General features: G+C 42.8%; 2 protein-coding genes across 8 annotated transcripts; one reads left to right on the forward strand and one right to left on the reverse strand.

Annotated features, from left to right (window-relative positions):
- Positions 1-4,040: 4,040 nt before the first annotated feature.
- LOC147905340 (poly(ADP-ribose) glycohydrolase 1-like) lies at positions 4,041-60,672 on the reverse strand. Of its 6 annotated transcripts, none has more exons than XM_087379564.1 (12): positions 60,262-60,672; positions 59,876-60,070; positions 48,778-48,881; positions 48,447-48,657; positions 48,213-48,317; positions 38,601-38,719; positions 34,088-34,231; positions 19,913-20,033; positions 19,464-19,712; positions 11,874-12,017; positions 4,557-4,619; positions 4,041-4,467 (listed from the first exon to the last, which is right to left on the reverse strand). In XM_087379564.1, the coding sequence occupies exons 1-12, from the start codon at positions 60,610-60,612 to the stop codon at positions 4,300-4,302; spliced, it is 1,974 nt and encodes a 657-aa protein (XP_087235690.1). In that variant the 5' UTR covers positions 60,613-60,672; the 3' UTR covers positions 4,041-4,299. The 6 variants fall into 6 exon arrangements, with proteins under 6 accessions (XP_087235690.1, XP_087235673.1, XP_087235683.1 ...); XM_087379547.1 differs by having other exon boundaries at positions 4,043-4,467; positions 60,498-60,624; XM_087379557.1 differs by having other exon boundaries at positions 4,043-4,467; positions 60,237-60,348.
- A 21,000-nt stretch (positions 60,673-81,672) lies between these two features.
- LOC147905341 (Cation efflux family protein) lies at positions 81,673-128,628 on the forward strand. Of its 2 annotated transcripts, none has more exons than XM_087379625.1 (10): positions 81,673-82,249; positions 82,806-82,911; positions 84,515-84,554; positions 84,775-84,851; positions 85,177-85,265; positions 90,059-90,128; positions 102,124-102,162; positions 102,518-102,668; positions 127,797-127,854; positions 127,975-128,628. In XM_087379625.1, exons 1-10 carry the CDS (start codon positions 81,766-81,768, stop codon positions 128,028-128,030), a joined length of 1,170 nt encoding a protein of 389 aa, XP_087235751.1. In that variant the 5' UTR covers positions 81,673-81,765; the 3' UTR covers positions 128,031-128,628. The 2 variants fall into 2 exon arrangements, with proteins under 2 accessions (XP_087235751.1, XP_087235742.1); XM_087379616.1 differs by having other exon boundaries at positions 81,674-82,249; positions 127,765-127,854.
- The last annotated feature ends 15,551 nt before the right edge of the window (positions 128,629-144,179 follow it).

The raw sequence follows: 144,179 nt of genomic DNA on the forward strand, positions 1-144,179 counted from the left end.
GATGACTCGTATGCCTTTCTGACTTGCAGCTATGACCCTTCGAAGGATGCATGCTCTTTTCAATGTCAATGAGACACTAAACACTTGGTATTTTGATGGTGGTTCTCCCAAGCACATCACTTCAAGGAAGAGTCTTTTTGCATCTCTACATGCACCACCCGCTAAAAAGAAGGTGACATGTGCAAACAATTCTTCTTATTCAGTGTGTGGAGTGGGTGACATCATACTTACCTCCACGGATGGCACGGGCAAACCCTTATGTGACATTCAGTGGGATGCAAGGGAGTGGTTTTGGCCTTCCTACATAGGACACTCGGACTGGGTGGTGGAAGTCGCTTTCTTCTCGTACTCTACTCGCATCGGGAATCGTCTTCAGCTTGAGGCAATAGCATGGTCCCCCTCTAGGGAGCGTCATTGGCTAGAGCAGGATGTCCCAAGAGAGGTCATAGGACACTTTTGGCCCTGCCTTTGGACAAGTTTGCACCTGTAGAAGATTTCATACTTCTTCTGGCTTCTGGCACATGGGGGGCTGCCTATCGGACCCTGGCTAGAGCAGATGTGGATAGATGGCAGATGCACTGGTTGTATGGACAGTGTCTTGGAGATGACCCCGCACTATCTATGGGGCTGCCCTGTCGCACATGAGAACTGGCTGGCGTCCTTCAGGATTGTTACTAGCACTCAGAGGATGAGCAGGGATGTCACGTGGGGGATGGTGGCCTGGTTCACGGAGGGAGACCATGCCTTTGCGACTGACCCAGTCACGCCAGCCTACAGGGTACATGGGCAGCAGGTTTCTCGGATAGACATCCATGACATAGTTCATTCCTCCCGCTCACGCCCTTCACCTCTCCGGGAGGATGGTGTTCGGGAGACTGTTTCTAGCATCACTGCCTGGAACGTCGGGGTGGCTCGATGCAGCCGGGTGATGGGAGGCCAAACGGTTTCTCCGACAGCTACTCTAGTAGCCATTTGGCAGGATGTCATCTTCACCTTGCGAGCTACATGGGAGCACGGTACTCTAGGCTTGAGAGCGACTGTTGAGGGACTCCACAATGATAAGGAATGCCCCCCCCGGGGCCCTTTATGTAGGGTTTGGAAGCCCTCCAAAAAACTGCCTTACCACTCGGCAGAGTGGCCCAACCCACCTCTGCAGACTAAGTCTTCCCAATTGGTGCGACCTTCTGCCACATGGCAGCCCTCCATGCTGCACTTGTCTCCTGCTCGTTTCTGGCCTGCCCTGACCTGTCAAACAGCTCCAAACTACATCTATCTGCTGCGCATTTCTCCTGTGCAGACATCTGGTGTTTGCAGACATGCTCCAGCGATCTGACATGTCCCTGACAACCCAACCTTGTTGCCCTTGCAGTGTCCTCTGCTCCAGGCTGGTACTGACTCAGCTGCATTTTTCTGACAGTTTTCCATGCTGTCTATGCTGCCCACATGGCAGCTTGCATGCTACCATTGTGGTATGCCTTTAGATCTGCCCCCATGGCAGCCCCCCTCTCTGCCCACGTGACATTCCTCCTAGGCTTCTGGTCTACCTCCCCCCATAACCTCCTCATATCATGGGGGCTCACAGGTGGGGAGGTGACCAAGATAAACCCCATAGAAGGCTCATGAGTAGGAAGCTTTTCCTAAATTTAGTCAGTGTGTGGCCCAAGCCTAACCCTATCAAGATCACAGGGTATGTTGTACAAGTGCCTAATTGTGTTAAGATGAGCACGAGAGGGCTACCTGGTGCCTTGTTGGTTTCCTTGCTGAGAATTGTTCCTTTTTTAGGCTATTAGGCAAAGGCTGAATGTCCCAATCAGGATGCTCCTCTCAAGGTTATGTATATCTGCACACTGACATAGATGGGAGCAATACCAGGTCTCTCAAAATTAAAATGACTCCCAAAGCCTAGATAAATTCAAGTCATTATTGGAGGCTTCTCCTGGGTCACTAACATATTCTATTGTATATGCATCATCTTATTCCCTCTCTTTTTATTCAATAGGGAAAGCAAGGGAAGCAAGAAGGATACTACTTTTGATTAGATAAAAGCTGATGAACTAACAGATTTGGAGCTATTACTGTCGGGGCAGGAGCCCTTTTCAACACAAGAAGGGGCATTAAAACAAGCCCATGGGAGAGAGTGTTGGAATAAGAAGCCAATGTGAGTCAAAAATGTGTGTTCTAAGTGGTCTAGGTGGTGTTTTATAGTCTAGTGAGTCCTAGACGTGCCACGTGTCATATTGGGAGATATCCCATAGACATTGTGACTTTCTAGAGTCTAGTGTCATACACATCAGTCAACATCAAGCTATCAATACATTGTGAGTATTTTGGTTATTGCCTTGCACTTGTACTTTCTTTCCTTTCCATTTTGCCTTTCATTATGCTTTCCATATTTCCATTCCGTTCCTAGCTAGCTACCATGTCTCTTCATATGGTATCAGAGCCAGCCTTCCTCCTTGCTTCTCCATGAGGTAAAGGGTGGCCGGAAAGAGAAGCTGCCCTCTCTTCTCTTGGAGGAGCTCCCCTTCCCTTCTCCCTTCTTCCTAAGCCTCACCATCGAAGACCTCAAGCCTCAGCAAGGAAGGACCATGTGGAGCTGCAGCACCCGCCAATGCTCAGCCAACTGACCCGCCTCTCTGCCCGCCATCCTACGGATCTTCTGCCCGCTCCTCTGTTCGCCATTCAGCCCACAGCAAGCAGCAAACAAGCCCGCCATTCTGCTCGCTCTTCTACCCGCCTTTGCTGCCTTACCACGAAGCTGCCCATGCAGCTCTTACTGGCCCTACCACGCAGCTCTTGCTGACCCGAAGCTGCCCATGCTGCAGCTCCTGCCCACGCTGCTGCTCCAGCTCCTGCCCACGCTACTACTCCAGCTCCTACCCACGCTGCTGCCCACGCAACTACTGCTCTACGCTGCAACTCTCTGCCCACGCTGCTGCTCCTGCAACAGTCACCAAATCCGCCACCATTTCTCTGCTAAGTGCCTCAATGAGCTGCCCAAACTGCCCGCATTTTTCTACAGCTCATAAGTGCCTCTGAGTTCTCTCCCCCTCGCATTCCCGCCATTGGCATCGGTCTTCTACTTCCTGACATTGCTCTCTCACTTGGCCTGGTGACATTGTCCTCTCTCACTTGGCCCGGAGAGATTGATGTAAGCTCACATCGACTTTTGGGTGACTCTCCATCTTCTATTTTGAGAATCATGCCATGACCGCTCCATGTAGCTAGCCATGGACTTCACCGACACATTTTTTGGGGCATCCATGCCTAGTGCTTCATCGACTAGCAGGGATGTGCACATATGTGCAGTGGCTACTTGGAGGACATCTCTTACTCCTAAGAGATCTATTTTTTATTATTCCTACAGCTTGATGTACTTTGGGGTCCTCTGCCTTGGGTAGTCCCCCTAAAATGATATGTATTGAGTATTTTGTTTTCATTGAGTCTATAAGGTACTCAACCTTGGATAGTCCTCCTAAACTGATGTTATTTCTTTTATGAGTGGTGTGTGACTTCATCCCAGTTTCCCATTATGAAGCCAAGGGGGGATGTACTGTGGGAGCCATATGTATTGGCTATTTGTTTATCAGGCCTGGCTTGAGAGTTCCAAGATGTTGGTACATTGGTCTCCTAGACCTCTGAGTTGATCATGCATCCATGCATGATGAGCCTCTGCTGAGCCATGCTAGATGAGATTTCTATGTTATGCTCACTAGCCTCTGAGCCATGCTCACTTGCCTCTGAGATTGTGTGGGAGCCATGTCTCGTTCTAGACCGGCATGCACAGTTTTGATGATCGTCATTGTCATGTTCTGTTTTTGGTTCCATTCTAGTAGTCTCTCACCTTGCCTTCATGCGGGGGTGTTGGAATATGAAGCCGAAGTGAGTCAAAAATGTGTGTTCTAGGTGGTCTAGGTGGTGTTTTATAGTCTAGTGAGTCCTAGACGTGCCACGTGTCATATTGGGAGATATCCCATAGACATTGTGACTTTCTAGAGTCTAGTGTCACACTATGTAGTGTTGTACTTGTCTTCAGTCAAACACATCAGTCAACATCAAGCTATCAATACATTGTGAGTATTTTGGTTATTACCTTGCACTTGTACTTTCTTTTCTTTCTATTTTGCCTTTCATTATGCTTTCCATATTTCCATTCCACTCCTAGCTAGCTACCATGTCTCTTTAGAGAGTAGTTTAAATTTCAAGTGTACCTCATAGGACTATGACCCACAGGTATATTACTCATGATGCTGCATACAGTTTGATTGCCTAGATCTATATTTTCCTGGATGCTGTCTTCTATTCCACACTCCAAAGGAGCTCCAAAGGAGGTTCTCTCGCATGAGGTAAGATCCAATCAAATAGGCCCTGACAGCATTCTCCATTTAGTTGCTTCTCTCCATACTCAATCAACAATCCCCATAGTTCACCAACAGACCATTTCTCATTTATAATCCAGTCTGCCAGCTGCAAGCATTGAGTTCAGTTAGTGGCACAATAGCATAATGTACCTCACCAATGCATTTACAAATATGTTAGGTCTACCAATACCCCACCTGTTGTAACTTCTGCCCATGAGATCCACCAAAAGAGAAATAATGCAAGAACGGCCGCTCTGCCTACAAAGAAAAGAAGACAAGATCTGTGTTACCAAAATGTGCAAGGCATTTATTAAGACAGTGCATTTAATATTAAAGGTCATGTTTGCAGGCTAAGCAATAGACTGAATATGCCAAAAATATTACCGTTGTAATTGTATAAGGACAATCTAGCCAAAATCAAAATATTCATTCAAGCAGTGCAAGCCGCATAAGAGTAAAACATGTAATATGGAAAAACTTGTTGTGCAATATGCTGCAGAAACATTATCATTTCCAACAAAATATCGATTGTGTGCCTTCATAAGTTTAGATGGTAGATGAGTTTAGCTGCAATAAAGAAGAAATGGACAAGGATTCTGTTTTGTGGTAGCAGACGGTGAGAAAGAAAGAAAGATTCGATATGTCTATGGAAGGTCAAGAAGGCCTACGAGACCAAATGAAACTACATCCGATGGAAAAAAACACGTCTACATAGGCATATAGAGGTGTCTAGTACACCCCTCAGAGTCTTCTGTCAAACTCAAACTCCGACTGGAGAAAGGACTACACTCCATGTGTCTCAGAGTTCTCTCTTATGTCATTATGAGCAATCTGAGCTCCAATTGGGGTGCCTTGGATGTGGTGAGAGCTCTTGGGATTGTGTCCAGTCTTATGCTGATCTGATGTCTCAAGAGGATGAGCTTAGTTCTCGGACTCGCCGACAATCTTATATCTTGGTAGGCTCTTCTCTGATGAAGAAGTCTGTGATCTCTTGTTCTTAGGAGCCATGTCTCAACTCCCGTAACACATCTCATGAGGCCTGATCTAAGTCCAGTAAATAAACAAGCAATGAAACCTCCCCCAAATCTCGTAGTGGCTCGAGCATCTAATCAAAACGTGTTCCTCAGTCTTCACCTCCTGCTTTCATAAAGGGTGCATATTCTCAAGTCTCTAAGGTGTCATGTGGCTGCAATCTCACATCTTGCCTCTATATGAAAATCTTTGAGATGAGGTCCTAAGCTGACTTAAGGCTATCTGTAGGAGGAGGAATTGCTCTCTGTAGAAGGCCACTTTGTGGCATATGGTTGACTTGGGGCTATTTATATTCAATGGTTGTATACCTATCATGAGTCATTCTTGATGACCTCACGTATAAGAAAGGACTGTCTAAGGAATACTCATATGGAGACAGGTGGTCACAAACATGCCGTGTCAATGAAAGCATCCAATGACCCTTGCATACCAACACTGATCATAGATGTAGAAAGATCCCTCCATGGTAAATTTATATCTGCCTACCTCCATCGGCCAATATTGTCGAACTCAATCGAGATATCTCATAGTCTAGAATGAGGTGTCAAAGTGTAAATGTCATGCTAATACAATCTACGAGTGTTCAAGAGCATCTCTTCCATTATGACATGACATGTCGCATCTCAAAATCCCTCCATTCATCCTCTCTAATATATATTACCCAAAAGGCTCCTCCATATAGGACTAGTCGGACTACAGAGAATAAAAAAGCCGTGACTTGGTATTAACATGTTGGAAGTGTGCTTGAAAAATAGTTGCTCCAATCTCGATAGTGATGCATGTCCTCTAGTTAAGTGCACCTATATCGCCGGTTTCATGATCTGACTATCTCATTCGGCTCCCGTGCAAGGATAAATGAGTCCTATTCAATCTTATCTTCATTGGTATGAAAGATATCACCTTGGTTTTCCCTAGGTTTACCTTCATATCCTGGCCCTCACAAACGCTTGTAGGGCTGCCATGTATCGCTATAACCCCTTGTCTGTGTCTCAAATAAGTACAACATCATCAGCATAAAGCAAGATGGAATTGAGAGTCTATGCAAGTGTCGACCTCTGTCTACCCCCCAGATGTCCATCAAAGAGGCCAACGCAACATCACTGTATGGAACGAAGAGAATGGGGATAGTGAAGAGGAGTGAGGGGTAGAAGAGATGCATCATGGCACAAAGAGTGAGAGCACAAGTGAGGCAAAATCCATTGTATTAGAATGAAGGAATGACCTCCATTTTATAGAAAGAGAGGATGGTGTAGGCACCTCCCCTATATCAGTGGCAATCAGTCCCTACATCAGTGGGACCGGCCTAAATCAAAGGAACCTCCCATGTGGGGGCCTTTGGCTTACATCATCACTTAGGTCACACACTAGACACATCATAACACTAGATGTGCCTCTACAACACACACACACACACATGTGACTCCCTTAGATGCACACATGCACCATAGAGCAAGCCGTTGATCACACTTATCCCAACATACTCCCCCTCAAGGGTTTGCCTCTTGCAATGTCAAGGATACATCTAGTCTCATAGTTTCTCATGCCATCTCATGGTGGTCACTCATGGCCATCTCATGGTGGTCAAGGATAAATCTATGTCTAGGATCTCATGCTAGCAAAGGTGCCCAAGGGTCAAGGTTCACAAAAATGGGATAGACCAAACACATATCACATGGCCTACATCATATGGTGACTAGAGGTGATTTACAAAAGACAAAACATATGACATTCTTTTTGAAGTACTACTCCAGGCAGAGAACCTCAAAATTTGACCAAGTGATGATAAACAAAAATTCAAAGACAAGTTGCTCAAAAGGCAAAGTCCTTGTCTTCTACCACAAAGTTGGATGCTTCTTTTGCTAATGGAGTTCTCTCTTCAACCATATTTGACATAGTCCTCTTTTTCTCATTGCAAAACTTTTCAGAGTGATTATTCTTTCCACAATATGAGCAAGGGTTGATTCTATAACAATCGTTCTCAAGGTGATTGTTTTTCCCACAGTGTTTACAAGCCTTGTACTTGCTCTTTGAAAACCTCACTGCAAGTGCCTCTGTATGCATTTTGCCCACTCTTAAATTGTTCTTCCTTTCCTCTTCTTGTAAGGCACTAATGATGCCTTCTAACGAGGGTTGAGGTAGATTCTTCAAAGTAGTAACCACATAGTCAAAATCCTAAGGCATGCTCTTTAAAAGCACTGCCATAGCATCATCCTCAATGACAGGGGAATTAATCGAAGCTAGTTGTGTCATAATACTTCTCATAGTGTTGACATGGGCAGCAACATTATCTCCCTCCATTCTAAGTTCAAAGAACTTAATTTTTAGATTTAATTTGGAAGTATGAGAGCTAGCACCAAACAATATATCTAACTTGTGCCATGCTTCAAAAGGGGATTCAGATGTGAGATGTGGTGTACATAGTCATCACCCAAACCTAATGCAATGATGGCATAGGCTTTCTCAATTCTCTTTGCATCTGCAGGTGTAGAAGTAGAGTCAGTGGCTTTTCCTTTACCTTTTGTTGTAGTTGATTCACCTTCCTGAGAGGTTTGAGTTCCTTCCTTGACTAAGTCCCATAGATTCTCCTTCATAAGCATAAACTTTATCTTCATCTACCACGTATGAAATCCTTGGCTATTGAACTTGTCAATTTTATAAGTAACCATGAGAGGGTCTTACCTTTGTTAGGCACTGTCTACTCTCTTACAAAATGACTAATCTTGTGGAACAAATAAATCTCCCTCACCATACAAATGTAGATTGCTAGAGATAAATTCAGAGAATCCTAATTGTTTAGCATACTCATACCGTGTTCGCTTCTCCCAAAGTTTCTTGGCTGGGGTCTTCTTCACTTTGAGTTTTGTCCTTCTTGTAGTCTCCTTCAAGTGTTTAGCATTTGAAGATCCCTCAGAGCTTGCCATTTTGACAAAAGATCAGTCTTAACTGAATTTCAAACTGAAAATACATTCTCTGAAATGTACTTTGGCATTACTTCAATCCTCAAGCATCACTCTAGCATTTACTCTAGCATCAAATGTCCAAAACTGTCAAAAATGCATTGCAGTAGACTAGCTCAACTTGGAGGACACAATTGACACAACTGAAGAAGAGATTGAGAGGGCTTTCTGTGCAAAACTAAAGCTTAAATATCAAAGTAAGTTCACCACAAAGCATTGCTGAAATAGTGTGCCTTTCTGTCTAGGAGAGTTGCGCCTTCTTTGATTGTCTTTTCTCTTATTTCTCCTTGCTCCAGCAAGCATTGGCCTTCAAAACTCATCAGCAGCAGGCTCTAGGCATGGACCAGCTTGTGCTAGGAGGGCTCAAGCAATGGTTGAGCAGAGAAGCAGAATCACGCGTTTTTTCGTCAAAGTTTGCTTGAATCACTGCAAATAGAATAATTCAAATCTAGGGAAATGCTCTGGGCCAGAGGGACGCCCCATTGTGTAGAAACTCCAGCTGGAAGGGCTTGGCAAAAGTCGCAAGGAATAGGGAGAACACTAAGCCATTTCTGATAAGGAAGTAGGAAGAAAGTTCAAAAAGAGGTGTTGGAGAAGATGATGAGGTGGCACTACCAAAATGAGTTATGCAAAGCCTACCAGCTCTAATACCAAATGAAGAGGAGTGAGGGGTAGAAGAGATGCATCATGGCACAAAGAGTGAGAGCACAAGTGAGGCAAAATCCATTGTATTAGAATGAAGGAATGACCTCCATTTTATAGAAAGAGAGGATGGTGTAGGCACCTCCCCTATATCAGTGGCAATCAGCCCCTACATCAGTGGGATTGGCCTAAATCAAAGGAACCTCCCATGTGGGGGCCTTTGGCTCACATCATCACTTAGGTCACACACTAGATACATCATAGCACTAGATGTGCCTCTACAACACACACACACACACGTGACTCCCCTAGATGCACACATGTACCATAGAGCAAGCCCTAGATCACACTTATCCCAACAGATAGATCGCAGTAGCATTTCTCCAATAGTATTGCTCACCTCCTTAGAGAATCCCCCTACACGAAGCACACTCTGAATGAGACACTATCATAGAAGGCCATCACTGCCCGTGTGAAATCATGTGCAATGCCTAAGGCCCAAAGTCGTGAAATAAGATGAGGATCGTGGTACAAAATCAAAGGCTTTCTGAAATCCATAAAGCAACTATATACTCTGCTTTCAATATCTAGCCTCCCTCTAAGAATGAAGATGTGACCTAGTGTGGATCGATCTTGTCTGAAACTTCCCTAGCCATTTACGCAAATGACGTGGTGGTCTTACTATCCTGAGGCTCCTCAGCTCAGGGTCTTCAGCAACATTTAGATGCACCCCATACCTTCTGTGAGACAAATGACTTGAAGATCAACCTTGGTAAAACCAAGGTCATGATCTTCAACACATCCTGGGCCGCCATGCACAGAGAGCACTTTACCTTGGTGGGTTGCCAGTGGAGGTGATTGCGTCCTACACATACATTGTGGTCCTATTCTCTAGCCTGACTTTTACAATGCGACCACAATTACAAGCTTGATTGAGCAGAGGGTTATGCAGCACTGGCAAGACTTGAGTAATAGTGCTTTCATTCTCATTTTCAGGACCCTCAGACCAAGACTCTTCTCTTTTACTCTTTGGTCCAACTAGCATGCACGTATATCCACATGGCTTGCTAGGCACAGTATTCACATGAACAAGCTTCCCCCCTTTTAGTACAACATGGATGCACCTCTTGAGTCGATCCCACGAGATGAGATTAACCGTATCATTGAGTTAGATCTCCTCCAACTCCATACATCTCGGACTTGGAGGGGGGAGAAGCTCCCCACCAAGACCCAGTTCTATCGCGACCACTTCCTAAAAGTATCAGAGGAGGGATTCATCATCAGACCCCAGTATCTCGAGGACAGCAGAGTCTCGAATGCATTAAAGATCGCCATTGGATAAATGCGGGTTTCATCCCATCAGCTGCTGAGGATTAAGACAGACAGAGCAGCAGGTATACCCAGAGAACAATGGATCTTGCTGATCCAATTCCATAACCAAGTCTGCATTGGGCTCTATCTTCTTGAGATGCGCTGACACAAGGAGATTCTACTACGACAGATTAGAGAGCAGCAGGAAGCTACAGGATACAAGGACTAACCAAGCACAGCGACATGTCACAGATTTTTATGGATTTGAGTCAGCTCCAGGACACAGCGGGGTGGAGGAGGAGGAGTTCGCTGATATGGGGGCAGTTTGGATCGCCGAGAGAGTGACGCAGAGACCACCCGCGACACGAAGAGCGACTAGAGCACACTCTATTGAGGTCCGGCCTATCATGGCTTTCCTGTCCACCCGAGTCGAGGGGTCACTCTGAACATAGCCCAGTGGGTTCAGAGATCGAAGAGACCGCGCACCCGCCCCCCACCACCACAGCGTGAGACATCCTGACAGACACAGATCTGAGATATTTTCGCCGCTCACAGAAATGAGCGGGAGAATAAGGTAGAGCTATGCTTGTGTAGGGGGCTTCGAAGGCCCTTGAGCTAGTTGGTTTTTGGATTTACTGAGCCACCATAGTCCCAACTCTCAGCCCACTTCAGTTAGTACGGGATTTGTAGTTGATTTTTGCTCGAGCTATCAAGCTCTTTAGATCAGTACAGTACTCAGCAAGGCCCTAGCGTGCCCTTTGCTCCAGCCCGTTGAGTCTTGTATGTTTGTGGTGTACTTTGTACTTGGTCTCATAGACCTACGAGGTCTCCTAAAGACGTTAATACATCTCTCTCTCTCTCTCTCTCTCTCTCTCTCTCTCTCATAGACCCGTGAGGTCTCCTGAAGGCCCCTTGCCCCTCTCAGCCCCCCGCCCCTCCTCTCAGCCACCCCCGCCTGCTCTCCAGCCACCCCTCAGCGCCCCGCCACCCCCTCGCCACAGCTCAGCTACTCCCACTACCCCTCAGCCAACCCCCCCCATCGCGACACCCCTCTAGCCCCCCCGCCTGCTCTCAGCCTACCTACAGCCCCCCCGCCACCCCTCAGCCACCCCCTCGCCACCCCTCAGCTACTCCCGCTACCCCTCAGCCACCCCCGCCTGCTTTCCAACCACTCCCATTCTGTCGCGACACCCCTCCTAGCCCCCCCGACTGCTCTCAGCCTACCTACAGCCCCCTAGACTGTTGCGCCTACCTACAGCCCCCCCTAGCCTACCTAGCCTACCTTGACCACCCTACAGTCCCCCGACACCCTCTACAGCCCCTAGCAGGCCTGAGCTGCCTGACTCTCACATAGCAGCCTATTGGCTGCTCTCTCCTGGGCCGACACCAACAGCAGCTGATTGGCTGCCTCTCTTGGCCAACAGCCCCCCCCACAGTCTTGACATCTGTCCCTGACCTGCAGAAAATCAAGAAAATCAAGAACATCAAGAAGAACAGGAAAAAGATACAAGGGGCAGTCATCCACTCCTATGAAACACTGAGGCAAGCAAGAGAAGAGGAGACATTGTACCGGCAGCTCCGACCTACAGCCCCACCTTCTGCCACCTCCATTGAGCTCTCCCGCTCCCCGCCTCTTTTCAGCCCCCTGGGGGTATCTCCCATCATGGGGAGGGAGCTCATGCTCCCACTCCCACTGCCGCTCCTGCACTAAGACCTGCACCGAACACGGGTCAATCAAACGAAATGGGAAAAGGTGGCAAGGATATAGATAAAGCCGCTAAGAAAGATGACAACAAAGCCAAGAAACAGACACAGCTGAAACTGGAAGATGTGAACACACGCTACAACCGCAGTGGACTCGGAGTGGACATCAAAGCAAAGGCGGGACCCACTTCTACCTCTGCCTCAGCTTCAGCCACAACTTCAGTCTCAGCTTCGGTCTCAACTACATCCTCATACTCGGCCTCAGCGCCAACCTCAGCTTCAACCTCAGCGTCAGCTCTAGTCCCAATTCCAGCTCCACTTTCAGCTCCACTTCCACCCACATCCTCTACAGTTACACAGCTACTGGCGCTGATATACCCCTACCCATGACATCGATTGCCCCACCCTCCCCTAGGATAGAGGGGTTGTCACTGACACCATCTCCTCCATCTCTCCCTTCTTCTCCCGCTACAATTCTCTCTGATTATGACACCAACTTTGGAGGGGTCATACACTGTTTCGCACTATTCGACCTTTCTCTCCCCTCTGCCTCTCAGTCAGCCCATGCTCCCACACCCTGCTGGATCTCCTCCTCCAAGCCACTATCATCCCCATACCGCACCCATCTCACCCAGTCGTCACCCAACCTCCAGTCTCTTCCTCACACTTACACGCCACAGTCCTTTCAGTTTCCGTTAGAGCACGGACGAGCTGACCCATCAGAGGCTTGGCAGTACTTGCTGATGGAGGTTCAGAGCATTTGAGAGCGCGAGAGGGAGCTGTCACACTTCGCACAGGAGCAGACACGCTTCACCCAAGAGTAGGCACGACTCATACAGGAGCAGTCTCAAGCTATCCGAGTCTAGGCTGATCTTATTCAGCTCCGCTACGCCACTCTTCTGCCGCCTCTACTCATGCTATCTGTGCTGCCCCTGCCCCACGCTGCTCTGTGCGTTGCTTCTCCTCTATGCACTGCTCTGCCCATTGTCTCCTGCCCATGCCCTCGAGATGGCTGCTGCCTACAGCTGAAGCTCGTCCTATCCATCTGCGCAACCCAACAACCAACAGTACGATATTTTTTTGAAGGGAGCCTATGCCATCGACCTTCCAACTATGCGCACCTACGATGCCTCTACCTGCCCGCGACCTTCCTGTGGCCTGCGTGCTATCGACTACTTGTGTTTTGATATGACACTCCTACTCCAAACTACCTCAAAACCCTAATTTTTGCCTTCTTCAATTTTCTGCTCAAATTTAGAATTTTTTGGTCTTTTCAGATGTGAGGGCTCCCGAGGGCTGTCAAAATCCCTCCATGTCAAAACTTTTGAAAAGCCCCAAATTTCAGAAAACCCTAATTTTTTGCTAAACCCTAATTTTTGAAATTTAGGGCTTTTCTGATTTTTTCATTCCTTGAGCTGTATAGAAGTTCCCTGCATGTAGACACTTGGGAATTTCGTCATTATTTTCCACTTCACTTGGGAATTTTGCCCCATTTGGGCATAAGTACTCCAATTTGAGCCTCCACTCCGACATTGGTGACTCACATCCGACCATTTTGAAAGTCATGCCGTGATCGCCCTTGGTAGCGGCTCCTATGGCCTTCACCGACACATCATTAGAGGGCATCCTCGCCTGATTCTTCATCGACATACTTCATCGACAAGGAGATGTGCACTCTTGTGTGGCAGCTACTTCGGGCACATGGGTTCTCTACCCTTGCTATGCATAAAATGAATGAAATCTTTTATATTTTTTAATATGTTAAAGGTTCTCTGCCTTGAGTAGTCCCTCTAAAAAGGATGTTTGAAGAGTTAATAAAGGTCCTCTGCCTTGGATAGTCCTCCTAAAATGATGTATTTTCTCTTATATATTTGGTATGTGACTCCATGTTCCTAGTTAGTCCCTAGAGTCAAGAAGGGGATGTACTGTGGGAGCCATGTATTGGCATTGATAGGGTCTAGTTATCAGGCCTGGCATATGAGTTCCTGGATGTTGGCGCATTGGTCTTCTAGACCTCTGAGTTGTTCATGCATCCATGCTGAGACATGAGCCTCTTGAGTCATGTTTGGGACGTAAAGCCATGTATGATGTGAGTACTCGATCCAACCTTTGAACCATGCTCAAACTTTAGCCTCTGAGTTGGCATGGGAGCCATGTCTAGTTCAGACATTGCACAGTATAGTAGTCCTGTCACTGTCATGTTCTGTCCTTGGTTCCATTCCAGTAGCCTCTCACCTTGCCTTCATGGGGGGATGTTAGAATATGAAGTCAAGTGTGAGTGTGTCCTAGAGTTAGGTGAATTAGGTGTGTGAGGTGGAGGTCTAGTGACCTCACCTATGATGTCAGAAAAGAAGGTTGCCCAGCCTATAAATGAGGTCCTTGTACTTGCTTATGAATCATCAATCAAAATCTGCAACTGTTGCCTCAGATTCGTGCTTCGTGTCTCTCTTCCTTTCTCCTTGGTTCCTTCATTCCCCACACTGAGGCTACACCAATGGCAGATGCGCAGGCCTTCGTGACCACTACCCTAGGGGCGACTAAGCACAGGATTGAGAGAGCATGGCAGGTTGGGAGGGAAACCAATCGAGAGCAGCCCCTTATCATACGGTTCCATGACGCCCAGGCACGACTTTTGGCTTTACGTCGTAGGTCAGCCTTACGAGGCCAACCAGCGATCTCCATGGGCGAGGACCTCACTCCACTACAGGTTGAGGAGAGGCGTTTTTTGTTGCAACAGCGGGATCAAGCCCGCAAGGAGGGGAAGTGGGCAGAAGTACGAGATGGACGACTCCTTACAGGCCCCCGTCGGACACCCACCTCTCCTCCCGCATAGGGAGGCAGGGTCTATGAGACCCAAACATCCGAGACTCTATCCTATACCCTCTGGAACTGTAATGGTACCTTATGGTCAGAACTAGGGAACTTCTCGGAATCCTATACAGGGCACGACATAGTCTTTTACACAAAGACACATCAGAGTGCAGAGCGTCCACTACCAGTAGTCAGTGGGTATACATGGGAGTCTGCCTACAGAGATGAGACGAGGTATACAGGAGGGGTTCGAGGGTCAGGAGGAGTCGCAATCCTTTACAAATCTACACTTTTGGGGGCCATCTCAGTGGAGCAGAGAGATCCACACTCTAGGTTCCAGATTCGACACATGGATAGCCGGGATTTGTTTATTGTAGTTTAATACTTCCCCCAGGAGACCTCCCGCTTTGCCAGAGATATTCGAGGGGAGGATGAGACATCCCCATTTGCTGCTCTTCATTGGTCCATTGTTGACTTCTCTAGCCGCAGGAAAGTCCTCCTAGTTGGAGACAACACGAGGACAGGCGCTCGTCAGGCACCACTCCTCGACTTCAGGGATGATTCCACTCTACTGCCAGACATTAAGCTTGAGGAGGCAGGTATGCTACGAGTTTCAGCTGACAAACGAGGAGCGCTCACATCTTATGGGCAGGCCCTATTAGACCTCGACAGGATGCATGATCTCATTATCTATAATGGTCTTGACAAATGGCCCGCATCAGGTTGCTTCACTTGCTTTCCACATGGGGGAGGCTTCAGTGTTGTAGACTACATCATGGGATCCCCTGCCTTCACATCTCGCATCACTGACTTTACCGTAGCACCTCTCCCTCCAGGGGCTGATCATACCTATCTTTTCTTTAGCACTTCTACACCCCGCCGCACAGCACTTTCTACCCCATTGAGTTCTTACTCCACCTACCATGATATACGCTTTGATCACGATGACTCACCTACTTACTCTCACCGTATGTACATACTACTCGCATACATTGACTTTATACCCCTATTAGAGGACCGTGCTGCCCTAAGCAAAGCAAAGCAAAGCAAAATAAGAGGGCCATTTTTGCTTCACCGTAGAGCAGCACTCTGCTCTTCACGCCTTCCCCCACACCACCCACTCCACCTGCCCACCACCACCTGGGACCGTATCTTGTAATAGCTGGTACGATGATGTGAGGCTTTACGCTATGAGCTCAGATTCGAAACAAAAAACAGCCTTCCGAGCAAACCAGAGACGCTACACGAGTACCGTCGTCTAGTACGTAGGAAGAAACTTGACTTCCTGCGCCAGAACGAGGAGGAGCTACTGAACATTATGTTCAGTAACAACTCTAAGGACTTCTGGCGGAGATTTCTAGAGGGACGTCCCCCCCCCCCACTCACTGACACTCAAGTGTGGTCTAATTATGCACGCACGCTCTATGATATCCCAAATCAACCAGCCCCTAACCTATCACATATGCCACGCCCCACATCCTGCACGCTCTTCATTAGGGGGGGGGTAAAGGATGCCGTAATTAAATGTCATAATGGCCGAGCGAAGGATCATGAGGGACTATGCACTGAGTTCATTGCATATGGGATTAACCTCCTAGCCCCGATCTTAGCCAAGCTATTTAATGAAGCTGTTTGCTTGGGATTTCCACACACTTGGACCATCAACACTATCTCACCCATCCACAAGGCAAGGGATCCCATGAACCCGGAGAACTACATGACCATTATGATTGGACATGTCATGTCCAAGATTTATGCATCAGTACTTGATTCTGAGGTCAGCAGATTTGCGGAGTGTCGAGGCTCAAAGCAGTGGGACAAGCCGATTTCAAGCGGGATCATGGGACCATGGACCACATCCTCGCGCTCAGATGTATCATCGAGGAGGCGAGGGCAAGAAAGCAGAGAGTTTACTGTTGCTTTGTGGATTTCCGCAAGGCATTTAACACTGTTCTGAGAGCCCGCCTCATACGACACCTACAAGATTTCGGTTACGACCTGGAGATCATTTGGACTGTCATGGCACTTTATGAGCGAGTTTCAGGCAAAGTCGGGAAAAGATCTGGATGGACAGACGAGATCATGAGCACTATCGAGGTCAAATAAGGATGCCCATTATCACCTACCTTGTTTGGCCTCAACATAGACGAGCTCGAGACAGTGATGCAAGCACAAGGTGCGGTAGGTTGCTCTCTCGCGGGCACGTTGATCCGGATGTTACTTTACACAGATGACGTGGCTCTCTTGTCTTCCTCAGCAAAGGGGCTCCAGAGACACCTTGACGCACTACAGTTCTTTTGTGAGTCTCATGATTTAAAGGTAAACTTGGATAAAACCAAGGTTATGATCTTCAATACATCTCGAGCCGTCATGCGCGATGAGCATTTCGCATTTGATGGGTCCCTTGTTGAGGTAGTTTCATCATACACTTATTTAGGGGTCGTCTTTTTCGGACCCATCTTCACCATGAGACCCGCGATGCAGGCGCGCTTGAGCAAAGGATATGCTTCATTAGCTAGATTAGAGAGACAGTGCTTCCACTCTTACTTTCAGGATCCACGGACCAAAGGGTTGCTTTTTGACTCCTTGGTACGCCCAGCAGGAATGTATGGCAGTCCATGCTGGGGCCCAGACTTGTCGGATACAGAGTGGGCCAGGGTGGAGCGGCTACAGGTTCTCATGTTATCACAAATGATCCGTGGTAAGCCATCCGTCTCTCACAAATCATTCGGGCAGAGTTTGGGTCACCCCCATTACAGTTAGATGATGCATTTCAGATTATCACGTATCTGTACCAAGTCGGGGAGTATGAGGATTACACATCTGGGCGTAGCAAGATACCATGGCCAGCACTGTCCTCTTCTATGGCACTTGCAGCAAGAGGAGACCAGAGGTGCTAACATAGGCTGCAAGAGTGGAAAGGGGAGCTGGCAGGTCCGCGAAGACGGGAGGGGGGGCAGTTTGAAAGGAGGTAGCAAGGATGGGGAGGAGGCTGAAGCATGGAGTGGGGAGGGAAGAGAAAAGAAAAGAGAACGGGGGGGCGGGGGGGGTTGCTGCTGCGGGGGCTAGGAGGTAGAAAGAAAGAAAGTATATTATAGTCTACAAAAGACCGAAAGGTCTATGAGACTAAGGAAACCAGAATCAGTTAAGGACTAGGTGGGCTTCAGCCATGACTCACCACCCTGCCCTACCCCCTGTCGCCTAGCAAACCTCGGGCAGGCCTACAGACAAAGCTTGAAAGTTGCATATAGGGGTGCTATAAAATTACATACTTGAGAACTTCCTTAAAGAAGATGACCTGAAAATCGTCCTATGCGACAACCTCCACATGCAATCCAGCACTCTACTCATTAGAGGACTACCGCAAAACACCAAAGACTACAAAGATTATATGAGTAGCCGATAATTAAGCCATCTATCAACATGCTTCTTGTATCTTAATGTAATCCTCCCTTAGATGTTTCGCAAACTGGAGGGATTGGAAATTTCCAGCTGTTAAAACACTTGTAAGTAGAAACTGAACCTGAACATCATCACACACAATTGATAAAGTTTCAAAAACGTGTGTTTCATGCCTGCTGGGGAAGATAGAGAATAAATTAAACATATAATAACAATCTTAAAGGGAAAAAGGACAGCTGAGATTATTTACATCATCCTCAATATAATCTCTGATACTGCTGTGAGGCCATAGATTTGTGGGTTGCCTATCTGCTGCTTGAGGTTTTAAATTTCCCGCTCTAGTGTACATAATGCTAGCAATAAGCCGAGGGACGCTCCCCCAAGCTTTCTTATTTGCTCTTGCTCATGAAATATATTTTTGCACAAATTCATCCAAGTTTCTCTTTTATAATCACCGAAACGTTTCTTTTTAAATAGCTACTTGTAAAGGAGGGTACAACAGGGTCCAATAAAAAATACAGTCCGTTCAGATAAATCACTTACTGCTACATATAAAATTGTGCCACATATAAAATTGGTTGACCATAAGATTCAGGTAACAAGGAATACATCTGCAGTTCCCAACCCCTATAGAGCCATGCTCGATTATAGAGGTTCACCAAGCTAAACTATAGAGGTTCAGCCAAGCCAGTCATTTTTGTTTCTTTTTCAGAGGTAAAGATGGGACACCAAAATTGTTCCAACCTTTCATTTCTACCAGGTGGGAGAAACTTTTACCATGACTCAATAATTTCCTGGAAGAAATCAAAAGCTTAGACTTGAGGAACCACAGCTCACACTCAAATCCAATGTAAATCTTCAATTTCTCCATATGGCATGCTATCATGCAAAATGAAACAGGAAGCTTCCACCCTAAATCCAGCTGAATCAAGAAGCTAAATCAAGATCAATGCCATAGTGAAAAGATCAAAAGGTTTTAAGCTGCCTGCAAGTCACCGTCCTTGTCAGACTAGTATATGCACAATGAAAAGGCATCCTATAATTGCACAGACTACTATAGCCTGACTTCAACCCTAAGAATTTCTAGAAGGACCTTGCCACTAAAATCTCCACTCATAAAGTAAAGAAAAATGAACCTTTCATTGACTTTATCTGTTTCAAATTACTACTAGAGATAGATGAATTCCTTTACATCCAGTGGACTATGGGAAATGTTTTACGCGATTAAAAGCCATGAAGAAACCTGAGAGGCAGCTATCCACTGCATGAAGCTTTTGAGCTCAACATCACCACCAAAGGCTCCACAGCCCCAATTTCCAGTGGCTATCCCCACTGTAGATCTTTGAGTTGGGATAGGAAAAGGACTTAAGTGCATCTCAGGCGTTTCCCCCAAGAATGTGTTGGCCTTCCCTGACCTCTGCTCGTCAACTTCAACTTCATTGCCAGGGCCAGGCATTTCTTTGAAACATGCTGCCTCCATAAATTCATGTTGCTGACATGTGAACAGTAGATCAAAATTGCATCAGATTACTCAACCACCGAAGTTTATCATTAATAAAAACAATACATGCCAGAAAAATATTTCAATGTTAAATGAAAGTCAAATGGAACAAACAAGTTGAAAATCTCCTGAGATGCAAAGAGGAAAGACAAAAAAGCTTCCACTTAATGTGATGGCTAGATGGCACATACTTGTAACCCTGAAAAATATGATATTCTGTCATTTGGTCCATCCCTCCATTGGTTTGTTAGGCCAGTTAGTCCTTGATTTCGTGAATGATCCAAGAACCCACAAAAGGCTTTGTTTGTTTCTCTGCAATCAATAATGTCAGTTGAAGTTTTCGTTATTCTAGTAATGTTTCTCCTCTTGCTTTTCTATATCTTTTACTTATCGATTTTTCCAATTATAATATGACTTATGATGACTCAAACAGAATCTATGCTAGGCATTGAATGCATATGTTGTCAAAGAAGGAAATTATCTAGCAAGTTGCTTTGGAATGAGCAGTATATGATTTTAGTGATGTCCGCTAAGGACTCAACACAATCTATGCAATGGATGTAATGATCTATCACAATTGTTGTGGATGATTGAGGGAGTTTGTTGAATTTATTGAATTAGAATAGCATGAAACATGCATGCCTTCTATGCATAGAGAGAACCTTGTCAATCAAGTTTTGAGAAAAGTCATGCATTGAAACAAAAGCCTTTTATTATCACCAATTGAAACAAAATCCTGTCCTGCTAGTTCAATTGCCTCTATGCTTCCTGGCAGCTTACGTTTCTCTTTTGGTCAGCAGAGGCATGACGATCTGCTAGAGCACCTTGACAAGCTCTATGTGGGAGTCTAGGCCATGCATAGAGGGGTGTCCACTGGCATCTTGACAATTACAACGGTGTTGGGTCACTCCCCGGCAGTGCTAACTCTTGAGATGCTCGTACAGGACTCTCACGGACGGGAGTCTGTTTCCTTGCCAACGGTGTTGAGTCACTCCCCGGCAGTGCTAACTCTTGAGCAGCTCGTACAGGACTCTCACGGAGGGGAGTCTGTTTCCTTGACTCACTTCTATAGGAGGAGGAGAGACCGCATTAAGGTGGGATTTGTCTTCCATAGAGCGACTCAAGGAGCAGGACTCAGCCTCATATCGGCTTGCACACCAATACGAGTGTGCACGGCTTGACCTCCAGGCCACAGAGTCTCATAGAGAAGAGTTTTCATATCATTCCTCCATGGCACGATGGGGACAGCAGGGAGACAGGATTGTCCAATAATTCTTTCAGACCACAGGTCCTAGGAACACAGCTTCAACGGTTGAAGACGAGAGCGGGCAGATTCACTCACATCCGCAAGAGATTCTTGAGATGACTACGGACATCTATCAGCTGTTGCTTTAGGCTGAGGAGAAGTCCCCACAGGTTCTCGCTGTTCGAGAGGCTGTCTAGGCCCATATACAGCCGGTAGTCTCCCAGAGCATGAGCACACGGATGGAGGCACCTTTACCAACGTGGATCTTTCAAAGGCCCTCAAGGGCCTCCCATCCCAGAAGTATCTGAGGGAGGATATATTGACCCCAACCTCCTTTCACTGCTTTTGGAGGAAATAAGTTTTCTTGATAATATCTTGAAAGTATGTCTTTGGCACAATTTCATCTCGATTACAAAGAGTTCTTTGTGATTGCATATCAAAAATGTTACATTGTAAGATATCACCCAATGTTTCAAAGTCTCCATGTGGATATTTTAACTTTACTTCAGGATTGATTCCGTTTATGCTTCTCCTAGCTTTTCTGGAGGGCTGTTTTGACCTTCTAGTAAGCAACATCTGAACTCTCCACAAATCTGTCCGCTTCAAAAATCTTCTCTTTTGTATGCAAAATGGGAGGTACCTTCCGTTCTCCTGCCACAATTTCAAAGGGTGCTTTCCCTGTGGATGAGTGTACAGTGTTGTTGTAAGCGAACTCAACAAGTGGCAGAAATTGCTCCCATTTTGATTGCTGATCCGAAACATAGCACTTGAGAAGATCAAGGGCAGTGGAGTTTGGTTCTTCGGACTGCCCATTAGATTCAGGATGAAAAGAGGATGAGAAATTCAGCGTGGTACCCATATTCTCAAAGATACCTCTCCAGAAAAGACTTGTCATCCGCAGGTCTCTATCACTGACAATTGATTGAGGCATCCCATGAAGTTTAAAAACATGAGACATAAAGAGTCTTGCCATCTGGTCTGCTGTAATTTTCTTCCTTACGGGAATAAAATTAGCCTGCTTGCTGAATCTGCAAATAATGGTCCATATTCCTTCCGCATGCAAAATGGGAGGTACCTTTCGTTCTCCTTCCACAATTTCAAAGGTGCTTTCCCTGTGGATGAGTGTAAAGTGTTGTTGTAAGCGAACTCAACAAGCGGCAGAAATTGCTCCCATTTCCATTCCTGATCCGAAACATGGCACTTGAGAAGATCAAGGGCAATGGAGTTGGCTTCTTCGGACTGCCCATCAGATTCAGGATGAAAAGAGGATGAGAAATTCAGCGTGGTACCCATATTCTCAAAGATACCTCTCCAGAAAAGACTTGTCATCCGCAAGTCTCTATCACTAACAATTGATTGAAGCATCCCGTGATGTTTATACACATGAGACATAAAGAGTCTTGCTACACATGAGACATAAAGAGTCTTGCCATCTGGTCTGCTGTGTTTTGCCTCATCTAACATACGGGTCGGTACTCACCTCTGTCCTGCAACAAACTTTGCCTTTATGGGCTGCAAAAACTTTATGAACTTCTTCGCAGATTCCGTCTTACGGCCCTTTGACCTTGATGTCTCCTATGAGTTACCTTTGAACCCTGAAACTTTCCCTTGCATTAGTGCATAAGCGGTAGTGGCATTCTCAACCAACAGGGACATATTGGAGCCTCTCTGGGAAGATGGTGACTATTGCGGCAATGGAACCACTGAAACCGGCCTTCAATGAACAAAAGGGCACTAATCTTCTTCTACTTAGTCATAAACTTCATAAATAGCCACAATGCATGCTTCAGTCACTACAACCACTTAGCAAAACATAGAAACAAACTTCAACAACAACAAAGGTGAGGCTAGAATGCCCCTGCTCAATGAAAATAGTACACAGTGCACCCACTGGCCCCAAATGCCTTGACGCCCCTTACGGTATTTATGTAATGCTTCTCAATGGAAATGCTTTACAACAAGGGTTCAACCCTGCACTATTTCTCTTTGCAAATCCTCTACCTCTCTTCAAGGCATCTAATCCAAGTGCACTACTAGAATACCAACTGGCAAGGCATACTGCATCCACTTCTGATCTGACCCAACTGAGAGGCGTTCGGGCATCCAAACCACTGGCAACTGAGCTCAAGGCAGCCTCAAGGCTATCAAATGCATCCACACTGTCCTTAGGCCTTCCACTAGAATACCCTTGCCTCTAGGTGCTTGATAGAACCTGTAGGAGTCTTGAAAGGACTGCAAACAACACCCATGCCCTACAAAAAGCTCCAAAGCAAGAAAGAACAAGGAAAACCAAAACCTAGAACCAATTGCCGCTATCTGTGGCAGAGGGGCGAGCTCCTTCCTTGCACCTATCCTCTGACCAAGCTCCCCACAGGGTGCAAGTGACTTCCAGCAATCAGGATAAGAGAGAAATAAAGATACAGAGTGGTGGGTGAGCAAGAAAGAGCCGAAGAGGGTCTCGAGCTTGCAGATCTGCCCGAGAGCCTCAGCACCAAGATTTGGCCTTCAATTCCTCGCTTCAACCAGCCCATACAGCACCTCAGGGGGTTGCACCATGTTCCATATAGACTGCAATAAATGCCCGCCTTCCTGCCTTGGGATCTGCGATAGCCACCGTACAGCACCTCGGGATGCGTGCAAGCAAAGCTGCCTCGTAAAACCTGCCAAAGGAAGGGGAGCAGCCAAAGCAGCAGCACAACAGCACAAGGAGCTAAAAAATGCAACGAAAATGCAGCAGGAAGCTTCTACTAGACCTGCAAGCGTCCAGGAGGATGAGGGGAGATAGATGGTAGGTGGCAGAAGGGCATGCATGACAAATGGCACTTCTTTCTTGCCATTTTCCCCTTCATTAAAGTCCTAACCCCCATATCAAGGACAACGTTGGTTGTCCTTGGGCCCAACTTTTAGACCCCTCTTTAAAGCCTTTGCCTTGCCCCTAGGACCTAGTGGTGCACCTAGACTTTGCCCCTAGGAACTTCTAGGAAGTGTGCACTTCCTCTAGCCAGTCCCTCATGCCAAACCATTACTACATTTAACCATGGTTAACCCCAGGTTAAGCATGGGTTGAGTTACAAAGATACTTTACATCACTTTTCACGTCTCCCGTGACACTACCACTAGATATTTGGGATGCCAAGTGGGTGTGGATATCACCTCCCCCAGCAGTTTGCTCCAATCTTGGGGAACATCAAGAGGAAGGAAGCTCCACTACCTTGGATTTAGAGTCCAGTGCCCTTGCAGTGAATCAAGTTTTATTAGCCTCTCGCATGCTGTTGGTGCTTTTTGTGTTCTTGTATCAGCCAGCTCAAGAGACTAGTATAGAATTGTTTCTGGTTTGGATCCATTATCATCATACGTTTTCATGAGGGAGGCTTCAATATCATTGATCCTGACATCCAATACAGAGCCTTGCTAGACAAGCTGGCTGTTAAAGGACTCCTTCCAGATAATGAGTCTTGGAAGGATTTTTTCCCTCATGCGATCCAGATATACACTACCTACAAAGGTGATGCTAGGATAAGATTGATTGTCACGAATGCCCACATCAAACTCCCCTCATCTGCTCCATCAACAAAGAGTCTGTTCCACAAAATGGGTTCTTTGTCCTCTCATCCTAAGTCTCAGGAGAGACTCGTGTGAGGGATGCTTTGAGCTGTCACTAGGCACTGATAATCGCTGCCAAGAACTTAGGACGTTCCATGGGCTACTAAGGATGCCTCCATGGTCTTGAGAGAGTTTCCCTCGCCCGAGCATCACACTATAACTCAAGATTTTTGAGGCACTCTCAGCTGCAACGTGCAGATTGACACAACTATACCCCTTTATTGGCTTCAAGAAGCATATCAACCTGAGGGTACACAATTCACTAGCTAGGTGTACTCCCAAGCACAAGTATTGATTAGTAGGCTATTTACATCCTTTGGGACCATGGAGGAAAGATAGTTTGCTGAGGTTCCAGAGGGTTGGAGACCAGGCACGCTAACAGAGCAGGAGCTAATTAAGAATACCCTCCTCACTAAATTAGAGAGGTCAGGTCCTTGCTCATCCCTTGTCATGGGTCATACATTATCCTTGGTGTCTTAGGCTCTATCATGGATGTCCACTCCAAGACTTAAACACTTATGATGAAACTCTAGAGAGTAGCATTGGATTGACGTGGCATCTCCCTATAAATCACTATCGAAATCCCCCTCAATCCCAACAACCTCAACTAGGAAGACTCGATATGTTAAGTGGCAGCCATGACACCCTCTCCGTATGCAGAATCGACCCATTATTGGGCAGAAAACCCTCTGAATTGACCCATTATTGGGCACCATGAGCAGATTTTTTATCTACAGCAAAACGGGTAACAGAGTTGACTATGCAACTGGCAGATGTGACAGCTAGGCTTCAGGTCGTTGAAGGTCCTAGGAAGCAGGCAGTAACCTCCAGATTGGTTAATACAGCTTCATTTCTCTTCTGCATGATTTTTTATGAGGTTTTCACAGGAGGCTATCATGATTCTTTGTATTTTAGTCATACTTAATAGAACTTCACCATTTGGGGGAATTTTTTTTAAAGAAAGCCTAATTGCAAAGAGCTAAATGCACTCCGATTCAAATCAAATATATTGATAGATGATAGCAACCCTCTCATGGATATGCAAAAAGGAAGCATAATGAGCCCAATGAGCCCAATGAATGAAGAGAAAGGACTGGAAGCAAAGTCGAATTTCCTACTCTATCCACAAATGTGTAAAAGCTTCCACAGGCTTGGGGTCAGTCCCACGTGCATCCATAATGCAATGACATAATGGCAATGCACAAGACAGAAAGAAGACCAACATGGACTGAATCCAGGGCCTCTCAAACAAGACCCCAGGGTTGCTTTAAAAATGCAACAAGGTGCTCGTGGAGCCCAATCAGCTAGTATTCCAACTTGTGAGTATCCATATGGACTACTACGACTCCACAATTGCTTTTAGCAAGACAACCAGTCTAAAAAAGATAAGGTCACAAAAAGTATCAACCAACTTCTGAATGTATCAGATTGACTAGTTTCCCCAGTGTACATTAGATGATCAGACAAGTTAGAATGCTAGCAGGCAAATTGTGGTGCAGTGCTAAAATAGGGCTCATTGTTCCGAATATAGTTCAGTTAACAACCAGAGATGTGCGTAATGGTTAGCAACAACAATGGTTGGACTATGATCAGCCAAGTGTTACTCGTATAGTAATTGCATGTAGTGAAACCTGTCAGTTTCAATTTTATACAGGTTACTAGTTGTGCAGAGGGTTGGCATGACTCTATTAGCTTGAATGTAGAAGCCATCAGCTCTTGGAGTGTCATTTAAGGCAGCTATCCAACCCTGCAAGTAGTTGGAATACTTAAGGGCACTGTTAAAACAGGATCTCTTTTATATCTGCATGGTAACTGAGTTTTTCTCTACTGTGCTTTTAAGAACATAGTCTCTTGTATTCTAAGTATATTATCTTTAACGCAGTTCTTTTGAAGCTGTTGAGCTTATGAATGTTGGTCAATTAGAGCTCATAGTGTTGTATAACCACTTCCATGAACCATTATGATTATATAGTGTACGTGAATGATTGAGACAAGGCACAACAAGCAACGACCATTGCAGGGATCACACTTAGAGAAACAATTAAGAGCCCCGCCCTTAGAATTTTTTGAAGGTGCCATCAATGCAAGTGATGAAGCACTATCAAAAATAGGTCTATGTACATAGATCGCATGACATTGCGTGCCAAGGAGGTCATGCCTTTATCGCATATTCGCCCCACTGCATCATTCTAACTCTAGGTTGTTATGAAAAACTTGTGCTCACACTACATCAGGACACTGTATGTGACAGTAATGTGGGCACAACTGCAAAAAGAATGAACCAAGGGGAAGAGTTGGTCCATAACATGCTTAGTGGCATACTTGTTGCAACAGGACTGCTCCTAGCTAACAGTAAGCACTACTAAGTTTAGTGGAATTTGCAGGAGAGTTAAGTAGTGTAGTACCTTATGTTTAGGAAAAGGGTAGGAGAGGAAGATCATGGGCTGGATCTTCAACAGAGACTTGTGAGGGTCTGCACAAGGACAGTCCTTTTTAGAATTCAGCTGAGTATTGAACTCTTGCTGTAATTTCTATTTCAGTAATGAAGTACAAGTCATGAATGAATTGCCAAGTACAACTAGAGCCCTTATATAGGTATGGCCCAAGGCAGTATGAAGCAGTATTGCTTATGGGATTACCTCCTAGGATGCCACGTGGCAACTTATGGTATCCCCTGAAAAAAGAAAAAAAACACTTGCAAGCCAATAAAGGCCTTTCTACTAACTTTTAGCCTAAGTTTAGCCTAAGTAAAAAGTAACCCTCTGTTACAATCCTCCCTCCTCAAATAGAAATTTGTCCTCAAATTTGAAAAGGCTGTAACCTGGACATACAATGCTCCTTGTAAACCAGAACAGCTCAATTCTGTCATATCAGCTGAACAATGAAGTTTCTCAGTCAAATACGTCCTTGTAGGCATGCTGATCTGTAAATGGATCATATAATATTCCCAAGAAATCAAGCAATCGGGTGGAAGAGCTATGCTGTCCAATATAACGGATCTAATCATATAATCCAGTGAGAGACATGCTGATCTGAGAAAGGATAGTGAATGCTGGCTGCAGCATGTCCATATATGCCATATAGCAAGAAAAAATCAAATCTGCTCATAAAGACGCAATTTTGGCCATAGAATTCAGCTAAGCAATTGAGGATACTGCTCCACAATTGTAGATGGCTGCCAAGAAGACTCCTCATCAAGTAAACCTCTCCATTTGATAAGATATTCCATGTAGGCCTTGTTCATCAACACATGATCTCTAAATCCAAGGATCTTCTCAGGTATATACTCAATTTGGCCCTCTTCATCCATAGGAGGTAGCTCTTCCATAACTTGCTCCTTAGGCCCCAAATACTTCTTGAGAAGTGATACATGGAATACTTTGTGTATTCTAGAGGATGATGGAAGCTCCAACTCATAAGCCACTTTCCCAACTTTCCTCAAAACCTTGTAAGGTCCATAATACCTATGAGCAAGTTTAACATTGGTATTACCTTTCAAAGAAGCATGCCTAGACTTATGTAATCTAAGAAATACATGATCCCCTTCTTCAAAATGAAGATCTCTCCTATGCTCATCAGCATAATCCTCCATCCTTGATTGGGCCCTTACCACTTTACCTTGCTGGGATCCACCTTAATGCCACTACTGCTGACAATATGGCCCAAATATTTCACTTCTTCAGCCATGAAAGTGCATTTACTTGATTTGGCATACAACTGGTGTGTCCTCAATACTTCCATACTTGCTAGACATGCAATAAATGCTCTTCTTTCGTTTTGTTGTAGATCAATATATCATCAAAGAATACCAACACAAAGGGGACGAGCATTTTCCGAGCGAAATCTTCCGAGCGTCCGAGCGAAGGAAAAAAAAAGCTTCCAACTATGCAAAAATATGACAAAAAAGGATCAGAAGAAAACATAGTTTCACTTAGAAATATGAAAAGTATTATAGGAATGTCTTTTTTATACACGAATATTTATGTGAATCTTTGGGAATGGTGAGAACATAATGGGATGGCTTTTGAAGAAACCCACATGTAGAGTAGACTTCTCTATGAAAATTCCCTTATGATCCTTCTTACAACTTTTTACTTAATAGGGGGTGACATTGAAAAACCTCTCTCAACCTATCTTCATGAAAGGGTTTCTCCAAAGAAAACTCATTGAAGCAAGCCATCAAGGTAGTTTCGCCAGCGAAACCCCTTTGAACAAGGTCTTTCAAGGTAGTTTCGCTGGCGAAACTACCTTGGACAGCACTTTTAAAAGTGACATAACTTTCACATCCAATCTCCAAATATAGTCATTCAACCACTCAAAATGATCGGAAAACCCCATTCGAGCACATCTATGGGGTTATATTTTGGAAAACCTTGCATATATAGTATTAAATATTACATGTATTTTATGAGAATGATATATAAGCCCAAGTTAATACTTATTTACAGTAATTTAAACTTCTATAGAAACATGTCCATAAATATCTTGTTATTAATACTATAAAAACACTTGAAAGATATTGCCATATGATATAAATGTGTTTAATAAGTAATTATTTATGTATAATATTATTATATTGAGAGTGATTATGAGGGACGTTTCTTAAATGAATTATTTTTCAATACTTTTTTAAGGTAATAACAAGGGTACAAAGGGATGTCTATGAATAAGAAGATTTATATTATGTAAAAATGAATGAGTGACTAGTCTGTATATTTTTATGATAAAGGAATCTAGTTCTAATGAAAATAAAAGTGTAAAAACCATGTTTCCTAAAGAAATACTATTTTTAAAATCTCTTGAAAAACACACTCGTATAAACTTGCTCGTAGGTTTTTGCTCGTAAAATTGACGCATCCCCAACACAAATTTATAGAGAAAAGACTGCAATACCTTGTTCATTAGGGCCTGGAAAGTTGCACGTGCATTGGTTAGACCAAATGCCATCACTTTGAATTGATAAAGCCCATGTTCTATCCTAAAGGCAGTTTTATGTTCATCTCCCTCCTTCATCCTTATTTGATGATAGCCTGACCTTAAGTCAATCTTTGTGAAGTACTTTGTCCCTCTAAGCTCATCTAGTAGATCATCAATTCTAGGGATAGGAAACCTATTCTTAACTGTCATTTTGTTCAAATCCCTGTAATCAATACACATTCTAAATGAGTCATCCTTCTTCTTAACCAATAACACAGGAGAGGCAAAGGGTGATTCACTGTGTGTAATAAATTCCTTGTCAAGGAGTTCCTTTATTTGCCTTGCCACCTCTTCCCTTTCAGCTCTAGAAAGTCTGCATGGAGCTTTGTTGATTGGCTTAGATCCTGGCTCCAACACAATTGCATGATCCACATCTCTCATGGGAGGGAGATGGTTGGGAAGATCAACAAATACATCAGAGTATTGCTGTAATAGGGACAGCATGTCTTTATCCTCCACCAACAACCCATTATCCTCTTGAGACTTGGTCAACTGAATAGCATAGACTCCACAAACACTTTTGAGGTCTCTGGCCATTCTTCTTGCAAAAATTAAGGACAATTTAGGAGATTGGTGACCCATCAAAAACTTCATATACATCCTATTAAGGTCCATAGAGAATTCTCCCAAGGTTCTCAACCATTCACAACCAAGGACAATGTCAATAGGTCCCATTTCCAAGACAAATAGATCTCCATGAAAAGTATAGTCTTAAGAAAGTTGCACTTGAGCAGCCTAACAATATTGCTTACTCTGGGAATGCTGACCATTAGCCACCTCAACTTTGATCCCATGATCCAAAGTGGATGGACATAACCTCACTGTTTGAAGTGTCTTTGCATTAATGAAGTTATGAGTGCTCCCACTGTCAACCAAAATGTGGACTGGTCTGTTATTGATTGTTCCTTTTAACCTAAGGGTTTGAGAGCCCTTGCAGCCCATAAAAACATCAGGAGATATGCTGTACACAACTGATTGTGTATCCCAATACACTTCATCATCGTCAACAGCATCATTTCCATCAAAATTTCTGATCTCATCCTCACAACCTTCAACAACTTCAATGTTCCATTGTCTAGATCTATTTGAGCACCTTGGCAAACTATCATTCATAAGCATGGTTTCAAACATGGATAACCACCTGGATCAAAGGGAAAGGTGATCCCCTTTTTGGAACTATGATCCTCATCATCATCAAGGCCTTCATTCACACAGTCCTGATATTCATGAAATTCAGATTCTGCTGCAGAAGTATTAGGAGATAAATCCTCATCAATCTCTAGAATCAAGCTCAACTTTGCTCCTTTTTTTGCTTTGCACACATTCCTATGTTCAGGGGTCCACTTCTCACCACAAAGGTAGCACAAATTCTTCTTCTTCCTGTCATCAATAATTACTTGAGATAATTGCTTAACCAACTTGTTTCTTTTATCACCTAGATCATCCTTTGGCCTTTGGAGTGGGTTTAAAGGATGACTTTACATCTGTAGCCTTATAAGCCTTAGGTTGTCCCATGCCACTGCCATACACTGTGGGGAACCTAGAAATAGAAGAAGTTATAGCAGGTGCAAGAAGTTTGCTTTCATCATTGGAAACACCTTTGACCATAGGCTTAGTTCCAAAGTAACCAATACCCAAAGTCTTCTCCTTCCCATTGTATTTGGGTTCATAAAGCTCTGCCAACTGCATGGCCTCTTTAAGAGAATTGGGCTTTTGAGCTACAACATCCTGAAGCAATACTAGGGAGCAGACCATGGATGAACTTGAGCATTCTAACTCTTTCATCAATACCATGAACAAACAGAGCCAATTTCCAAAACTGTTTGATATAATTTTTCACTGATCCTTGCTGAGTAAGATCATACCACTTACAAATATATTGATCCCTAGTAAAAGGAGATATAAAAGTTTTAAGCATTTCAGCCTTGAATTCATCCCAAGCATTAAAAGTTAACCCTTCTTGCTGTAGATGCCTCCACCAAGAGTGGGCATAATCTTCCAGATGAAGAACCGCAAATCTGATTTTACCTTGATCACTCTTTGGATATAGAAGGAAGTAGTCATCCATCTTGCTCAGCCATTCCTTCAATTCCTCAGAAGAGGTAGAATCACCTTTGAACTTAGGAAGTATAATCTTGTCTTTCATATCTTTGTCTTGATGAACAGGTCCTTTTGGTTCAATAGATTTAACTGTTTGTATATATTGCTTGGAATGTCATTGCTGCCCTAAGGTCTGCTGGTAGCAACTTATATTCATGGAATTTTTGACACAACTCTTCAGCTGCTGAACTGTTATTATTAGGAGTCTTACCATGTGCTGAATCCTTATCCATATGAGCTGTAACTCCACTAGAGTGGTAGGTCCTTCGGGCAGAAGCCATAAAACCAACTGGTTCAGTTACATGTATATGATCATCATTATCATCATCTGAACCTGAGTCTCCATCAATTTGGGGATCCACAGGTCTCTTCCCATCATAAATTTGGTTTCTCTTGAACTGGTCAAACCTTTTATTAAAAGTGGCAGACATGTTCTGCATTCTTTGGTCAATCTTCTGATTATTGGTCTTGATCTCATTGGTTAACTCCTTGAATACCTGTAGCATTGGGTCCATACAACTCCTTATAATCTGCTCCTGGTTAAGGGATGTTTGTACTTGAGGAATTGCTACCAAATCCCCTTGAATATTGCCAACATGAGGATCATAGGGCTCAGAAACTTCAGCCTGATTATCAATTTCTTCCTTCTCTGAGATAGAATCAAGGATACTCATTGGCTGCTTACTAGCTTGACTAGTAGACCTCTTAACAGGCATCTTTAATGCCTTGAATCTAAAGTAAATGCACTGTCTTAAGCCCTAATCAAAAACCAATACCAAAAGCCCCAAATGCTAGTCTTGCCCTAATTTCGCAGGTCAAATTTCTAAGAGAAAACTTGAAATTTCCCACTTGTTTAGGCGATCCTCATGCTAAGACTGAACAAAAGGGCCAATCAGGAGTAGAATTTCATAACATTGCTAGGACCTTTGGCAAATAGCAATTATGCGCTAGCTGTTGCACTGAATTTTTGAAATTCTCAGTAACAAAAAACCAGATTACTATCAAACTTTATCAGTTGCATCCATGGAGCTGAGCGACCATATGCACTAAAGCTGACCCAAAATGGAGTTATAAATCTGAATTTCTGCAGCATTTCTTCTATTCCAGCCAGTCGAATTTGCTCATAGCTCCTCCATTTGAGCTCATATCTCCACGAACATTTAGGAGCAGCACCTAGAGGCTATGGCGACCAGAACAAGCTAGCTACGACAAGGTTTGGTGCATTCAATTAGTAGATCGTTGACTGGCTGTCTATTCCACCTGCGACTAGAATTCGAGTGCAATATGGGGTCAAACCTTAGTAATTTCGTGATTCCAGCACATAGGGACGATCGAGAGATCAAAGGCTTTCCATTGATGCAAAAAGCCCCAAAATCTGATGCACTTTGAAAATCAGGGTTTCCCAGAGCCTGCCACGTTACAGCTTACAACAGAGAGCACTTCTGGTGCTGAATTTTTGCACAGAGGTAGGCCCTAGGCTCAAGAGTAGATGCCCCAAATTTCAAAGTAATTGGACAAAGAATTTCCCACGAAATCCCATAAAAAGCGCTCTGATACCAATGCAATAGGACTGCTCCTAACTAACAGTAAACACTACTAAGTTTAGTAGAATTTGCAGGAGAGTTAAGTAGTGTAGTACCTTATGTTTAGGAAAGGGTAGGAGAGGAAGATCATGGGCTGGATCTTCAACAGAGACTTGTGAGGGGCTGCACAAGGACAGGAGGAAGTCAATCCCTTTTAGAATTCAGCTGAGTATCGAACTCTTGCTGTAATTTCTATTTCAGTAATGAAGTACAAGTCATGAATGAATTGCCAAGTACAACTAGAGCCCTTATATAGGTCTGGCCCAGGACAGTACAAAGCAGTATTGCTTATGGGATTACCTCCTAGTATGCCACGTGGCAACTTATGGTATCCCCTAAAAAAAGAAAAAAAACACTTACAAGCCAATAAAGGCCTTTCTACTAACTTTTAGCCTAAGTTTAGCCTAAGTAAAAAGTAACCCTCTATTACACTCGTACACTGTCACATATTGAAATAGCATCATATCCTGAGAGCTCTAATATCACCTCGCCGACACATATCAGAGAGTCTCATGCTTCTTACAGATAGTGATTCCAAGAAATCACCAAAGTTATTCCTGATTTCAACACTTTTTGTGCTCTCAATCTATTTTCCTGACATTTCCACATTTTTTAAACCTCATTAGTGTGACAGTACACTCTTTCTTCTCCATGAAATGGCCTCAACCATCAATATTTGCCATGATGAAAATGGAAATTATGGGATAAACCATGTTGCAATTATTATTTTCCATCTTACTAGCCAAGTTCCATTTAGCGTACTTGACTATTTCTCAATCTTGCAATCTTACCCTCTCTGTTTAAAAATAAATGCATGGAGCTAAAATAACTTTAAACACAGAATGAATGCAGCATACCGAAGCATCATCGCCTTTTCGAATTGATGCCTGCCAGGGTGCATCAACGCATCAATCGCCACAATGCTCGTTTTTCGCCGCCCTTGCAAGTCCCTTGATTTGTGATCAATATAGTCTCCTGCGAAGCAAAAACTCGCCCCATATCTGCAGAAAAATTCCAATAAAAAGTGCCATGTCTATAATTATTAGCACACCAATAGAAGGCTGCACCAATATAGTTTAACGATATCTGTGCAGATAATGGCACAAGCATTGGCAATAATGATAGGCACAAAGCACATTCTTATAGAAAGAGCATAAAACAAAATCAAATTTAATATAAAAACTTGCTTGGCAAGCAAAACAATCTAATGTTCCAAATCAGTACCTAGGCACAAGCTGCCAGCTGGGTTTTGAAAGATTAAGGAATGTCTTCTGTTTCAAAAAAATGTTATACATAGCAATTGACAAGGCCACTAAAGATGCATACCAGAGACAGTAGATGTAAGTCGATTCCCAGCAGGTCCATAAGCAAGCTATAGTGCTAATTTAAATGGTTGCTTCCACTAAGATTTTTCAGGTGAGATCCTTGTTGGTGTTCACTCTGACATAATAACCAGGCATAAGGTGTCATCGGGTGGTGTGCTCAGTCTGTGAGCAGTCTGCTCATGGGAGGTGAGCCTCTGCCGCTTTTCCTTGTGCCCATCACCCTCCCCGATTTACTTTCACCCTCTCCTCCCTTCAGTCTCTGCCTTGTTGGTTTTCTGCTCCACCTTGGAGCTGTAGATGGCAATGTAGGGTGCAACTGTTGCAGGTCACCAGGCCCCTCGGGCCTTGATCCAGTGCTCAGCCCCCCGATGGTCTGTGGAAGGCTGGAAGGAGCACCCACTCCCCCTCTCCCCTTCGCTCCTTTCCAATGATGTTCATCTTCCTTTCCGACATGCCCATTTTTCCCACCCCTCCCTGCTAATCCCACCTGTTTGCCATCTTCCCTTCCCTGCATCCTCTCTATCCACTTTATCCTCCTCCTCGCTTTCGTTCCATACTTCTCTGTTAAACTGCCTTGCTAACCCCGGCTCTCCCTGCTAAACCCCCTAATTCCTCTCGCTTGAATTTTCACCTCCCAATACCATGGATTCACTTATAATGACATGCAGACACATCATAAGATCCCGAGGTACCCGGTGAGCCTTTACTAACCTGAGTGTCCTCTCCTCAATAGGTGCCAGGCTTGGGATCATCTTGGAGCCCCCCAAGTCATCAGCCTCAGGTCTTATGGATGAGCTGCCGCAAGTCTGGTTGGTAGTGACCGACTCCTCCACTCTTTTCTCTAGCATTTCTTTGGAGACCCTTTCTAGAGGGGTTGTACACGAGCAAGTGAAGGTTGCAAATCTTCCTAGACAATTGCCATCCCCGTAGGGAGCTTGGTCATCTAGCCAAGGCTTGCTTGAGGTTTGCCAGACATCAGAGGATAGGACAGAGCCCACCTGGCATCCTCTCCCTTGCCACCGCCGACGCAAGTTCCACCCCCCTAGATTCCTCCAAGCATGAACTAGTACTCGATGCAGACATGCCAAACAATATGCAAAGAAGAATGCAAAAAGAATAGCTTGAAGAGGAAACAAGCACGAAAGCAGAAGGAGACACCCATGGATTTGGACCCCTGGGAAGAGAGGTAGCATCACCACTGGCGGGCTTGTCGGAGGGCTTGATGGTGGGAGGCATGCCTATGCTCCCCAAGGGGAGGAAGTAACTCCATCTATCGACGTAGTCTTTGATATGTGTTCATGTCACCATAGGGGCCTGTTTGACCTCCAGACAACTAAAGGGAGTCCTCCACAGGGGCCTCCTCTCCTTGTCTTCTAACCTACTCTTGCTGAGGAGGGGCGTACCACAAGGAGGCCCTATCAAAAACTCCATTCTCCCTCCCCCATGCTCCATCCTTCCCTCCTGTCCCCACTACCTCATAGCGCCCCCTTTCGCCTGCTCCCCCTCCCACGCCCCGCTGGACCTGCCTACCCCCCCCTGGGGATCTCCTTCTCTCCAATGCCAAAGGGTCCTTTTGCACCCATGAGAAGAACACTCTCGAGATGAAGGGGGGGAAGAAGAGGAACTGGAAGAAGATGGGCTGGAGCTGGGAAATCTATGTCGGTGCTTTCTGATTTGTCTTCCATGAGGCTTCCGACTCCTTCCTCTTTTCTTCGACCCTGGGCACTTCTAGACTAGAAGACCTTGTAGGGCCTCCCATAGCTCCTCATCTGTAAAGGGCGCTTCCTAGCGCCTGCTAAGGTTCTGCGAAAACACTGTGGGGACCTGCTCCCAAATTGCCTCTCTAGCCAGAAGAGTGGTGGCTAAGGCCGCCTCCGACTGAAAAAGCTAGCAATAAAAGACTGTAGTCATCTCAAGGATCTCCTGAGGGTCTGAGTGCAGCTGCCCCTAGGAGTCTCTAAGACGTTGTAACTAAATCCTTGCTAACCGTGGTCCTGTGGTCTGGAGGAACTATCTGGTCATCCTATCCCCCTATTGGACCCATCTGGCCCCAGAGGAGTGGTAAGAGAACTCTGCTCTACAGACCTCCAAGACCTGTAGCTCCGACCATGCGCACTCCAGGCGGTCCTTGAGCCACTGTGACACTGAATCCTTCTCCCTGAGTCTCTCGATGGACATAAACCCGCTCTCACTCCTGAAGAGCAGCCCGATCGTGCACACTCCAGGCGGTCCCTGAGCCACTGTGACACTGGATCCTTCTCCCTGAGTCTCTCGATGGACATAAAGCCCGCTCTCACTCCTGAAGAGCAGCCCGCCGTCTCAATGCCTGGCCCTTGTATGACCACCATCAAGTGTGTGGTTGCATTACCTACATTTTTTGGATGAAATATCTATCAACTGCATTTTTTAAAGGGGACCTCCAAGAAGAGGTTTTGTGGTACCTGGCAAAGAAGCCAAGGTATGCATGTTCAAGCAAGCCTTGTATGGTTTGAACCAGGTCCTAGAGATTTGTATGCCAAAATTGATGCACTTTTGACCACCTAGGGAATACATTATACTTCACGTGAGAGCACCCTCTATATCAAGAAAGAAGGGGAGGATTTGCTCGTTATTGTCCTATAAGTCGATGACATGCTTCTCATTGGTACAATGCTGCAAAAATTGCAGATTTCAAGGCTGAACTGCAGAGGACATTTGAAATGTCGGATTGGGGCTGCTTCATTATTATTTGGGCATTCAATTTGTGCACGATGATAGAGGCTGCAGTCCAAATATATTGGGAAACTTGGAGCGGTTCAGATTTCAAAATTGCAAGCCCATTGTCACCTCCTATGGAGCCTGGGCTTAAGCTGTCCATCCATGATGCTAGTGAACTATTTGATGCCTTATTTACTTGTGTAATACATGGCCCGACATCCAGTATGCAATGTACCAGCTGAGCAAATTTATGCACAACCCTAAGACTTTTCATTGGTAGGCTGTGAAGCGTGCGTTCAAATATGGTACTCGGTCTCCTGTGGGGTTAACTTGCATTTACATGCTTCGATTCAGATCAGTTTGGTGACTTTGATACTAGGCAACCAATGGGTGGTAATTGTTTCTTTCTCAGACATACATTCATTTCTTGGTTGAGTAAGAAATAGTCTACGGTTGCTACCTTAACCTCCTGTAAAACTGAGTATAGGGCAGCTTTCACAACCAAAGTCAAGTGTGTATGCTTGCTTGAGGTGTTTCTTGGCCGATCTTCATGCATCATTGGAGAAGCCTACTCCAATTATCACTAACAGTCAGAGTGCCATTGCGGATATCAGCTTGGTCATCTGCACTACACAACAAAATGTGGCGGATCTTTTTACCAAAGTATTACCTCATCCAAAGTTTGAGGTATTCTGCAAACCCTTGAACTTACATCCATTTGGTAATTGATAGTTACCTTGTACATTGTGACACTGTTACTACAGGGAGGTGTTAGAAATATTCATATCTATAAGGCATTGGCCAATCCCTTCATAACATTTTGTCTCCCTAAGCTCAGTTAGAGGTTGAGTTTGTGGGGTCACGTGACGTAGTCACCACACATGTATTGACCCTAGTTAGGGTCCATCCTAGGGTTTTGTCTCTATGACTACCCCAGTCTTCTCTTTCATTGTTATTGCTTCTATCTCATTTCAGCTTCCTTCAGCTTCATTTTTTCTTGCACACTCACTTCTATTTCCAACATACGGAACTCCTAAGTATCTTTGACCAGTTAAGATTGGGACTTAGAGAGTTGAAATTCATATCTAATTTCTTAAAAATAAAAGCTCAGAACAAATCTGTCCAAATGCTTTCAATTCATAAGTATGTTTGATCAGTATATTAGGACTTAGAAAATTGAATTTCATATCCAATTTTCTTAACAAGAAAAGCTCAGAACAAAATCTATCCAAATGCTGGATCCATAAATATGCTCTCTGTGGCACTTACACAATAACCAATTATAAAAACATTGAAATAGGACATTACAAATTGAGATATTGGAAAATAAAGTAGATTGAGGTCATACCCCTCATAACAACTAAAGCGCTCTGCACCCGTGATCTCAATAGCCTCATTCTTATGCATTGCAGGCATAAACAGCATACCAGCTATCAACTCGGGGCAAATCACAAAACGGATCTCTTCCTGCATGAAGCACTTCAGATCAGTATGCATGATGTAAAACATACTACTTATAGTACTAGATGCATGTACCACGACCATGCCAGCATACAGATAGAGTCCTGAATCTAAATCAAGATGGACAACCGATAACTTTCCATTTACCTCAGGAAAACCTATATTCATAATAGAAGAAACAAGAAATCTGCTGACAATCATAACCACATTGTCTTCATGACCATAATTAGAGGAAACACAGGGCATCAACTTCGTTGATGCTGCTATCGAGGAACTGCAAAAGCTACTTGCCACAGTGCCCTCTACCACCGAGTATGTTATCACTTGCCAGCCTGCCATACCCACCTCGCTTTACATTCCCCCTACTTTAGCTCTCCTCCCAGAACAATCTGCCAGCTCCCTTCTTGTCATTCTCTGTCTTTGCGATATATCACATACACCCTGCACTATCCACGTATACACTTCTCTTCCATTTCTCTTCCTCTTTGTAAGCTCCCTCCCTTCTAGGTTGCATCTGTCCCTTCCTTAGTTCCCTCCATGACTCTTTCCTTTCCAACCGACCGCCCCCCAAAACCATCAGCCTTGTTTATTTTTGCCTCATGAAACAAATCCCCTCTCTGTCATCAATACTCCAAAGCATCCCTCCCCTTCATTTATCAAGGGCCCCCTTTCTGATTTGAACTGTTTCTGTTCCTTATCTACCCCGATACACCCCTAGTCTCTCCCATACCAGAGCAACCTCAAATCTCTCTATCTTGTCCTCAACTTTTTTTCCTCCTTTAGTAGGAAGGTGGTTTCCTTATCTACCCCAATACACCCCAAGTCTCTCCCATACCAGAGCAACCCCAAATCTCTCTAATCTTTTTCCCCTCCTTTAGTAGGAAGATGGTTTCCTTATTAATTGGGAAGGCCCTATAGCAAGAGGGGCCCATATGGCACCACCCTTGACTCCCCAAGCTGTTAAGGTTCATCTCGTCCCACCAGAAAATTAGTAGGTCAAGAATGCAGTCCAACCACTTCAATACAGAGCAATGGTGGGTAGGAATGTTGGCCTCATTCCCACAAGGAGTCAAGTGCATGATTGGATCTAGGCAAGTTAGCAGTGAAAGGTGACCACATCTAGGAGGTTACCATCTGTAGGAGAGGAGTCTTCCTTCTCTATCTAAGTTCCCCTAACACCATGCAGGCCCCAATAGAGTAGAGCCCCATTTCTCTTAGCCCCCGCCTTGTGTATCTCACTTCCTAGTATCATGGTTTTACAGTCAAGGCATGGACATGACTCATCCTATGCCTCATTTCCTAGTGATGCTCCACTTCCTAGAGAAGGTAGAGAGGGAGAGAAAGAGAGAGAGAGAGAAAGAGAAGTCAAGGTTGAAAAGGTGGACCAGAGAATTGACAAGATAAGAATCCACTAACTTAGTTTGATTTTCTCCTTCACTACAGCCATCCCTTCTTTTTTTAAATCAAAATTACAGATCGTAGCTGCTCCATTAAGAGCATCCAGGCTGGCGGTACTCTTACACAATAATCCCTGGCTGCTCATCTTCAAATAGGCCCTCCAAATGGTGCCCATCAATCTACCAAGAGGTGGAGGTATTCCTAACAATAATGTATCGCTGCCATGATTTCTCATCTTCAAACAGGCCCTTCCATTTGATGAGATTTTCTAAGTAGCCCTTGTTACTAAAGCCCATGATCCGCTCCGGAATATAAGGTTGTGACCCTCCTCATCCATAGGTGGCAGCTCAGAAAGGACTTGCATATCCTAACCACCAGCAACTTCAGTACCGAAACATGATTCATGAGACACACCATGTACTTTTTTAAGTGGTCCCCAACTCTCCTAATAATCCTTTAGGTACCATTAAAACTGTGGACCAGCCTGCTGTTGGTGATTCTTGTGGAGCCACAAATGAGCAAATCCCCTTTTTTAAACTCTTTAAATATTGCTTTTGCTTAGCCAAAGCATCCTGCATATTCTTTTCCGTTAATTGCAAAAAGAGCATCAATCTTTTCCTGATTATCCTGATCTTTCACACACGTATGCAGATGAGGCAGGCCTTCTAAACTTTGCATCCAAACATGACTTAAAAAGTGAAAACACGCTCTCAACTCTATAGTTGAATCCTTAGTGCTCACTACTACCATAACAAAGGAAGCGCTCCCACCTTTCGGCGATCGCTCTCCCACCCAAGTGGCTTGAGGGGTGTAGATGGTATCCTGCCAGATGGGATAAAAGAGGCCACGGGTCGAACACGGTCCTCACCCATCACTAGGCTGCAGCGCGCAACCCAGATGTTCCACACCATTCCCATAGATCTTGAAGGCTCTCACACAAACTATAATCCAATCATATCATCTCTCCTTGGGAAAACGAAGGTTATGACCTTCACAACACATCCCAAGCAGTGCTTCATTGACATTGACGTCGACATAGTTCTCACTCTCTCTCCTGCTCAATACTAACTGCACCTGCAAGATAATGCGCTCAATACACAAAGTGATGCCGTGGATGTGAGCGAGACAATCAAAGGGATAGAATCAGAGCGAGAGTGAGAGATAGAGAATGTAGTGGACTTCCAAAGAGGAAATAGATACAAGTGAATAATGAATGCCCAATGGGCTGAATACAACTCTATGAAGGGGCTGAAACCCTCACTGCAAAACTGGAAAGACTAGACTACTTAGAGGAGGTAAATCCTCATTAGATCCCTGCTGCCCGACTAGAGAGGCAGTGCTTCCAAGCACACTTTTAGGACCCCCCGACCAAGGGTTAGCTTTTTGAAATCTCAAAATCTCAATGGAACCTTGGCTTCCTTTTTTATGATTTGGCACCAACTAACCTTGTTAGCCCCTATGTCTGATATGTTGGTCTCTGTTAGAAACTCACTGTACCCACATGTGAGCCCTCGATTTGAGGGGACAAGGGGCAGTGAGAGGTAGGAGGGCTGGGGAGAGAGAGAGACTCAGGCCGGCATCATAGGCAACCAGGACACGGGCTGGTTGCAGTCTGTAACGGTAGAAATAAAGGGGCTCTAGGCCTCACACAGAGGCACCAAGAACAGCATTGACTGGCTGCCCAGGACACCCTTAAATAAGGGCATGTGGCTGGCCAAGTCGGCCCAACTAGGGCCAACCCTGGTCAGTTTTCTAGGGCCCATGTGGTCGGCCACCAGACAGGGTACCTCGAGCCTCCTCCTAAACCAAGAGTGGGCCAAGCTCCTCAAAGGTGATTGGCTTAGTCCGTTGACCTGCAGTGACCGTAGTCACAAAACTTTTGAAACTCCGTGGCAACTTGTGGAGTGTGAGCAACGCCAATTGACTCGAGTCCACCTTCTAACCAGCCGCTGCGAGCTAGTCCCGCACGACTTTCACCTTTGTCAGATGGTCATGCACACTATCACCCTCATTCATATCAAGATTATAAAGCTGATGCTGAAGAGTAATGATACGGGCTGTATTATCAGTTTCATACAGCTCCTTCAGTATGGCCCACGCCTCTGAAGACGTCTCTGCCAACTGGATATGAGGAATCACAACATCTGCTATCGTGCCAATTAGCATTGCTAAGGCTTGAGCATCCCTCTCCTCCCATGCACTGAGTTCATCCGCATCTGCTTCAAATACCTACAGACATCATCCTTGCCTGTAACTGGTAAAAGTCCATCCACCATCTTCAACTTTGACATTTCAGCCAAGATTCCATAGCTGACATGACCGAAGCACTCATGCCAAAGTTTGGACTTTCCATTGTCTTCATGAACCAACATTGCACTGAGACGGTACAGTCCAATCTCTTCAATGCCTTGAGCTACCATCTGTCCATTTGCTTTGGATGTCACGGTGACCTTGCCATCTTGAAAGAGAACTGCCATGTTGTTTTTGTCCATCTGACTTACAGACAGTAAATTCTTGCAAAGGTTGGGTACATAAAGTACTCCAGAGATATCATTCTCCTCACCCGCCGTTGTAATGAAAGGAATGCTACCGATACCCTTCACAAGACACGTCCGGCTATCCCCGACAGAAACTTTGGAATCCGCGTATGTACTTTCCATGGTTTTGAACCAAGTCCTAAGGCTTGAGCATCCCTCTCCTCCCATGCACAGAGTTCATCCGCATCTGCTTCAACTAGAACTTCACCTCTTTTGTCCACAATGTCCTCCGGCTTCTCCTCGGTCCCAATCACAATCTTCCACAGCTTCCGTGCCAACAAATGGCTTCGGATCTTGACTATCCAAATTGGATAGTTCGTGCCATCAAGCTTTCCAGCTTCACCAAAATTGGGAATAAATGAAGAAGGAAGATGACTGGAGAAGGAGGAAGGACGAGCAATGGGTGTAGAGGCTTCTGAACGCTGATCCATCTTGATGAATAGCAAACTGAAAAAAAAAACTGAAGCAAAAAAAAAAGATGTACTGACCTCCCATGCTAGCCTGAGCTGAAAACAGAATCGCCTTACTCCCAAGGGACTCCTTCCTTCAGAGAGTGCTTTGATCAAGAAGAGTTGAGAGCCTATGGCTCTGATACCATGTTGGAGAATAGGAGGGAATGAATCACTCAAACCTCCACCCAAGATCTCTCCCACTCTTCTCTACACTCAACTCAGATAACTGATCACAGATGCAATAAACACTCACTCAGAGATAACTTAAACGGAGAGAGAGAAAGAGTATATTCATCCACCGGAAGGTGGGCAGAAACTGGCTCCAAGGGAGCAATACAAAACTCAGCAAAGTGCTGAGGAAAACTGATGGAACTCTCTCTGTCAAACTGAACCAGCTCTGAGTGCACAGCACAGCCTAGGAAGGAGGCTTTCTGTCCTGCACTGGATGCTGGAATGACTGAAGGAGTGGGCCTTTTATAGGCACTGCCCAGGCCCTTTAGGTTGACCGACCAGCAGGGTCAGTACCCTGTCTGGTGGCCGACCAGATTGCCCTGGAAATCTGACCAGGGTTGGCCCTGGTCGGTGGCCCTGGTTGGGCCGACTGGGCCTGCCACAGGCCCCTATAAAAGGGTGCCCTGTGCGGCCAGTCCATGGGGCTGTAGACGCCTCCAAGGGAGGCACAAGGCCCCCCCCTATTTCTCTGCTGTTGCAGGCAGCAACCAGCCCGTGTGCTGGTTGCCTATGATGTCAGCCTGGGTCTCTCTCTTTCCCAGCCCTCCTACCTCTCACTGCCCCTTGTCCCCTCAAATCGGGGGCTCACAGATGGGTACAGTGAGTTTCTAACAGGACGTGTCCTATGAAGGGCATCGGTAGCATTCCTTTCATTACAACGGCGGGTGAGGAGAAGGATATCTCTGGAGTACTTTATGTACCCAACCTTTGCAAGAACTTACTGTCTGTAAGTCAAATGGACAAAAACAACATGGCAGTTCTCTTTCAAGATGGCGAGGTCACCGTGACATCCAAAGCAAATGGACAGATGGTGGCTCAAGGAGTTGTAGAGAATGGACTGTACCGCCTCAATGCAATGTTGGTTCATGAAGACAACGGAAAGTCCAAACTTTGGCATGAGCGCTTCGGTCACGTCAGCTATGGAACCTTGGCTGAAATGTCAAAGTCGAAGATGGTGGATGGACTTCCACCAATTACAGGCAAGGATGGTGTCTGTAGGGCTTGTCTAGAAGGCAAGTAGCACAGGGACAAGTTCCCACAAGAGGCCTCGTTTCAGGCCAGCAAACCTCTTGAGTTGGTTCATGCCGACATTTGTGGCCCAATGTCTATAGCATCGTGCGCAGGATCCAGGTACTCACTTCTCTTTGTGGATGATTTCAGTAGAATGACCTGGGTGTATTGCTTGGCCAAAAAAGTCACAGGCTTTCGAGAAGTTCAAGGACTGGAAGGCCAAAGTTGAAAAGGAGACAGGGGAGGATGTCAAGACGTTCCGTACAGACAAGGGGGGAGAATTCACCTCAAATGAGTTCAACACATTTTGTCGCAAGCATGGGATCAAGCGACAACTCACCACAGCACATACTTCTTAGCAAAACGGGGTAGCCAAGAGGAAACCTACCACGGAGACAGGGCTTGCTATGCTCCGAGGTAGGAACCTTTCTAAAGCCTATTGGAGTGAAGCTATCAATACAGCCGTACACATTCTCAACAGGACCAAGACGAAGGCCGTCAAGGACAAGACTCCATATGAGGCATTTTATAGTAAGAAGCCCTCTATCACTCATCTTCGCATTTTCGGTTCTAGCGCATGGGTGCATGTGCACAAGGAAGACAGGACCAAGCTTGATTCCCGGGGCAGAAAATGTATCTTTGTTGGGTATAGCGAAGAATCCAAGGCCTATCGACTCTTCGACCCAGTAAAGAAGCAGATCCTTATCAGTCGGGATGTTGTCTTCGAGGAAAAGGAACATGAACCCCGGAAGGAGCCTCAGATTGAGGAGGAGGAGATTGTTCAACCCCCGAACCCACCCCGCCGCAGGTTGACCACCCAAGAGGTGGCGAAATCGGAAGCTGATGTTCCACAAGATACTGAGGAAGAGCAGGATGTTCGAGAAGCAGTTCCAGTTCCTCCTCCCACTGAGAAGCAGAAGACAACGGTACCTACGGACATTGGAAGACTCTCGGGTCACCGAAATACCTGAGAGTAGCACTTCCGGATTGCGATGGTCCCAAAGTCTTCAGAAGACCCCACCCGTGAATTTTGCGTTAGTGGCTCAGCTTGAAGAGCCAAGGACCTTCGAGGAGGCGAAGGTCCATCCAAAATGGCACGCTGCCATGCAAGCAGAGATGGATGCTAAGATGGATGCTATTCTGAAGAACAATACCTGGGACTTAGTGGCTAGGCTCCCGCGACGGAAAGTCATCAGCACTAAGTGGGTATACAAACTTAAATACAAATCAGACGGCAGCTTGGATAAGTATAAAGCAAGGTTAGTGGTCAAACGTTTTGCTCAAACTGAAGGCATGGATTTTGATGAAACTTTTGCTCCCACAGCTCGCATGGTTACTACTTGGACAGTGATTGCCCTTGCTGCCCAATTCCAGTGGCCTATTTTTCAAATGGACGTGAAGTCCGCATTCCTTAATGGAACCCTGGAGGAGGAGGTATACGTAGAGCAGCCACCAGGCTTTCAAGATCCAGGGTCCCCATTAAAGGTCTGCAGGTTGAAGAAGGCGCTATACGGGCTGAAACAGGCCCCCAGAGCTTGGTACCAAAGGATTGATGTATTCTTTCAGAAGATAGGACTAAGTCGGAGCCCTTCTGAGGCAAACCTCTACTTGTTCATTGAGAAGGGGTTGTGATTGGTACTCATCCTCTATGTTGATGATCTTATCTTGACAGGTGACCATGTCGAGAAGATTTCTCAGGTCAAGGAGCTACTCATGTCTGAGTTTGAGATGACTGACCTTGGGTTATTACACTACTTCCTTGGGATAGAAGTAAAGCACGCCAAAGATAGGATCTTCATTTCACAGGAGAAATATTGCAGAGAACTTCTGAAGACATTTCAGATGGATGATTGCAGGACTGCAGTAACTCCCATGGAGGTCGGGCTCAAGCTAAGTGTTCACGACACATCTCAGCCGGTCGATACTCCTTTGTACCGACGATTGGTAGAAAGTTTGCTTTACCTTACCAATACTCGACCTGATATTTGTTATGCAGTTGGGCTATTATGCCAGTTCTCTGCTTCTCCCAGGAAGAGTCATTGGGATGCAGGTTTATGGGTGCTGAGGTATCTAAAGGGTACTTGCACCTACTGGATCACCTATACCAAAGGCATCGAACTAGGCGGGTTCTGTGACAGTGATTGGGCGGGTGATGCTGACACCAGAAGATCAACAACAGGGTATTGTTTTTTACTTGCATCTAGTGCCATCTCTTGGCTGAGTAAGAAGCAACCCACAATGGCCCTTTCATCTACAGAGGCAGAGTACAGAGCCGCATGTACAGCAGCTTGTGAGACACTGTGGTTGAGGTGGATTCTAGAGGACATGGACGTGTGTCAGGAGGACGCAATAGTGCTGATGTGTGACAATCAGAGTTGCATAGCCATTGCCAAGAATCCAGTGTACCATGCGCAGACCAAGCACATCGAAGTTCATTACCACTTTGTTCGAGAGCTCATCATCGACGACGTGATCGAGCTTATGTACTGCCCGACCATCGACAACTTGTCCGACCTCTTCACGAAGGCACTTCCTCGAGAACAGATAGAGCACCTCATCAATTGAATGGGGTTGGCCCACAGTTGTGACATTGAGGGGGGGTGTTAGAAACTCACTGTGCCCACCTGTGTGCCCCCAATTTGAGGGGACAAGGGGCAGTGAGAGGTAGGAGGGCTGGGGAGAGAGAGAGACTCAGGCCGGCATCATAGGCAACCAGCACACGGGCAGGTTGCAGTCTACAACAGCAGGAATAAAGGGGCTCTAGGCCTCACACAGAGGCACCAGGAGCAGCATTGACTGGCTGCCCAGGGCGCCCTTAAATAAGGGCCTGTGGCTGGCCAAGTCGGCCCAACCAGGGCCAACCCTGGTCGGTTTGCTAGGGCCCACGTGGTCGGCCACCAGACAGGGTACCGACCCTGCTGATCGGTCAACTCAAGGGGCCTCGGCAGTGCCTATAAAAGGCCTACTCCTCCATTCATTCCAGCATCCAGTGCAAGACTGAAAGCCCCTCTCCACGGCTGTGTTCAGCACTCAGATCTGGAGCAGTTGGTGAGAGAGAGAGTCCATCAATATTCTCCAGCACTTTGCTGTGTTTTGTACTGCTCCCTTGGAGCTATTTTTCTGCTCACCATCTGGTGGATGAATTTACTCTCTTTCTCTCTCCGTCCATATTTATTTCTGAGAGAGTGTTTGTTGCATCTATGATCATCTATCTGAGTTGAGTGTGTGTAAGAGTTGGAGAGATCTTGGGTGGAGGTTTGAGTGATTCATTTCCTCTTGTTTTCTAACAGTATCACTAGAAATAGAATATGTTTCTTTTTCGCAGACTCGTTTGCAACACTTAGTGATAGCCAAGAACATTCGATTAAGGGAGAATAGCCCCCTTATGCAATCCCTGAATTATAGCCTCTTTTTTTAATTACATCAAACAACAAGTCAACTTCGGCTCCCCGGCATACATTTGCAGAAGTTCATATTTGACAAGCTTTCGTATGATAGAGTTTAATTTATCAAAGAAAGAAATTTAAGCGTATTATTACAAGTTTGAAACCTCACAAAATGTGAAGCCACGACATTCCATCCACCAATATGATCAAAGGCCCTCAAACACACACACACAAAGGACCCTATAAAGCCCCATTTAGTGCACATTAAATATAAAATCCTATGTATACTGTTTTTCATAGCAATACATGTTTAAAAGCCTCCCTTAATAGCCAAGTAAAAGCCTTAAATCTAAGTGCCACGACTTTCAAGGGCATGATCAAAAGAACCTTATGCCATGTCCTTATACCATGGCTCAAGGAATGGAACAATGTGTTCCTGCAAGAAACTTTTAAACAAGCACCTTTAGAGAATTTGAACTCGCACCTGTACGCATCCATGAAAGAGCACACCACCTCCTAGATAACGATTTGCAAAATCTACTTCCAAAGCACTCATTTCTTGATCTTCAATACTCCCACTTGTAAATACCTGGAATAAATCATCATTTTTGGAGACATGTTCATTTGGCAATGCTACAACAACAAGAACTGCTTCCACAATCAACAGCATGGCAATTGCATGAAAAGAAAAGTGTGCGCCTATAGTTTTGATGCACACCTGTATTGGACAAAGGCGAAGCAAGGAGCTCTTCCAATACTTTTCATCAGGTTCCAAAATTTGGCTAGAGGATCCGGAACTTTTTTGCCGAGGAAGCACTTTTCGTTCATATGAGACCATGCCTTCTGGCATGTGCTTGTGTATACGAAAGAAATAACGAATGATACAAAGAATTTTTTGTTCTTGTTGTGGGGCAGATTTGTGAATACCACTGCACTCGTATAAGACCAATATTAAACAGCTAGTCTGGGACAATTGCCTTCGGTGCTTTATCCTTTAGAAAACCATCATTCCCTAGTTTTTGAATCAAGAATTGGAGGAGTTCTCTCGCCTGAAAAGTCTATCAAAGTTGAAGTATGGAAGTTGAGCTTCTTCCCTGCCTTTTGATGGATAAAGGCAAAAAAATGCACATGCTAGAATTGCTGCAACTAGCTCCTGAAAAGTTTACAACATGGGAGTGAATGAAAATAAACCATACATATAGGCACAGTGGTCTTAATCTCGCCTCCCCTGCCAGAGAAAACAAAAAACTTGAGATATCTCATTTCCTGAAACATATATATCTCATTTCCTGAAACATATTGCTAAATATGTAACAAGCTGGAGAGGACTTCCACTATCATGGTTGTAATGAAGGTGACCAACGTCAATACAGAGAGCAAGCCCAAAACTCATCAAGTAAAAGCAAAACAAAAAATGAATTCATCAGCTCCATCACACATAGCAAGAGCTAGTGACTACAATCTGCCACAAACTTATATAACACCCAAGACTGGGTGTGAATCATTACATAAAATATACTTCACAGACCACCTTTCCTGAAACATATTGCTAAATATGTAACAAGCTGGAGAGGACTTCCACTATCATGGTTGTAATGAAGGTGACCAACGTGAATACAGAGAGCAAGCCCAAAACTCATCAAGTAAAAGCAAAACAAAAAATGAATTCATCAGCTCCATCACACATAGCAAGAGCTAGCGACTACAATCTGCCACAAACTTATATAACACCCAAGACTGGGTGTGAATCATTACATAAAATATACTTCACAGACCACATACACACACAAGCTAATAACTCTTTAAAGTTATCCATGAGTTAGTGTCAGCCACGCCCCCTCTTTCTCAGATAATAGCCCAAAAATGCTTTGATAAAAGCAAGGGAAGGAGCATTGGAAATCCGTGCAATTGTTGGTATGACCAGGAATGTAAAAATACAAAAAGGGCCTAGAAAACAGCAGAGACAGCTGAGAAAGAGGACAAAGCTCAAGCATACAAACAAGTGGAGAGAGGGGAAAGAGAAAGTAAATCATGACCTTTCCATCAAAGCAGCAAACAACATTATAATGGAAGAAGATGTAAGGAAGGGGCTGAAAAAGCTAGCAAATGCGAAGGCTACAGACACACAAGGGCTAGTAGCCAATATGCTCGCGTGGGGGGAAGAGAAGACAAAGAAAATTCTCACCAAGCTTATGAATATGTCCCTAGAGGAAGGGTTTTCCTCAGAATGGCAGCTCAGTAGAATTCAACCGATCCACAAGGGAGGAGACAGCATGATGGCAAAAAACTACCGCACAACCATGGTGAGCAGCCAAATGGCCAAGCTATATGGCACTACTCTTGAGCAAAATCAGCAAATGGACAGAGACACAAGGGGTCACGGCACCATCCCAGGTAGGTTCAGTCCCAAACACTTGGCAGTGGACCATTTGATCACCATAATGGCTACAACGGAAGGAGCCAAGCATAAAAAAGAGGCAGTATTTTGTTGCTTTGTAGATTGGAAGAAAGCCTTTGACAACAGTTCCACGCAAGAAACTATAGGAAGGACTGGAAAACTTCAAGTCCCTCACGAACTCAGAGAGTTTACATACCCTCTGTATGACAAAGTATTAGCCAAGATAGCATAACCACTTGTGGATGGGTCATGCTCCAAAGGGAAAGCTGTCATAAGCAGTAGCATAGGTGTAAAACAAGGTTGTCCCCTCTCTTGTTGCTTTGTAGATTGGAAGAAAGCCTTTGACAACAGTTCCACGTGAGAAACTATAGGAATGACTGGAAAACTTCAAGTCCCTCGCGAACTCAAAGTGTTTACATACCCTCTATATGACAAAGTATTAGCCAAGATAGCACAACCACCTGTGGATGGGTCATGCTCCAAAGGGAAAGCTGTCATAAGCAGTAGCATATTAAACAAGGTTGTCCCCTCTCGCCAACTCTTTTTGTCTTTTTATCGATGATCTGGAAGATTGGATGAGAATACACAGAAAAGAAGGTGTCTAAAATGGCAGGGTATGCCCTACTATTGCTTATTTACGCAGATGATGTAGTCTTCTTCGCAAAGAGCAAGCAGAAAATGCAAGCACATTTCAATACAATGGGGGACTACTACAGACACGCAGGAATGTGAGGCCAACATAGCCAAGACAAAAGTCATGGTGATTGAAATTCGCGATAAACAGATTGATGTCACTTTTGAAGGGGAGCCTTTAGAAAAAATCAACTCATATAAATATCTAGGGCTGGAATTTGCCGACAACTACAAGTGGAATACATATGTAGAAAGAAGAATCTTGGAGGGTTTGAATGCTTTGTACACCTTCCAAAATAAGTGCAAGAAGGCACACCTATGGGGTCGGGAATACACTATGCTTGTATAGACAGTGATCCTTAATGGGTGTCCAGCATGGGCTCCTGGGCTCTCTAGACTCACTGGAAAAGCATAGAAGCTTGACATAAAAGATTTCTCGCAATGGGGGGTTAAGGCTCAGACACCCTACCTCATCCTACTGGTTGAAATCCAGTATGATATCTCTCAAAGAAGAGGCATTATGCCAATTCATGGACTACGTCAATGAAGTTGAGAAGATGGATGCCAGCAAGATACCTCACAAGGCATTGGAAGCTACACAAACCACTGGATGGCACCGAGATGGGATGAAATGGATGGAATTATGGGGTATAACAGTTGTGCTGATATACCGGAGGATGCATGTAAGATTAGGGAGTTAGTGACACGGAGGATGCTACAAAAATTAAGGCAAGACCCAGGGGCAAAAATGCAGTTCTACAAACAATAAATTAATCCAATGAACAACTATGGGATGCAAAAATGCCTTGGGGAAGACATATCAATGTTTAAAGGGTATCTAATATGCAAAATGAGAACCAGCTCACATGATCTGGAGGTGGAGAAGGGAAGGTGGGCAAGACCTAGGGTCCCAAGACAAGAAAGAAAATGTAAATTTTGCCCCACAGGGGAGGCAAAAATGAGCAGCATGTACTCCTAGGATGTCAGGCATATGCACACATCAGAGAAAGATATGAAGACAATAGAGGCATATACCTAGATGAATCCGAGAACATTCCCAAACTCATCCTCTAAAAACACAACATAGTGCAGTTTCAATCTCACGAGAGTCACTCATAAGATTGAAAACCATAAACTCCATCATGCATAGACATTTCACAACTTCAGAAGGAGATCACCACCTTACATACAGCCCAGGAGTGGTGGAGGCACAGATTGCTAGCATGCAGTCTGTAATCGAGGAGACATCCAATCGGTGGATGTGGGTATACAGGATCCTGCACAGATTGCTAGCATGCAGTCTGTAATCGAGGAGACGTCCAATCGGTGGATGTGGCTAAACGGGAGCCTGCAAAGGTAACCGTCATCACTTTAAGGGTCGTAGAGCAAACGATTGAGAGGGCCTGGCGAGTAGGGAGAGACCCCAACCGAGAGCAGCCCCTAATCATACGATTCCATGATGCCCAAGCTTTAACTAGCAGCATTACATCGTAGATCGATCCTACGGGACCACCCGTCAATCTCCATGGATGAGGATTTGACATCTTTGTAGGTTGAGAGGAGGCATACCCTGATGCAGCACTGGGACTTGGCCCACAAGCAAGAAAAGTGGGCGGTGGTATGAGATGGGTGACTCCTCACAAGGCCTCGTAGAGTACCTACCCCCCCTCCCACCTAGGGGGGGCGGGGTCTATGAGACTCAGGTTACTGAGACCTTGTCCTGCATAGTTTGGAACTGTAATGGTACCTTATGGTCAGAACCAGGGAATTTCTTGGGGCCCTATACAGGCCGAGACATAGTCTTTTACACAGAGACACATCAGAGTCCAAAGTGCCCAATACCAGTTGTCAGTCGTAAACCTGGGAGACTACTTAGAGGTGAGATGAGGAATACAGGTGGGGTACGAGGTTTAGGAGAAGTAGCAGTACTTTACAAGTCATCCCTTTTCAGGGCGATCTTGGTAGAAAGGAGAGACATGAGAGACATTCATTCCAGATTTCTCTAGACCCAGATCCGATGTAGTGTGCTGCTTTTCGCCTGAGACTTCCCACTTTGCTCAAGATATTCAAGACGAGACTGAGACATCGCCTTATGCAGCATTATATCCAAACATTGTGGACTTATCGAGCCGCGGAGAAGTCATTCTTGTTGGGGACTTCAACGCAAGGACAAGGGTGCATCAAGTGCCACTCCTTGATTTCAAAGATGATGCTATCTTGCGCCAGACATTAACTTGGATGACACAAGTATGTCACAAGTCTCAGCTGATTGGCAGACCCCGGTCACATCTTATGAGCATGCAGTGTTGGATTTGGGGAGGATGCATGATCTACAATGGTCCTCCTCAGGTGCTTTCACTTTCACCTGTTTCCCACATGGGGGGGGGATCTAGTGTAGTCAACAACATCATGGGATCCCCTGCCTTCGCCTCCCGTATCACTGATTTCATTGTTGCACTAGAGCAGACCACACATACCTCTCTACTCCCCGTCTTGCAGTACCGCACACACCACCAATCACTCATACCACTTTATCATGACATACACTTCAACCGCAATCTTTCACCTAACTACTCTACCCAATGACTGGCACAGAGAGGCTTTGATACAGCATGGTATGCACGGGTGTCCACATGGTTTGATAGCCACGGTATCCAGATGGATAGGCTCCCCCCCTTTCAGTACAGCATGGATGCACCACCGGAGCTTCTTCCACATGCTAAGATTAACCGTATCATACAGTTAGACGGGAATCAAAAGTTCCCCACCAAGACCCGGTTCTACCATGACCACTTTCTGAGGATATCGGAGCAGGCTATAAGACAGATACGAATCTCGTCCCACCAATTGCAGATTGAGGCGGCCTATTATGAGATCCGAGGACAAAACCATTGTCTCTTTTAGGAGGGGCTCAGTTCGGACCACTCACACGACTGATACATTTCCCCGACTAGGTTTGCATTGAGCTCTACCTGATTGAGATGCGGAGACATAGGGATTCCCTTGTGCGGCAAGCCAGAGATCAGTTGATGCCTCAGGACAAGGAGCTAGACCGAGCACAAACACACGTCACTGATTTTTACACATCCAAGCCAGTGCCAGATGAGGTCGAGGGGGAGGAGCTCGAGGAGACGAGAGCACTATGAATTAGCAGTGAGATCTGTCACAAGGATACGGCTGGACGAGACGCGGAGACCACACATGACACGTGGGGCGACCAGAGCATGCACGATTGAGGTCCAACCTATCTCAGCCTTCCTCCGAGGGGACCGCTAGAGACAAGGCATTACTCTCGATGTAGCCCACCAGATACAGAGATCCAGGAGAGTGCGCCCCCTGCCACTGCGGGAGACAGCCCGACAAACACAGATACCTAAGCTCTTTGCATCACATCACAAGGCCATCAGGGAGCCAGGTTATATGGAGCCTGCACATGTACTTGGAGCTCTAGCTCTGAGCAGTACTTGATTGCTCTTTTTCCTACTATTTTGTACTAGCTTTTTGCATTCTTAGCACTTAATACTCTTGATGTAGCCCACCGGATACAAAGTGGGCCCGTGTGGAGCGGCTACACGTTCTCATGTTATCACGGATGATTCGTGGTAAGCCATCCGTTTCTCATCAAATCATTCAGGCTGAGTTTGGGTCACCCCCTTTACAGCTAGATGCCGCATTTCACGTCATCACGTACCTGTACCGAGTTAGGGAATATGGGGATTACACCTCGGGACGTAGCAGGCTACCATGCATAGCTCTATCCTCTTCTATGGCACTTGCAACAGGAGGGGACCAGAGGTATTGGTATGCACGTACAGAGAGATGGTTTGAGCGACTGGGGCTTCACATGGACAGACTACCTCCCTTCCAGTACAGCATGGATGCTCCGTTCTCTCCCCTCCTATCACACGAGGTCAACCAGGTTATTCGTGAGGATCTACTACAGCTACACACATTTCGGACCTGGTTGGGACCGAGTGAACTCCCAGTGTAGCTTAGCTTCTACAAAGATCACTTCTTACATATCACAGCAAAGGGTTTCATTGACCCACCAGGATACACGCAGATCCACCTACCCCCCTCGCTAAGGGTCTCTCTTGGGCAGCTACGGGTCTCTTCACACAGACTTCGCATCGAGAGCGACAAAGCAGAGCAACTACCCAGGGAGAGGCGCATATGCACACTGTGTGACATGCAGGAGGTTGAGACAGAGGAGCATTTCATCTTCAGGTGTCCTGTTTACTATGAGATCCGAGAGCGTTTCCATTGCCTCTTCAGGGATAGCTATGGGATTTTGGCCCGTTTCCTCTCCTACCCGGACCAGCGGTGTTTGGCAGGTTTCATTCATGAGGCACTTAGACACCGCAAGAGGATACTCCGAGCACGAAGACAGGAGCAAACTTCTTCCTCGGCTGATCCCTCTCAGAGCTCTATCACGGAGTTCTTTCAGCTAGATCACATGGACCCCCACGAGACGAGGCCTTGACATGACCGTGACCCGAAGCCTATGACCCGATAGCTCAGATAGAGGGTCGAAACACAGATCACACTTCGGGACATCCCCTCCTTGTTTCGAGTCGGAGCCCGACCGACGCAAGTCACAATAGCCCTGGTCAGATGCAGAGCTACAACCAGGAGACGTGCCAGGACCGCACCTCTGAGTGGCCGATAGCACTCTATTGCCGAATTCATGCCTCCATTGCCCCATCCATCCTGATATCTTGCTGCCATTGATGATGATGATGCTGAGATTGATATATAGTCAACCATGGACATGACTATGTTATACTTAGGACTTAGTACTGCCTGCCTTACTCACTTGACACGAAAAACGTGTCACATATTCATGAATTGTTTTTTCATTTTCGGCCAAAAAAAATCTCGTTTCACGAGATCATACGTCTTCTCGACTCCTAGATGTCCTACACATGGGCTAACATGGCATTGTTATCATGGCACTGTTAAATGACTCTCTGCCTGAGATCCTTCTGATTAGGTACTACTACCTTGCCATTTCTTTTCAGCATACCATCCCTTATGGTATATCTTGTATAAGTTTGGCCTTTTCTGGATGCTAGGCCACCCTATTCCCCGGGTTTGAGCATATGAGCCTTAGGCCAAAGGCTCTAAACGAACTCATCCACCTTTTGAGTTTCTCTAATCTCGGCCATTAAAGCACTCTCTAATACCGTGAAACTCATATTATGCATAATGTGTGACAACACATCAGCAACTTTATTATCCTTCTCTCTTCGGTACCGAATCGTCATATTAAACTCCAGCATGAGTTCTGCTCACCTAGCTTGGCGGTCTCTCAAGTTAGGTTGTTTACAGAAATGTTTCAGAGTATCATGATCAACATCAACATAAAACTATGATCCATACAAATAATGTCTCCATGTTTTCAAAGCATGGGGAGTATCTCACAGCCTAGTGGCCAAGCCAAGCAAGCGAAGCCAATTGAGACTCCTTCTAAACCAAGTACCACCATTGGAGTGAAGAAAAGTAGCACCAATGGCAGCCCAAGCTTGGTGAAAATCTTCTTTGACCCCAAAGCAAAAAGAGAAAGCGAAGAAAGAAGGTTTGTGTTTTTGATGCCTTTAGCCTCATCAGTGGAAAGATTGTCCATGAAACAAGGATTGTCGGATGGCTGAGATGGTGATCTCAGAATGCGACGTGGAGATCCAAAGCAGACCAGATGCAGATTTAGCTAGTAAGATCTTCTCAGAGGTCAGTACCTGTTTTGTTATGCGTATCTGTTGCTAAGCTAGTAAACAGTGCACCTAATAATATCCTATCAAAGTCCACAGCAATGCGATATACAGCCTTTAACGATACCGATTTGATTAAGATGAAGGGGTAAGTAGCCAATCATGATGTCATTGTGTTGTTTGACTTAACGCACAATGTAATTAACTCCAAGCTTGTAAAGAAGCTCAAATTAAAGACTAGCCCATCTGACTATGCATACATAGTCAGGATGGCAGACGGAAGTTCAACTGAAGTATGGGACCAAAGGGTTACACAGTTGGAACTTCAAATTTAGGACTTGCGGAGAAGCTTGATTTTGAAATGACAAAGCTTGCTCATGCAAACATAGCCCTGGGTAAGGCTTGGCATTTTTTTAAGAATCCACATTTACCAGTTCAAGATAAATGCTGTGATGAATCTCTTAGGAGGTGAAAAGGATATACCTCAAGGACCGTTGGTTTTCATAATGGAAGTTCTTAAAACTCAAGAAGAGTTTTTGTTTCTTTGTACAGCATTGGTAGAGCCGATTGATGATCCTTTGGCTAGCACTAATGTTACCCAAGATGGGGAGATGGCCAAGTTGGCTTATCAAATAGCAGCGGAGTTCTCTGACTGCTTATTGATCTTATGGGTTACCTCTAGAGCGGAACATTCAGCATAAGATTGAATTAATCCCGAGGGCAAAACCTGTAAATAGACCTCCGTCTCATGTGTCCTGCACAGGAACACCGCCATAGTTTGACGTGTAATTCTTCACCCGCTACAAGAATGTCTCATTGCCCTAATCCGCGTCATCCACTCCAACAGACAAGCTCTGTCAACAAATACCAATACCCAGCAATCCTCAACCGGCACTCTAATACCAAATGAAACGCTCAAACCCTCTTTCTTGAAAAGCAAGAGTGATGGCACGTTCATAACCTCCCAACCTACCTCTGTATCAGCATGTTCACAAGATGAAACAAAAAATCGTATGCTAATCCACAAAGCCCCAATTCCCTCGATGGATCTAGTCTACCACATATCATCATTCTAGGGTATCTCTTAAATGCATCTTTTATCCAAATCTTGGGAGTACATTAAATTCATTTGTCCCTAGGCACATTTACACATTTAATGCATTTAAGACCCATAGCCTTAGACCCATCTAGTCCGTGCCATATCACCCTCATCAAGGGCCTTGACATTGATTCCTTTGACCATTTACATGAAGCGCCAATACGACAATTGATCCTCTAAAGGAAAATCTCCATTGATCCCTCCGACGTCATGTTATCTCAACTTGAGCATAACACTCCTCTATGGCCGTAGCAACTAAGGGTGACCATAATGCTGGTATGCATGCACAGGAGATTGGGGCTCTACATGGATAGTGTCACAAGCATCCACACGCCCGTGGCCATGCTAGCTAGTGCCAGCGCACACAACCAAGTCAACGGCCACGTAGACGTCCGTACAACCATTTGGGCAACCTTGCGCAATCATCAATCAGCACACAATCAACATGCAGTCAGCACCATGTCATTGCAGGTCAAAAAGTGCAGAGTTGACTTTTTGGTCAAAAGTCAATGCATTGACTTTTTGTCATCGTTGACTTTTTGTCCGACCGGTCAATGGTCTACGGTGACCAGCCAACCAGGTCAACGGTCGGCGTTGACCAAGTCGGCCAGGCTGACCTATCAGCCTATAAAAGGGCAGCCTTTGGCCCTCATTCTTCATCCACTCCTCAGGCCTTCAAGCCTTCAAAGCAGCAGAGTCAAGCCTCCCCGCAACAGACCAGCAGGGTAGCCTCAGCCTCTTTAGGGATCTAGTGAGGATTCACCTCCTCTAGGTAGTCTAGTCTTCTAGTTTTGCAGTGAGGGTTTTCAGCCCCTCCATACAGGTGTATTCAGCACTTTGGGCATTCATTATTCAGATGTATCTATTTCCTCTTCGGAGGTCCACTACATTCTCTCTCTGATTCTCTCACATCCACAGCTCACTTTGTGTATTAAGTGCATCATCTTGTAGTTGCAATTAGTATTGGGCAAGAGAGAGAGTGAGGATAGTCTATCTCCCGCTACAGATAGACTTCTCCCCTTGATGCGCCGTTTCTCCCACTTAGGTGTCACAAGGTTAACCAGGTCACACGCGAGGACGTCCTGAAGCTACACACATTCCGGACCTGATTGGAAACAAGTGAACTCACAGAAATCACTGCCTACGTATTTCTGACAAGGGTTTTATTGATCCTCCTGGATATATTCAGATTCACCTTTCCCATAGGATCTCTATTGGGCAATTCCAGATTCTTCACACGATTTCGCATTGAGAGTGAAAGAGTTGAGGGAGTACCTAGGGAGAGGCACATATGCAATATGTGTGAGCTCCAAGAGATTCAGTCAGAGGAGCATTTCATCTTCAGGGGTCTAGTATACCGCGAGATTCAAGGCCGCTTTTATTGTCTCTTCAGAGACAGCTTCGGGCTACTCTCCTACTTCCACGCCTTTCAAGACCAGAGATGTTTGGTTGCCTTCATCCATGAGGCATTTGATATCCAGAGCGCTTACTCAGATCACAGAGACAGGGACAAGGCGCACTAGTAGACCCTTCTCAGAGCATGGTCACATAGTTTTTCCAGCCAGACCACACATGTTATCACCCTGTAGGCCTCTGACACAGGCAGGACCCGGAGCCAACGACACAACATACCCAAGAACGCGTAGATCACACTTGGAGACATCCCTTCCATGTTCAAGGGTTGGGATGCGACCGACTCGGGTCACCATAGCCCTAGTCCAACGCAGAGCCTTTGCCAGAAGACCACACCGAGTAGCGCCCACAGATAGCCGACAGTACTCTATCTCTGACTTTATTCTACCACTGTCACACCAAGCACTGGGTCCTTCGTGATATTGGGCTAAAGTTGGGTTTGTACTTTGATGATATATGATGATAGTGGTGATGGGGATGGTCATATTGACATTATGTTATGACTTTGTACTCATGTTCTTATGGCTATGTAGCATCTAGCGTGTAGTATGGGTGTTGATGCTCTTATGGCTATGTAGCATGTAGTATGGGTGTTGATGTTGGTTTAGTAGCTCCACCCTTTCAACTTGTTTGTATCTAGTTTCTCACAGTCTCATAGACCCATTGGTCTTCCAAAGACTTTGATAAGCTTTCTTTCTTTCTTTCTTTCTCTACCTTACTCGTGTTAAAGGCTTTGGATTTTGAGATCATTGTTTAAACTGCTATCTTACAAGAAGGATAAGTGCCAAGGTGTATAGAGTAAAGTGTCATAGCAAAGATATTTGAATGCCACCACGGTTTGCAGAATAGAATGCTATAACGAAGATGTGGAAACCAAAACAGGAGAGAGAACTTACTTGACTTAAATACACGATGCCTGCTTGTTGAGGAACTAGCAAACGTAAGTTGGCTGAACACTTGGCAGCAGAATCCAAACCATAATTGGAATCATTTAAGTGGTCGCTCAGTAAATCCGGAAAACGAAATACAAGGTCAGCCATACGAGGCAATACACTGCCGAAGAACTCCTTCGAAGTTGCACGTGAAATGAGCTGGAACAGACAAATGGAGTTCATTAAGATGTACTAGCATTCATGCGGAGTAAAATTCAAAGACCGTGTGAATGTGCCTTCGATGCAATTGTCAAATGAAAATGGAAGTGCAGAAATCAGAACGTGCTAGAATGCTTCCTGGAGCAATGACATCCAAAAAAACCACAGAGCAAACAGGGGCGATGATTCACGTCGTCAAAGAACAAGGTAAAGCCTTCCAAAGCGGCAAAACCCAAAGGCGGGAGGCCGCTCTGCTCGCGGAAATCATTGATGGCATCGCAAAGCGCCTCAGCGTCGCTAACTTCGCTGAATTCAGGGCCACGAACGAGACCCTTGAAAGCGTAACCAAGCCCGGGAGGCCACTGCCAAGAACCAGAATCTGACTTGCAGAACGGGGGAAGATATGGAAGGATCGAAGAGCTGGTACCCGATGGGGATGCTACCATGCCTTCCATCTCCAAAAAATTCTTGGTGCCAAATTCCCACGATCTGCTAAACAACTTTGTCGGAATCAGCAGCCGGGTCACCATCAACCGTACCATGCGCAATAGGTGGGACGACTTTCCTCAAGGAAACTCTAGGAAAATCGTTGGACTGTCAAGGTGTAGGGAAGGGCCACAAGAGGCCAGAGATGGACGGTCAGGATTTCATCCTGGTCGAATTTTTAATTGTGAAGCTAACATTAGTGTGAGTTACCTTAATTGTGGGGGGGTAACCGCAAAGAGATTGAATTCTGTCTCTGAAACTACCCGCTATCACTTGCTATGCTCGGAATAGTTTTGTCGAACACTACATGTTAATCGGCTAGTCTACACAAGCTTTATAGAGAACTTTATTCATCAAACCAATTACAATTTTTAAAAAATCGGACTGCATCGTCAAATCTGCCCCCTATCAATTGATAACCAAAAATTGATAATGGTCATCAACAACACCAATGAAATCAACTTCTAGTCCACCGGCGGTTGGTTGCCAACTTCACCAATTTCCTCCCTAGTCATCGATTCCCTATTTCTTCGACGACTTTACCATCAATGTCCTCAGTGGTATCAGCCACCATGCCCTCATGAGTCGATGCCACTTTTCCCAAGCTCTTAGGTCACTATCCATGCCCTAAAAATTGGTCACACCTCTACATGTTGCTACCAATTATGGGCCCTCAATACTCATAAAAGCCCAACATCAAACATTCAACAAAATGAAAGTGGCACTTTCACCTTTAGCATAAATTTATTTGAAGACTCGACACCCAAACTTCTTTCAAGATGGGTAAGCCTAGATTTAACCATGGAGTAAGTTGGAGAATGCCTAAGAAAACAAAGGACAACAAGGTGGCGGTATAATAACAGGTTGAGCATTGGTATGCAAGTTATAGAATTAGTTGATCCTAGGTTTAGCATTTTATTGTCTCATCTTCAAAGCTCTTCATTTGGAACAAGGTTTACCGATGCCGAAATAATATTTTCTTCCTTGACTAGTGATATAGAAATAATACATGATTAGATCGTTATGATCTACATATGCATGGTAAAGGGAATAGGTTTACTTCCAAAGTTGTATTTTCTTCTTCCACTAGTAAAGGTATGTTCTTAGACTGGTATAGAAACAATATATGATTAGATCAGTTATTGTTTACAAATTCAAAGTAAAAGGAATAGGTTGAGGATTTACACATGCATGGTAAAGGGAATAGGTTTACCTAAACACTAGCCATATATGATTAGATCATTTATTGTTTACAAATGTAAAGTAAAGGGAATAGGCTTAGGATTACACATGCATGGTAAAGGAATTACAAGTTTTGTCACTATTAGTATGAAACATATAATTTACATGAGATTAATGTTAGCATGCTTACATGGAGTCTAGCTTGATATTGGGTCTTGTTGTTGGCCACCATCTTAGCCAACTGCAATGGAGGAAACACTTTGGCCATCTACAATAAAAGAAACATTGTTAGAACAATTCCATTCTAATTCAATGCTAAAGCTAAAAATATAAACTTATCACTAAAGTATCTCCTTGAAATAGCACTCTTTTAAAGTCACTTTGCAAAGAGCTAGAAAAACATGTAAATAAATCAGAGCATGAATTATTTATTTCCAAAACTTATAATAAGGAAGGATTCTATGTAGTAAAATGTCCCAAACAATGTTGACCTTGAACCATCTTCTTGTGCTGTGGCCAAAAAAAAAAAACGACAATGTGCATGGCCTCGATCCCTTTATCTCTTGTAAAAAAGCTTGTGCGGCTCATGGTGGCTTGCTTTGATGTGAATGTCATTGTGTTAGTGCTACTCTAGTATACAAGTACATAAGTAAAATTTTACCCAGATAGTGGTATGCATGCATTATCACATTAGTTACATGAGGCATCCTTATGCATCTAATTGTTTGTTACTAGATTTTTCCCTTTCGTGCCATTTTCTGTTCAATCATATGTCGTGGTGTATGAGACTTTACACTTGATATGGGTCTACTCATCTAGTTTTAGCATCTAAATAGAATTAAGTGATGATAAGCCATATATATGTGTGTGTATATATATATATATATATATATATATATATGAATAATTTCTATTGTGAAGAAAGGATTATGGCTTTTAGGTACAATCTCTAATGGGATTTTCTCCTAAAGATCAAAGATTTTAGCCCAACCAAACTCTAACAACATTAAAAGACTACACATGGAGTACGATAGCAACAATTTTTCGAAACACTTGAAGTGCATGTTCTACCATTAATATAGACCACAACTGAACAGCTGTACTTTTAAGCAAATTTTAAAATAAAATGAGTCAATAAAGGAGTCACAATAGATATGTCAAAAAGTGGCATGAATAACCACTCAATTTGCATCATTTTGTGATATTTTTTAAAATACAAGCATTGGAAATCCGTACCATTTTTTATTTTTTGAAATGCATCATTATGCTATGCATTCAATGAAGTTTTTATCCCTTCCCTCGGCACACATTAGGAAAAAAGGGAACTCGTTTTGGGGCCTTTTGGCCAAAATGAAAAATCCCTCTCCACCAATCACAAGAGGGCCAATGTAACATTCAGAAAATAGAGGAAATACAAAATAGTTTCACATAATAAGTGAAAGAGACAAAACTTTATGGAGGTACAATTGTATAAACCTTACAAGGAGTCATATCACGGACTCAAATATGATTTCCCTCCTAAACAAGTTTTCCCGCGTGTACAAATCAAAGATTCAAATGTGCTTTATTGAGTCTAGGATTGGGCCTATCTTTCCCCCCAGTTCTTCTACTCACACCTTTCCATCCATGGCAATAGGCACCCCAAGGCATCTTTCTTGCCTAAACGGGCTTTGTTGCTTGCATTCCTACTTTTCCTCCTAGTTCTCTCACTTGCATTTCACCCATTTGCAAGTTTGGTTATCTTTCACGAATCATCCATGGCAACAGGCATCCCAATCCAAAGCAGTGTGTAACTCATAATGCAGAAGACCAAGACATAGAGGTGAGAGCTATTTCTTTGCGACCTACAACATGCATATCATCTATAGAGTTTGCCAATAGGACACCGTCGAATAATATATTTCTAGCCTCTTGGAAAAGCAAGGTCAAAGATTTCAAAACAATAGATGGTAAGAAGGGTATTAAGGAAATACTAGTTGAGCATTTACATATGCACAATAAACTTGTGCGGCATGATTATCCATATTATCTTCCACGGCACAGGCCCAATTGTGACTTTTTACCCTTTCAATTTCGGAATGGTAATTTCAAACATTGCTATTTTCTACGTAAACTAAAATGTGTTTTGGTTTTTAGATTTGTATCCGTCATCATATGAAGAATGGCAACCGGTGGAGTGCATTTTGGGATTCTTGGATGTCTTGCATGGAGCAATAGGAGAATTACAATATCAAGGTAGATTTGCAACTCAATTAGCACAGATGTGTATCTTCTTCTATGACCATTTTTATGAATTGTTGGACAAAGCAAACACTCACGGTGTGTTGAGGAAACAAGATTTCCTGCCATGGAATACGATAGATTGGCCAGTGCCCCCTAGTAGTGTGACAGAGGCATATAGGGCTAAGCTATTCGCAAAAGTTCAACTATCTTTACGTAAAGGCATTGCTACAAGAATTGTAAAACATGCCAATCATTGTTTTGTTGGCCTGTTTAACAAGTATCCATTCAAGTTGTGCAAAACAATGCTCACCTACAAAGCAATTGGAAATGAAGAGAACCTTAACTTCTTGGATGATGGTTGGGATAAATCAATATTGAACAAGGTCTACTATGAGGTGGTGCCAAGTATGGTTACCATTAAGTATATGATTGCAAGCCATAATTTTATATTTTCTTTTTACTATACAAACGCAGTAAGTTCATTACGGGATAAATTAGTTCCAATCGACAAGAGCTTAACTTGTTTGGCCTTGAAAAAAAGTATTGGAGATCAAGGTCTATGAAGATGGAAATTTTTGTAAGTGTAATCTCAATAGAACAGTGTTGTATGCTAGCCCAATTGTGCCGTGACATTCATGTGGAGACAGAGGACAGTATTTTGAAAGAATTCTCGTTCATTATCAACAACAACAAGGTGCATAGAATGTTTTCAAATCGGTTCTTTGTTATTTTCATTTGTTATATTTACATGATTCATTCATTGTCTTCATTTGTTACTAACAAAACATTACAACAGCTATTGCATAGGAGAGAGAGCACAATTCAATGCAAAAGCATCACTAGAGAGACTGTTTACATTACTTCTCAATAACAATGTATAGGATTTCGCATGATTTTTGTACCTGTATAGTACTTCTCAATGACTTAGTGACCAACAGCCACACTGATCTTAGTGATTGTGTACAATGTAGATATCTACCACAGTCCAACTCATAGAGAAGGCTGAACCTCATTCGCAAGCTACTGCTTTTCTGGATCTTGTTCTGAATGCAATTTTTATTGCTAGCGGCGGTGGAGACCTTCAGCTTTTGCTATACCTGGACACTCCTCAAGAGGACTCTGATGTAGCTGGAGCATGTGATGAACCTGAATGATCCTCTATCTTCTCCTCGTGCACTTGCTCCTCCTGTACCATTTTCTCCTTTAACTTCTGCTCCAACATCTCATCGTTATCTCTTCTTGAGCTATTCAAGAAGCAACTAGAGAACCTTTGCTACTAGTCTAGCTCTGCTGTACTCTCTATTATTGGGGAAACATACTAGAGAAGCTATGCTACTAGTTTAGCTCTAAAGATGTATACATACTTTGAGTTGTAACATTCCTCCTTCAGTTGTAAAAAACAGTAATGCAAAATTTTTTTTGTAATCCTATATGAAACTTTTGTACATTAATTATTCATAATGGAAAGCTTATGGTTTTTACAAGTGGTAAGGTCTTGATCTTTGTTAATTTTATTGATTTTCCATATGTTATCTTTAAAGCCTTGTAAGAAGGTACCCTTGATTCTTGATTTGAATTCAATATTTCTACCATAGACTAATGCTACATGTTATACGCACTACAAATAAGAGAAATAATGATTCTATGTAAAGAAATCTTTGAGATAAATCAAAACTCATATAACATGTCAATTGTATTGATACAAAAACTAGTGATACATAAAGCATAGACATCCCAAATAGGATTGTTGAGATAAATAAAAACTCATATTACAGGTATTGTATCAATATAACACTTTAGTAACCCTCCTAACACACATACATCAGCAACCGGACTAGAGGAGGACATACACAATCAACCTAAAATCGAGGGAGGGTATGGGGAAGGGATAGGTCATAGTGGTTGCATTAAACTGGCCGTAATCTACACAACCATGCATCTTCTTGTTCTTCTTGGAAACAATGATGATTAGAGAGGTCCACATGGCTCGATTAATGAAATATAGGAAGCCACTTGCAAGCTTGTGAATTTCTTCATCAAGCTGCTGTGAAGGAGGATGCTAATCAAGCTGAGGCTACTCATCAAGCTGATGTGGATCCTCTGTATGTCGATGATGGGCCTCCATGTGCTATATGGGATTTATGAGAAGTGACCCCCCCAAGTAGCCATCCAACAAGAAATTTTGGGGAAGGGTCTAGAAACCGCAGTGCCACATCATTTCCATGTTTCAAAATTCATCTCTAACTCAAATTTTACAGTCAAATAATTCTTTTTATCTCTTAATCTGCATTATCCAACGTTTCTCTCTTGGTGGGTTCACTATGTGTTAATCCTCCATATCACATGCATTGAAGGAATAATTTAAAGTCCCTTATCTGTGAATTTTTCATGGATAAAATGGCACACGTTTTCTTTTCAATCTATAAATACCTCTTTTAAATGGTACCCTTTTGTATGTAAAAAATGTGTTAATAATCTAGATATCCCTTCTATTAAATCCAAGTGTTATGTTAATATGTTTATAAGTGACCCCCTAATGGGTCTTTAAGCTCCTTATGCAACTTCAATCAAACCCTCCATTATTTTCAATTCATGATAAATGCCTATACTAAATCCCATGTTTGATAGTCGTGCAACAAGCAATTTTCAAAAAGGGTCTAGAAGCCACAATATAACACAAGAAGGGTCTAGAAGCCACAATATAACACATTTCTATGTTTCAAAATTTATTTTCTAGTCCAAATTTTATTGTCAACTATTCTTCTTAGCACTTAATCTTGCATTATCCATAGTTTCTCTCAGCTTCTTATGCCAGTTCAATTTAGAAACTTCATTATTTGCCATACATATGGACTCCTACTCTAAATTCCATGTTTTATAGCTATCCAACAACAATAAAATTTTTAGAAGGGTCTAGAAACCAAAATGCCAAATCATTTCCATATTAAAGTATTGTCTTTCATTAAACAAATGCATTGTATTATAACTTGATGGCCCTTACGTTGTGCATTGCTTGTGGCATTGGAAATTTGACCACTATACTACAGGTCTATTGGTATAATGGCCTTTGGCCCATCTTGCAAGAGAGCATAGTTGACTTCTCCTCGAGGATTTTCTAGTAATAGATGTCAATAATGACTTCCTCCCCACTAGTAATGTATCCCATCCATCTACTGATGCCTCTCATAGCTTGTTTTGGTATTCTCACACATCACTGCATAGTATTCTGTGTTTTTCATGTTATCCTCAATTGCATGAATTGTGAAGCTATCTCCCACCCATGGCTACAACATAACCAAGCATGGTGGTTCATGGAATGCATCAAAGATCTCTAACATGAAGCTTTATCGGTGTAATAATTGTACTAGAATGCTTTGGGAGAGTCCTCAGCTATGATGGTTTCCTCACCCTACTCCTCCATACCACTTGTTGTGGTAGGCTCCTTCCCTTCAGCAACAACTAGCTCCTTGCTTCCAGAAGCACTAGTTCTAGTACTTACTCTGCATCTCCCTCGGGATACTTTACAAGCATAACTTAATAGCTTTTCTATGACCATGGATCTATATCCATCCACATACACTGATGTAGAGCTATCCTCTTAAACATGCAATCAAGAACACTAATAAGAAATATTAGATTATATATTTTTTGAAAATGGCAATCGTACAAGAGTCATTATGAATATATAGATTTATATACTTACCCTGTCTGGTTGCAGATCTGCAAAGTAAGTATCTAACAAATACTTGGCATGGATCATTGTCCTTCACCCACATGAATGGGGATCATCCTCTTGTGGTGCTTGCACAAACTTAACAGCCTTAAGATATGGTTTATATAATTGAGGAGGCCAAAAACATCATTGAACATCTAGAAACATCCTTACCTTTTAAGTCAAAAATTTGAACACTATCTAGCAGGTCCACATTTGGAGGACAATGATCCAAGACATCCAATAACCTTTTAAAGCCTCTATAAGATAAAATCCTATTGTTAGCAAAGGTGAAGAGCTTTATTTATATAGGGCTATATTAAAGAAAGGAAGCATACAGGTCAAGCTCCGTATGTATTCCATAGATAGAATTCATACAAAAGGCTTGTTTTTGTTGAAGATCAATACACATTAGGCTCCAATGGTTGCTGCAAAAGAAAGATAGATACATCAGTCAACATTACAACAACAAATGATAGAAGAAATGATGTAAAATGTATTATTCACTTACTCAGAGTGGTAAGGTAAGAGGATGACAGTGATCAAGGTGAAGTCACAGTGTTTAAACCACTTGACAAGATCACTTGTAGGAACCTTTGGATTCCTTAGTAAGGGATACATGCAGGGATCATCAAGTACATGAACCTCAAGTTGTTGCCACTCTTTTAACCCTACTCTATACATGCTGGCAAAAATACTCTTATCAGTGCACTGTATAAGAAACTCAGTCCATATCATCAATTAATCAAGAAACTCAACCCATATTCATCACCTAAGCATGAAGATTAATTAAATGAGAACATAAAAAAGAATTGTGTCAGTCACCTACTCTCCTCATGACATCAAAGCTCACAAATAGTCTTGGGTCAGTGTTATATCTCTCACCGAAGTGGCATGTTAAAGCTTGAGAATAATATTTGATCCCAACTCAGTTATCCTTTGATTATTGGGGCAATCTCTTAGATGAATTGCCTGTTGGAAGCATCCCATCTGCTCTATCATAGCCTCCTCATAAGCAGTCTTGCCTCTTGTATCCTTGCCCTATCTTACCTCCATTATATTTATCCCTTCATCCTTTGGTTTCCTTACTGGTGGCACAGATAGAATATCCCTCATTTTGAGATCCACCCAATCACAAGGATGAAGGAGATTGTCATATCTATAACAAACTCTCTTAAGTGTCTCAACGTCCTTCACCATCAAGGTGACCCTATGAGTATGAGCAGCAACAATCATGCTATCTTGGAACTATCATCCAATCTTCAGCTGACTCAGAGGGCAAACAATGCAGACCTATGCCATCTATAACCTAATCGATTGTCATCACATATCTCCCTCACAAGCCTTTAAAAGGGAGCCTTAGGTATTGCATATCTGATGGCCTTTTGTGCCTTCCTTATCTCCGTAAGCACTGACACCTTTTGAGAAACCCTCCTCTTCTTTGCTTGTTTGAGGATATGCACAGACTTCCCTTTCTTGTTATGAGATCCTTTGACAACACTGGCACTAGCAACAATAGGGGCAGTGGCAGCTTAAGCAATGGGAGGCCTCTTACCAACCACCCTGGCTGTTTGCTTTGTCCTTGCCATGATAGTCTTCCAGCCTGCAAGCAAGAGCTTCATTAGAGAAGTAGTCCCTATTGGCCCTGTAGACGAAGAAGAGCAAGACGAAACCTGTAACAAGTGGATATGCAAAAATGTGTTTAAGAAAGCGATTTAGAGGGTTGGGAGTTGTCCAACAAGCCAAATTGCTTTCTTAAGCACATTATTGAAAAACTATAGCAAACAACATGTTTCTCTCTCACATTCCACATACCAAATCACTTTCTTAAGCACATTATTGAAAAACTATACCAAATAGCATGTTTCTCTATCACATTCCATTAAATTGATCCAAAGTCCACCAACCCAGTTGAGAGATAACACAACCAGCAATGTAGAAATCAAAAGTAGTCCCTATTGGCTTTGTAGAGGAAGAAAAGCAAGACAAAATATGCAACGAGAAACAGATGTAAAACTGTGCTTAAGAAAGCAATTTGGAGGGTTGGGTTGTCCAACGGGCCAAATCGCTTTCTTAAGCACATTCCTGAAATTATGTTCCATACAATCTGTTTATCTCTCACAGTCCACTAAATTGATAATAAGGCCACATAAACAATAATGTATAAAATCAATAGTATCTAAACAAATTTCAAAACATCATATATGATTCCAACATAAATATATACTAAGAAATTGATGCCCCTACTTCAGAACAAACTAACACAATTTATACATGTGCCTAAGAAAGCGACTTTGAGGTTTGGGAGAATGCCCAGCATCCCAAATCACTTTCTTAAGCACATTCTACCTATTACTACAGATTTTCACCTAGTGTTTCGATTGCCAAGTACCTTTTAGAAGCTTGAAGAGAATAGCATCACTAGAATTCCAAATGAAAAAGCAATTGATGCTCCTACTTCAAAACAAACTACCCTTGGAACTAACTTCATAGAAGTGCCTAAGAAAGCGATTTTGAGTGTTGAGGGGATGCCCAAGATCCCAAATCACTTTGTTGAGCACACTAGAGGTATGTCTCCAAATTTTTCCAAAATGTTACGATTTCCAAATACATTCACAAGATTGCAGAGAACATCGCCAACAATTTTTTTTTTTTTTAAACTTGTGTAGAAGTGTGCATAAGAAAGCAATTTTCAGAGTTGGTAACAAGACCAACAGACCAACATGAGCACATTTCCAATATCATCTACCAAATTCCAAACACATGTGCATTTTGTGCCCTGTCCAAATAAATTTTTGATGTGTGCTTAAGAAAGTGATTTGCAATGTTGGAGCCTTGCCCAATAGCTCAAATCGCTTTCTGGAGCACACTTTACTAGCACATTTCCAATATAATTTACCAGATTCCACACGTGCATTTTGTGCTCTGTCTAAAGGAATTTTTTATTTGTGCTTAAGAAAGTGATTTCGAGTGTTGGAGCCTAGCCCAATAGCTCAAATTAGTTTCTCTTGAGTACACTTTACTATCTGAGTATATTCCAAACAGGGTGGGACTTCATCATACCAAGCCTACAAGTCAGTTTCTATAGCGTGGAGAGATTGCGGTTGATGGATGTGGAGCGCACACGATGGAGCAAGATAGGATCAAAGAGAACAAATTGGAGTGGGAGCAATGGTATGAGATAGGAGAGAGCTTTAAAAAGTAGGCGATTGACGTACCAGGAGAGGTATATGCACCCATCTCCAAAAATGATCAAGCCACCTTGGAATGTGTGTATACATGTGTGCCATAAAGAGAAGGACTCCCTATTTATCCCCCAGGTACAGCTATCATACATGCCATGAATAGAAGCATGTCATAATAAAGGCATCATCACTAAGAATCGTGCCCATCAATGGCTATAGTATGGCATTGGGAGTCGTGCCCATAGGTATACAAGACTAGAAAGGCTTACTGAACACCTCCCACTCTCTGATTCTCGCTTGCCATCTTGTGTTCTCCCTTTCGACCTCCTATAGCACATCCATACTCTCCTCTCCTCCACAACGTACTCTACTCTTCTGACCACCTACAGCACTACCATACTCTGCTCGTCTTCCCATCTCGATTCTCAGATAGCAGTAGCAAACATCTTTGGTCATGCTTGGAATGGAGCAGCACCAAGGAGGTATGCACTAACCCGATGTTTGCAAGAGTGAAATTTTATTTTTTAAATGCATGACAATAGGTCAAATCCTTCTTTTAGCACAATCCTAGGATTGTGCTTAAGAAAGCGATTTGAGGGAGTGGAGGCTTGGCCAATAGGCCAAATCGCTTAAGCACTATCACTTAAGAAAGCGATTTGAGGGAGTGGAGGCCTGGCCAACATGCCAAATTGCTTACTTAAGCACAATCGCTTAAGAAAGCGATTTGATGGAGTGGAGGCCTAGCCAACATGCCAAATCCCTTTCTTAAGCACAATCTTTAGGAGTGGAGGCCTGACCAAGAGGCCAAATCCCTTTTTTAAGCACAATCTTAATGCCAAATTGCTTACTTAAGCACAATCACTTAAGAAAGTGATTTGATGGAGTGGAGGCCTAGCCAACATGCCAAATCCCTTTCTTAAGCACAATCTTTAGGAGTGGAGGCCTGACCAACAGGCCAAATCCCTTTCTTAAGCACAATATTAAGATTGTGCTTAAGAAAGGGATTTGGCCTCTTGGCCATGCCTCCACTCCCTCAAATCGCTTTCTTAAGCACAATCATGACAAGGTGCTCAAGAAGGCGATTTTGGTCTCCTCTCTAGACATGGCCGACAAGCAAAATTGCTTTGTTAAGCACATTCTTGTGTTCCCTTGGGTTAGATTATTTCTTAGGTATATTCTTCTTCATGACATTCAAGCAATATTTGACTTGAGGGAAGATTGCATGCTAGCATTGATTGCCCAAGCCTGCCCTTTGGATTCTGAGATCATTACAAAGGATGACCCTTTCCACGGCATGGAAGACAACTTCAACTCATAGGAATATCTATCCACGTGCTTTGAGGAAGCTCAAAAATATATGGGAGACTATTATCTTGCTTACACTGCCTATGCCCTTTGCACGTGGCATTACAAGCCCTCTGAACTTAGATGTTCATGGGAAATAGCATCTTCTCAGGTTTAGAGAGCCAGCTTTAGTGCATAAAGCCAATCAATATGAAGAAGACAATCCAATTAAACAACAAGAGAGGCAACAAGTGGAAGATAAAAAGGCAGAGGTGCAAGATAATCCTATTGATGAGATTTCAAAAGATGCCAGCAATTAAAGTTGCAAAGAGGGCCTTTAGTCTTAGCTAGAGAAAGTTAGTTAAATACAACACAGAAAACAAGCATCATATAGTCACTGTTTTGACTATAGTGATTGTACAAACATTATATTGTTAGTAAGCTTTCAAACTCTTGCAAAGTGTAGCAATTGATTTTGAATCATATTGTATCTTTGCATTTGACATTAGTTGTATTGAATTTCAAATGTTGCATCATATAGCCACCAATTTACTATAGGAACTTAAGTCTACATGTATTGAATTTGCAAATTTTACATAATATAGTCAATGCTTTGCTCTACTACACTGTACATTATACATTTTGTTACAAAGTTCCTAAGCTCTATCTATCCACCTGTGGTTCACAAAAAAAAAAAAGTCTTTGATTGTCTCGATTCCGAAATATTTCAATACTATCGATCGTGTGAGTCCAGGGAAAGAGTAATTCATCGGCCATATTTTGGGTGTGTAGGCGGCTGCCATCTGATGCCTTCTTCGTGTAGGGGCAATGACCTGTCTCCCTCCGTGTGTATCTTTGGGATTACGTAAAGAGTTATCCAAGATTTGCCTTCTTCTTTCTTTTTGGGCCATCTTGAATGCTAGTTTGACTTTTGATGCGACCACTTTTTCTTACATTGCAACCTTTGTAGTATACATCCATAGAACCACTGGAAAATTTCTTTGAGGCTATTCGCCTTATGTGCTCCTCCAAAATGTTGTGTATGTCAAAAAAATGCATTTAGTGCTGTGTAATGAGACTTCTCCATTCCCTAAGTTGACCAAATTGCAGGGCATCCATATGTTTTTACAAAATATGGAAGATGGTTGTAGATAATATGCTGCAATTACAATAAACAAGAAGTCATATTCTGTTGTTAAGAGATAACATAAGAAAATGCCAGTAAGAAAAGAGTGAAATTGTATTACCATGTAATGTGTCATGTTGCAAGTTTTCCAAGCTTCTTTCATTGACTTTCCAAAAGTCTTTAGTTCCTCCAATGCATGTTCCTTCTCATTCTTAGTTTAAATTTGTTTGTTAAAAAGTATGAAAAGCTTGTATAAGGATTTCCATACTTCTGTTTTAATAGTTCATGCAATTCTGTCTGCTTCATGATCTTTAATTGCATTGTGTACATGCCTCCAAATGCCATACTACAGTTTTGAAACATAGCGTGATTGTCTGCTTAGTTTCCTCTTGCCCTATGGGCTATGATAAAAACCTTATAGCCTTCACTTCACTAATAGATGGCTTGATGGGCACTTTTGTTCCATTCTTTGTTTTTTTAAGATCTGTTGTGATATGAACATATCCTCCATGGAGACCAATGTCCGACAATACTTTCTCAATTGCTTGAAGTGCATCCTTCCTATGCTTTTCAGGACAAAGCTTCCAGGCAAAACCAATATACAAAAATACCAGCTTCTAGGCAAAGCCAATATACAAAAATACCAACTTCTCGATGATTCGACATAAAGCATGTAATGTGCATACATGTACATTACACAAAGGGATATCAAGAATGGCTTTGAAATTGGGATCAACCTTATCTCTACTAGGTGTCTTCCTCCACCATTTGGGATCCATGACATATGATGGCTCCTTGCAGTAAAGGCATGGAGATTTTGAATTACCTCCTTTGCTTATGTTGAACATACACTTGAGGGTTTGAGGTCTCGCCTGCCATATGCCAATCAACTTGGAAATCACCTTTGTAGGCTCACGAAAGCAAAAGGATGCACAAGAGTGGAGCAAGAAGTGGAAGCTGTCACATCAACTAGTAGAATGAAAATGAAAGTACAAAATACTATAAAAGAGAACCCTAGGACCTAGTGTCCTAGTGGTACCACTAGTATTAGGTGTCATAAGACACTAAAAGTACTAGGTGACCTAAGTGCCAATAACTAAAGCTACATGGCACATACCAAGGCCCAGAGGGCATTAATACGACCGAGAGAAGATGGCCTACAAACTCCCCTCCATGGTATGGGTTGAAGTATTCTAGAAACGTCTCAGAACACCTAGTATTTTCTGGTCATGGTGGCACATGTTCATCCAAAAGGATATAGCCACCTGTGAATGTACAAGGTATGCCAGATCATGTAACAAAGGGAACCAAGTGTAAAGCCTATCAAAAGACTTCGAACTTGCGATGAGGAAGTGCCTTTGTAAACATATCTGCTATGTTGTCCTCTGTGGTGGGAAGGTAGGACAACTCTATGTCTCCTACTAACAACCGCTCTCGAACATAATGATAGTGAACTTCAATGTGCTTGGTACATGCATGAAACATTGGATTACATGCAATGGCCAAAGCACTCTAGCTGTCAATGTAGACCATAGTGGAGGATGTATGGCAAATACCAGGATCTGTAAGTAACTGTCAAAGCTAGACACACTCTACTGTAGCGGTGAAGCTACCCTGTACTCAACCTCATAGCCTCATAGCTGGATGTGGCAACTGTTGGTTGCTTCTTGCTGAGCCAAGAGATACATGAACTACCAAGCAAAAAATAATTTCCGGTATGTGAGTAACTGTTGAAGCCAAACACACTCTACTGTAGCAGTGAAGGCTGCCTTGTACTTAGCCTCACAGTTGGATGTGGCAACTATTCGTTGCTTCTTGCTGAGCTTAGAGATACATGAACTACCAAGAAAAAAACAGCTGGTATGTGACACTCTAATGTCGGAACAACCTGCCCAGTCACTATCCGTGTAAGCATGCATGATAAGTGAACCCTAATCACCATAAAAGAGGGCTAAATCTTGAGTGCCTCAGAGATATTTGAAGACTCTCTTCACTGCCTGCCAATGCTGTGAACTAGGCATGTGCATGGACCTGCTGAGCAGGGATTCTGCATACTGTAAGTCAAGTCTGGTGTGGCATAAGTAAATGAGACATCCAACAGCCTACTGGTGGTAAAGAGTGATATCACATGGTGGGCTCCCATCATGAGTTGAAAATTTGAAGCCAAGGTCCACTGGAGTAGATACTAACAAGCTGAGAATTTGGCACCACCTCATCAATATTGGCAAGTTGTTCCATGAGGTCCTTGACCTCTGTCAAGTGTGCATCCATAGAGTCACCTTCATTAATGATGACTTCCTATAATTGCCTTCTTAAATATGCAACACGTGCCTCATTGCAAATATGATAAAGAGAAGAAAATTTGTCCCAAGCATCCTTTGATGTCCTGCATGATCGGATGTGTGGAATAATGATTCTCTTGCATGATAAAGCAATACAGGAATGTGCATTTGCATCTCTTGCATCCCATCTTGTTTGTTCCTAAGTTGGAGGAGCAGCAACAGGGGTGCTAGAGGATAAAGCAGCAGGAGGAGTACCCTCTGCAGAGGGACCAATAGTAGGGGCAACCACTATAGCATTGGCTGCTAGCCTCAGATCGACCCTGAAACAATGTTCCAAAAATGCCTTACAACAAGAATATGTTGCATGAGATAAGACCACATCGGATAGTTGGTGCCATCCAACTTATCATCTTCACGAAGAATGCAAAATAAATCATGATTGTAGCCAACCATTGCAAATGGGACAAGTAAAAAAGCACTGACAAAGTGACCCAAAAGATAGCCTCAAGGCTTACAACTGCAAAAAAATAGGACTTGCTATCCAAATCTGAAAAAGCCCCAAAATAAGCTATAATTTGCAAATGTGATCAAATGGCTTGCAATTTCTTGCCAAATTCACTGCAAATCTGAAAGAATTGTGCAATCTGCCTACAAAAGACCCAAAAGCCCCAATTTGTAGAGCAAAACTGAGCCAAAAATGGGGCAAATTCAAGAAAGCCCCAAATTGTCTGCAAATCTGCAATCTACTTGCAAAATCGTAAATCGAATGCAAAAGCCCCAAATGTCACAAAAAAATTGCAGATCTACTGCAATGTCTGCTCCAGACGGTACGTAATGTACGGAATTGTACGGACACTGAAGTACATAAATGTTTAGACATCGAAACTGTGCAAAAATTTAAAAACTGTAAAATTGTACGAAAATTCGTACAACTGTACGGACATTACATAAATCCATACAATTGTACGGATCGATTTTGACGCGCTGTACATGCAAAAGGGAAATTTCGACAGTTGATGCATCGTATGGAAATCCGTACGACTGTACAGGATCATACGGATAGCAAGTCACAGGGTTGCGTCGGAGCTGTGCATTGACGTCCGGTAGTTGAGCTTGACGATGGAGCTAAAGTGCGGAAGCCAGAGCTGGAAGTAGGAAGCTAGGAGTAGGGAGCAGGTCCGAGAAGGAAGTGCTCTGATATCATAGTAGGCTCATGGATACAAAAGGATTAAGAGTGGAGCAAGAAGTGGAAGCCATCACATCAACTAGTAGAATGAAAACGAAAGTACAAAGTACTATAAAAGAGAACCCTAAGACCTAGTGTCCTAGTGGTACCACTAGTACTAGGTGTCATAAGACACAAAGTACTAAGTGACCTAAGTGCCAATAACTAAAGCTACATGGTACATACCAGGCCTCAGAGGGCATCAATACGACCAGGAGAAGATGGCCTACAACCTTTGCCACAACCATGCAGATACCCTCCTTGAACTTGTCCTTTAATAATTGTTGGTATTTCTGTTTGTTGGAATACCCAATCAAGAGTTTGGTGGTCCTCTGTCTTAATCTGGCATAGAAATTACAATTGAAGATTCAGACATTAATAAATACATTATACTTCTGAAAAAACCACTTTCAATCCAAGTGTGTGCTTACCTTAAATGCGCCTAGCCACCAAATGTGCTTTTCTGATTGCACACTGGAGTATGTGCTTACCTTAAATGCACTCACCCACCAAATGTGCTTTTCTTATTGCAGACTGGAGTGTTTTGGGTCTATTGTTGTAATTGAGGGGGTCAAGAGCTATGTTCATTAGAGTGATGGTCACTCATTCAATCTTTTTCTCCTTGATAATTTCACATTCGTCTCTTTATAACAAGTTTCAGGAGCCCCTGGCACTCTTCAAATGCCATACCATAAAACTCAAGCATTCTCCTTTGCACGTGTTGAATATCGACAAAAATGTTGTTAAAAGAGTTATATACAGTGGTCCCCTTGTCACTTTTGTACACTCCTTCAATATGCATACAATTTCTAATATAATCATCTACTTGTTGGTTGAGTAGGCCTCTTAACATCCACACTTCCATAGGCTTCGGTAAGAGCACACGTTTTATCCTTTGATCTTTCAAGGTTATTGATACTACATCAAAAATGGAAGTGTAACCTTTCTTGCTCACTCCACTCTCATTGTGTGCCCCTTGGATTACATTCACGTCAAATTTGTTTGTATCTACAAACTGTTGCACAACATTGCGTTTGATTGCTTAAAAATTTTTCTCCTCTACCATACTTTTTGTAATTGTAGTTGGTAGTAAACCTTTCGTTTGTTTTACTGGAGGGGCGTTAGGATCAACATTTTCTATATGAGGTTCAAGAAATTTCCTACAACATGCACAAACAAAATAGTTTTTCCAAGCTCAATTGCTATAATCATTGAGTAATCATTGTCTCTGTGTTGCATTCAAAATTGCAAAAGCAAAAGCAGACTTACCTTGCTTCTTGATCTCTATGCTTGTATCCTCCACTGCCAGCTTTTAAATTTGCAAGGTTACAAATTTTTCTATTTCTAAGTCTATCTCCTAAGGGTGTGGCTTATCTTCTAGCTTTCCTTAACATCTTCTTTGTCATCATGTGTACTTCAATTTCTTTCTGTGGCTGCTCTTTCAATTTAGAGCTTTCTGCTACTTGTTGCAATTTCATTCCCATCTCTTATTGGTAAAAGCCTTTGTACATTTCCATAGTCGCAGATTGAGATTTGACATATCCAAGTAGGCCCTTATTGAGTAAAGTTACTAATTGGACATCTTGGGTAAATGCTTCCATCACACCATAAATCGATATGTTGTAAACCTTCTATCCTCATGTTCTCTCTTTGAGTTGCACCTACTTGTAGACCCTTCCGTCATTTTTGCACAGGTGCATACTCTTCTTCTAAATCGATGTGGAGGAGGTAAAGTCTCTTCTTGCTAGATTGTTCTTTAGTGGCATAGTTGCATGTTGCCTTTTTTTTCAGCACTGTTATCTTGTTACTTCGCACCCTTGTCAACTTTTATAAAACAAACAAGGGACTTACCATGATAAATCCATGTTAATCTTTCGTAGGGATGGTTAAAATTTTGAAAAACAAAGATTCTTAAAGGTTAGTTATGAGTTTCTGACCATGGAATCTTGAGGCCTACATAAGTTAGCAACGATAAGTCCATATTTACCACGATAAGTCCATGTTTATCTGTCATGCAAAGGTTTAAATTTTTGAAAAACAAAGATTCTTAATCGTTAATTATGGGATTCTGACACGAAAATGTATTGCTGCCATGAGTTAGGATGACACGAAACCTGTTTTAAAGAGAGAATATGATAGAACCATTTAATTCCAGTTCATTTTTGTAGATTTTGGAGCAAAGAAAAATAAGAAACTAGCAAATTTCTTATAGGGCCCCAAAATGAGTTCCCTTTTTTCCTAATGTCAATGGTTGCTGGCTGGGCTTTCTTTTGACAATAGGTGTAGTGACTCCAAGCAAACTCCAAACTCTAACATCTTTCCTGAATCTAACATCTTAATCGAGATTGATATCTTCCAACTTCTCTCGTCTCCCATGATATCGATTATCTATCGTAGCCTCCATTTTCACTAACTACACAAGGGCATCTTTTTCTATTGCTAGTGCTATCACTAGACCTTCACTCGTGCAAGTAGTGTAGCCTTAAAGGTTTCCAAGATTTTAAACTTTTACTTTGGGATGTCCAAATGTAAAAAGACAACTAACTTATTTGATAGTGGGTTCTAGTCCCATTGATTTTTTTTCATTTCATTTTCTTATTTTTAGCTTTTGGAATTTTAATCTCAGATTTGTATTTTACACCAAAAAGCTAAGGCTTATACATTTCGAGCTACTTGAACCTTGATGTTCTCTTCATGCACACTACAAAGCATGAGAGAATTCGGGCTTGTAGAAAAGATGGATATGGTTCCATAGGCCTATCCATGCAATCACACACATTTTGCATCCTCTATGGAGGGAGGACTACTCGGATGATGTTGACTTGATTAGAGGGTGGACATTTTTCCCTAAATGGGCAGAGCATGCAACATTGCAAGATTCTTTGGAGAACCAACTCCTCTCATTTAGGAACCCCTTTGGGGAATTCGGCTTAGCTAATGTATGTTTCTTCATAAAACCTAGTTGAGGCCTTTTTCATGGTGGGAGAAATACGGTCAATGCACACCAAAGTTAAGCCCTCAAAATCCTTTTAAGATTGCTCATCTAGCACTTGTGAAAGAAATTGAAGTGTGTTCTCACTTAACACACTACAAAATGGAAGAGTGTTAGCATGGTATGATGTACTAGAGTAGGAAAGGATAATATTGTAGGAAACTCATTGGGTGTACTTGAGTGACAAGGATGTGGCTAATGGAAATTCATCCCAATGATTAAGGCTTTGGCTAATGGAAATACATCCCAATGATTGAAGATCGGAGAGAAGAAATTGGCTGAGGCCTAGTGTTGGCATAACTACACTGATAGGTAGCAGGAGCTTCCTGAGGGAATCAAATGCGAGCACCGAGCTCAAGCGGGCTACCACCCATGATGTGCTAGTTTCTAAGTCACCCACACAAATCACCTTTGGGAAGGGGACTATTCACCCAATGATTGAAGTCCGGAGAGAAGAAACCCTACTCATGGCATAACGATGGCTAGTAGGTTCACACCACTTGCCTGCCATCCTCCAAAAGGTGGTGTGAAGGGTTGCTATCCTAGTTGGCCCAACCTATGAAGGCCACCCACTGCAACATGATTGGCCCATTCCATCTCCTCCATTTACTAGACCAATCTTAGGTTGATGACATAAATTAGCAACATGTTGACTTCTACTAGACTCGATGGTCGTCCTCCAATTCTATTTCCTCCTCCATGGGCGAGTGGTTAGTTTATGAGTAGAGAAGTAGGGAGTGAGCTCAATCGGACGAGCATGAAAATGGTCGCGGATCGGTGGATCAGCAGATCATGATTGATCGATTAGGGGACCGGAATACTCAAGGAAACGCCTCCCAAAAACAAGGTGGAAATCCCACTAAGGCCCTTCCTTTGGGAATGTTATTATAGGTGTAGGTGTTAGAGTGCATTATGCATAAATGTATGCAATGTAATGGTCTCTCCATTATGCAAATGAGTAAGTTGTTGATTCTTTGAATTCTAACTCGAAGCAAAGTACTCCATCATGGTTTGTAGATTTGTTGATTATGGTGGTTTCTTTAGATGTATTTATGCTACTACAATCTTGCTTACAACAGGGTGGCACAATCATTGAGTCCCCATTTAGAGGAAATGTAAAGTAGCTTTGATAAATATTACAATAAAATTTTCCAATAACTTATAAAAGGAAAACTAAAGGTGTATGAAATGGAAATAGAAAAATGCAAGTAAAGGTGAATGAATATGGTGAAAGGGTAGATGAGTGAAAATAGAGGAGAGCAAAGAGATGAAAGAGGGGACAGGCCATTAAATATGAGTGGGGACATGGCCATTTTGGCAAGATCTCACATGCTTTTAATAAAAGTGGTGTCATAGAAGCTGAATGACAAAATAATTCACTACCTCTCATGTGAGGTCAAAAACTTAATCCACACAAAGTGACAAAGTCATTTAGGACCCTCACAAAAAGACAAAAGCCTAAACCTAGAACTCATTACAATGGCCTAAACTACCACTAATCCTAACACTAAACACCCATTATCATGCCATTAACATGGTCAACTTGACCAAATGAACTAACTCCTAAATAATGAACGTGATTAGCAAAAAATTTATCCATCCCTCCATAGACCCTTAGTAGGGCCAGAAAAGGTTGGTTAGAGGTTGTTCCCGCAATTGCTATCCAAGCAAATATGCCAAAAAACTCAACCGTTTCCTTCGTTCCCTTGTTCAGCCCCGTAAATCTAGTTGCCATAGTGTAGCATTGCAAGTGTTGCGGTGGAGACGGGAATTTTCCCTCTCTACTTGGGATTACGGGGCTCAAACTGTTTTGAGGATGAAATCAAAGTTGAGAGCAAAGTGCGTCCAAGAAATTTAATGAAGGCTTCAAATGGCGTTGGCATTTTTGCTAGCCAGGGAAAGGCAGGGAAAGGCCATTTGGGTCCAAGAAAGGCGTCCCCATAGCTTTGAAGCAAAGTAGCTTGTGTCCCTAGTTTGGGAGCTTGGAAGCTTCAAGCTATGGAGTCCGATGCTCTTCCTCCATCTCCATCGCCATCGCCATCGCCAACCCCAGATGCCTTCTTCTCTTTGCCCCTCTCCCCTGCTCCTCTTCCGCCTCCCTCCTTCACTCGCCACTCCTCCTTTAGCTATCCCCCTCCCACCTCCTCTGCCCTCTCTCGGAACTCCACCTTCCACTCCCACGACTCTAGATCCCGTGGTAGCTCCCTCGATCGCATCGTTTCCATGACCCGTCGCCAGGCCCCCGAGGTCTTCCGCGCCGACGAGGACGTTTGGAAAGGGCAGTTCGTCTCCGAGGATTTTGCCAAAATTTCAGAGGATCCTGGCCGAAAGTCCAAACAACATCCCTCGTCCACCTTTCATTTGGCGTGGAATGCCCTGAAATCGGGCAACCGAGGCGCAAGGAAACTGTTGGTGCTCATAATACTTAACGTCACTTATTCCTCGGTGGAGTTGGTTCTGGGTCTGATTTCAGGCCGCGTGGGTAATGAAGCTTAAAACTTTTGAATTGTTCCTCCTTGAAGTCTAGCATTGCAGAGGGTCTTTGATCTCCGCCAGCATGGAAGCACTTCCTTGCTTTATTTGCTCAAATGTTATCCCAAAACAATGCAGTATTTTTCTCATAGGTTTCACAGTACAACATTCTTTAGTAATTGCGATGGTCTGCTCTTCGTATGTAGCTTTTTTTGATCTCTTACGATATGTTTTCTGTTCCGGATGCACCATGAAACATCAGAAACATAGGATGACGTCTATGTTTTTGTCACTGAAATACTCTGATTTTGAAATTCGATTCTGTTTTGTCACACTGAGGACTGGACCTTTGGCGTAATTTGGCAGGCTGATACCTTGTCCTGATTGCTGATACCTTGGCCTGATTTTATTTCAAAACTGTGACATTTGAATTTTAGAGCTGCTGTTGCTTGTAGAGCTTGCCAAACGTTGCAGTGTGTTGTGAGTGTGTGCTTGAAAGTGAGCGATGAATACACATTTTAAAGAAGTTTCCAATTGAGACCATTGTTTCTCCATCTTTTTTGCAGGTCTTGTGTCAGATTCTTTCCATTTGACGTTTGGTTGTGGATTATTGTCATTCTCCTTGATTGCAATGCTGTACACCAGGAAGCATGATGACATTTACAGTTATGGGTAAGTTTAGAGAGAGAGATTCCTGCTATACGTAGCGTGAATTTGAAACTCTGCTGATGTGTTTGGTCCAATATGTCAGTATAGGAAATGGACGGACAAGTTGAGTGAACTGCAAGTTTGTATGCATTGCCTTCACAATTCAATGGAAGCATTGAATTCACGAAAGATACCGCCACATACTTATTGACGGTAGAAGTGTATTGAGTTATCTTCAAGCGGCATTCAGGAAGGTTAACGTTCAACTTGGGTTTCTGTACCAAACATATGATCTGTATCATTTCCACAGTGTATGCTGGAAGATTCAAGGGAGGGCTTTGAAACCTGATTGGATTCAACTGGCTGCCCATCTGAAGAGAGGATTTCTCTATTAGTCTATTTGGTTGCCCTGAAACCTGATTGGATGCATCATGCAACTGGCTGCCCATGTGAAGAAGAATCTACATTGCTGAAGTGTATGAGTGGGCTGATTGTAGATCTCTAAAAAGTTGCTCTTCCAAGACTGAATGTATTCCGGGGTTGCTTTTATAATCTTGGGCCTTAATCATCCCATTCTAAAGTACAATCTTACTATCCTCCATACAACTTGCAGCTAGATATTGTGTCCATTGATGGTGCATGTGATATCCCTGTTTTTGAAGGCCAAATAGCGCTCAAGTCAGCCTTCTTATACAAGTCTAGTATTTGGGGAAGAAAATCTTTAGAAGCCCCACGGTTTGCCACAGAAGAATCTTCCCTTTGCTTGGATACTATATTCACTTAAGAGCAACTCATACGAGTGATGGGGAAGTCTTGATATTCTGATTTAATATTTCACAAAGAAGGAGACAGGCGTTATGTGGGTGAAATCTTTGAAGTACAAATGATATCATGAGCTCTATTTGTGATTTAATATTCCACAAAGAATGAGACAGTCACTACGTGGATAAAATCTTTGAAGCACAAATGATACAATAAGCACTAAAAGCATTTTTTCCCAATGGTTGAAAGAAACGCACACATATCCCAACAACCCAAGGGACTTGACTCATATAAGCACTTGTATACATGCCAATTTTATAGGTACACACCTTGCATTCTTGTTGGTAAGAAGTAATACTATTTGCGGAAATGATAAATAGGGTTTGAATGCTCTAAACTTTGATTGTTGTCACTATCGTCTTGCTAAGTACGATTATGGAAAGAAACGAACTGAATCCTTGCAACTTCTCTTAAGGGAATGTTTGGGGCTTACAGCAGTCCTTTTCCCCTGTATATGCAACTATGCTTACATCTACTTTCTTGTTAGTCATGGCGGCTGGTAGTCCTGAGATTACTTTATTGTGCTCTTTTATCTTTGTTTAGTTACTAACTGCGAGTGTTAAGTAGATTGCTGCATTTATATATCATAGAGAATGATGATGCAAAATTAATGAACATTGCCTTGGGTTGTTTCTATCTGTTTGTTGAATCTAGGATATATGCTTCATTCTTGCATGCATGCATGTATTACAATGAAGCTATCTTAGGGTCAATAGTTTTGTACTGCATACAAGGTTGAATCATCAAAACATGTTTTGGTTGTAAAAAGCTTCTTACTTTGTGTCAACAAATATTTATTCATCAGGTATAAAAGGTTGGAAGTCCTGGCAGCTTTTACAAATGCTGTAAGTTTCTGGCTTTTAGTTGTGGCACGATTTTTATATTTTTTCTTGAAATGAACATGTACTTGCTTTTCTTATTTGTCGAGGAAGGCTGGGAAGCCTTTGAACATAAGATGAAAGAGCATTTGCTTGCAGGATATATAGTCTTATACTTGTTTAATTCCTCATAGTATGAGACAATAAAATCACTATCGTGTGCTTGTCTTGTTGTGCCTGTAGGCAGCTGTTTCTCCTTTTTCTTTCCTTTTCCCTTGCAGTTGAGGCACTGCATGCCTTTGTTCAAGACGAATCTGAGCACAAGTAAGTGACAAATGATTCCTGCCACAGTAGCTGTTTCATAGCTGTCATACTTGCATTCTGCTATCTTCTGCATGCAGAAATAGCAACCAAATATGGAAGTTCAATTTAATGTCAAATGTGCATCTTACCTTTAAAAAAAAGGCAGTTGACTTAACCACAGATGGTTCAGGACTCTCTTTCGATCTTATCGATGGTAGTAGAATTTTGCTGCACTTGACGAGGAGGGTTTGATATGTATTGAGTGTGGTACTGATGTTTTGTCAACACTTCAGCAAATCTACACACTTTAGTGCTAACAACTAAGCTGATCCTTGTCATCATACAGGCACTATCTCATCGTTTCTGCAGTGACGAATCTGTTTGTGAATCTTTTAGGAGTGTGGTTTTTTCGGAGCTATGCACGTATCCGCATTGGTAAGTATCTTTCCTGATCTCCTGCAGGCTGTTGATGAGTGATTATTTATCTTTATTTGACTGAAGATCTATAATGATTCCAACAGATTGCAGTGAACAGTTTAGTGGATGCTAGCTTTTTGAGCTCAAAACCCTTTTTTTTGGGTGGAAGTATATACAGTAAAGACCCTGGGTGCACAATGCTGAGCTAGAGGCTCTAGGTCAAACAGCCCGAGGCGGGAAATAAACTCCCTTGGTTGCAGAATTCATGACCAAAATGGTCAAAAGAAATCTAGGGAAGTAGAAAGTGAAAGGACCTATCTAGTGATTAACAGGCTAGGGGAGACTATTGTCAATCTACGTTTCATTCGTCTGTACAAGCAGTTTTGGTCTGCAAGATGTCCTCAACAATCACCTTGACGTAGTCCTTCAAGGGAGTGAATGAGACCAGACCTGATGGCAGCTAACATGTCTTAAGATGATGAGGCAACATTCTATAACGTGTGTCCATCACTTGATGCTTAACTACAAAGGATCCCCCAAGAGTGTTGGGGCCCTTTGATGCTCCACGTTGTGCAATATTTTGAGTTGTATGATGTATGTGTTGTGGTGGGTTTTATTGGCTATTTTTCAAATGATCATTAAGTCTTTTTTCCATGCCTGAGGCCTGCTTTCACGAAGGTTTCTTCAGTTCTCAAATGAGTTGTAATTTACCTAGCTTTCTCGAAGTTGTCTCCTCCATTCTATTGTGGTTCTTTTTGCTAGAAGTTAATGCATAAGGCTTGGTACTTGGCATGCCATTTTTTGGACCAACCAATGGACGTTTCTAAAATTGGGTATCAGTTATGCTGAGCTAGGGCAGCTTGTGGACACAACAGGTCAATTAAAGATTTTGACCTGCTACATGGTATTGCCCCGTCAGCTACATCACTTTGGCCTTGTGTCTTTTTCACACACTCTTGTACACATTGTCCCTCTGATTGTGAGAGCTTTGTCAATACAAGACAGGTGTCTACTTACTCGTTCTTTCTTCTGCTTGCATTCGCTAAGCTCCAATATGGTATTAGAGCCCACGGTGAGCAAGAGAGAGCTGTAATTGTGCAGAAATCAACAAAAGACAGTTTGTTTTTTGTCACAGAGTAGAGAATTAGCAAAGGGAGACACTACATCATCATGTGACAATTCTATTGCAAATATTGCCAGTTCTTAATGATTTTTGGTGCTATTTTCTGCAATTCCTCAAACCTCAGAAATTTGCAGAGCTGAAGAACTTTGCAGCAACAGAAGGCAGTAGCAAGCATTTAATCCCGGTGATTTTCACATGCGTGAAATTTTCGAAGTGCTGAAAACATTGTAAATACTGACGAATTTCATACATGTGAAATTCAGCATCAACATTTGCAGTTTCTCAATGGCCTAATGGGGGCCAATACCCACTTGTTGTATGAGGTGCTCCAGCTGCTCCGTCGAAAGTGCACTCAGGAACACGTCAAAAGTGTCCAACGGATTTCAGTATATCTCATATCTCATTCTTCTATTAACGTGCACAAAGTAACTCAGACATACTCAGATTTTAATATACACACAGTAGTTTTGACCCATAATTCCAGGATGGTATTGATATTACTGAATGTGATTTGTAAAATAAAAAAAATTTCCCATACTTATAATATAACATTGAGGCATTTTGAATTTATAATGTATAAGTTAAAAGGAAAAAACATGTAACGGTCTGAATCAATTATATCACAAGTCACACGTTACAATGTATTGTCGAGTGGCACTCTTGTGATAAAGTAGGAGCTACATGCAATCATCAACAAGGGTCTTCAAGTTAGAAAACCCCGTCGGTTCTAAGTGAGCGATTATTGCTCGAGGTGTTGGGTTGTGGGTTCAAGAAGATCTGAACTTGATGTGCCGCTTGGAAAGGGCCAAGAAAAAGACATACTCCACGTGAGGTGAGGGTTCCTGATTTTTAAAAAAAATTTGCAGGTTGCCATCTTGAGGGTTATGGTACTGGTAACGTACGTTCCGTACAATACACATGGGAAAAATGTGCTCCATATGAGTTTTGTGTAAACTTAACATTGTCTCTGAAATAAAAAAATGACCCATTGTGTTTATCATGTATGTTGATAATTGCTAGATGAAATAAGGATAGTATTATTGAGACATTCAAAATGAGGGAGTAAAGGTGGAATGCATGCAAGGAAATTGTAGACTAATAGACTGCAAGAAATGATGAACAACAAACTGTGTATTGCACGGAAGATAATCGACTACATCTTGAAGACTTCTCGCGCTAGATCTGCATACAACATCTCGTCATAAAATGGATCAAATGTAGCAAGCAGGTGAGCATCATGGCTGGAAGGAGGAGCAGCCATGAAATTGTGAAATCATGAGAAGACCACAAATTGATCAATCACCAACAAAGGCGCACCTTTCATGCATATGAGATCACATGTTGTTTTGCTCACCAACTCATTTGTCCATGGTTTACCTCGCGTATCCACGGTTTCTCAACACCCCCCTCAAACTGAGGATGGGCAATCTTGAGATCAATTGCATGAAAGCTTGTTGCCAATAAATTCTTATGCAATCCAAAGCGAAGGATTTTGATCCCAAAGTTGACACACAATGAAAACTTGTATAGATGCCAAATATCACTCACAAAGCCACGTGAGGATTACAAAAGCATTCTATCCGATAATATCCGCAGCAGACCAAATTCGAAATACCAAACCTAGATGAGCAAAACCAAGATTTGAGAAGAAACTATCCGAAATGATAAAAAACACAATGATTTACGGGGTATTTTGGGCTTAGAAGACCATCTTATTTCCTAATTTATATGCTGCTCTAATATGCTGCTAGAGCAGCAAGTTCTTCTAGAATGCATACTCATTGTAGTATGTGTCATTGACGACGCATAACCCTACGATTTCTTATCATAGTCACAAGAAATGTTTTGTCTATTTTGTCATTTTGTTTTTTCGACACGGTTCGTTGTGTCTTTTCAGGCGAAATGGATAGGTTTCGAATTGATACTTAATATATACAAGGATAGGGGCAAATAAGATATGTTATATTCAAGTTCAGAGTGAACAAAGAGAGATACAAGTCAAGACACCTAAAAAGGAAATTCAAAACACAAACACACTTCAAATTTATTTAGATTCAAGCTTTCAATGTCCTTTCTCAAGTTCGGATAGGTATTTGGATTTGGGCAAAATTGAGGTTTCGTTGAGAGACTTTCGTCCTGTTTTGAGATGTTTTGGCTGTTTTGTTGTTTTGAGGTTTTGATAGGACGAATGTGAGTATATGCTTCTTATGCAAGAGCATAAGCAGACTCCTTGTCCTTTTCGACCTCCTTGTTCCTTTTTTTTGTGTCATCTCTCTTCTAGTAATCCTTGTGTCTTGGCTTGCCATAATAGCCATATAGAATTTACTTCCGTTCTTGTTTACCTTTGCTTTTTGAAATCTTGCATGCAAGAGCTCTATCTGTTGGAATAGGGTTGGTCACCTCCCCATCTGTTGGTCCCCCAATGAGGAGTCCATTGGGGGGGTTGGTCCCCTCCCCATCTGTTTGGGCAAGGAGGTATAGAAAAAGCTTGAAAGCATGCCTTTGTCAGAAAGTGAAATCTTTGGAAAGATTCAAGGTGATGGATTGCAAGCATATGCTCGATCCAAAAGATACCAACTCAAAATTGAGCAAGCATGACACTTCATCATAAGTTGATGCCTATCTTATCACTATCTCATGGAGATTTGGTTGTACCATAAGAGGATCTCCTATGACAAAAATGGTTGCATTACTATCTTTAGGAATTTTGTGTTTCATGCTTTGACAAAATATCTCAAGACACACTGTTGTTTTGTTTGGGGACAGGCTTCAGTGGAAGATTAATCTCATGTTTGTGCAATCAAACTGCTTACAGTTTTCACGGAGTGCTATAAGACATTCCATCATCATATGTGCAGATCTTAAGAGCAGGGTTCATTAATATTCTTTGATTAATTACAATACACTAGTGTGCTATGTGGGTCTGTTGTCCGCTCTCTCTAGGGTGCTATGTGGATGTGCTGTCTGCTCTCTCCCCGTTTGTTGCCGACAAAAGTACCCTGTATGGAATCTGAAAATGCTGTATTATCTGAATGGTGTAGTTGTGGGTGCTACCCAACATGCTGATTCCATAACATCTAGATATTGACGAGGCAAAATCTGCAAGCTGAAGCTCTCAATTCCATCAAAGGAGCAAAGCTTGTTTGTAGGCTTTTTAGCTTTGCTACCTCGTGTCATATTAAGGATATATAGACCTTCCAAGACCCATTGACTAGCTATAGGACACTGGAACATTACTCTCCTGCCACCTAGTGCAGTACAAATACAACTGCATTGCTGGTATCAATATCTCTTCTGCTGTTGTCCAGTCTTACTGGGAAAACAGACAGTAATGATCTAGGAAGTCCTACTTCAATTGATTCTTTTGGAACTTGCTCAAAAAATGTGTCCACGTTCAAATTGATTCTGTGACATCCTACTTCAGTTAACTCTACATAAATGCTTTCCATGATAAATTGCTTGAGCTGCAAGCAAAAATTAGCTTATTTTGTGAATTTCTTGCTTCTCTTTTAAAGAGGTCAAATCACGACCTGTAAATCTGAAATTCAAAATTTAGGAATAGAGTGACAAGGAATCCTTATTTGATTTTTTGAGAAAGTCAGTAAGTTATGAGAAAGTGCCTATTACTTTTCATAAGGTTTCCCAATGTTTTCTAAACAAGTTTCCTTTTTTGGGGGTATCTATGCAGCTTACAGGAAAGCGGAGGACATGAACTATCATTCGATTTTTCTGCATGTTCTTGCTGATTCTATTCGTAGGTAAGGTTATTTATCGAGTGGTTTATTGATCTTTTCAGAAGCACAAATAGCATGTATTGAAATAATTGGGAAGTAATATTTACACTTGGGATTACGAATGAGCTAATTGAAGAGACTAGGACTTTTGTTAAAACTAAGCCTACAATCTACTGCATGGAATAACAAAGAAAATCTAACGACGAAACATGAATGACCAAATTTTATTTCATAAGAGCTTTTGGCAGCTTAAGGACTACATCAGTGAAAGATGATAGTGAGCCAAACAACGAGCCATCAGAAATAGTCAAGGTTGCATGTAGGAATCACTGCCACGATCATCTTGCATGGAATTCTGGAACCTCACCGCTCCATCAATTGCGCCATTAAGGGCAAATGGCCCGAGATTCACCAGCCCATGCAATCCATGCAATCACTAGCACCACCAAGTGGCAGAAGTTGTACCAACCCCTCCTTCATCAGATGCCCATCTCAAGGCTTGGTTTCCAACACCCCCCCCAAGCTGAAGATGGGTAAAAAGACCTGCTGCATGAAAACTTTCTCGGTCAACGAATTCTCAAAGGATCCAAACAAGAAAGGTCGTGAACCGAAGCTGAGGAAGAACAGCACCTGAACAAAAGCATACACATCTCTCACAAATAAAAGTGAGGATCAAAAGCCTTCTGCCCAAAAGAAACGATACAGACGATGAAAATTCCCAGCCACACGAAGACATTGATTTGAATAGCTCGATGTATTCATGCGACTCTTAGACACCTCAATATATTTATATGACTTCACGAAACACCTAAACCTGATGGTGATCAAGACAATGCCTACATATACATACACAGATACATACACACACACATACATACATAGAGAGAGATTGAAACTGCACTATGTTGTGTTTTTAGAGGATGAGTTTGGGAATGTTCTTGGATTCATCTAGGTATACAACACAGAGTGAGAGAGAGAGAGAGAGAGAGAGAGAGAGAGATTAACGTCCACGGGAGGCGTCGCGGGCCTATGGGACAAACAAATTCGTGTAATTGCATACACTAGTATGGAATAATCTTGATCCTTAGTGGACAGGTGAGCCTCAGTGGGCTGAAGCAAAGGGCATGCTAGGCCCCTTGCTGAGTACTAATGTATGCTAACAAAGTCATAATTATAAAAATAGTCAACTACAACTGCATAGTGGATGCTCAAGTATGTGTGGGTGTGTGGATTTGAATGTGTGAGAGCATATTTTTATACTATGGTCTACACCCACTGTTGGGCGCTGATGATGTCAATGGGGATGTCATAGTAGCGAGTCCCTGCTATGCATGATGGAGTTTATGGTTTTCAACCTTGTGAGTGACTATCATGAGATTGAACTGCACTATGTTGTGTTTTTAGAGGATGGGTTTGGGAATGTTCCTGGATTAATCTAGGGATATGCTTATGCCGTATTAGCAGACATGCAAATCTCACCTTGTGAAGTTTTCGTCCAAGTTGCGGCCTGCTGGTATTGTGATAATTCTTTCTATCTTAAATGGTGCGTTGCCCTATCAGCTAGATTTAGATTTAGATGCTCGTTGGGGAGAGACTAAAATGAAAATTTTTAGACTTCACAAGCAGTTGTAGCTTGAATGAAGAGATTTTGGACTACCTTTTGATTAGTCTTCTCCTTTAGTGCTAGCCTTCATCATGGCTGAGTCTGCCCTTCACCTCCGGAGTGCCGACAAAAACTCAGTACGAAGACTTTGTATAAATGGAGGCTCAAGTATGTGTGGGTGTGTGGATTTGTATGTGTGAGAACATATTTTTATACTATGGTCTACACCCACTGTTGGGCGCTGATGACGTCAGTGGGGATGTCATAGTAGCTAGTCCCTGCTATGCATGATGGAGTTTATGGTTTTTAACCTTGTGAGTGACTATCATGAGATTGAAACTGCACTATGTTGTGTTTTTAGAGGATGAGTTTGGGAACGTTCCTGGATTCATCTAGGTATATACAATCAATCAATCTAGGAACAGACTGAAAAACAAGTTAGTTTCGACACTGGGACTCAGAAACAGGATAAACAACCAAAGACTGGTACAGCGATGGCTCTCTGGTGGGCTGCATATCAATGTCTCTGGGATCTGCATCTCTTGTAATCTCCTGATCATGCTGGATTGTGGGACAGTGTCAAATGACTTTTGAAAGTCTACAAAGGATTCGTAGACCTTCTGGTGTCTAGATCTTGCCTCCTCGATGATAGCCCTTAGAGTGAAGATGTGATCTAGGGTTGAATGTTGTCTCCGGAATGCGTCCTGTCCTAGTGCCTGCTGCCCCCGAGCCTCTGTATGACTGCTGAGCTGTTGGAAAGTAGAGGATAGAATCACTCACTGCTCTCTCTCCCGATTGCAGCACATATGACACTCAAAGAGAGATAGAGAGAGAGAGAGAAAAACTCTGATATATTCTTTCACTAACAGTGGGCTGACAAAAGTTCAAGAAGTGAGCAACAAACAGCAAAGAGATGCTGATACAAAAGGCTGAGTCTATTCCTCTCCCTGCACCCTTGCCCGGGTGCAAGGGCTGTCAGTGCTGCTGATGAAGAAAAGTGGGGGGGGGGGGCAGGGGGAGGGGGTTTATGTAGGTGGGCAGCAAGCCCCCTAAACTGGCCGACTTTCCAGTCGGTTCCAGTCTGCTGCACCGACTTCCAGAAGGGCCTAAATGGCTAACTTTTGGTCGGTTTCTAGGTCAGCCCTTTGGCCTATATAAGGCCCCATATGCTGGGCCTTTTTGGCTGCTGCTGGCTGGTACACATGTGCTGCCGATGCCCCCCGCATGGGCCTGTGGTGCTGGCGCTCTGTTCCATGCAGGGTGCTGCCCTCAGACAGCAAGGTACACTCAGCTCCATCCCCCTATTGTCTCTTGTCCCCTTGTCCCCTCAAATCGGGGGCTCACAGGTGGGGCAGTAACATTTCTAATGTGAGCTCCCTCTCTAAAACCGATCCATAAATCTTGGCTAGTGTATGGCCAATCATGAGGGTACGGTAATTCCCAGTTTTCATAGGGTCTTTGGCTTTGTGTATCAGCACAATCGCGGTGGTGATCCAAGCAGGTGGGGATAGCTCGTTTGAACATGTGTGCCAGGACCAAAGCTAGGACCTCCTATCCATGTGCTAAGCGCTTAGTCCATAGGCTCTCGTGGTCTTTCTCTCTCTGATTGTGTAATCAACGAAGTGCAGGTCGTACGTTCTGTGTGGTGAACAAGTGACATGTGGTGGGCTTGGGCATAGAGGACATATCCGGTGGTGTCTGCATCTGGGCATCATAGAGGGAACATGCATATGTGTGCCATATATCCGGGTCAGTGATGGGAATAGGTGGCTTCCCTTCCAATAGAAACCCCTATCTAGTGGTCGGGTGAAACCGGCCTCTAATCACTCAAAGGGCAGTGGAACTAAACCTTTAATCACTTCAGCACTTATTTACAGCTCACAAAGCATATATCACAACCATTAACCATTGTATGATCACCATTTGGCGTTTACCCATTTGTTCACAAACAAAACCACTGAAAAAGGGATGGAGGCTAGAATGCCCCTGCTCAACAGACATAGACAAGTGCACCCGATTGGCTCCAAACACCGTGGCGCCCCTTTTGGTATTTCTTTATATTTCACAGTGAAATGATTACAAGTTGCATCTGGGAGACCTTCCCTGCAACGGAGCATGCAGCCCCAACTCACTAAGCCTTCGCAAGGCTTTCAAGCATAGAACACCATCACATAAGTGCACTTAACCCATAGGCTCAACGCAAAGGCATTCTCTTTTCCGAGTGCAATTCCATTGGCTGTCCAGATGCAATCACACTGCACCCCAGCTGCACTCTCTTTGAGTGGTTTCCAGATAGCATTCACAAAGCTTTTTAAAGCTCCAAAATAAAATTAGCAAAGTACCCAACCAAAGAATGACTGATGTAGCACTGCCTGGGCTCCTGTGAGCCAAGAAAGAGGTGGCACACGAGGCCAACCAATAACTTATGGCAAAAAGAAATTGTAGTAGCAAAATCACAACTGACCAAGCCTTGAAAACTCGAACCAAGTCCTCAATTGCCAAGAGGACATAGTAGCCAATGCCCAATTGCATTCTCAGCCAAAGAGGAGTGCAAAGGCATGAAGAAAGAGCATTTACAAGAGCCGACTAGCAAGAATTCCACTGAAAAATGCGAAAAGAAGCACTTCTGTCGCGAAGAAGTGGGAGTTCTTGGGCTCAAAAGAAGCGTGCTTCAGAGAGGAATGCATTGAGAAGGTTTTGGAGAAGTTTCATCGCCGGAAAGTCCTCCAAAACTGAGAAAAACCAGTCAACCAGTACGTGGGACCACTCGAAATTCAACAGAAAGCTGTAGCTTTGCAAGAGGAGAGGCCCAGGAGGCGGTAGAAGCAAAAAGGTCCAGAAAAAGCCACTTTTGCAAATTCGACCAGCAAAAGAAGTGCTCAGCTCTGCCCGTTCTACCAAACACACTTAGGGAAAAGCATATCACTATGAAGGGGAGGCAGAGGGGAAGCCATCGGGCCAAACGGAAGTTCAGGAATCCAAACGGGTAAGGAGTTATGAAGAAAAACGGAATTCAGCTGAAGGAGGCTGAAAAACCAGTCCAAAATCTCAACAAAGGGAGAAGATGAGAGAAAACCACACATGTGAAGTTTAGAAGGCCGAGGAAGGTCCAGGAATGGCAAAGGAGCATGTAGAAGGCACTAGAGCCACTTGGAACTCTAGGGGGGCCATTGAGGTACATGGCCCTCTAGGGGGCCCATTAAAAATGCCACATCATCATTTCCCAACAACCACTCTTTTAATTCCTTGGAATGCCTTTGGGCCTAGGGATTAATTACGCTTATGTGCTAGGCACCATGCCGCGTTTAATTACACATTATTAAGCCCACGCTTGGACTTTTAAAACCAAAGTTGTCACGGTCTTGTAGTACATTAAAGTACTTAGAATTTCACGCCTCCGTGACATACCCCTCTCTTGAAACAACAAACCACAGTTTGCTGTCCCAAAACACAGGAGCGTGCATGAAATATAGCATAAAAGAGTATACAAGAAAGCCGCAGCTATAGTATATAGAGACGGTGAAAATATGGCTAGGAGAGGCATGCATCCATCCGTATACACTGCTCAAAATCTATGTGATCCTCGGCGAACAATAGTCAAGATGCATCAATATCATGAAGTCTCATAACAGAAATACTGTCAGCTCAGTATCTCGGATGAAACATACAGTGTCATCAAGCGACCTCATGAAATCACAGTGAGCCCGTCTGTACTGAGGGAGTGGAGGTGCTACCCCCCTCTCGAACACCAGGTAATTCTCCAGACGCTCGCTCTGCTGAACTACTTGTAGGAGCTTGGACCGCAGTCGGCTCTAATTGGAAAGCATCAAGGTAAAGCTGTAATATCCCAGGCGAATCTGCCAGTTCACCTTCCTCCATCCATTTCGCATCAAGTGATGGGTAATTTTGAAATTTTACCAAGTAGCGACGGATAACTTTACCCTTGAGCTTTCTATCTCTGTGTGCTAGAATCTGCTTTGGGGCCAGAAGTTCATCCTGTTCTTCCACTTCAGGCTGCACCTCATCAGGTAAATCCTCGGGAATATCTCCATGATATTGCTTTAATAAGCTCACATGAAAGGCATTATGTATCTTCCAATGTGGAGGCAACTTCAGCCTGTAAGCTACCTCGTTTATCTTTTCAGAAACCTGGAAAGGACCATAGTAATGCATGTTCAGCTTTGTGTACAACCTTTCCTTGCCTTTCTTATTTTTCAGCCTTGCCTTCTGAAAACGCAGCAAAACCCAATCACCTTCTGTGAATACCAATTGCGTAAGAAAATATCCAAGTGACTGATGATCTGTCTGCACATAAAAATCAGCTCCAAGAAGGTAATGTTTCCATGTGGTCAAAGCATGTATCACTGCTAACATTTCCTTCTCGTATATCTGCAAGTACAATTCAGCATCTTTGAGAACTCTGCTCTCATATGCAACTACTCTGCCATCCTGCATCAAAGTGCCTCCTATGCTGTTCCCACATGCATCACAAGTTACAGCAAAGGGTTTTGCAAGCTCTGGCAAGATAATAACGGGTTCAGAATACAACTTTTGCTTCAGCTCTTCAAAAGCTGCATTTTCCTTTGGTCCCCACCGAAACAGTGCAGCTTTCTTTTGTAAAGCATGCAAGGGAGAAGCAATTTCTGCAAAGTACTCTATAAACCTCCGATAGTATGAACACAACCCAAGAAAGCTTCTGACTTCATGCAAATTTTTCAAAATTGGCCAACTCCTTATGGCCTCAACTTTTGCAAGATCCATCTTGACTCCATCCTTTGACACTATAGGACCGAGAAAATGAATCTCATGCATAAAGAACTCACTTTTCTTGGTGTTTATTAATAGCTTGTGTCTTGTCAACTCTTGAAACACAATAGTGAGGTGTTTCCTGTGCTCCTGCTCATTTTTAGAGAACACAATGATGTCAGCGAAGAAAGTGCCCACAAACTTTCTGTGTGCTCTAAAAATTCTGTCCATCATTCTATTGAAAGTGGCAGGTACATTAGTCAAACCAAAAGGCATCACAAGGAACTCATATAAGCCAAATGAAGTGCGGAAGGCAGTGTTGTAGACATCTTTAGGCCGTATCCTTATCTGATGGTATCCACTTTTAAGGTCAATACGACTGAACATTGAGGAACCTTGCAACCAATCCAATATATCATCAATGCGTGGAATTGGAAAATGGTTCTTAATTGTGACTTTATTCAAAGCCCTATAATCAATACACATTCTCCAACTGCCATCCTTCTTTTGCACAAGCAACACAGGGGAACAGTAAGGAGAATTACTTGGCTAATCCCAAAGATGGCTGTATATTTGTAGCATTCCCTTCACTAGGGAGAGCCATGCTTGCATGCCTGGCTGCATTCCCACATTGTCATACATGGCTTGCTTTCTATGCTCAATTGGCGGTGAAATCAACATAGCATCAACGATAGAATCTGTACCAAAATATTCAGGTTGCTGCCTCAAATATGGCTGAGGTAGTTGAGCCACATTTATGGACTGCACATTATTATTTTGAGGAGTAGAAGTACCGAAACCAAGGCCTTGTGCTGGCTGCTCATACTGTTGCACTGGATGTACTTTTTGTACCTCTTTCTCAAGTGCTCTTTTGGGTGAAGATTCCAAGTTTTGTAAGGTCTGTAATCTGCATTCATCCAAGGCTTCTAGCTGTACCAAGCATTGAGCATAGGCATCCTCCTATCCTTCTATTCTTGCAACAGCTGTGCGAAGACTATGTATCTCCAATTCAATGGGTAAAATGGCTTCTATTCCATACACTAGTTGGAATGGTGTAAACCCAATAGCTAGCTTGTGTGTGGTTCTGTAAGCCCATAAAACTTCTGCCAAGTGCCTATCCCAATGTCTTTTCTTGGTGTCAACAAGGTTTCCCATTGAATTGGACAACAATCCATTTGTTTTCTCAACCAAGCCATTACATTTTGATGGCTGTCCCTCATGGGAAACTGATGCATGAGTGTGCGGTCCGCCATGAGAAGCTGATGCATGTGTGTACTCACTCTTTCCGTGCTTGTGATTTCTTGATTTCTTATTCTTCTTGGCATTTGTTTGCACAATCTGAGCTCAAATTTTGAGCCAACTGAGTCAAAGTAGTCACTGCACTTGCAAGCTGTGCATTCAACATAGTAGTATCACCGTTGAGCTCAGTTGTAGCTTCATGTGTGGCCTGCTCAAAAGGCATTTGTTGTGCTCCATGCAGTTGTACACCAGTTGGATCATTAAGGCTTTCTTGCCTTCTTCTTTGAGGAGTTGTGGAGCTCTCTTGCTCATGGGTACTCACCATGTTTATGGTTGTGATATTCAGCTATCAAAAAGTGCTGCGAAGATATCCCTTCACCAAACTACCGAGGCTCACCTCTTGAGAAAGAGTGTGTGGTATCCCGGCAATGGAACCAATGAAACTGGCCTCTAATCACTCAGAGGGCAGTGGAACTAAACCTTTAATCACTTTAGCACTTATTTACAGCTCACAAAGCATATATCACAACCATTAACCATTGCATGATCACCATTTGGCATTTACCCATTTGTTCACAAACAAAACCACTGAAAAAGGGATGGAGGCTAGAATGCCCCTTCTCAACAGACATAGACAAGTGCACCCGATTGGCCCCAAACACTGTGGCGCCCCTTTTGGTATTTCTTTATATTTCACAGTGAAATGATTACAAGTTGCATCTGGGAGACCTTTCCTGCAACTGAGCATGCAGCCCCAATTCACTAAGCCTTCGCAAGGCTTTCAAGCATAGAACATCATCACATAAGTGCACTTAACCCATAGGCTCAACCCAAAGGCATTCTCTTTTTCGAGTGCAATTCCATTGGCTGTCCAGATGCAATCACACTGCACCCCAGCTGCACTCTCTTTGAGTGGTTTCCAGATGGCATTCATAAAGCTTTTCAAAGCTCCAAAATAAAATCAGCAAAGTACCCAACCAAAGAATGACTGATGTAGCACTGCCTGGGCACCTGTCAGCTAAGAAAGAGGCGGCACACGAGGCCAACCAATAGCTTATGGCAAAAAGAAATTGTAGTAGCAAAATCACAACTCACCAAGCCCTGAAAACTCGAACCAAGTCCTTAATCGCCAAGAGGACATAGTAGCCAATGCCCAATTGCATTCTCAGCCAAAGAGGAGTGCAAAGGCTTGAAGAAAGAGCATTTACAAGAGCCAACCAGCAAGAATTCCACTGAAAAATGCGAAAAGATGCACTTCTATCGCGAAGAAGTGGGAGTTTTTGGGCTCAAAAGAAGCGTGCTTCAGAGAGGAATGCATTGAGAAGGTTTTGGAGAAGTTTCATCGCCGGAAAGTCCTCCAAAACTGAGAAAAACCAGTCAACCAGTACGTGGGACCACTCGAAATTCAACAGAAAGTTGTAGCTTTGTAAGAGGAGAGGCCTAGGAGGCGGTAGAAGCAAAAAGGTTCAGAAAAAGCCACTTTTGCAAATTCGACCAGCAAAAGAAGTGCTAAGCTCTGCCCGTTCTACCAAACGCACTTAGGGAAAAGCATATCACTATTAAGGGGAGGCAGAGGGGAAGCCATCGGGCCAAACGGGAGTCCAGGAATCCAAACGGGAGTCCAGGAATCCAAACGAGTGAGGAGTTATGAAGAAAAACGGAATTCAGCTGAAGGAGGCTGAAAAACCAGTCCAAAATCTCAACAAAGGGAGAAGATGAGAGAGAAAACCACACATGTGAAGTTTAGAAGGCCGAGGAAGGTCCAGGAATGGCAAAGGAGCATGTAGAAGGCACTAGAGCCACCTGGAACTGTAGGGGGGCCACTGAAGGTACATGGCCCTCTAGGGGGCCCATTAAAAATGCAACATCATCATTTCCCAACAACCACTCTTTTAATTCCTTGGAATGCCTTTGGGCCTAGGGATTAATTACGCTTATGTGCTAGGCACCGTGCCGCGTTTAATTACACATTATTAAGCCCACGCTTGGACTTTTAAAACCAAAGTTGTCACGGTCTTGTAGTACATTAAAGTACTTAGAATTTCACGCCCCCGTGACATCGGGTCTCCTCCTCCAAAAGATCTGACAATCTCATCCATTCTATGTGTGAGGAAAACCTGCCGGTTACGACATGTCAATCGTCGGAAGATCCTATGTGCTTCAGGTGACGTCAGGTGACCTAAATCCCTCTCCCGTGTAAGGTAGGCTCTCGCCTCTTTGCAGTCGTCGGCGAACCAAGGGTTTTGAGGCATCTTCCCATCTCGGATCCGCATGGATTGTTTTGTGTGAAAGGATCTGGTGGTGGCGTCTTGTACCACTGAGAGAACGGTGTTGGAGGCGTTGGCGAGGTTTGTATCATTTCCAAGTAGGGCCGGGAGCTCCCCAGCTAGGTAACTCACGTACAATGTGTCACGAACACGGTCAAAGTAGATTTGAATGCGTGCGGGCGTGGGAGGCGCTCTCCCCGTGGCTGGCATGGTGGTAGAGATGTAGTATGAGTGGTCAGCTCCGAGTGGGGGGGAGGGTTATGGCGAAGTTGTGCATTCGTGAGACAAAGTCTAGTGGGCCTAGCAGATAATCTACTGTACTAGACCCACCGCCATGTAGAAAGCAAGCAAGGGAGTCTTCTAGAGGATGGCCATCTATGGAGACCATTAGCTTCCAGCTCAAGCAAATGTCGTCCATATCTTGTCACTTGTGGGGCACCTGCAGAGCGCCCAAGTATCTCGAGCTCAGCTACATCTCACTCTGTGATTATGCATGGATCTCTATGATCTGTGAAGTCAAGCAGGCCCACTTGTCTATTTTCGGTCCGTGCATTGAAGTCCCCCAGTAGGAGGATGTCTCCTAGTTTGGAGAACTCTGTGATGTCATGATGGAACATCTCATACGGGCTGTGTCTATCTGTATTGACCTCTTGTGCATAGGATGACGTATCTCGAGGGAAATAGCACACTGCAATGAAGATAGGTTTAGCATCTGGAAGCTGAATTTGTATCCACATGTGTCCTGCATGCTCCTCTCTCCGAACCACAGATATGAGTGGTCTCAGACGTGATTTGAAGAGGACAGCTAGCCTCCCGGAGCCTCGTACTCCGCTCTCTCCTTAGATCCCTCTTGTGGGCTGACTTCCAAGTATATCCTGTCATTGTAGGCAGTGCTCTCTCAGGGCTCTCATGTGTCTCAGTGTAGAAGATCAGCTCTCTTTTGGTGTCCCCAGGGTTGGACTAGAGAGTGCCATTGCAAGTCCACACCGCTATCTTCAGCTTATTGTGTGCTCTCATTTCATGGTTTTGACACCGTCATGTGTGCTTCACTGCACCTTCTTCCCGCTCCCTTCTTTCTGCCCTCTCTCGGATAATCACCTTCCTGTCTCTGTAGGCCCTTCTTGCCTTGCTGCCATAACTCGCACCATCCCCTCCCTCCTGTGCTCTTGCTGTAGGAATGTGAGATCATCATTCAAATAGATTTTGGTGCCCTTCAGTGTGGTCCTCATGCCCATGAGGGTGGATCTATCATTTGCTGTCCACAATTCAATTACCATGAGCCTTGTCGGTGTGCATTTGCCTTACCCACTCTCCAAGCTGATTCATAGGTGAGGTTGTTTTTCATAAAAGTTTTTGTTTACCTCTTTTTTCTTCTCTTCATTTTCTGTGTAGGTTTTTGGTCTTTAGAACAACAAAAAATCTAAATTTGTATGATTGGACTTATTCTAGTCTTACAAAGGTATATATAAAGCCTTGGCATCTGACATGGGGGTATCCCCCACTTTTAGGCCTCTTACTAGTGCATTCATAGCCTTGCTGTTACACCGCTTTTCGTCTTCCAAAGTTTCAGAAATGAGCTCTTTTTTGGGTGTTGTTGTGCCTTTTTTCAGTACATCCTTCCATGCAAGCATATTTGCCTTCCCCGTTGTGATTTGCTATGCGAACTCAGCATGTTTCCCTTGCATGGTGGCTTGTAAGGCTGCCATTTCCTTCTTGAGCTGCTCATTCTCAGATTTCAGCTCATCAATGAGCTTACATCCCTCTTCTGAGGTCCCCTTTGTGTCCTTGAGCTGTTTCATTTGCTCTTTGATAAGGTTCAGTTCTTCTTGGATAGGTGGCTGAAGCTCCCCTTCCTCCCAAAGTGCACCTGCCTTCAACTTCTCATTCTCATCTTTGAGAGTGGCGACTTGGACCTCTAGCATCTCAATTGAGAGCTGGTTTTTTCATTCAGCATACAAGTTTGCATTTCCCCTTGCCGTTTCTTCATGTCATCTTGTAATTGAGCACGTAGGTTGGAGAGCTCATCATTCCTCTTTTCCCCTAATTTCTTTGGTACGCATTCAAGCTCAACATCCTGAAATTTGCAAATGAGAGAGAGAGAGAGAGAGAGAGAGAGAGAGAGAGAGAGATTCCTAATTTAGCCTAAATCATGGATATTTTGCAGCGCTGGATTAATATTGGTGTCTTGGCTGCTGACATTAGGGTAAGACTTGTCTAATTGTTTTGTGCATTTAAATAGTAAGGAGAGCTAGAAACCATTGACTTTTGTGAATCATTTGTGTTGGAATGTGTACTTAAGGCTTGTGATTACGGTTTAAATGGAATCAAAACTAGGATTAAATGTTTTGAATGTGTTAGTAGTGGTGGACGTAGAGATTGTTCATTCCTTATGCTTTTCAAGAATCGATCTGTATGAATTAAGGGAATGTAAGCTACCACTTAGTACCTAGAATATAACCTTTAGTATACAAAATTATTATTCATAGTAGAAATTGTACTACTCAATTTTTAGCATGCACTGTGTGATTGGCCTTGTTTTATTGCATGGATGATGGCAGGGTTAACAATGCAGAAACATTATGCTTAGGACTCGTCGCTATCATGGTCTTTATTGTGGTGATGCCCCTCTTCACAGCAACAGCTGGAGTTTTGTTGCAGATGTCCCCAGCATGCATATCTGCATCAGTACTTCACAAATGCCTTAGACAGGTGAAGCATTATATTTAAATTTTACTTAGCTGCTTTGTAGCTCAAAGTTTGCGACAATGATATTTGTAGGTGCTCCTCATGCATTTTCTTAGTAGTCCATTGAACATGAAGTCTTCCACCTAAAGTGGACAAGCGTGCTTAAGAAAAAGCTTAGGACTTTGTGTCCGAGGGACACACCACTTCATTGCAAGATAAGACTATAGGAGTATAACATATATTGTCTTGAACTCTCTATTGAGATACTTACACAAGAGTCCCTTGCCGAGATCTTGTCTTCTCTCAAAAAAAAGCTTGTAGTCTAATCCTAGTTGTATGCAACTATTGTTCTTCTTATGTGTTTCTTTGCATCTGGTGTTAGGCAGCGTGTATATGTCCTTCAAGACTTCAATAGAAAGTCAACATTGCAAAACTGAGGCCATAATCTTCAACACCCGAGTCTCGCCCGGCATATGTCATGTGAAATTACTTTTCAACCTGGTGGTTGGACTGGCAGCTATGAATAGGGCTGTTGTTGTTTAGAATTCTCTCAATTTAACTATTTAATCTGTTTTTATTTGAAAGGGCTATCGTTCATTCTGATTTGTCTGTTATTGAAGTCGTAATATCTTTCGGTTTTGACCTTTGTGTAATTTTCGGATTATCAAGCGTAAAATTAAAAATCGAAGTAAGAACATCTTACGGCTAAAGTTTCGCTTGGCTCCTGGTCGGCTAGAATTTGGCTCCAAGTGTGCCATAGTGGTTGGGGCTGGCAAGGGGTAGAATGGTTGAATTGTTAGAGATCATTGCTGCACCTGTGAGCCTCATATGAGGAGGACAAAGGGGCAGTAAATCTAGGGATGGCGGGGATAGGATTACGACGATAGATAAGTGCTATAGGTTTCAGTCTAAGTGACTGCAGGAGCTGACAGCCTGCACACTGGAGAAGTTTTTGTGCAGATCCTGGTTGGGGCCTTTGATCTGAGGCCAACCAGTCGGACATCTGCTTGGCTTGTACAGACCTGGTGGCCAGGTCAAACTGACCCTTAGTTGGCAAATCTGTGGTCGGCCAAACTTCACAGACCAGGTCGGCCTGGTCCATGCCCTCTCCAGCCCTAAATAAGGGCCACTTTGTAAGGTCTTAGGGTAGTTCATTGATGCATTTTCTACAAGGCACCCAAGAGCAGCTGCACATTCTGCCGTTCATTCTCAGTTTACTGGTGGCCATTTATGGCTGTTGTTTTTGCCCAAGGCTGATGGCTGGCCTGCTGGAGCTGGTGGTCACCGGTGACGTAGATTGAGGGCTTGTAGAGCCTTTTATGGGCCCCAAACCTCCCAACCGAACAGGGCGAACTGCTATTCGTGTTGACCTGTTACTGGGGATGACTAGGGTTGTTGTCATCTGACTTGCTAGCTGATGTGGCATTTTTTCTGCTATTTGCTGATGTGCCTGGCTTCCGCGTGTCAGCTGACCTGCTGCTGTCTCTCTTCCCTGCTTTAACCTAACTGCCACTTGGCCATACGGCTCTGTTCTGATGGTTGGAGCACTGTACTAAGCAGTCGTGATCATCTGGCAGCCTCAGTGGCTGCTACATGGACCTGCGTAGGCCCTTTGGTGCCCGAACATTGACATATTCGGGCTGAATGTCCTGCTCCTGTAGATCCATCTCCATAAGACCTAGATCCGCATGCACAAGATCCATGTTTTTACATCAAAGGTGCAGGATTCCAGAATCTTTCAAAACCCAGATGGCAGCTTATGCTTGGGTACTGATGAGAACATTAGCATAGCTTTTCCTACAAAGTTACTATTTGTAAGTTGTAACATTTGGGTACTTATTGCCATGCCATGCTTCGGAATCCAATGTGGCATGCCAGACTATCTACTGTGCTGTGCAGAAGTTTTGCTGAATGTGTGTACATAGATGTATTCAACTAGAGAACTTAATCATGAAGAACACCAGATATCTTTTGAACTACTGTACACATGCTTTATTTATGATGTATAAATGTTGGCGAAGATGCCCTAACTACTGTTTGTACATGAGTGCCAAATGGTGCTCAAAATGGATACTAACTGAGTATCATGCGGCTGTTATATCACTGCCAAATTGTGCTGAAAAATTCACTATTTGATGTGGAACCTTTGTGCTGGAATTGATGACGATTGAATGATCCCTACCCCGAACTGTAGGGGAAATGGGAGCTGGAAACTACACAGCTGCAGTCTGGGAAAACTGGAGGAGAAATGGCCCAAACCTGACTGGATGAAATCCGGCCTAAGGCCCTTTATATAGCCTGGTCTGACCCGACTGGGTCAGCCCAGGCCGACCTAGCTGGTCCAACCAGATCTGGTCACCCAGTTCCGTGGACCCTCTAGTTTGGTCCGCTTGCCCTTGGCTACTGGCCTACGAATGGCCTCTGTTCGTGTTACGCTCAAGTTGAGGCAACATGACCTCGGAAGGGTCAGTCGACATTTTCCTTTAAAGGATCAATGTTTGTATTATATTTGTTTGGGCTTCTCGTAAATGATTAAAAAGGAATCAAGGTCAAGGTCCTTGGTGAGGGTGACATGGCACAAGACTAGGTGGATCTAAGGCTAAGGGGTCTAAATGCATTAAATGTGCCAAGGGGCAAATGATTTCAATGATATCCCAAGAGAGGGGCAAATGATGCATTGAGGAGATGCCCTCCCAAATGTAGACATGTGGCATACTAGATCCATCTAGGGAATTGTGGGCTTTGGTATTCAGCATGTAGGTACTTCTCACGTAAAATTTTGGATGAGCTTGCTGAACCAGAGAAATGGCTGGGCGGTTATTCATCGTGCCCTCACCTGTTATTTTGTATTCGTCAAATTCGTGGTCTTGGCTGGGCTTGTAGTTTTTGGGTGTGACAATTTGGTATCAGAGCTATTAGGCTAGATCGTGGGTTCATTGTGAGGCCTTCCTGACAACACAGGATCCACTTAGTTTTTCAACAACACCGTCGCGTGGCTTTCGAGATCCCAGGAGAAATTATAACATAACTTGACACAACGAAATACCCAACCGCTTGCGATCTATCTGGAAGAGAAAAAGAAAGCACAAAGAGCGGACCAAGTGATCATCAAGGGCCGATTGAAGACAGAGGAGGGAGGAGGCTAGACCGGGTAGCTTAGACAAGCTCTTTTTCAGCAACTACGGAGGACGGGTGCTGCCGATGTTCCTTCACTAGAGTGGCTGCGATGAATGGGAGCAAGAGATCTCGTCCACAAGGACGTAAAGGCGAGCATAGTGTATGTACGACCGCCACAGTCTAGTGCGAGACGACGAACACCCCAAGGAACATGGGGATTTCTTGCGCCTCATTTCTGCATCACTAGGAAGGCATCCTGTATAGCTTTCGCCTATACACTCCTGTACAACATCACCCGTCTTGAATTGATGGCTATGCGGGTTGGGCTGCTCGATTTGGAAGAGTAAGCGTGTTCAAACAAGTATTGCACTACGCGTCATTCAGATATTTTTGGCCATGACGACGTGAAGGCGATATTATTAGTGGGCTGATGGAATGTGAAGATGGCATTGCGAGTTGCTGCTCCGCTTCTAACTTTGTTGACGGAATAAGAGTTGATCGTTGTAAAGAGTTCTGTACGATTGCAGTTAGCATACGACGCACCATCCATGAGACCAGTTTGGCGTGTGTTGATCACGTGGAGATACCCGGGGGCTTTTGATTTCCTTTTTCCCTTTGTTTTATTTTGTGGTTAAATTTCTAAAGTTTCAAGGTGTGTGAGCTGGATTGGGAGCGAGATTATGCTTTTGGATTTACGGATTTGGAAAGGATTTGAGGTTTTTGAGATTGCAGGAGTTTCCCTAGCATAGGGAAAAGCGGTTTTGGTTTGCAGTTGATATATGCCTAGTTAGCTGTAATTTTGGGAGTTGGACTTTCGATTGTAGATACAATTCAGGTGTGTTAAAAAAACACACACACACACACACACACACTTTTTTTTTTTGTGAAACCAGTAACTATAAAATTAACATGAAATCTATGTGATATTAGACTCCAAAAGAGAGCCTAATGGAAGAACTTAAAAACAGTCAGAAAACACTTCAAGGCTAGTAGCATCCAAGTCCCTCGCAGCATAACTATCATATAAAGATTGCTTGAGGGACATTCTGAAGAAAGCATATGCCTGAGGAAACTGTTGTCCCATCCTAAAATGCAATCTCTGTGTCCAAATAGTCCATAGTACCCAAAAACGAGCCTAGTGAAAGAAAAGGAGGAATGGTGACATCTGAGATGAGAAGCATCCAAACATCCAGAAGAGTTTCCCAAATCTGATAGAGGGAAACCGAAGCCGCAGCAAATGAGAGACATGAGTGATCAATATCCGAGAGTGCGGGCAAGACCATAACAAATGGGGAACTGTCTCACGGTGATGAGAGCAACGGGGGCAGGAAGAGGAAGCAATACGACATGCTGCCAATTTCACCCCAATGGAAAAAGCTCCCACTATACATCTCCAAAAGAAAAGCCTCTGTTTAATGGCAATTTAGCTTTCCAAATTTTCTTGAGTTGTGATTGCCACCAAGATAAAGGCCTATCCAAAGTCCAAAGAGTGTTGGCATGCTTATCAATCCATGGCGGTGGAAGAAGAAATCTGTAGACCATTAAGGAGGCCAAATTACGCATTGAAAGTGAACAGGGAGCAGGAGATAAGGAAGTCAGATTCCAGTCCAGTAATCTGTCCTGTGCAAACAGTGGAGGAATAGGAACAAATGGCTGCAACATTGTTGTAAGTATTCTCCAAATGGGCCTATGATGCAGACCCAAGGGGAATGTCCTGCAAGCTTGTGGAAATGAAAACATATAACCATGTTGATCCACAATATCTCCGACAAATCTTATGCCCAATTTCATAAGATTATATGCTTTAATAGGTGCATGTAAAGCAAGAGGCGATTCAAACACCTTGCTCCAATGGATGCTTTCCAAGCGAAGAGAATTACCATGATGGGAAGAAGCATCTGACCATTTAGCATAAGAGAGAATTCTCTTCCAATCATGAATAAAAGCAGTAGAAACAGGACAGCTAGGAATTTTCCCCTGAGATGTGGTCATGACTGCTTCCCAGTGATCTGTAATCCAATGCCCATATGCATGGGACGTCATGTTTCCACACATAGCTGCTAACATAATAGCCCATGGCTGTTTTTGCTGAAAAAAATCAGCAATCATGGTGCTCTTTCTTGCCAACATATGAAATTGAAGATTGAGAATATTCAGTTCCCCATGAGTCTTAGGAGAACAAACAGACTGCATGGGAAGTAGTCGCAAAGCCTTTTTGTGAGATTTGCTTTTCCAAAATATCTCCATAGCCTGGGACGTATAGGAAGCCAAATGCTTAAAAGACTAGGGAAGAAGAGGCAAATAAAATTGCACATATGTCATAATGATAGACTGTACTATCCGAAGTCGAACATGTAGAGGCCAAGTGGACAAGTGCCAGTATTCCAGCTTCTTGTTAATCTTTTGAAGCACCCATTTGAGCTGTTGTTGAGGGGTAATATTCCAGCCAATGGGATACCCTAAATGCCTCACAATAGTATGGGAAGAAATAATGTGACTTGGCCAGAGAAGTGCATGCCAATCAGCTTCTTTCAATGCTAGAAGATTCGATTTCTGAAAGTTGATATGCAGTGCAGCAGCTATGCCAAAGTCATTCAGAGTATGCATCAAATGAGAGAGGTCACTTTGAGAATTCCTGGGCATGAAATATGAATCATTAGCATATGCCTGTGCAAGAAACGGCTGTGCCCTTGGAATTTGCAAGCCATGAAGCTGCCCTGTATCTGCAAGATGGTCCATATGCAACAATAACGGATGAGTAGCAATGGCATACAGTAGCGAACTAACACACGCACGCAAAAAAAAAAAAAAAAGTAGAAGAAGAAGCTTCTAGGGTGGAAGAAGAAGCTTCTAGGGTGGATCCCGTAGAGTCGGGAGTCCAACCGACCCCGCAGGTGGTGTTGCGCCCAGCAAGCCATACACTATGTGGTAGAATTGCATTGGAGGATGCCTTGCAATAAATTTTAGCGCAACAGTTACAAGCAAATGTAGGGCAATCCGAGCTCAGGAAAATGGTTCATAGTATGTCTACTAGACCATCTCGTGAAGAGAAAGGTAAATCTCCAATGGACCCTGAAACCAGTGTTCATACGGTCGAGCCTAGGAGGGCTAAGGTGCCTAATATTGCCAATTATAGGCCAGAAAAGTATTCTGGTCGGATGTCTGACCGTAGTTCCGATATCATAGAGATTGAAGGATCGTTAAACGAAAGAGAGTTTAAGGTACAGAGAGATGATAGATGAATAGCCATCACGTCAACTAGTGCAATAGAATAGAGAAGTACATAGTACTTGTACCTAGACCCTAGGACTAACTGTCCTTGGTGTCACATAGGACTAAGAGTCCTATGTGGCATAAAAGGCACAAAATAAACTAAGTGCCTATAACTATGCCTACAAGGCACATACCAGGGCCCATGGGGCATCACTAGAACTGGGAGAAGATGGTCTACAAACCCCCCTCCATGGTATGGGCTGAAGTATTCTGGAAACGTCTCAGAATACCTGGTATTTTCTGGTCATGGTAGCACATGTTCATCCAAAAGGATATAGCCACCTATGAATGTACAAGGTATGTCAGATCATGTAACAATGGGAACCAAGTGTAAAGCCTGTTGGAAGACTTCGAACTTGGGACGAGGAAGTGCCTTTGTAAACAGATCTGCTATGTTGTCCTCTGTGGGAAGATAGGACAACTGTATGTCTCCTGCTGACAACCGCTCTCGAACATAATGATAATGAACTTCAATGTGCTTGGTACGTGCATGAAACATTGGGTTACGTGCAATGGCCAAAGCACTCTGACTGTCAGTGTAGACCATGGTAAAGGATGTCTGGCGAATACCAAGATCTATAAGTAAGTGTCGAGCATGCATAGTAAGTGAACCCTGATCACCATAGAAGAGGGCTAAATCTTGAGTGCCTCTGAGATATCTGAAAACTCTCTTCATTGCCTGCCAATGCTGTGAACTAGGCATGTGCATGAATCTGCTGAGCTGAGATACTGCATCTGCAAGTCAGGTCTGGTGTGACATAAGTAAATGAGGCATCCAACAGCCTGCTGGTAAAGAGTGATATCACATGGTGGGCTCCCATCATGAGCTGAAAATTTGAAGCCAGGGTCCACCAGAGTAGAGATTGGCTTGTAATCTTCGAACTAGCTGTCCAATATACTTGGACTGTGACATCATGATACCCCCCTCAACATGAGCAAACTGAATGCCCAAATAATAGTGGAGCTGTCCCATGTCTGACATTTCAAAAACCTGCTGCAAATTAGCCTTGAAAGCTGCAATATGCTGAGTATCTGGGCCCGTGATGAGCATATCATCCACATATAAAATCAGCACTAAAAAATCAGATCCACTCCCACAGACATAAAGAGTGGGTTTTGTAGGGCTATTCTGAAAACCAAGAGATAGTAAGTGTGCATGAATCTTTGCATACCATGCCTTGGGTGCCTGCTTTAAACCATAAAGGGCTTTTCGAAGCCGGCATACCTTGTTTTCAGAATTAACAACCTCAAAGCCAGGAGGTTGTGTGACATAGACTTCTTCCTGCAGATCCCCATGAAGAAAAGCAGTCTTGATGTCAAGTTTGTGCCAATGGTGATGGGCTGCAATGGCAATGACACATTTAATGGTAGTAATCCTTGATGTGGGAGCAAATGTTTCTTCAAAGTCAATGCCTTGTTGTTGGGCATACCCTTTTGCAACAAGATGGGCTTTTGTGTTGATCTATACTGCCATCAGATTTCCTTTTTAATTTGTAGACCCACCGCGTACCAATGGCATGCTTGCTGGGGGGGGATCTACTAATTCCCATGTGTCATTTTTGGCAATGGATTGTAACTCAGCTCTCATTGCATCCATCCACTCTTTGCTGTCAAAAGCATCTTTATGGCACAAAGGCTCTTCATTGCAAGCTGTAGCAAGGAGTGCAAACTCAAGAAAGTGACCATGCATCTGTTTATTCCCTGATCTTGTCCGGGCAGCAAAAGGCTGATCTTGTTTGCTGTTCCTCAACGTATCAAGAAGCCATCTGGGAACTTGCCTTTGCTGTCTATTGACAGCTCTTTCTTCAATCACTGCATCATGAATAGTGGGATCATTTTGTGCTGGAAGAGAAACCTGCAAATCAGCATGGGGTACTGGCTGATCATTGCTTGTTGGAGGGCCTGTAGGAGGCTCATGTTGCTGGTCAAAGTCTCCCTCTGAGGAAGGAAGAGGTAACCAAGAGTCAAAGGCATCAAACATGTCAACTTCTGGCTTAGCTTTGCAGTCCATAAGAGGAGAAGCCGAATGTTCAGCATAGATGACATCTCTACTGACAATAATCTTCCCAGTATTTGGTTGGTATAACCTATACCCTCTGCTTATACCCTTTGCTTTCCTGACTGTAACCAATAAATATGCATTGATTGCCTTGTCATCAAGCTTATGTATTAGCTGAGATGGTACATGAACATATGCAAGAGACCCAAAAACTCTCATATGTGAAAGTGAAGGCTTCCTGCCTTTCCATGCTTCATAAGGTGTAACAGCCTTCAATGCCTTTGTAGGTGATCTATTCAGCACATAGTTGACACACATTACTGCATCAAGCCTAAACTTATTGGGCAAGGACTTAGCGTTAAGCATGCATCTGGCCATCTCCATAGTGAACCTGTTTTTCCTTTCAAGAACAGGATTATGCTGAGGAGTGTAAGGAGTAGTGCATGAGTGAACAATGCCCCGTGATGACAAAAGTGCATCAACCTCCTTTGACATATACTCTCCCCAACTATCTGTGTTGAGGGTGACAAGCTTGCATCCTTATTTATTCTCAACCATATTCAGCCACCTCTGAAAGCATAAGAACACTTCAGATTTGGCTTTTAAAGCATATACCCAGAAATATCTAGTGAAGTGATCAATGAGAGTCATGAAATATTTGTACCCCCCAATGGCATTTGTCCTCATTGGGCCACAGACATCACTGACTAGCTGCAATTTCCTTTGTGAGAGTTTTGGACAATTCTTTTGAAAAGGAAACCGATGCATCTTACCCAAAAGACAACCCTCACACACATGTTTGGAAACTGTGTGAGTTTGAGGTACATCATTTGCCATCTGCTGTGAATGTAGCTTTGCAAGAGCTCTAGAATTGAGATGACCCATTCTCTCATGCCAAAGATGAGTTTCAGCAAGCTGTGAATCTGAAATAGCAAATGAGCATCATTAGCAGTAAAGAGTGCATCAACTTTGGAGGGATCAAATGAGCAATGGACAGCCCATGCCCAATCATCCTGGAGAGCATGTGCATGTGAAGCATCTGCTGGCTCATGGGATTCAGTTGCATGTGAGGCATTAACTGTCAACTTTGCTTTCTTTTTCTCAGAAGCAGTGTGCTTCCTGCATTCTGAAATGTCATGTTTAGGCTTGCGACAATAGTTGCATCTTTTCTTCTTTGACTTATCTGCTGTATTTTTAGATGCATTGGAGGAATTGCCACTGCTATGCGCACATTTAGGCTTGCCCATAGGCTTGGAAGCCTTGCCTCTTCCTGTCTGCTGTGAAGCAAATGCATGATTAGGAATAATGGCTTGTATATTAGCACGACTTTTCTCTTGCTGCAAAAGCAAAGTAACTGGCTGATCAAAAGACTAGTGGTCTGGATTACCCATGGCCACTAACCGAAGGGTTGTAGCAAACCCTTGATATGTATCTGGTAGTCCATTCAATGTGGTATTGACAAGCTGAGAATTTGGCACCACCTCATCAATATTGGCAAGTTGTTCCATGAGGTTCTTGACCTTTGTCAGGCATGCATCCATAGAATCATCTTCATTCATTCTGACTTCCTACAACTGTCTTCTTAAAAATGCAACACGTGCCTCATTGCGAATCTGATAAAGAGAAGCCAATTTGTCCCAAGCATCCTTTGCTGTCCTGCAAGACTGGATGTGTGGAATAGTCTCCAATCTGACCCACTGTATTGCAATCAAACAAGAAATTGCAGACTAAATCCCAAATCTCTAGTGTTCTTGCAAGAAGTTGCAACTAGAGGGGATGAAAGATATTGAAAGCCCCAAATTTGCCAATGTCCTGCAAAAGCCCCAACACTAGTTCACAGCCAATCCCAAAACAGATACGGAACCTGAAGACAGCTTCGCACGTGTAAAACTGTACGGAACTCTCGGGACAAGTACAAGCTGTACGGATAGCTCTTGTACGGATGTATGGAGCAGATCCAATGTACGGTGTACGGTGTAGGTATGGAGCAGGTATGTGATTGTACGTATGCAGGTACGATATACGGAACAATACGGAATCCAATGTACGGCACATGTACAATGTACGGAGGCTGTACGGAATGTAAGTGCGAAACCTTCTGTACGACTGTACGGAAGATATAGGCGCAGTACTTTTGCTGTACGGAAGCCTGGTGTACGGAATCACAGGTGTAAGCAAGTCTTCACGTGGCTGTATGGCGACGTAGGTACGGAGTGAGTACAGAACGCAGTAGTGAGCAATACGGAATGTTTCGTATGGCGGGTGTCCTGTGTGCAGGTTGTTTGTACGGACGTCCATACAGTCGTACGGACTGTACGGATGGAGGAGCAGGTAGGTTGAGGGAGCTGGTGCAAGTCTAGGAGCAGGAGACGAGTCAAACGTGGCTCTGATACCACTGAAGGATCGTTAAAGTAAGAGAGTGCAAGGTACAGAGAGTCGATAGATGAAGAGCCATCACGTCAACTAGTGTAGTAGAATAGAGAAGTACATAGTACTTATACTTAGACCCTAGGACTAAGTGTCCTAGGGATCACATAGGACTAAGTGTCCTATGTGGCATAAAAGGCATATAATAAACTAAGTGCCTATAACTATGCCTACAAGGCACATACTAGGGCCCATAGGGCATCACTAGAACCGGGAGAAGATGGCCTACAGAGACCTGGTTACACAAATGGGACGAGGCTTTCGCCATTTGTGAAATCAAGAATGATATGAAGAAAATCCGCGAGGCCACCCACAGGGCCCATAGGGCATCACTAGAATTGGGAGAAGATGGCCTACAGAGACCTGGTTACACAAATGGGACGAGGCTTTCGCCATTTGTGAAATCAGGAATGATATGAAGAAAATCCGCGAGGCCACCCATATGTTTAATGAGGCAGTAGATAGGTGGTGGACAAAACAGTAGAAAGATGGAGTGGAATCCACTACTTGGGAGGGGTTTAAAACAGAATTTAGCAAATTCTCCTTACCTCCTAACGAAGCATCTCGAGCTTGGGATCAGTATCGAAACCTTCGTCAGAGAAATTTATCAGTGGCGGAATACACTGATAAGTTGAGAGAAAGTGTAATGAAAGTTTATGAACCTCTACCTCAGTCAATCCAGGTAAAAGATTTTATCTTTGGATTGAATGATCGAATCAAGATGGAAGTTCGGGTTAAGTACGCGAACACGCTAGATGAAGCATTTGCCATAGCCTTGAACTATGAGGATACCAAAGAGAATATACCAAGTGGGTTTGTGCAGGTTGGGACTCGGTATGATTACTCGAAGAAAACGGGGTTTAAGAAGAAGTGGATCAGCACAGGGAGTGCTTCACAGTCTAGTGGTGAAGCCATGTAGGCGAAGCCAGTTGAGACTCCTAAACCAAGTACCACCATTGGAATGAAAAGAAAAGTAACACCAATGGCAGTCCGGGCTTGGTCGAAGTCTTCTTTGAACCTAGAGCAAAGAGAAAAAGCGAGGAGAGAAGACTTGTGTTTTGGATGCCTTCAGCCTCATCAGTGGAAAGATTGTCCATGAAACAAGGATCGTCGGATGGCTGAGATGGTGATCTCAGAATGTGACGTGGAAATGGAGAGAAGTCCCAAAGCAGAACAGATGCAGATTCAGCTAGCAGGATCTTCTCAAAGGTCAGTACCTGTGTTGTTATGTGTGTCTGTTGCTAAGCTAGTAACTAGTGCACCTGATAATGTCTTGTGAAAGCTCGCAACAACAGGGTATACAGTTTTGAACGATACGGAGTTAATTAAGATGAAGGGACAAGTAGCTTATCATGACGTCAGTGTGTTGTTTGACTCTGCATCAACGTATAATGTAATTAACTCCAAGCTTGTAAAGAGGCTGAAATTAAAGACTAGCCCATCTGACTATGCATATACAATCAGAATGGTAGATGGAAGTTCAATTGAAGTATGGGACCAAAGGGTTACCCAATTGGAACTTTGAATTCAGGACTATGTTGAGAAGCTTGATTTTGAAATGACAAAGCTTGCTCATGTAGACATAGCCTTGGGTAAGGCTTGACATTCTAGGAATAATCCAGCCATAGATTGGAAAAAGCACATTTATCAATTCAAGATGAATGATGTGCTATATGTCTTGTGAGGTGAAAAAGATATACCTCAAGGACCGTTGGTTTCCGCAATGGAAGTTCGAAAAGCTCAAGATATAGCGTCGGTAGAGCGGATTGATGGTCCTTCGGCTAGCACTGATGTTACCCAAAATGAAGAGATGGTCAAGTTGGCTGATCAAATAGCAGAGGAGTTCTCTGATTATTTTAGGGATGAGTTATCTCATGGGTTAGCTCCAGAGCGGAATGTCCAGCATAAGATTGAACTAATCCCGGGGGCAGAACTTGTAAATAGATCTCCCTATAGGTTAAGTTTTACCGAAGAAGCAGAGGTACGAAGACAACTGGAAGAATACCTCAAGCTGGGGTAGATTCAACCCAGTTTCTCACCTTTTGCTTCGCCAATGATTTAAAAAAAAAAGATGATACTTTTTGCCTTTGTATAGATTTCAAAGCGTTGAATAATATCACTATTAAGCATAGGTATCCGATGGCTCAGATTGATGATTTACTAGATGGAATACATGGGGCTGTAATTTTCAGTAAGATAGATTTTAAATGTGGCGACCATCAGATCTGTATTAGAGACGAGGATGTGCATAAAACCGTTTTTAGAAGCAGGTTTGGACATTATGAGTTTTTGATAATGCCGTTTGGACTTACCAATGCTCCAGCTATATTCGTCATGCTTATGAACGATTTACTACGTCATGAAGTTTGTAGTATATTTATTGACGATATTCTTGTGTTCAGTAAAAGTATTGTTGAGCATCACGAATACTTAAGAATAGTGTTTAATACTTTAAGAAAAGCCAGTCTTTTATGTAAATAAAAAGAAAATTGTACTGTGTATGGCAAGACTTGAATATTTAGGATTCATTATTACTCCTGAGGGGGTAGAAATAGATCCAAAGAAAGTGGCGGCGATACTGACTTGGCCTATCTCTCAGAGTTTGACCGCTTTGCAATCATTCTTGGAATTTGTCGAATTTTATCGAAGGCATATCAAAGGATATCCCGAAATAGTATGCCATTGATTGATCTGACCTCAGATAAAGTACCTTTTATATGGGGACAGAATCAACAGGAGAGTTATAACACATGTGGTCTCAGGACCGGTGTTAAAAATAGTTGATCCCCAGATACCGTTTTTCCTTGAAACTGATGCAAGTGGCATTGTGGTAGGAGCAGTTCTTCTCCAAGAGGGAAAGCGAGTAGCCTTTGAAAGCAACAAGCTTTCTCCCTCTCAACAAAATTGGCCAACTCATGAATCAGTTGTATGCTGTTGTTGATGCTTAGAAAACGTGGAGACATTATTTGTATGGGTTAGAGTTTTATGTTGATGTTGATCATGATACTCTGAAACATTTTTGTAAACAACCGGACTTGAGAGGCCGCCAAGTTAGGTGGGCAGAACTCATACAGGAGTTTAACTTGACGATTCGGTACCAAAGAGGGAAGGATAATAAAGTTGCAGATGCGTTGTCACGTATTATGCATAATATGAGTTTCGCGGTATTAGAGAGTGCTCTAATGACCGAGATTAGAGAAACTCAAAAGGTGGACGAGTTCGTCCAGAGCCTTTGGCATAAGGCTCATGTATTTAAACCCAGGGAAAAGGGTGACCTGGCATCTAGAAAAGGCAAAACTTATGCAATATATACCATAAGAGATGGTATGCTGAAAAGAAATGGCAAGGTAGTAGTACCTAATCAGAATGATCTCAGGCAGAGAGTCATTCAACAATGCCATGATAGCCCATGTGCGGGACATCCAAGAGTTGAGAAAACGTATGATCTTGTGAAGCGAGATTTCTTTTTGCCAAAAATGAAAAAACATATTCATGAATATGTGACACGTTGTTTTTCGTGTTAGGTAAGTAAGGCAGAGTGGGTGAAGCCACCTGGACTTTTACAACCTTTGGAAATACCACTAGGTAGGTGGGAGAGTATTTCCGTGGACTTTATTGTAGGTCTGCCTACGACACAAGGTGGATATGATTCTATCCTTGTAATAGTTGATCGTCTTATCAAGATGGCTGTTTATTTGACGTATTTTAGTAAGCACTGGGTTTGCCCAAGAGACTCCACGGGTCTTTAGAAACCCAGTATAGCTGCTTATGCTTGGGCATTGACGACATAAGTGTTTCTTTGCTTGCTAAGTATGTCTTCCTTTTGTTTTTCATTAAAGTTTTTGTTTACCTCTTTTTTCTTCTCTTTCATTTTCTCTTTTATATTCTTTGTAGATTTTTGATCTTTAGAACAACAAAAAATCTAAATTTGTATGATTGGACTTATTCCAGTCTTACAAAGGTATATATTAGAGCATATGTGTCATTGAGGCAACATACATAGGACAAGTGGTTACCACTGTTAGAATTTGCCTATGATAGAAAACATTCCTCTACAGGGTTTAGTACGTTTGAGCTGAACTATGGTTATAGATCAGTAAATTTAATTACAGTTGGAGTATCTCAGAAAGTGCCTAGTGCTGCGAACTTTGTGATTCAGATGCGGGAGATGCTAGCACTTGCGAGAGCTAACATCCGTCAAGCTATGGATAGAGCTAAGGTGTATGCGGATGAAAACATATCCGTTAGAGAATTTAAGGAAGGAGAAAAAGTTTTTCTCAGAGTTCCTTCGCACTCTAAGTCTTTGACTGCAGGAGAGTATGCTAAGTTATCACCTCGATATTATGGGCCCTGGTTAATTCTAAAAAGAATAGGCAAGGTAGCCTATAAATTAGAATTACCACAGGGTTGTAAGGTGCACCCAGTGTTTCATGTTTCTCGTTTAAAGAAATTTTTGCATACATGTGACTCACCAATCGAGGGTATTGTTTTGTTTCAGGAGATAGAGGATAATGCAGGACGTAAACCAACAAGAATCCTGGACCGAGGAACAATGCAAGTATGCAATCGGAAGATACCCACGGTGTTGGTTGCATGGCATGGTTTACCTCTATCAGAAGCTACTTAGGAATCCGTATACCAGTTACGGAGAGTGTTCCCAAACTTTATCATTGAGGACGCTGGTGCATGAAGAGGGAAGGAATGTTTTGTTACCTACCACATGGAGTGTGGATTGCCATGGGACAGTGTTGGTTGCCTCGCATTGATTTAAGAGAAGAGGCACAATGTCTCCTTATCAGGGTGATAGATAGGCATTAGGAAAAAAGGGAGCTCATTTTGGGGCCCTGTAAGAAATTCACTATTTTCTCTTTTCTCTCTCTATAAAAGCAAGAAAATATAGATACTTGCATGAGAAATGTCAGTGTGAAAAGGAATAAATATATTCTTTCACATGCTTTACATTCAATGTTCATATAAGAGCAACACTTTTCTGTGCAGAATTTGGTGATTCTGACACCGCAGACGCGTCCGGAACGGCCCAAAACCCCAAGAACGGCACTGGAAACGCTGGAATCGGACATCCGGAGGCCCGGAAACGGCCAAAAAAGGCCGAAAAACGCGATTTGCAGAAAAACGCGATTTGGTACTTTTGAAATCCAGCGTTTCCAGTGCCGTTCTTGGGGTAATCTCCAAAGTACCAAATCGCGTTTTTCTGCAAATCGCGTTTTTCAGCCTTTTTTGGCCGTTTTCGGGCCTCTGGATGTCCGATTCCAGCGTTTCCAGTGCCGTTCTTGGGGTTTTGGGCAGTTCCGGACGCATCTGCGGTGTCAGAATCACCGAATTCTGCACAGAAAATAAATGTTTTAAAGATTCAAATTAGATCACCTCATTAATGTGACATGCTTCTACGAACATATAATACTATTTCTTTTTCTTATTTTCATCTTCTTTTGTTGAATTTTCAACGTTACGTTGGCCCACTCCTGATTGGTTGAGAGCCTATTTTCTCTCTCTTCTAAAAGGCCCCAAAATGAGCTTCCTTTTTTTCTAATGTAGTGTGTATGGCTTTTGTAGGTGTTGTGCGAGCTCTTTGTGAGCCTATGCATGTGTAAAGCCTTTGTAGCTTATTACTGAAGACTTATAAACCTCCACAACAAGCACAGTAGTGATGCGTGGAGGTCTCTAAGTATTTCTTAAATATTAATATAAAGCTTTAACTCAATTCTGTACTGTCATTTTATGTGTTGCTTACTTATGCTAGCTTCTATCTCTGATTGCCAACAGTGTTGTGCGTCCATTTTGTCTTTGACGTTGTGCGTCCCTTTTGCCTTTGATGTAGGGAGAGACTCTTGAGGCTCACCATTAGACAGGGAGCTGTACAACAAAGGCTAGTGCTCGCAAAGTGGACACCATGAGAGGGGAAGACAAGAGAAAAGGGAGCAAGAGAGAGTGAGAGTGACACAATAGTGCAGGTGTGAAGTGATGAGTGAGTCACACCACAAACTCACTTAAGTTTTATTAGGATTAGGTTTACCCTATGACTGTCTTAAGACAGTCATAGGTGTCCTAACTTTAATTCTTTAATATAAGGGTAGGCAATGTGCCTTTACCCCAACAACCTCCCACCTAAAGGCCAATGTGCCTAAAGGGGAGAAAAGAATAAAAATACAGCAATATACAGTTACTGTATACAAGACCATAAAGTAAGAATGGTCTCATCCTAATCCCATGATGTGGCGGCAATGTGCAAACCGCTCTGTAGGCAAGCTCTTAGTGAGCAAATCTGCAGGATTATCATCAGTATGGACTTTCACAAGCTCTAGACGCTTGTCTTCCAGTACCTCCCTGATGAAATGATATTTCACCTCTATGTGCTTGGTCTTCTGATGAAAGACCGGATTCTTTGCCAACATGATAGCACTCTGACTATCACAATGCAGAACTGGCATATCTCCTGTAATGCCCAAATCTCCCACCAGCCGAGTAAGCCATATTGCTTCCTTGCAAGCCTCAGTGGCTGCAACATATTCAGCTTCTGTGGTTGATAGTGCAACGCATTTCTGCAACCGAGACACCCATGATATAGCACCTCCTGCAAATGTAAAAATATAACCGGTAGTAGACTTCCGGTTATCTGCATTCCCTGCATAGTCTGAATCTGTAAAACCATGCACCAATGCATCCTGCCTACCATAGCATATGCACAAGTCTTTGGTACCTTTGAGATACCTCAAGACACCTTTCACTGCTTCCCAATGCCGCTTGCCTGGATTTGCCATGTACCTGCTGATGACTCCCACCGCAAAAGCAATATCCGGACGAGTGGCAACCATGGCATACATCAAAGATCCAACTGCAGATGCATACGGAACCTTGGCCATTTCAGCCTTATCATCATGTGATCTGGGGCTGTCCTTACTGCTGAGTTTTAAATGTGGAGGCAACGGGGTACTAATGGACTTCCCCCCTTCCATTTTAAACCTCTGCAGTACTTTGTCAATGTACTCTTTCTGTGACAGAAATAAAAGTCCCTTGGACCTGTCACGAGTAATACGCATGCCAAGAATATGATTGGCATCACCCAAGTCTTTCATGTCAAAAGACTTATGCAGTTGTTTCTGCAAAGCACTAATCTCATGCTGAGATTTACTGGCAATAAGCATGTCATCCACATATAGAATGAGTAGCATCAAACTGCCATCCTTTGCCCGTTTGGTGTACAAGCAATGATCGGTCTCACACCTATGATACCCTTGGGACTGCATGAATGCATCAAACTTCTTGTACCATTCTCTTGGCGCCTGCTTGAGTCCATACAAGCTCCTTTTGAGCTTACACACAAGCTGCTCTTTTCCTTTAACAGCATATCCCTCTGGCTGACTCATATAGATCTCATCATGGAGATCTCCGTGAAGAAAAGCTGTCTTCACATCCATCTGACATAAATCCATGTCAGCATGAGCAACAAGAGCCAACACTGCTCTCAAAGTAGTCATCTTAACTACAGGGGAAAAGATCTCATCAAAGTCAATGCCCTTCTCCTGCTTAAATCCCTTGGCAACCAATCTGGCCTTATACCTCGGTAAAGCATTTGAATCCACTTTGACTTTGTAAACCCACTTACATGGCAAAACTTTTCTGCCTACAGGTAATTGCACCAAGTCCCATGTATCATTCTGAAGTAGAGAGTCCATTTCTGACTGCATGGCTTTTTCCCACTTCTTTTTCTCTGTTCTTCCCATAGCTTCCTTGAAGCTGGAAGGCTCACCACAATCTGTCAGCATGATAAAATCAGCCACATTATTGGCTCCTGGAACAAACCTGGCAGGAGGCCGTTGTGCACGGGTGCTCCTCCTAACAAACTGTTCCGGATTAGGCTGCTGTCCAGCCTGTTCTTCATGCATAACAGGTGGCTGTACCACCGTAGCTGGCTGTTCTACAGCCCCATCTGTTGGCACATCCAGTGGTGCATTATTGGCAAAATTTTGTGGCTGATTTTCAGCCTGTATACCCTCTTGAACAGGGTGATCTGCAGCAGCCTGCTGCTGTATATAAATAGGCATTCTTTGCTGTCCAACATCATCATAAATAACCCGCCTGTATTCCACAGGTTGCACGGGTTCCTTGTGTACACAATCTTCTTTAAAGATGACATCATTGCTGCGTATAACTTTCCGTTTAACGGGATCCCATAATCTGTACCCCATTTCACCTTCATCACCATATCCCATAAAGATGCATCTGATAGACTTTGGATCCAGTTTGGTGCGTAGATCTTTGCGTACATGAGCAAAGCACTCGCAGCCAAATACCCGTAAGTGCTTATATGAGGGTGGCTTGCCAGACCACACCTCCTCTGGCACTTTCAACTCCAAAGCCTTATTTGGTGACCTGTTAATAATGTGAACTGCTGTTTGCACGGCTTCTGCCCAAAAGCCATGGGGTAATGCAGCATAAGACAACATACATCGAACCTTCTCCTGAATAGTTCGATTCATCCGCTCACTTGCACCATTTTGAGATGCATTATGAGGGGCTGTGAGTTCCTGTTTGATGCCCTTAGCTTGGCAAAACTGCACAAAAGCATGTGACACATACTCACCCCCATTATCGGATCTGAGGCATTTCAGCCTACGACCTGTCCGATTTTCAACCTGAGCGACAAACCTCTTGAAAACATCTAGGGCATCTCCCTTATGCTTCAAGAAATAGACCCACACCTTACGTGTGGCATCATCAATGAAAGTAATAAAATATTTGGCACCCCCTAGTGATAACTGTGGCATCTCACACAAATCAGTGTGCACTAGATCAAGTGGTGCTCTATTCTGGGGAGTTCTCCTTTTATGAGGAGTCACAGAATGTTTGCCAAAAATACAATGATCACAAGTAGGCAAATCTGAAAATGAGAGAGACGGCAGATAACCCAAACGTGACAGTTCTTTCATTCCTTTAACAGACATGTGTCCCAACCGGCTATGCCACAATGAAACCTTTGGCAGCTCGGTTATGGCAACAACATGATTACCCACACTGGAAACATAAAGAGGGTACAAGGTATCACTCTTAAAACCCTCAGCCACTACTGTCTGGCCAGCAGTAATCACCCATTTGGAATCCCCAAATGTGGTGTGGTAACCACTGTCATCTAATAAGCCAGTGCTAATCAGATTTTTCTTGATTTCCGGCACATGGCGAACACCATCAAGCATAAATGACTGTCCATCAGGAAATACTATCTGTATACTGCCAATCCCTGCAATCTGACATGCATAGTTGTTCCCAAGATGAACAACTCCATGAGTACCTGTGTAGGAAGTAAACCACTCCCTGTGAGGTGTAACATGAAAAGAGGCACCTGAATCCAAGAGCCAGGTGTGCATGTCATGGCCATCAATAACCAAAGCATGTGCTATTACAGCAGAAGAGCATAAAACATCATGTATGTCACTGTCACTGTCCTCTGCTGCAACATTCACTGCATCCAATTCAACTAGCGTGGCCTTGCCTTTGCCTTTGCTTGCATTTCCTGCATCCTGTGATTCAGCCTTCTTGGCTTTCTGATCCCGTATGAACTTGAAGCACTTCGACTTCACATGTCCCTTCTTGCCACAATAAAAGCATTCAATGTCCTTTTTGCCACGGGACTGACTGCGGGATTTGGACTTACTAGCAGATTTCCCCTTCTGCTGAGTCCTGCCTCTATCCTGTACCTGCAAAGCATTTGAAGACTTGCTGCCCGCATTATTCTTCCTGCTCATCTCCTCCATAAGAAGAGAGCTCTCTACATCAGCATACAAAAGAGTAATATTTGAATTAGACAGGGTGGTCTTGAAAGTGTCCCAACTCTCAGGGAGGGTACACAACAAGAAAGTGGCCTTGAACTCCTCATCAAGATTCAACCCCTGTGCAATCAGCTGTGTAAAGATAGCATTGAACTCACTCAAGTGTGAGGTCATAGCTGTACCTTCCTTCATGCGAAGATCGACCAGCTTCTTCAGCCAATAAACCTTACTGGCTGAGCTCTTTTGGGCATACAATTCCTCTAGTCTCTGCCATAGACCATAAGAGGTCTTTTCAGCCTGTACATTGAACACAAGAGTGTCTGAAATAGTGAGCATGATAGCTGCCCTCGCGGACAAATCAAGCTCTTCCCAATCATCAGCTGCCATATCAGATGGCTTGACACCCTTTACCCTTATGGGCTTAGCAATCTTCTTTAACAGAAGAACATTCAAGCACTGTTCTGCCCATAATGCATAGTTATGTGCTCCTTCCAGTTTCTTTATGTTCAGAATTGAAGAATCACCTCCTCCTGATGCCATATCAGATGAGGAAAGTACCTGACTCCCTGGAAGTAAAAAGACTGAATAATAAAGTTCTGATTTCTCAGAAAAAGTCTGCTCTATTCAAGAGCCAGTAGCACTCTCAAAAGTGCTGTTTTTACTGTCAGTAAAATCTGCAGCAAAACAGTAAATGTCCCTGCAAGTACTGTACCTTCTGACAAACTGTTCTGAGCTCAAAGAGGCATAAAAAACAGTAATTTCAGACTGCTGCTGCTGCTCAACAAGAGCTTAACAGTGCATAATTATCTGACAAAACCACTCAGACTGCTGTAAACACTGCTGTACTGACTGTACTGATCACTTCTCCCACCTCAGATGAGGTATGTCACTGTCTCAAATTGCAGAAGACACTCCAAAAAAAAAATAAATGACTCTTCAGCCTGTCACACAAAACCTGCAACAGGAAATGGGATAAATCCCAAGCAATCACCCTTATGCCAAGGGGAGAAAATGCATCTGAAGATCTCTGTTGGTAACCCAAGTGCAATCAAACAAAGTCTGGGCAAAAGCCCCTTGATCTGACACCTGAATCAAGTGAAGAACACCTCAACACTGAGGTAGCAAGCAATATGAAAATCTCTCTGACTCTTGTACCTGACAATGTGCAAAGCATAGACTGCCTCTGTGTACTCAGTAACAACACAAACCACAAAGTACAAACACCCAGAAGAAAATCTTTTGAGCACTGTCAACGATGGGCAGTTAGGGACCGAGTAAACTCGATGCGCCCTGACCAAGCGTGGCTCAACTGAGATTTTCAGAGTGTGTACAAAGAATGTGACCTGCAACAAATGTCACCAAATGCACTGCGGAAAGAAAGCAAATGTGTGCTCCCTGGCTACACACTGCCTCAAGGCATAGACTGCAAACACATCTAGGCAAAAGCCCTTTGAGAATTTCACCCAAAACTGAGAATGTCACTCAGTAAAAAAAAACTCCGGCTGTCCTGCTGTACTTCTGTCCTTGCAGCAAGTACACTTCCCCCAAAAAAAAAGATTTTGCAGCAAAAAACACCAAGACCTGCTGTTTCTGTACCTTCTGTTTCGACGCTAACTCAGCGTATCTGCTGATGGACTGCGCACAGAATGACTGTCGTCCGTACCCTTTGTACGGCTGTCGTCCGTACCTGTGTACGGCTGTCCGTACGACTGTACGGACAGTCCGTACAGCTGAGGTACTGAATAGCACAGCAGCTATACTGCTGGACTACAGAAGGATAGCGACGCCTGCTCCTAGTAGCAGCTGCTGCTGGATGCAATGACACGAGCTGCAGCTAGCAGCTCATGTGTACTGCGCCACCCGCGACCAGCGAACTGCGACCAGCCACCCGCGACGGAAAAAGACCTGCAGATCTGCGCCGAAATGCGCTCGCCTGCACCGCCTTGTTGCCCTCGAAATGCGCCGATTTGGAGCTGCCCTTGCTGCTCGACGCCGCCGCCTTGCACCACAGCTCGCTGCTGGAGCTCCGTCCGTACGGTTAGCAGCGAGCTCCGTCCGTACAGTTAGCAGCGAGCTCCGTCCGTACGGTTGTACGGACGACGTACAGCCGTACGGATTTGTCCGTACGGTAGGGGTAGGCTAGGGAGAGGAGGGGTAGGCTAGGCTCTGATACCAGTTGAGAGGGGAAGACAAGAGAAAAGGGAGCAAGAGAGAGTGAGAGTGACACAATAGTGCAGGTGTGAAGTGATGAGTGAGTCACACCACAAACTCACTTAAGTTTTATTAGGATTAGGTTTACCCTATGACTGTCTTAAGACAGTCATAGGTGTCCTAACTTTAATTCTTTAATATAAGGGTAGGCAATGTGCCTTTACCCCAACACACCATAGAAACGGCGACATAGAGGTAGGCACTCAGAAGTGCCACATGCATATGCATATACAAGAGTGTTGGAAAGGTCACCTCCCCATCTGTAAGCCCCCATATGAGGAGAGCGTGGGAAAGGAAGACCTAGGGCATGTGCCCAAGAGAAAAGAAAGAGAGGGGGCTGCCACATGGGCAGCACCTTACATCAAAAGAGAGGAGAGTACCTGGCAGAAGGAAGCTTGCCTCGAGGGCAGATCCGGCAGAGAATGGCCAGGAGACTGTCAAGGACAGGACAGAGCAGATCTCCAGCCTGGAACAAAAGTGCAATGACACGTGGCAGTATGGACTGTTGGCAAGCTGTTTGGTGGGGACTGTGGGAAGGTGTATGGCCTGCAACAAGGCCTGCCATAGGTGCAGCAAAGGGGCAGAGGTGGAGGCTATGGTAGGCCAGCCACCTAGCCATAGATGTGCCCAAGGGTGGGGCCCCATGGGGGCTGCCCTTGGGGCCTGGCAGCAGTACAAGAGGGCCAGCAAAGGGCCCTTATAGGGCTGCCTGCATAAAGTCGGCCAAGGGCCCTCACAATTCATTCACCAGGTCAGCCATCAGAGGAGCAGCAGGAGCAGCTGTACTCACACCCTCAGGCCTACTTCTAGGAGGCAAAGGATACTAGGAGTTGTTGCAGACTGAGTTCATCAAGGGCTGGACCTTGGCTGTCTTCTAGGGCAGCAAGCTGTTTGGATCTGCTCTGTCCAAATATGCTCGAGGTGGAGCACGCAGGCTTGAGTTTGGAGATAGCCGGCAGATAGTAGAAGTACCTTGTGGTAAAATCAAAGTACCACGCTCTGGTGGGACTTTGGATCTCTCTCTCTTTTGTTGTGTCCATAGTTTTGGATGGAAATATATAGTTTTGGTAGCTTCTATATCTGGCTGGATTATTGTCTATTGATGAGTTTGCACATCTATGTGATGCACATAAGTTAAAGAAGTTTGTGATTCCTCTCCCCACACACACTGTGTGAGCTCTTGGGCTATTCTATCAGTCTTCCGTTGTGCGTACCGTGTGTTGGTTGATTTCTGACATGGTATCAGAGCCCAAGTAGGAGGCTCACACGTGTGGGAGCCTGAAAGCAGGGACCTTGCTGAAGGACGACCTTGATTCATAAGCTCGTGGGAATCGACTTCCACGACTGGAGGACAGTGCCCTTGTGAGAAGGAGGGTGACTCACGTTCAGTGAAGTGCATATAGAGTTATGGTCTACGGAGGGTTGAGTTTGTTCGACTTTGCTGTGTCATTTAGCAATAGAGATGTCGATTTCAGAATCCTCTTCAGCCTGTTCTCTCCCTTTCTCGTCCCCCATATTTCTTTCTTTCACCATCCCTAACTTTGGAGAGTCTGGGAAACTAGATGGGACAAATTACCCTATCTCGAAGTTGAAGATCCGGAGTAATTTAGTGGCTACCGTCTAGCTACATCATGACGTCAGTCCAGATGGGACCTCGATATCTTGAGCTGATGAGGAGAGTAGAGCATGCCAACAAAGGATCTTTGACATGCTTCAGATACGCCAGATTACTCCTTGGGACTAGGCGATGCACCCATGCAATTCTCACCCTCTCATGATAGGCAGACGATCCATCAATCTACATTGAAGACACATATCATTTGTTTTCATATTTGAGTTATGGGGATGCACTAGCCATGTCTAGTTCCCCTGGTTTTTGGCGTTCTGGGTCACAATATTGCTCAGCACACCCTCTCTCTCTCTCTCTCTCTCTCTCTCTCTCGGTGCTGTTGGGAAGAATATAGGCAGCTCAGATTAATTGGTAATGGTTCTTCTGTTTCATACGTCTGACTGATTTGTGTTCACTTGGTGGTTGCACCATCAAGGGCAGCTTATGTTAAAATTGCATGTTTTAGGGGACGTTTCCAGGCATCATTATGAGAGGTAGCTGTCACTCAGGTCTATTGTTGCATTCTCTAATTCAGTGATTTGTTCCCACAATAAAATAAAAGAAAGTTCTTCGGTCAAAGCTGGCAGGACTGATTGCAGAAGTCTTAAATATTGTGGAGGAAGTACATCTGTTCATCTTCAAATGTGAAGAGGTCTTATCTTTAATTTTTTCCGTCCTGTCTTGATGCGGATTGTCTAGGTGATAGCTCTTGAAAGTGTTGTGGAATGCAGTCAAGCTCGATTTTGGGAAATGGTTCCAGGGTTCGTTGTTGGAACGCTTCTCATACGGGTACTGGATTAGCAACAAGATCGGCTGTTCTTGATTAAAACAATTTAATTACTATCTGTAGTCCCTTTGCTTAATTCCATTTTCTTGGTTTAAGTGACATGGCATGATGCAACCCTGTAGGTGAAGACAGACACAGACGAGCAAAGAGTGCTGAAACATGTGCACAGTGTCTATAATGACATTGGAATAATAAAAGATCTCACAGTGCAGATCGACACACAATATTGACTCCAGGGATAGTGATTGTGAGTCTTTGTTATGGATTCATCTAAAGGGTCTTCGTTTGATGACCTCTTTTACAGGACACAGGCTTCTTAAGCTGCACACAGCATCATCAATGTCCAATTTTATTTGTGTATAGAAATGACTTGTCCTTTTCAACTATTATTAAAGCATTTCGATGATGCAGAAAATGAGAACGCACGTCCCTCTGATCACTGACAGATCTATGGATGGTGCACAGGGTCAATTTGACACGATAACATGTTGGAAGGCCTTTCATGGTTCTTTTTAGTACTCTTTTCAAGGGTGCTCATATTTTTATTTATAAAGAGGCCTTTTTTGTAGCATATTTAACCCATCAAGGTTATGGACAGCTAACTTTGGATCCCATGAGCATGTATTTGCTAGATGTAAGTGGAGTCTAACCCACCAAAACAATGCACATGGACGTCTGTATGAAGTCTCATTTTGAAAAGTCTTCTTTTGCCAAGCATGATGGGTAATGAAGGCATGATTTGAAGTACTTGCTCAGCCAATTCACGTTTTTATGTAATGATGTCCAAGATTTGCAAGATGTGTGCAAATTCATCTTCAGAGAGATTTTGCATGTGTTAGAATCCTTCAGGACTTGGTCATCATCATTAAGCACGATAAATTTGTCATATGCTTGTTTCTAAAGCAAAATGGATGTTCCATGACAAATGTTTTGGATTTTTCGTACACATACCATGACTTCGTTGATTAAGTCCCATGAATCGTTTAATTTGTGCATATGTTATTAGTGGTGTGGGGCCTTTTTTATTGTTGTAAGAACATGTTTATGTTGTCCTTGTCTTCCTCTTACCTTGCCCTATCCAGACACATTCGGGTTCTCTTGTGCTTTCCACCTTCTCTTGTTTCATCTTCTCTCTAGTCTTGGATTTGTGCGAGGCAGTAGTTTAAGTCCTTTGTGTGATCCTATCAAGGAAAAGTTTATTATAAGCTTTTTGTGTCATGTAATTGTTATTGTCTTCAAGGTTTTTTTGTTATCTACTTTAGGGCCTTATATAGCTGCTCCACTTCACCACTTGAGTGTAAAACAACTAATGCTAGAGTTTGTTGTTGCTTTCGGGTTGATGATACTGGCTCCACATGGCCATTGCTATGTACCTACCATGACCTACCATAGTCTCCATAGTGTCACCGTAACTTTCCAAGATGTAGTTAGGCCCATCGTGCTCCTTAGGGATGGGAAGATGCTCGAAAGTTACCATAACCTATTTCACACCCTAAAGTTATAAAATAAAGGAGAACTCACTATTACATAAAAACAATAAACCCTAGCGCACCTCTTTCACAATAACAAGCTCCTTGTTGATTGCATATTTGTACATCTTCGAAAAATAGATTGCAACAACCTTGCTATTTTGATGGGTGGTTGCTGGTTATCTTCTTTTGTCCAAAGAACACATTTTTTTGCATCGGCTAACCACCACCTTGGACATTTGAAAATTTCTATTCTTGAATACCAAGTTTGAAAGCTTGTGTGAATTCTACTTGATATGGAAGGTGACAACCTTCATGTGATGTTAATAATATGATTAAACCACGAAGCACATTTGCATAAAAAGTAATTAAAAAAGAATAGTTCACAAAGGTGAAGACATACCTAGTTTTCACTGATAACAAGCTTGGCCCTAATAGTATGTGGCAAACCATGATGCATATCTGCATTAAGAGGCATAAATTATAATAAAGAATAGTTTACAAATGTGAAGACCAACAAGAGATGATTGTGGTGAACAATAATTCTTGATGTGCTCTCCCAAGCCTCTCTGGCCTTCACAACTCATCAATGGAGAACAAGAAGTGATTGAGGAACAAGGATCTGCACAATAGAAGAGAGAACATTTGGATCACCAGACCTACATGTGGTCAGTCCAAAGTTGGTTGATGGCTAATCCAAAGGCACTAGCAATTTGGTAGCTAGACAGTGGCAATCCAACTACACTTTTTACGCTAAGTTCTCTCAAAGGCATACTTGTTAGAATCTCCTTGTTTTGAACAAAGGAAACAAAGATACATTCAAGTAGGAACCTCAATTCACAAGTGGTCATTGACTTGGATAATAATGATCTAGTTTTATGACTTTCAAGTGGACTTTGGAGACTCCTTGAAAATGACACTCACATGCTGTGATAAGAAAAAAATAAATTATAGCAAGTTCAACATTCATCTATAATGTGAAGTTTTAAACATCCCCGGTGGACCTTCAAACATACAAACACCTCTAGAAGATTCAAATATAAAGAAAGTTGGTTTGCAACAAGCTAGGCTACATGGGAGATGAACAACAAAGCATGCCATTTAACTATTGATTTAAGTTAGCCTCTCATGCTCATTATGTATGGATGACTTCAAGGATAAAAGGAACGCTCGTAACTTGATGAGGGCTTGAGGGGGAGCTTAGGGCACATGAAATCACTTGGCACCCATCATCTTTTGAACAATCACCAAAGCTTTGTTAGGGTATTGGTCACTCATCAAAGGTGTTGTCCCATCAATTTTAGGCAATGCTCTTCAAAGGGAGATCGTGGAGATTGAGGTAAGGGGGATGATCATGACAAAGCAATTGAAGCATAAGAGGGAGCTTCCAATTAGAAGATAGACGGTCAAGTGTTCCTACCCGTATGAGTTCGAGCATTGTGCTAGATTGGAGCAAACAAGTATAAAAGAAAGAAGACCCCAGGAATAGTTGAATAGTATGTGGGTATTGGTGAGGGAATGATATGGCTCTCTCGATCCATCACGGTGAAAGACAATTGCACGTGCCTTGCAAATGATCTAGTAAGATTCCTTTCTTGATTGCAATTTGAAAGACCAAGATGTTGACGTAGGTAGTCATCATTGATCTTAATTTATGGGTCATGAGAACCTTATGTAGCTTGCCTTGCAGCAATGTAGTGGCAAGTAATTTGGGCTCATAGTACATTGTTTGAATGCTATGCTTTAATTGAATGCTAAGCATAGCCCACAATGATCATAAGAAATTATAAGGAAAGGTGATGGAGCACTCTCTCGCTTGGATTGCTAAGGGATCCTTCTCTTGAGCAATATTTGCTAGTTCCCCATATGAATCCATGGACAACTCACTTTGCCTTCAACGTGATCAAATTTTTATCAACATTAAAATTCAAGAAAAGATGAAAATGCTAGAATGCAATACAAATCATGATCCTTTCAAAATGGATCCCTTTCTTATACTATTGATTTAGAAAGTATGGCCTAGCCTAGTTCGTGGTAGGAGGGCCATCTTAACACCACAAATTTTTGGCAAACATAAGCATTACAATGTATGTGTAGGATGTGAAGGTCAACAGGCCCAAGTTGGATCAATTTAGGAAATCTCAACTCTTGTCTTGGTGTTTTCCTTATGGTTGATTGACTACAATGATTGTAGAGCATCTAAAGCATTGATTTCATAGAATCCTGTATGAGACAAGCAATGACATATGTGGCGATTGGAATCTAGGGGATAGGATCTTATATAGCATTCAACCTATGCTCACGAGCTAGGATGTTGGCATGCAAAGGATACGAAGGAGCATCACAAGTCCAAGCACTAGTCATGGTTTTGAAACTTGTGAAGGCTACTAGGAAGTGTGCTCTTGGAGTTATGCTATAGAAGCACTTGGAATTATGTTATAGAAGCTCTTGGAGGCTTTGTGTGTGAGAGATATAATCGATTGATCACTCTATTATTTAGCTATCAAAGAGTAGGAAATGGTCCCTTCTTGGCTTGTACTAAACTCGTTCTACAAAAGGCATGCATGAGTACTTGCAGATGTTTTGCATTCACTCATCTCTTGACTATTCGAATTCTTGCTTTGTGTTCCTTGTGGTCTTTGTTTCATTGTTCACTCTTATGCTCTTGTGGATTGCTAAATATAAGAGTTTCTTGGGATTGGGTCTAAGGGAAGAGCTTGCTTAGCTCTCATTAAGGTAGGTGTGTCTCTCTTTTTTTATAGATCGATTATAAATTGCCTCAATTGTTGCTTTTCAATTCTTCTAGCTCTCCTTGTGAGCTTCCATGGCAGGCTCCCTACCTATTGAACTCCTCCTCACTCTTCCCCTCCCTCCTTGCTCCTTACCTTCTCTCCTTTTATCCTTAGCAATTCGGATATCCTAGATTCTCTTTTGGCAACTAGGGAATCTCCTTCATGAAGATTCTCAAACTAGGAAAATTTACTCCCTACTTAGTCTAACTAGGAAGTCAATAACAAATTTCTCTTATACGAAAAGTTTCCTATAAAGAGAAATTTGTTATTGATTCCCTAGATAGGAAGTGTATTTTCTTAGAAAGGGAATTTTCATGAGTGATGTTCCATTTTCTCTAGTTTGGAAACTTCTTAGTTATTTTCATTTTTAAGCAACAATTGAAAGTTTGGAGACTTCCTTACAGTGGTAGCTCCGAGTGTCGTGCTCCCATTCGGTGCCAAGGTATAGATAATATCTTGCTAGGCAGTAACTAGCGTGGCTATTGGGGGAACCTTATGGCGTATATCTTCTTCTTCTTCTTGTGCCTTGACCATGTCTTAGTGCCCATAGAATAAGCCATTAGCAAGTTTACCTTGTAGAGTGACGCTAGTGGTGTGCCCTTGTGCACATCTTGGTGATGAAAGATGGAAGATGAAGGTTGTCGCGTGATATGTTAAAAGTAGACAATTGCATGTTGCTTTGACATAGCTCATGCCATGAATTAGCTTATTGCTTCCACCTTCCAGTGTGACAACAATGAGCTCTTTTTTCATCAACATTGCTCCCTTTCTGCTAGGCTTACAAACATGTTGATTAGATTTTATCACACACCCGTCAAGTCTATTTTCGAAGTCCATTCCCACATGAAAAGGCTACGCGATTAGTTAGCTAAACAAAAAAAATAAATTGACCCATATTTTTGTTTTAGACATGAGGACTTTGTGAAAGCACAAATAAGCATAGAATATATTGGGCTACCAAAGAGTGGAAGCAACGTGCTAGGGTTCTTTGCATCAAAAGTTCTCCCTAGCAGAACATTGAAGCCTGTAGCTTGCACCATACCCTCCAAGAGTACTCAAAGGCTATTGCTATTCCCTTTAAAAACAATTCTTGATACATTTCTGATGCTACATTTCAACTCCAATATTCAATGTAACAAGCTTTGATGATCTATACGTTTAAGAATCTATCTTGATATAGACAATCCAAAATGCATTGTCGCTTCTTTTGTTTATTTCATAAATTCTGTTCATTCATATTACTTTGTCCTCTGTCTTGATTAGTATGTAGCTTAGAGATGTCATTTGTTTACATAGTTGAATCATTAGATGTCTCTTCCGTATGATCCACACATCGGTCCAATCCTAGGGTCTTTCTTACTTTCACAAAAAATTGCTACAATTATCCTTAGACTATGTTCCTTTCACAAAAACTCAGCAATCATAAAAAGGCCTCTAGCAAGAAATGTCATTCAAAGTGAGAGACATCATATATTGTCTGCAAGCCCATCTTCATTGCTTTGCAACTATTCCAAAAGTTTATCTAGAATATTCGTATGGTTGCAATTCTTCTTTGATATCTCAACTTTGGAAATCACTAGTGTTTTAGTGTTTCATCAAGTCAACCACTCAGTAAGAACTACAAAGCGCCATTCCCTAGCATTTTAAATCTATATGCTCAAATAGGAACCAATGCATATTTAATTGAATTTCAAAGATCGATTTCTAGTTTGTGTTTCTATTACATTGGGATATGAAACCATTGCTATACTTCTTGCAATCTTGCCTCTCCTACCTGAACAATCTTGTTGTCCAATTCTTGTTTCAAAGAGTGGTCTTTTACAACCTAAAGTGTGTAGTATTCAAATAGCCTAAAAAACACATTATGTTTCTTATGATACAACTTCTATGGTTGTGGGTCTACCATGCATGTTTGCTCCAACCTAGTCGAATTTGTCTAAATTGGTTCTACGCATTCCGATGATGCTTGGCTCTACATAATACTACTCTAAGTCAAACAATATTTTATTTCATCATTTGAATTCTGTTGTTGTGTGTATTAAATGCCTAATTATTATTGCATATATTTTGGTATAATCTATCTTTGCTCCTCTATGTGCTAGAGCCATCGATCCTCATATTGATTTGATGATTTTGATGACTTAAATTGGGCATCTAGTAATCCATCACGTATCTTCTTTTGTTATACATGTCTCCCACTATTTACCTAGAGGAATGCAAGCCATAGAATTTGGATTGGATACTCTGAAAGTCTAAAAGCCCAGACTTTGGATTCAATCCTTTTGAATTCTAGACTCTACAAATCTAGGTCCCAAATAAACTAAAGGCTTAGAATCTAGAGCTTCAAAAAAGTATTATCCTCTTCTTAACAAAATGCGAGTCTCCGGTATTTAGAGTATCATCAAACTTCTTTATGTGTTTGTGTATGCACATGCCTAGAAGTGTGTGCGCATGTGTGTATTCAAAGTGTCACCAAACTTGTGTGTCTATGCACATGCCTAGAGATGTGTGTGTCTTAACAAAATGCAAGTCTTGTTTATTCAAAGTGTCACCAAACTTGTGTGTCTATGCAAATGCCTAGAGGTGTGTGTGTGTGTGCACCCCTGTGTGTGCATTTTGACTAATCCCATGCTCAACTAGGCAAGCTATTTTGAAATTCCCAAAGTGGCCAAAGCTTGAGTCTTCAATGTTTAGTAGGCAATTCCATTTTTACTTCTAAGTTATTAAAGATTATCATAAAATATGTTATGTTTAGTAGCAAATGCCATTCTTACTTCTAATTTATTGGAGATTATCATTATATATGCTATGATAGACATCTCCAATTTCCAAATCCCATTTCTCAAGTATAAAATTGTATTTCAGTAATAAAAAATGCTAATACTAAAGTCATATTCCTGTTTCAACAATAAAAAACGCTAATACTAAAGTCATATTCTCGTTCCAAGGTACTCAATGTCCAAGCTGACTTATATAAAAAATGGTTCTACATTCCAAGGAAACAACCCAATTTACATCAGAACCAAAATAAAGTCAGAATTAAAGACTTAATTCTTTTATTTCTTTATGGATCATACAATTAGCACTTTAGTATTCAAATGATAAGACACTTCAAAAAAACTAGTAGTCTACTATAATTTATGGGAAAAATCCCCATGAATCTCCCTCATATGAGTAGTAGAACATCAAAACAAAGACAACATAAGAGGAAAAATGGAATAGCTGTAATATAGCAGCAAAGTGTACTAAACAGTACTATCTAACAATACTAATTAGTTCTAAAGCAATACCATAGTACCAAACACTGCTAATTGACCTACAAGGCTATAGTAGGGTAGCCATATGCTACAATATAGTATCAAAAAAATATTTTATAGACTAAAAAGTCCTTCATCCTATTAATACATGAGTATAAGGTCCTAAAGAATGCAAACAATGCAAAAATAATTTGTTGGGATGTAGTACTATTTTTATAAAATCATGCATTCTTCCCCATAAATTCCCTCTCATGCAAGGCTTCAAAAGAGCAGTAGAATTGTAAAACAAAGATAAGATAAGAGGTTTGATGGAAATAGTAGCAAATAAAAAATGAGGACATCATAAAAAGGAACCTCTAGGCCTTTATGAGTGGAACCCAACATATCATATATCACAAAAACCCAAAAATTAGAACATAGAGTACAACCTGTGGGATACCCTAAGGTTATCCTTATTTTAAAGAAATATTGGAAAATTATTTTGGCTTTTTATCTAGAACATCATCCACAAGTCTAACAATTATATTTTCAAGCGTAGAATCATGCTCAATGTTTGTAGCTCCCTTTCTAAGGGATTTAATTATCAAAAAATTAGTTTATAGACAAACAATATGTAGAACCATGTAACTTAGCTTCTTTAATGTACGCTACCTCGCTTTCGTGGAGTACAACTTGTGGGATATCCTCAAGCCTGTAACCTTGTTCCAAAACAATGTTCAAAGTAAGGATTCACAGCATCCATCATATACTTATTTGTTTCTAGATTTATCATTAAAAAAAACTCTAGTTATTATTCCATTCATTCCCCTTGGGGATGTCTAACTTTAGTGAGCCTGTAATCCTCTATCACTTCGTCTTTTATCATCAAAGAAATTCCATAGAAAAAGATTGCAAATGCCCTAAAAAAACATTGCTAGATATTTTCGAGAAGTAAAAAATCTCATCTCCTTTATAGACTCTCTTTTGAGAAAACATTATTCGATTCATCCACATTTGGGGAATATCATCTCAGTAAGCTATTTCCCACCCCACTTCATTTTTTGACATGAGGGAGCACACCATGGTTAAAAATCACATATTTCTAGAATCATTAGAGACCTTACACTTACAAAAAGGTTATAAAGGCCCAAAAATACCTAGTCATATAGTTCATTGTGGGCAAAAAATTTGATTTTCTTCTCCTCTTCTATTGATTTATATAATCTTCTTTGGAGAAAACAATGTTCTATTTATTCATATTGGTATATCACATAGTTAGATCATTTGTCATTACTCCTTGAGGAGTATAAATAATTGTGTTCATTCCATCCACCAACAACAAAGCATATGGAGAGATAAGAAAGTCCATACTATCAAGCCACAAGTAAGTCATTGTATTACTCTAGTTTGAGGCAAATCGATCACCAGTGGTGATACTTTCTTGAATATGGCAAGGAATATACAAGCACTCAAATCAAGAGCTCTATAATCAAACATGAATGCTTGCCTCTCATCAAACCACAGTCTAAAAGCATAATCCCTCGACTGGCCCCTCTTTTCTTATACAGTGTTTTACTTAGAATGCTTCTACCTTCGTCTAGTTAACCTAACCATTTAGTTTAGGACTCATTCCAATGCCCCAATCAAGCCCCATAACTCTCCTTTAATTATGCAACCATTGCATTGCAGTACTTCCCATCTCATCACATTTCTCCTTCTTTTCATCCTTTTTGGTAAAAAACAATAAATTTTCCTTGATTTAAAGTTATTCAGGGAAACTCATGAGTGTGCAAAAAATGTGTGTGTGTGTGTGTGTATTTATATTAATTTACTTTATGAACACACACACACACATGCACGCACACAAAGAAGCTTTGTTGGGGTGGTGCTTCCACTCGCGTCATGCATGATTGAAGTACAAGCGACAAAGGGAACGTCTAATACTCACAAAGAACCACTTTATAAATTGAAGAAAATACCTAAAGTACAAGGAGATAGTACAAGGAGATAGCGACAACAAATTGACTACAAACTCCCCCCCCTAGATGAGTGCCTCATGCTTCCTCATCTAGAGTATTTATAATATTTTCCATTAAAAGATTAAGGAGCTAAAATTCTCTCTCTTCCAAAATTAGGGATGCAAGTTTACATAGCCTCTTTGGGCTTTCTTTGTGCCAAAAATGGTTTATGTATTCTACCAAAAAATATTGCCCCAATATCAATGAAATACAAAATTGGCTCATGGCCAAACAGCACACACCATGCGACACATCAATTGGTACTTTCTTACTAACTCTAATTCTTGTCATTAGCTCATCATTTGTACTCAAGCCACCAACACATTAGTTATTAGCAATCAATTGAATGAATTACCAAATCAATCAGTCCCAATATAATTGTGCTCAAAGTACAATAATAAAAAATAACACCAATAACAGTAGCGACATCAATATTAATATGGAATGACATAATATGGAATGACATACAATATGGGCATCTATCATGGAAAAACACAAGCTAGTTAGGCATTCCCAACTAAACCACCCAAGCATGCACTAGAACCCCCATTGTATCTAGTGCGGTTCTATGGTATACTTTGCCATAACACAAATAATACCAAAGTACAATAACATCAAGAATAGTAGCAACATCAAATATGGAATGACCCAAAATATGGACCATCTAGCATGGAAAAACACACATTAGTTAGGTATTCCCAACTAAACCACCCAAGCACATTAGAACCCCCACCGCATCTAGTCAAATAAGACTAAAAATAAAATGATATGTATAGCAAGAAATATTGGAAGTACAATTGCATAACATCGTCTTGCTTGGAATGTACTGACCTCGGTTATGTGTTTGATTATCGAAACTGATGAGATTTGGAAAAGCTCAAAAGAACCGTTTAGGCATCCATTGAGCATAATCTCTTGGATAGTTCTTAAACTTGAGCAAATATTTGACATAAGCATCTCATTTTTGGGTCATGATTATTGATGATAAATATAGTTCTTCATAATCAATGGGGCCTCTTCATAGATAGGATGTGAAGGTAGAGGTCCCTTGAAGGGTTTCAAAGGCTAATGTGAAAGGCATTATGGATTTTTCAACGATCTAGAAATTGAAGCCTACATGCAATGTCATTGATTTTATTAATCAATTTAAATGGTCCATAAAAAATGTGGAGCCATGTTGGATGACTGGCCATTTTTCAACACTCTTTAAGCTTCTTTTCTCAATTGACAAAAGAACATAGTCGCCTTCTTTTAAAACCATATGTTTCTTGTTATTGGCTTGTCTAGTGTACTTCATTTAAGAAATAGTGATGGCTTCTTTGACCTCATGTTTATTTCCATTTTGATGCACAACCCTACATAGCAACCCATGGACTGCAAGAGAGCATCTTTATCTATGAGCTCACATTCACCAACTCGGCCAAGGGTGTTTAGTTAGTCAACTTGGAATCACAGAGAAAGACCGTCAAAATTTGGCGATCCTATTAGGGAGTGACACACTAGAAATGTTGAGTGGAGAATTGAGAAGATTAACCATAGAAGTCCATAGGATTGAGTGCATAGTTTTCATTACAAATTACTACAGAATGTTTCTCGTGGCACAATCTGAGGCTCTTAGCATCATGCAAGCTTGTTTGATGATTGGTGATTAGACTGAGGAGTGCTCTTAGGTGGCTCTTCATATCATTCAGTTGTTGCGAGAATGCCTGACATGTGCTCGATGAGGAGAGAAACGTACATGGCAAGATGAGAGGAATACCTACAAAGAGACAGTAAGGAATGTTAGAATATGGAAGACAAGGAAGCTACCATAATTTAGAGCTAGTACAAGATGACCAATGGAATTGGGAAGATGATCAACTTCCTATGATGATGAGCTCAGAATAGACAAATCCTTGGCTACATGCATAGAAGAGTTGTTAGAAATACCAAGAATTGAGCTGAGTCCAAAAGTACATCCAAAATGACCTGAAACTTTCAATAGAGAGGAAGTTTCTAGGCTCTGGCAGGACAATTCTAAGCAATCATCCATGGAAATTCTTTGTTCTTCTAAATAGTGCGACAGGTCACGACACAGATCAAGCTACGAGCATAGTTCTCCAAACTGATATTGCAAATCTGGCTCTAAAGTTGGACACATTTGTAGTGGGGTACAATAACAGAGGTCCACATATATGTCAAAGGCGGATGAATAGAAGACTCAAAATAGTCATAGCCGAGCTTTTGACTAGGATTCAATGCATATGCATAAACACAGGGCATCATGACATCAATTGCTATCAAAGCAAAGGATAGTTAGTCCTATCCCACCATCAAGGAATTAAACGTTGAGTCCTACACTAGTACATGGATGCGGCCATATGTATCATCAGAGACTGAGGCCATCAATACCAAAGGTTCCAGTGGCTACTAGGTGGATGCCAGCTTCTTCAGCAACAAAGGGATATCAACCTAAGCACATCCATACAACAGAGTGTCACCACAAAGATGAGCTAAGGAATTACTAGGAAAAATCCAACTGCCTACTATTAAGGTCAAATTGACTACTCCAATCAAAGTCAAATTCCAAGATTTCAAAGGGATTGAAGGCCATTATACTTTTAGTCACTTGTAGAGTTATGAGTTTGTCATATCAATGGCACAGTGAAAAAGGAAGAGTACATGAACTACAAACTATGCACGCTACTAAGTTAATTGAGAAAATGGAACACAAGTCCATTCATGATTATGGGCTGTACTCAGCTTGATCTCAGATCTTCGGAGATAGTCAATCCAACAAAGTCATATGAACACTTAATGGATTGAGCTGTTGTACTAGAGAAGAGCACGCCTTCCAAGAAGAAGCCCAAAAAGAAATTTGAAGCAAGTGATGATGAGGATGCCTCAACTAAGCTTGAAAAGATGAACTCAACTATGAAAAATGCCTTGAAGGAAATGGGCTACCAAGAAAACCGAGCCAAGAAGAGAAATGGTGTAACAAGTGCTCCAAGAAGGGACATGTCACCAACCAGTTGGAGGTTATAATGTGAGAAGTATTGGCCCTCCAAATGGGGTGGAAGGAGTGCCCATGTCAGTGTATTTTTGCTATAACCAACTAGATGCTCATGCCATCCACCATACCACATATGAATGCATAATGCCTCATGCTCACATTCCATGCATACAAGAGGTCACAACCTCTCACCATCCCTTGGGCATACCCCATTATTCTACCCTTAGCCTATGACACTTTATGCCTACCATTTATTAATGCATACCCATGCATCCCTACCCATTCGTATCCTAGGACCTACATGTGTGAGTGCTCCATTTATATTAATCAATTAATTCGTGACATCCCCTCTTGCTTGGGGCACAGATGCCCTCATTTGTAAGTAGTCTTCTTTGCCTTCATGGTGTTTAGTACTCTTTAGGTTCTTGCATAAACTCTCATAAAACATTCTTCAATATTTTTCTTCATGATTGATACTCTTGCCAAACAAATCCAACATTAGTATGTTCCTTTTCAATCCACTTTCAAATAACCAATAAAAAGACATAATACTTATCTTTCCATATTGCATTGTCCATGTACTCCTTTGCTTCACGCATTCTTGCAAAGACTTATCAACTTTACCCATTTGGGTTAGTAGGAAAACCATTTCATTTCTACTAGGAAACCATTTCCTAATGTATCTCTCAAATACATATGCTAGGGCCCAAGTGACCAGCTCGGAGCCCTTAATTTTGAGTTGGTTAGTCCCAAAACTTATCAGATCACTGGATCTCGATGAGTATCATTGTAACTCTTCATAGACCACTAGGTCTCAATTAACACACACAGTCAACATGTGTCCATAACTTACCTAGTGCTTACCAAACTTATAAGATCACCAGATCTCACAAATCCACCACCTAGGTAGGACTTCTTTCTAGTGGACTTCTCAACGATCATCCAATTGAATCATAGGTTACTAATCAATGTCCTAATTGCTTGAAATCTCTTCAAGATCACCAGACCTATGGCCATGTAATCTTCTGTGCAAGGTCACCAGATTTATAGCCATGTATTGGCCACCACTTGCTATACTCAGCAAAAAAAATACCATCTACTAACTTTCCTAACATAACTTCTAGCACCCTCTTGCTTGGGTTGGCTCAACCCAACCTAAGAGAATGAGTTAACTATCTCTAGATCTCTGACTTCAACTAAATCTTGGTGAAGGATATTTGTGTACTGTCCATCTAATGCATACTCCATTCCCAAGACTTTGTGATCCATTTCGCTCTTCTAATTTCTGAAGAGCAGAGAAATGGTGGTGCATCTTCTTCAGGAGGAACTTTAAAAGAAACTATCTTTCTACTCAAATACTGGAAGAGGTAGAGGCAGAGGTAGAGGAGGTCGATCTGGAGGCCGTGGTAGAAATCATAATATGTAGCAAACTCAAGAAAACTAGTCCTATGGAGGAGGACGTGGTAACTCTAGAGGCAGGGGGAGCCAAAGAGGCCATGGTGGATGGCAGAGAGGTCAAAATGCAAACAACAATGTTGAATGCTACTATTGTGGTAAAATGGGTCATATGACTAAAGTCTGCTACAAAAAGTAGAATGACATTATGAATGGAAAATTGCATAAAGGAAATTGTGCATCCTCTAGTAGACAGGGTGATGACAGAAATGAGCATTTGTTTATGGTGCAGCACATGACCAATTCTGTGACAAGTGCAGAAGAAAGTAATGATGTGTGGTATGTTGACTCACGTGTGTCAAACCACATGACAGGTCATGCAAAATGGATGCACGATGCAAGGAAAATGGAAAGACCAGGTTTTGTGGAGACTGGTGACGATACTGCATATCCTATTGTGCAGATTGGTAAAATTCCTTTGTCTATGCAGGATGGGAAAAAGAAATACATGTATGATGTATTTCATGTCCCGAATATCACCAAGAACCTGGTTTCAGTTGGTCAAATGGTTGAGCAGGGCTTGCAGGTCAGATTTAATCCTCATGGATGCTTTGTTAAGGATATGAAAAATAACGGTCGCTTGATAGCAGAAGGAGAGAAGAAGGGCAGGATGTTTACGTTGGATGCGGACATGCCTAAATTGAGTGCAGCAATGTTTGCACATGGGACCGATGTTGTTGCAGATATTGATATCTGGCATAAACGCATTGGTCATGTTAATGTACAACGACTTAAATCAATGCAGGCCCAAAATATTATTGCAGGATTGCCTAAATTCAAGGTTGCAGAAATGCATAAGGTATGTGAAGCCTGTCAATTTGGAAAACAGGCAAGGAAGCCATTTCCTAGGCATGTTCAAGAGAGTAGAAGCCATTGGAATTAATCCACTCTGATGTGTGGACTACTAAAGCTGCATCTATTGGAGGCTGTCATTATTTTGTCACTTTTATTGATGACTACAGCAGAAAAGTTTGGGTGCATTTTATGAAAAAGAAAAGTGAAGTGTTTGGGCATTTCAAAGCTTTTAAAGCTATGGTTGAAAAACAAACAGACCTGCAAATAAAATGCCTAAGGTTAGATGGAGGGGGAGAGTACCTCTCAAATGAGTTTACAAAGTTCCTGCAGGAGCATGGCATAAAGCAACAATATTCATGGAGTCATACCCCATAGCAAAATGGACTTGCAGAAAGGAAAAACAGGCATATTGGAGAGGTATCTCGGGCCATGCTAAATGAAAAAGACCTTCTAGATTATTATTGGGCTGAAGCAGTTGCTATAGCAGTTTACATAATGAACAGGACTCCCACTGCAGCAATACATGGCATGACTCTAGAGGAGATGTATACTGGTAGGAAACTAGATATTTCTCCTTTGAAAATTTTTGGTTGCATTGCCTATATTCATGTGCCAGATGAGTTGAGGTCCAAGTTGGATCCAAAAGCTGAGAAGTGCATCTTTATTAGTTATTCTCTGTAGCAGAAAGGGTATAGATGCTATAACCCTTCTACTCGTAAGTTTATAGTGAGCAGAGATGCTGTTTTTGATGAGATGAGCAGCTGGTATAAACCAGTAAATGTGATGATTGATGTAAATGCACAAAATGATAATGCTGCACAAAATTTGCAGTAGCAATCACAAAATATTAGTGGACCTGCAGTGTCCTCTAGCAGTGGTTCACATACTTCGCCATGGATAGGCAGATTGAGATCAGGAGGATCTCCTCAAAGCAATTTAGCTACAGTTGCGGTTGGTACACCGCCCATGAATAATAGCTAGATGACAGCTATCCTTATGTACTCTAGTTCGTGGCTCAGTTAGTATGCCACCCTAGTTAGCTAAGTTTGATTTGAGACCCACGTATAGGATTCTTCTATTTCTTTGTACTAGAGTTCTTTTGGCTTTCACAACTAAGAAGTAGAAAAACTGTTTTCAGCCTCCACCTTTGTGTGCATTCCCCCATTGTGTATGTGAGAAAGCTGCAAGTGAGACTCCTTCCCTCTCTCCCACTATCTTCACAGAGTGCACGGTTGGGACGCAGCGCCATCTATTGTATTAGTTTTATAGTAATCAAATTTTTGATTCTCCATACTATCTATTTTCTCTCTTGCGTATGAGATCCTGTTATCTGTTGAGCATAGACATTGTATTGTTTTCTTACATTGACAACAAATTTATATGATTAAGCCATTTTTGAGTTTTAATTTTACCTCATTTTCACAACCAACAATGAAGAGGTGAATTGAAGATCAAAGAAAGTCGTGAAAAAAAAACATGTTTTGTTTCATTAGCTTTCAAAACAATGATGATTATGAGTGTATGACTAATAGCAAAAGCTACAAGTATAGTTTGAAACACCTCTAATGTT

This window comes from Dipteris shenzhenensis, chromosome 1 (genome assembly GCF_047967505.1).
Source record: "Dipteris shenzhenensis isolate YYH24624 ecotype China chromosome 1, Dip_SZ_1.0, whole genome shotgun sequence".
In the NCBI taxonomy this organism is placed as follows: Eukaryota; Viridiplantae; Streptophyta; class Polypodiopsida; order Gleicheniales; family Dipteridaceae; genus Dipteris; species Dipteris shenzhenensis.

What these genes read in the sequence shown, in the direction of transcription:
- LOC147905340 (XM_087379564.1), bottom strand. Translation starts at nt 60,612, where the DNA reads ATGGTACGGTTGATGGTGACCCGGCTGCTGATTCCGACAAAGTTGTTT. An exon ending in TCTTTCATGGATGCGTACAG is followed by an intron (nt 38,720 to 48,212) that starts GTGCGAGTTCAA and finishes TGCTTCATGCAG; the next exon opens with GAAGAGATCCGTTTTGTGAT. An exon ending in ATGGGCAGAAGTTACAACAG is followed by an intron (nt 4,468 to 4,556) that starts GTGGGGTATTGG and finishes CAATGCTTGCAG; the next exon opens with CTGGCAGACTGGATTATAAA.
- LOC147905341 (XM_087379616.1), top strand. Translation starts at nt 81,766, where the DNA reads ATGGAGTCCGATGCTCTTCCTCCATCTCCATCGCCATCGCCATCGCCA. An exon ending in CAAGACGAATCTGAGCACAA is followed by an intron (nt 84,852 to 85,176) that starts GTAAGTGACAAA and finishes GTCATCATACAG; the next exon opens with GCACTATCTCATCGTTTCTG. An exon ending in CTTGCTGATTCTATTCGTAG is followed by an intron (nt 90,129 to 102,123) that starts GTAAGGTTATTT and finishes GATATTTTGCAG; the next exon opens with CGCTGGATTAATATTGGTGT.